This window comes from Medicago sativa, chromosome 3 (assembly GCF_051527215.1).
Source record: "Medicago sativa cultivar Bolivia chromosome 3, Bolivia_mono, whole genome shotgun sequence".
Classification (NCBI taxonomy): Eukaryota; Viridiplantae; Streptophyta; class Magnoliopsida; order Fabales; family Fabaceae; genus Medicago; species Medicago sativa.
Genome location: NC_140751.1, coordinates 93,424,430 through 93,548,842, shown reverse-complemented (window position 1 = coordinate 93,548,842; position 124,413 = coordinate 93,424,430). Strand labels below are relative to the sequence as shown.

General features: G+C 32.3%; 9 protein-coding genes, 3 long non-coding RNA genes and 2 pseudogenes across 17 annotated transcripts; 10 read left to right on the top strand and 4 right to left on the bottom strand.

The window, feature by feature from the left end:
• Positions 1-5,865: 5,865 nt before the first annotated feature.
• On the top strand, positions 5,866-7,139 carry LOC146942103 (uncharacterized). Its single transcript, XR_015032583.1, has 3 exons — positions 5,866-6,197; positions 6,285-6,372; positions 6,455-7,139. It is a non-coding gene; the product is annotated as an uncharacterized LOC146942103 (long non-coding RNA).
• An 8,067-nt stretch (positions 7,140-15,206) lies between these two features.
• Positions 15,207-19,503, bottom strand: LOC146942102 (uncharacterized). Of its 5 annotated transcripts, none has more exons than XR_015032579.1 (7): positions 19,208-19,503; positions 18,748-19,128; positions 18,579-18,647; positions 17,943-18,161; positions 17,711-17,777; positions 16,466-16,679; positions 15,207-15,670 (listed from the first exon to the last, which is right to left on the bottom strand). It is a non-coding gene; the product is annotated as an uncharacterized LOC146942102 (long non-coding RNA). The 5 variants fall into 5 exon arrangements; XR_015032577.1 differs by having other exon boundaries at positions 16,466-16,575; XR_015032580.1 differs by having other exon boundaries at positions 16,466-16,575; positions 18,920-19,128.
• An 8,280-nt stretch (positions 19,504-27,783) lies between these two features.
• LOC146942101 (uncharacterized) lies at positions 27,784-31,060 on the bottom strand. The gene is made up of 3 exons (XM_085756055.1): positions 30,371-31,060; positions 29,920-30,254; positions 27,784-28,983 (listed from the first exon to the last, which is right to left on the bottom strand). Exons 1-3 carry the CDS (start codon positions 30,443-30,445, stop codon positions 27,996-27,998), a joined length of 1,398 nt encoding a protein of 465 aa, XP_085612181.1. The 5' UTR covers positions 30,446-31,060; the 3' UTR covers positions 27,784-27,995.
• A 3,232-nt stretch (positions 31,061-34,292) lies between these two features.
• On the bottom strand, positions 34,293-36,742 carry LOC146942100 (uncharacterized). Its single transcript, XM_085756053.1, has 2 exons — positions 35,688-36,742; positions 34,293-35,051 (listed from the first exon to the last, which is right to left on the bottom strand). Exons 1-2 carry the CDS (start codon positions 36,598-36,600, stop codon positions 34,555-34,557), a joined length of 1,410 nt encoding a protein of 469 aa, XP_085612179.1. The 5' UTR covers positions 36,601-36,742; the 3' UTR covers positions 34,293-34,554.
• A 9,876-nt stretch (positions 36,743-46,618) lies between these two features.
• On the top strand, positions 46,619-47,474 carry LOC146942099 (ethylene-responsive transcription factor RAP2-1-like). Its single transcript, XM_085756054.1, has one exon. It carries the CDS (start codon positions 46,790-46,792, stop codon positions 47,273-47,275), a length of 486 nt encoding a protein of 161 aa, XP_085612180.1. The 5' UTR covers positions 46,619-46,789; the 3' UTR covers positions 47,276-47,474.
• Positions 47,475-55,611: 8,137 nt separating this feature from the next.
• LOC146942098 (polyadenylate-binding protein 2-like) lies at positions 55,612-63,003 on the top strand. Its single transcript, XM_085756060.1, has 9 exons — positions 55,612-56,043; positions 56,170-56,288; positions 56,688-57,344; positions 57,433-57,510; positions 57,594-57,683; positions 61,565-61,696; positions 61,979-62,155; positions 62,247-62,387; positions 62,498-63,003. Exons 1-9 carry the CDS (start codon positions 55,812-55,814, stop codon positions 62,738-62,740), a joined length of 1,869 nt encoding a protein of 622 aa, XP_085612186.1. The 5' UTR covers positions 55,612-55,811; the 3' UTR covers positions 62,741-63,003.
• Positions 63,004-65,406: 2,403 nt separating this feature from the next.
• LOC146942097 (putative acetyltransferase At3g50280) lies at positions 65,407-67,252 on the top strand. The gene has a single exon (XM_085756062.1). The coding sequence runs from the start codon at positions 65,714-65,716 to the stop codon at positions 67,085-67,087; it is 1,374 nt and encodes a 457-aa protein (XP_085612188.1). The 5' UTR covers positions 65,407-65,713; the 3' UTR covers positions 67,088-67,252.
• Positions 67,253-71,919: 4,667 nt separating this feature from the next.
• LOC146942096 (putative acetyltransferase At3g50280) lies at positions 71,920-75,669 on the top strand (annotated as a pseudogene).
• A 1,053-nt stretch (positions 75,670-76,722) lies between these two features.
• LOC146942095 (putative acetyltransferase At3g50280) lies at positions 76,723-78,441 on the top strand. Its single transcript, XM_085756059.1, has one exon. The coding sequence runs from the start codon at positions 76,799-76,801 to the stop codon at positions 78,233-78,235; it is 1,437 nt and encodes a 478-aa protein (XP_085612185.1). The 5' UTR covers positions 76,723-76,798; the 3' UTR covers positions 78,236-78,441.
• Positions 78,442-81,465: 3,024 nt separating this feature from the next.
• Positions 81,466-85,379, top strand: LOC146942093 (putative acetyltransferase At3g50280; annotated as a pseudogene). Its single transcript, XR_015030038.1, has one exon. The product of XR_015030038.1 is annotated as a putative acetyltransferase At3g50280 (transcript).
• Positions 81,499-85,379, top strand: LOC146942094 (putative acetyltransferase At3g50280). The gene has a single exon (XM_085756058.1). It carries the CDS (start codon positions 83,863-83,865, stop codon positions 85,228-85,230), a length of 1,368 nt encoding a protein of 455 aa, XP_085612184.1. The 5' UTR covers positions 81,499-83,862; the 3' UTR covers positions 85,231-85,379.
• Positions 85,380-86,831: 1,452 nt separating this feature from the next.
• LOC146942092 (putative acetyltransferase At3g50280) lies at positions 86,832-88,477 on the top strand. The gene has a single exon (XM_085756057.1). It carries the CDS (start codon positions 86,832-86,834, stop codon positions 88,245-88,247), a length of 1,416 nt encoding a protein of 471 aa, XP_085612183.1. The 3' UTR covers positions 88,248-88,477.
• Positions 88,478-90,558: 2,081 nt separating this feature from the next.
• LOC146942091 (uncharacterized) lies at positions 90,559-92,589 on the bottom strand. The gene is made up of 2 exons (XR_015032582.1): positions 92,311-92,589; positions 90,559-91,341 (listed from the first exon to the last, which is right to left on the bottom strand). It is a non-coding gene; the product is annotated as an uncharacterized LOC146942091 (long non-coding RNA).
• Positions 92,590-103,259: 10,670 nt separating this feature from the next.
• LOC146942090 (putative acetyltransferase At3g50280) lies at positions 103,260-105,088 on the top strand. The gene has a single exon (XM_085756056.1). The coding sequence runs from the start codon at positions 103,519-103,521 to the stop codon at positions 104,935-104,937; it is 1,419 nt and encodes a 472-aa protein (XP_085612182.1). The 5' UTR covers positions 103,260-103,518; the 3' UTR covers positions 104,938-105,088.
• Positions 105,089-124,413: the final 19,325 nt, after the last annotated feature.

The following is a 124,413-nucleotide window of genomic DNA, read 5'->3' as shown; positions in this document are numbered from 1 at the left end:
ATTTTAGTCAAGTGGGAAAAAAAATTCACACTCACTTTAATTTTTCAAACTACAACAAAACATAAAAATTACAGTGTCTTGCTAGCAAATGATACTCGTTAATGATTTAAAAATATAAACAATTGATAACTTTCATGTCAAAAATATGTTTTTTGATGTTAACTTCTTATTAAATATTTTAAGAACAGTTGTTAGCATTTTTTAAAATTAAAATAAGAAGAGTGTTAGCAATGATGATAAAGTTTAGCGAAAGAGGTTGGACTTTCTCCAACATAGTGAATATTCAAATCTTTGTTGAAAAATATATTCATATTTAGGGTCCGTTTAGAAGGACCACTTATTGTTTTGGTCCAACTTAAACCATTGAAATGACCTGTCACTGCAGGTTTATATCCAGTACAAAAGATATCACCACACCATAAGATAAAATAGTGTATTAATCCCTCATTGGCTTATTCTGTACATGTTTTTCAATCTAAATTAAAAAAGCACGTTATTGTATAAAGTGGGACCGTCTATATTGGGGTGTTGTGTTTGAATTGATAAAATATTCTGAAAATTGAGAGCATGTGTCACCAAGTATTATGAAAAATATATACTCTCTCTCTCCCTTAATGTAACATCTCTTTACTTTTTTCACATTTCTTAAGAAAAGCTGACAATATAATTATTATGTCTATTTTTTGTGTTAATATTACCATATTGTCCTTTGTTTGTATATGTATTAAATTTGACTTTTTAAATTTCAAAACAAGTTAGTAGTATTAATTACGGGTATGCTTAGGAAAAAAATAATAAATGCATCTAGTAATTTGAAAAAGGGTTTAGATTTAGGGACAAAAATAAAGTCAAATGAGTGGTTTGATATAGGGACGGAGGGAGTAAAAGACTTAATTTCCACAAAGTTCAAGTTTCTTTGTTCAACTTTTTTTTTTTTGATAAAGTTTCTTTGTTCAACTTAAAATCTGCGTAGTATTTTTTTTTTGTTAAGAAATCTGCGTAGTATTTAATTTCGAAAAACTTGAACTAAAAACAAATCTCATTGTGCCTAAAATAATTTTTTTTACAAGAAATTTGATCTTAAACTCTAAAAATTTATATGATTTATAAAAAAAAAATTCACTCCCAATTTTTTATATTCTTTTATGTTTTTTTAAAGTTTAGTTTGAGAAGAAAAATATTTTTTAAAAAGAAAAACTTAAGTTGGTTCTCTTAATAAGGCTTAGTTGATTGAATTGTATAAGATTTATGTTTCAGTTTATGAACCATTTAATATGGTTTAATTTTTTTTTTATTGTTTAGTATGGTTCAGTTTAGTCAACCTTATTTTTGCACATCCCTAACTCATATCAGGTTGTGTATATCATCGAAACAATAATCATCGTTATCTAATAACAATTCCATTATTTAAAACTAATTTCAAATTATATTATACAACCTGAAAAAAAACCATACAAAACTAATAAAATTCATTTATAGTTAAATATTTATTAACCGTGACGGGGTTCCATTCAAATACCAATTGCTTCACTTATGTGCGTGTGTGAGAGTTTTCAAGTACCTATTGTCATTTTGTTTATCAACCAAGAAAAAATTATAAGCATTAATGAATAATTTCTTAAATTTTAATATATATGTCAATTCATTTCTTTTTTTAATTTTTTTTTTGGGGGATATCTACGTCAATTATTGTGCCCATAATTTTTTTTTACTACATGTACGTTATATATTCACATATCCAATTATTTTTTTTATTTTTTATTTTATTATTCATCCCATATGTTGACCCACTAATTTTTTCCAGCAAAATTTAATCCGACCCAACTACATGTGAATTTTTTTTATCCAGTACAAGCAAGGCATGTGGGCATAGATGAACTTGCAACCTGCTGTACAGGTCCTCCGCGTTCAATCTTGTACGTTAGAATATATTATTAATAAATCAATGTCTTACATTGTATGGGTCCAAGTTGGACCAATACTTCAAGTGGTCCAAATTAAAATTACCCTCATATTTAATACCGATACACTTCAAATTTAATTACATCTACTCCTCTAATGGAGGCAACCTATAAAAAAAATGAGGAGTATTATTAACCTACTTTTTAACGGTTTAATGGTTTTTGTCGAGATATAGTGTTCAAATTTACTTGTATCGTTGTTTTTAGCCTAATGTGATGATTAAATCAAGTGTTGTATGCTATTCGAAAACCTCAACAACTCTTTAGTTTGTAAATTCAAATGGATTGTAGTTCCATATAAACTTAAGAAGAGACAATTAATTTTGATCATACGAAAAAATATATATGATATTAGCATCATCCTTAAAATAAATACAAACAATATTCTGACATAAGACTTTATTTGCAAGTTTGGTGAGAAATGTAGTGGAGAACTTTGGGAAAAAGAAAAGCTTAAGGAAAAAAATTGAAGACTTTGAGAGTTCATTTTTTCTCTCAATGCAAAACTCTTTCAATTTCCGAAAACTCAAAATTTATATTACAAATAATTTTGAAGGGTTTACATGAATTATTCAAATTCAATCTATTTTGTTATAGTATATTGATTATAAACCATGCCTACTCACCGATTTTGTCTTTTTATTTTTTATTTTTAACATTGCCGGTATTTGGTTTTGCTTAATAAGCTTAATCCGCGACGAAAAAACAATGTTAATCAAAGCAAATTAAAATTGATAAAGGGTAGGGGTAGGGTAGGAATAGGAAGGACATAAGATGAGAATGGTAAAAGAGGAAGTTCCAGAAAATGGTACCAACCTAACGTAATCTAGTGGAGATGTGGATTTGATAACAATAGGAAAGAAATAATACGGCGCACAAAGCCACGTGATGCGGAACCAGATACACGCCATTACTAGAGGAAAAAAGGGGAAGGTTTGTGTCTTTGACGGTACCAAGTCTTAATCACTTACGTCCACATTTCACAGGTGCCATAGTATTCTTGTTCCTGTAATTTGTTCCGTGACTCACCACTTAATTGCATGTGTGCATGTATATCAGTGAACACATTTTATTGTTCTCCGTTTTTCATCCTTAATGTATGAATGATTGATGGATAATGTTACCTTGTGCCCTCAAGGCACATATTAAGATACTCATTATAAAAATACATATATCAAAAGGCGTGCATTCAACTTCTTAAAAATTGTTATATTGTGTTTTCCAATGCAAAATTGCTCTATTTAGGTTGCTTAACATGTGTCCTAAGGGCACAAGTTAACATGATCCATGATTGATCTATTCATCTGAGGCTTTAGTCAACAAAGTTCCGGCAACTCCTAGATCATTAATTTTACATTAATGTGTTAAAGCTTTAGGCAACTCATAATTAAGTTATTGTTATTGTTATTATTATGAAAAATGAAAAAAGTTAGACTAAAGATGTACTAATATTGAACCGAAAGGTAAAGGGGAGAGGAAAAAAGGAAAAAGGTTTTGATATCAAAGAAGAGTATAAAGCAAAGAGATACTCAATTTAGCATATCGTAGCAAAGAAAAATTGTCACTTCATTTTTACATGAGTATATACAAGTAAGTACAGTTCAACTCAATTTTAGTTAAAATCAATTTTATAGAACCAGTTTTTATCGCAGCTTAACCAAATAAATATACACTTACACGTTAGATGAATGGAAGCAATAGGAGAGTGAACTGAAATGAAAAGGAAGACCCGCGTATAGGCAGCATCCAGCTGGGCTGGACTCCTCCTTCACATGGCAATTAGGTTCAAAAATACGGTGGGCCCATGGGTTCACTTTGTCAGAGTATGATGGACCCCACAATCAGTGGTAGGGCAACTCTTTGTAGTGTGCTATTTAAGCAGGGTATCGCGCCATGGTTGTCTGTGTCATGTCAACCAACCATATCGTATTATTGTAGTACGTGTAGAAGGCAAAAGTTATTATGCATAAGGAGATCCTTATGCACCGTGCATAATTGCTTTCTACATCCAACATAATTGCTTTCTACACCCCAAGTGAAAAGAATTATTTGGGTCCACTATAAAATCTATTTATTTGTGGGCCTAATAAAACCCCGTATTATAATTTTTTTCTTAACAATTTATTTATGCAAAATAGCTTATTCGAAATAGTTTATTTATGCAAAACAACTTATTAGAATGATTTTTTAAAAACCGCTTATTCAAAACAACTTATTTATGCAAAACAGCTTATTCCGATTAATTTTACAAACCAACTTATTCAAAATAGCTTATTTATGCAAAACAGCTTATTCGAAACAACTTATTAGGATCACTTTTTTTAAAACCGCTTATTCAAAACAACTTATTTATGCAAAACAACTTATTTGTTCAAAACAGCTTATTCAAAACAGCTTATTTATACAAAACAGCTTATTCCGATTTCATTTTAAAAAACAACTTATTCAAAACAACTTATTTATGCAAAACAACATATTTATGCAAAACAACTTATTCAAAACAGCTTATTTATGCAAAACAGCTTATTCGAAACAACTTATTTACACAAAATAGCTTATTTGTGCAAAACAACTTATTCAAAACAACTTATTTATACAAAATAGCTTATTTGTGCAAAACAGCTTATTCAAAACAGCTTATTTATACAAAACAACTTATTCCGATTTCATTTTAAAAAACAACTTATTCAAAACAACTTATTTATGCAAAACAACATATTTATGCAAATCAACTTATTCAAAACAGCTTATTTATGCAAAACAGCTTATTTGAAACAACTTATTTATACAAAAGAGCTTATTTGTGCAAAACAACTTATTCAAAACAACTTATTTATACAAAACAGCTTATTTGTGCAAAACAGCTTATTCAAAACAACTTATTTATACAAAACAGCTTATTCCGATTAATTTTAAAAACCAACTTATTCAAAATAGCTTATTTATGCAAAACAGCTTATTCAAAACAACTTATTAGGATCACTTTTTTTAAAACAGCTTATTCAAAACAGCTTATTTATGCAAAACAGCTTATTTGTTCAAAACAGCTTATTCAAAACAGCTTATTTATACAAAACAGCTTATTCCGATTTCATTTTAAAAAACAACTTATTCAAAACAACTTATTTATGCAAAACAACTTATTCAAAACAGCTTATTTATGCAAAACAGCTTATTCGAAACAACTTATTTATACAAAATAGCTTATTTGTGCAAAACAACTTATTCAAAACAACTTATTTATACAAAACAGCTTATTTGTGCAAAACAACTTATTCAAAACAGCTTATTTATACAAAACAACTTATTCCGATTTCATTTTAAAAAACAACTTATTCAAAACAACTTATTTATGCAAAACAACATATTTATGCAAAACAACTTATTCAAAACAGCTTATTTATGCAAAACAGCTTATTCGAAACAACTTATTTATACAAAAGAGCTTATTTGTGCAAAACAGCTTATTCAAAACAACTTATTTATACAAAACAGCTTATTTGTGCAAAACAGCTTATTTATACAAAACAGCTTATTCCAATTTCATTTTAAAAACAACTTATTCAAAACAACTTATTTATGCAAAACATCATATTTATGCAAAACAACTTATTCAAAACAGTTTATTTATGCAAAACAGCTTATTCGAAACAACTTATTTATACAAAACAGCGTATTTGTGCAAAACAGCTTATTCAAAACAGCTTATTTATACAAAACTGCTTATTCAAAACAACTTATTTATACAAAATAGCTTATTTGTGCAAAACAGCTTATTCAAAACAACTTATTTATACAAAACAGCTTATTTGTGCAAATAAGCTATTTTGCACAAAATAAGCTATTTTGCACAAACAGCTTATTCGATTCCTAGGTCGCCGATCCCAAACGGAATTGCATATCATCCCTATTCTTCTGAGGTATGTGTGTATTGTAATTCGTGACAAGTTTGCGTGATTGTGAATTTGTAGAGATTTCAATTTTGAATTGCGGAACGCTATGCGTGAAATCGTGTAGATTTATAATTATGAAGATGTGGTTACTGATTGCAAATCTCACAAGGTTGTTGTTAAAGGAGGAAAAGCGGATCCATTGAAGGTTCTTGAAAGAGTTCAGAGGAAGAGTCATAGACAAGTTGAGCTTCTTTCTCCGATCCCAAAACCACCTTCAGAACAAGAGAAAAAAATTGAAGAGAAAGAGAAACCTAAGCCAGAGGAAGAAAAGAAAGCTGAAGAGGTTAATTAATTATTTTTTTTCTTTTTTAAATTTATCTGAATCTGTGATGGATCATTTTTATCATTTTTATTTTATTATATGGTGCAGCCTAAGGTTATGATAGTGATTCTGAAAGTTCACATGTATTGTGAAGCTTGTTCACAAGAAATCAAGAGACGCATTGAGAAAATCAAAGGTATGTTACTGTGTTCTGTTTTGATTGAAATTCATATTTTCTTCACTTTTATTTCATTCACTTGTTTTGGTTCAATTCTCAGGTCCCATCCTTTCAGGAATTTGTCAACTGTTACTACCGATGATTTTGTGTTTGAATTCGAATCTTGCTATGATTTTCAATTTTGGTTACATATAGATGATGGGTTTGATTGGTTTGGTGATGAAGTTTGCTGGAGATTTTCAAGTTCCTTTGCATTCTTGATTTTTGGAAGAAAAAGGACGACGTTGATTGTGAAAGGACGACGTTGAAGAGGAGGAGAATTGGGAGTAATGAGTTGGAGGGATTAGGGATTGATTTGAATTTGGGAAAATTGATGATGGACTTGGTTTGAGAAATTGTCGAAATCAAATTGGGAATTTTTCTGAGAATTGTGATTCTGTTGCTAAGAATTCAAAGTTGGTGCCTGAATCTGATGGTTTTGAAAATGTTCTGTTATGGTTGAAAATTCTATATGTTTTTTATTTTTGATTGTGATATGCACCATGTTGGATCAAAGAAAACCATTAAGTACATCTAATGGTTTTGGAGTACAACTCACATAAACCATTTCCACAGCAAAATGGTTTTGGAGTACAACTCACAGAAACCATACCCATAGCAAAACCATTAAACAATTAGTTTGGTTTCGTGTAGAACACTATCAAAACCATTAAACCACACTTATGGTTTCAGTAATAGTTTTTATTTAAAATCATTTGTCAATAATAATTTTCACTATTCTTTTATTTTATTTAGCATTTGACAATTATTTTTCTTTCACATACAAGTCTATTAAAACCATTAAAGCGTGATTATATTTAGACAAAGTCAGAAATTCGTTTTACAACGTAAAAAATAAAAGAGAGATGACGAGGCTTTACAAAAAAGTGGTTACTTATTGATTAATTCACATTAGGTTATAAGTGTGTACTATTAAGTGGTTACTTAATAATGATTTAAATGTTTATCACAATTTTTTTAATACAAAACCATTTTCACTGGAATTGGGAAATGATTCGATGTGAAATCTGTTGGTATAAGCTGGAATTCGGATTTGATGAATTATTGAGAATGTTGTGATGAATTGTGTTGTTTATGATCAATCCGGTTCGGATCTGGTGTTAGCATTACTCACGGAAACCATTTTCACTGCAAAATGGTTTTGGAGTCTAACTCACGGAAACCATTTTCACTGCAAAATGGTTTTGGAGTACAACTCACGGAAACCATTTCCACAGCAAAATGGTTTTGAAACCAACTCACAGAAACCATAGCCATAGCAAAACCATTAGACAATTATTTTGGTTTCTCATAGAATACTATCAAAACCATTAAACCATAATTATGGTTTCAGTAATAATTTCAGTGTATAACATCTTAATCATTATTCAAAACCATCTAACAATAATAATTTCATTAAAAATCATTACACATTTATCTTGGTTTCACATACATGATTATCAAAACCATTAAACCATAATTATGGTTTCAGTAATAATTTCAGTGTATAACATGTTAAACAACGTTCCAGTAAAGAAACTCATAATCCATACTCATTTCTCTCTCTAACTCATAAAAAGCTTAATCAAAACAGCTTATTTTGTGCAAAATAGCTGTTTTGCACAAACAAGCTGTTTTGTATAAATAAGTTGTTTTGAATAAGCTGTTTTGCACAAATAAGCTATTTTATATAAATAAGTTGTTTCGAATAAGCTGTTTTGTATAAATAAGCTGTTTTGAATAAGCTGTTTTGTATAAATAAGTTGTTTTGAATAAGCTGTTTTGCACAAATAAGCTATTTTGTATAAATAAGTTGTTTCGAATAAGCTGTTTTGCATAAATAAGCTGTTTTGAATAAGTTGTTTTGCATAAATATGTTGTTTTGCATTTATAAGTTGTTTTGAATAAGTTGTTTTTTAAAATGAAATCGGAATAAGCTGTTTTGTATAAATAAGCTGTTTTGCACAAATAAGCTGTTTTGTATAAATAAGTTGTTTTGAATAAGCTGTTTTGCACAAATAAGCTATTTTGTATAAATAAGTTGTTTCGAATAAGCTGTTTTGCATAAATAAGCTGTTTTGAATAAGTTGTTTTGCGTAAATATGTTGTTTTGCATATATAAGTTGTTTTGAATAAGTTGTTTTTTAAAATGAAATCGGAATAAGTTGTTTTGTATAAATAAGCTGTTTTGCACAAATAAGTTGTTTTGTATAAATAAGTTGTTTTGATTAAGCTGTTTTGCACAAATAAGCTATTTTGTATAAATAAGTTGTTTCGAATAAGCTGTTTTGCATAAATAAGCTGTTTTGAATAAGTTGTTTTTGCATAAATATGTTGTTTTGCATAAATAAGTTGTTTTGAATAAGTTATTTTTTAAAATGAAATCGGAATAAGTTGTTTTGTATAAATAAGCTGTTTTGAATAAGCTGTTTTGCACAAATAAGTTGTTTTGTATAAATAAGTTGTTTTGAATAAGCTGTTTTGCACAAATAAGCTATTTTGTATAAATAAGTTGTTTCGAATAAGCTGTTTTTGCATAAATAAGCTGTTTTGAATAAGTTGTTTTGCATAAATATGTTGTTTTGCATATATAAGTTGTTTTGAATAAGTTGTTTTTTAAAATGAAATCGGAATAAGCTGTTTTGTATAAATAAGCTGTTTTGTATAAATAAGTTGTTTTGAATAAGCTGTTTTGCACAAATAAGCTATTTTGTATAAATAAGTTGTTTCGAATAAGCTGTTTTGCATAAATAAGCTGTTTTGAATAAGTTGTTTTGCATAAATATGTTGTTTTGCATAAATAAGTTGTTTTGAATAAGTTGTTTTTTAAAATGAAATCGGAATAAGTTGTTTTGTATAAATAAGCTGTTTTGAATAAGCTGTTTCGCACAAATAAGTTGTTTTGTATAATTAAGTTGTTTTGAATAAGCTGTTTTGCCCAAATAAGCTATTTTGTGTAAATAAGTTGTTTCGAATAAGCTGTTTTGCATAAATAAGCTATTTTGTATAAATAAGTTGTTTTGAATAAGTTGTTTTGCACAAATAAGCTATTTTGTATAAATAAGTTGTTTCGAATAAGCTGTTTTGCATAAATAAGCTATTTTGAATAAGTTGTTTTGCATAAATATGTTGTTTTGCATAAATAAGTTGTTTTGAATAAGTTGTTTTTTAAAATGAAATCGGAATAAGCTGTTTTGTGCAAATAAGCTGTTTTGCACAAATAAGCTGTTTTGTATAAATAAGTTGTTTCAAATAAGCTGTTTTGCATAAATAAGCATTTTTGAATAAGTTGTTTTGCATAAATATGTTGTTTTGCATAAATAAGTTGTTTTGTATAAGTTGTTTTTTAAAATGAAATCGGAATAAGCTGTTTTGTATAAACAAGTTGTTTTGCACAAATAAGTTGTTTTGCATAAATAAGTTGTTTTGAATAAGCGGTTTTAAAAAAGTGATCCTAATAAGTTGTTTCGAATAAGCTGTTTTGCATAAATAAGCTGTTTTGAATAAGTTGCTTTTTAAAATGAGATCGAAATAAGCTGTTTTGTACAAATAAGTTGTTTTGAATAAGCGGTTTTTAAAAAATCATTCTAATAAGTTGTTTTGCATAAATAAACTATTTCGAATAAACTATTTTGCATAAATAAATTGTTAAGAAAAAAATTATAATATGGGGCTTTAATTTAGTGGGCTTGGCGGGAGCTTTTTTAAGTGGACTTTGAAATTTGGGGCTCCATTGACACCTCTACTTATTAGAATTAAACTTTCACTTGAGGTGTAGAAAGCAATTATGTTGGGTGTAGAAAGCAATTATGTACGGTGCATAAGGATCTCCTTATGCACCATAACCACACCTCGTGTAGAACCAGCTCATTTTGTCATTCTTTCTAGTTGAAGGCGACAAGGCGTAACGATCAAGAATTTAGCACAACATCATAAAAATCCAAAAAATACTGTAACATTTATATAGACTATATTATAGATATATAATTTTTTTTTTTAGGGAATAGATATATCAATTATTAAAATCCTCTAAAAAAAAAAATCAATCATTAATAAATATTAAAAAAAAACAAAAGTTATTTATAAATGTGATTTGAGGGTGTAGATAAATTAACTTAACCCATAAACTAAAATATCAAAGACACTTGTTATGGGTTAAGTTAATTTGTGCTCTTAGGATATAAGTTAAGAAGTTATAATAGGAATTAAAAGATAACTTTTGTATATAAAATATTAAATTTTAAATTTTTAATATATTGAATGCACAATTTTTAGAAAAATATATCTATGTTTAGCTTCTAAATTTGTGCCCCAACAATACAAGTTAACATTTCCTTTACTTTATTTTGATGATAGAGAATTATAGATAAATACTCCCTCCGGTCATTATTATAAGCAAAATTTCACTTTTTAGATACATTGAATAATTAATGTATCTAGTTTATAATAAAGACTAGATACATTAATCATTCAATGTATCTAAAAAGTCAAGTTTTGTTTATAAAAGTGACCGGATGGGGTAATTGAAAGATTATGCTAACAAAGAAACTTGTTGTTTTCAATAAATATTCTGGAAATATCAACTTATATATTTTTTATTATAGATAATTAAATTAAGGGCCATGTTAACTTGTGCCCTGAGGGCACATGTTAAGGAACAAAAAAAAACAACTTTGCATTGAAAGACATTATATTTTAACTTTTTAGAAGTTGATTACACGACTTTTGAGGCGTATATTTCTATAAAGAGCTCTTTAACATATGCCCGGACACAAGTTAACTGCCTTAAATTAAATATATTAATAGTCAAAGATTGACATGTAAAATGATTGACTGCGTTGTCTATTTAGGAGCGGATGAAGTACTCCCTCCGGTCACTATTATAAGCAAAAGTTCACTTTTTAGATTCATTCAATAAATAATGTATGTAGTCTATATATAAACCGCATACATCATTTATTGAATGAACCTAAAAAGTCAATTTTTGCTTATAATAATGACCGGAGGGAATACTTAATAGGTTCCATTAATGATTTGGTTTTGACAATAACACATTCACGACTTTCAAAGAAACTACGTTCATTAAATTTTCAGGTACAAATTAAAGAGTAATGATATTTTGACATCCATTTGATGACAACTTTGTCGACAACCTTGTTTTTCTCACTTCTTATTGGTCAAAAACAATGGAGAGAGAAAAAGGAAGAGAGAGGATAACAACATCATGTGAGTATGAGAGAGAAAGTTGTCCAAAAGTTGTCAAAAAGTGGTTGTCAAAATATCATTTCTCCAAATTAAAAGACAGCGTTAAACTAGAAATTCTAGGTCAACCTATGGTATGGATGTTCATCCGAACATTTAAAAGCGTTTGAATTTGAAAATCCGCTCAAAGTTTTTGCAGGGGGGCCGCTCTTACGAACAATGGGATAGATTGTGCAGTTTGATATGGTATATATGACTACACTGCTTTAAGATGAAGGTCCACTAAATTTGTTTGCAGATATTTTTTTTTTTTTTTGAAGAATTGTTTGCAGATATATTATTATTGGACTTTCACTTTTCTTTATGAGAAATGATATATGTACAACCATTTTCTTACAACTTTTAGGACAACCCTCTCTCATACACTCATTATGCTCTTGCTTTCTCTCTCTATTGCTTTGGTTTTCGTGTCAAGACATACATTTCTTTCTATATTTTTGGTTGTCACATGAGTTGTACAAAAAGTGGTTGTTCAAATAACATACCTCCTCTTTATTAACGAGGTGAAGAGCTTAGAGCACATTAAGATGATTGCATTTATTTATTTACGGTGTGTGCATGGCAGGGCCGTCCCTAAGAATTCCGAGGCTCGGTTCTGGGAATGAAAAGAGGTCAGTGATAAAATCAAAACGTATTTTTTTTTTTAAAAGAGCAATGTTCTATTTATATTTTTTAAAAGATAAATACAAGGTGTCGTATATATGCGGTACACCCAAAGGTGAAAATGACTACCGTATACATGAGGAACCCCCACCTAACACCAAAAGCAAGAGAACCTAATTCTAATAGACATAAAAGGCTAAAACAAGAGGATAAAAAATGGCTGGGGGTATTAAAAAAAATTGGAGGGCAGTAGTACTAATGGGTATTAAAATAAAATTTGAGACCCATGGCTAGGGGAGGCCCGGCTCTGTTGAGCTGTTTGCACACCCCCAGGGCCGGGCCTGGTGCATGGCAACCAGGGGACTGAAGCGCCTCGAAGAAACACGAGGTGAAGAACTAGAATTTTGCTCTCCACCCAGCACGTTTTGCTCGCACCCTGCAGCCATGCCAAAATTGCCCTTGCGCATGTTAACTAACGCAAGTGTAATACTATGCGTTAGTTAAGTAACGTTGCGTGACTTAAGATGCGCAAGTGTAAAACTTTGCGTGAGTTAACTCACGCTAGTTCATAATTCCAAAAGGACAATCACGTTTTTATTGCTGCCTAGCCAAAATGCATTTCAATCCAAAATCAGAAGTTGGTCAGGTTGCATTCAATGAAAAAGAAGATGGATGAGGTGGAGTTTTGGACAAACAACACATGTTAAGGAATTTCCACTTGTTCAGCCGAGAGTTGCTTGCTGCATGGTATAATCACAGGTGTTTATACTATATAAAATTCTCTTATATGAACTAGTGGATAGAACAAGGTTGCTTGCTGCATGGTATAGCATATATAACAATTACACATAAAGCACTACTAGCTGCCAAATGAATAAGATGGAGAAAATTCACATTTTCCCTAGCGTGAGTTAACTCACGCTGGGTTTATAACCTGCGTGAGTTAACTTGCGCAGCGTGAGTTAATGTGCGCAAGGGTAAATTTGGCATGGCTGCAGGGTGCGAGGAAAATGTGCTGGGTGGAGAGCAAAATTCGAAGAACTATCATCTCATGATAATCTTAAAAATTGTTGTTGAGTCTAACACAATTTCATAAAATCGACTTGTGAGATGCGAATTACCTCCAATTATAAATATTATTCATACCATCTTTCCATTTGTGTGAGACTCTGTAGTAATCAATGCCTATGTCACAATATAGGTCGTGGCATATAAAAGTGTCATTAGCATCATCGGGCCATGAGTAATAGATATCCAACGAGTAAACCATCGAATTGGTCCCTATCTTTATAAGTTACTATCAAATTAGTCTTTAACTCTATTAATATTTCAAACTAGTCTTTGTCAAAAGTTTTTAAATTAAGTTCATGTCTTTATGTTTTTGTTACATGATGAGAGACCTAATTGAATTTTTTTTACAAGGACTAGTTCAAAATATTAACAAAGTCAAAGACTAATTTAAAAGCGACTTACAAAGATATGGATCAATATGATGGTTTACTCGATATCCACCTGTTATTCGTTATAGATTAGTCGGGGACATATATACAATGTGTGCATGAAGCTACGTATATTATGTACAAAGACTCAAATCTAAACATTGAAAGTATCGTAAAGTTGGAATCTTGAAGGATATAAAAAAAAAAGCATCTAATTAATGTAGTATTTAGAAATTTCATTCATACGATTATCAACAAACAAAATCATTTGATAGAATTTGAGAAAATGAAAAAATTATGCCATTGGCAGCCTTGTTAGCTAGTGTGAAAATTCCATTCTAACTAAGCAATGATTCAGGACATTTTCGATTATTCTCTAGTTGAATCCCAAACTAGAAAATGACCTCTCCTCTCTTGGACACTTAATTTGTCTGCCCTCTTGGTAGACTGCAAAGAAAGCAAACATGCATTGAATTGTAAAAACAATTGTCTTTTAGGTAAATATCGATATATTTTTTGGGAAACTTTGCATCCAAAAAAATTGGCCATATCAATACTTTTGAATCCAAAAACAATTGCATTTAGGAAACCAATTTCACTTTCCACAAGCAAAAGACCGATTGAAGCTATCAAATTCTCTATAGAATTGGTCGACACAGAAATTGTTGGTATTTGAAGGATTTAATTTTGAGAATTAAAAGAAGAGTCGACTCTGTTGTCATAAACCTAGCCAATTCCTGGTTGTAAATAATAAATATCCATATATGGTTTATGAAATTTTAGTACTACTAGATCCTCCACCCGTGCTGACGCACGGGCATTTATAGTGTGGATTAAAATATAGTAGAATATAACACATAATATATGTACATGTTGATAAATAGTTCCAAGCCAATCTCATATAGTAACAAATATAATTAATGAAAAATGTTAGATAAAGTGAATTACAAAAAAAGCTAAATGATTCTTATATTGTATGAGTATTTTCAAACCTTTCCCTGATGTTACTTTGGAAAATGCGACATATAATTGGTCGTGAGAGAAGATCGATTGCAGGAGATATATGTCAGCGACTTCCCTTGACTTTTGTTAATAGTCATTGCAAAACAAAAACTTGTCTTCAAATATATTAATCATGAGAATTAAATGAATATATAAGATACGGTTCAATAGCGTGTAATAGTTGCAATACACTGCCAATATATCGATGAATATTTGAAACTAACATTATTTTTTAATAACCTATATAGCAGAATAGTTGTATGAACTGGCAGTAGAATAAAAGCAAGCAAGTGAAAATGAGTTTAGCCAATATATAAATATTACAAAGGTGAAATCTATTTACAAACACTCAGAGGAACAAAATAGCTAGAAACATGAAACCGTCAATCACAATTAATCAAATGAATTAGTTTCTCTCACTATTATTACTCCTAACTTTGTTTAACAGAAAACACACCAACTGCAACAATCCAAATAATTAGAGTAGTCATTATTAAGTATGATTAATTGGCAAAAACTAATTCATTAATACTTTGGAGAACTTCTTCAAAAAAAAATACTTTGGAGAAGTTTGAATTCAGTAAACTGGGAACAACAAAACATCTTAGTACATCACCAAGAGCAAACCAAAAAAATAAAATAACTGACTGATAAGTAACAACATAACATTACACACAATACGAATACAATTGAACCAAAACAGCGACAATGAAAATAAGAAAATAGCAGACATAGCTTTTCAAACTAATCCTTCTCAACCTTAGTGCACTTCAATTTCCGAGTTTTGTAGGTTGAGTTATCCACCAATTCAGTTCCAAGCTCTGGAGGGCCTACAATGTCAACGGTCCGCTTGCCACGTAATTTTCTACACGGTGTAGTCTCAATGACGGCTCTGCCTGTTGTCAGACTTGGTTGAATCTGCACTCTCGATTACAGGGTTCTGTCCAGGACCAGGAACTCGTATGTTGCAGCTGGAACACAAATAGACAAATCAGAACACATGGAGGATAAAACGCCACTACGTAGCAGCTGCAATACCAAAACACTGCTGCTGCACTACATTAGTCAACGCCACTGCTGCTGCGATAACGTTTAATTACAGCCACCAACATCACTCATACTCGCTATTCTGAAGGATACGCTTGTATTTCAGGTCTTTTTTGGCTGGAGTGCTAGCTCTAAAATATAAAGGAAGGGGGCTTGTGCTTAGCTCTAACTCTAAAAAGAAAACAAATCAGTAATTTTATTTTACATTGGAGAATGATGCTATCGTGGTCAATGATATCTTTATTAGCAAGTATATTTCGCATGTGTGCATCACATATATACAAAAAAATAAAAAATAATAAACTGAAAAAGGAGTTTGGGAAGAAACATAAAAACCAAGATAAAATCAATAAGAAGTGCCACACACACTCTCCCAACCCACCAACAATCCATACATACATGAATTGAAGTATGGAACATTCGATCAATAGTGTATATATATATATAAAGGTCTACCAGTCATTTTCAAAATCAGAAGTAAGATCAATAATATTTGCTTGTGTGGAGACTAGCATAGATTCATCTCAGAAAAAAAAAAAAGCAGAACAGAAGTCATTCTGCTGCAGCTGGATCACGCAGAGATGGATTAGAACCCAAAAACATAATAAACGCCGCGCTGATGATGTTGCAGTACTGCACCACCAAACAATTCCCCATCACAACAGTTGTCCATAGGCCGAAAACACAGCAAATGAGCTCTAAATTACGCAGAAAATTACCTTGTTATGCAGTTGAAAAGATCCCATGTCCATTCATAATGCATACACAGATTTGAAGCAACTATTTCAAGAAACCACCGTTATGTTAACACTTTGATATCCTCTACAACCTTCTCAGCCAAAAGAACAATATTATGAAATAGACATTTGTTCCGTGCTAGCAAAATAGACCACCATTTCCAAATCCTTATAATCAACGCCAATGATATGCTAACTATCAAAGAAAATTTTACCAAAAACTGCAACATTATAAGTTGTTACGTCGAAAGGTAAGAGTTCTACATGCATGTACACATTAAAATGACTTTCATATAATTTGATTCTTAACAATAAACTCTCAAAAGCTTTTGCATATGGTAGTACACAGCCACATATGTATTCAATCTAACAAAAACAAACTAACTTAAAAGCTTTTGATTCTTAACAATATACTTTCAAAAGCTTTTGCATCTGGTAGTACACAGCCACATATGTATTCAATCTAACAAAAACAAATTAACTCAATGATCATCAAGAAAACACAATCACCAACATCTTCCACAGAACATAAGGCACTTAAGTCTTAATGAAATGCATAGATGACAATTATAACAACCAATGACTATCATGAAAATAAGTACGTAATAATGTGAAGCTTGTTGGAAAAAATTGTTCATTATTTAGAGCAGTTTAGGTGTTTATGCTACTGCAGAAACAAACCATGTTCTTATACTTATTTTCTTTATTTAATTTGAAAAAATATTGCCAAGAGCAATTAATGAAAATAAGTAATGACACCAGTGTCATTCATTCAAATAAAAATTAGAAGACAATAGTTTGAAGACCATATGATTTCCTAATAGTTCAGCCACCAATTCTCAAATTACTGCCAAAACATTTTTTGTATAAGCTGTAAATATATCAGCAACCATGTGCCATAAATTCCTACAATCCCGATGTAGTCCGTACACATTCCCATTACAATACTAATTTTTCTGAAAAGAAATAAGTTAGAACGCACATGTCACTAACTTTCAGCCATAATAGTATGCATAGTTATCATGTCATTATAATTTCAGAAGTTATCAAACTGTGGTTACCTTTGGTCATTATTCAGTAGGAATAGAAGTAGCATTGTATCACATTCACATGTAATGCTAAGAATAAAAAAAAAATATCATGCTCAATCACCCTATATATAGCGATGCTCAATTCTAAATGCATCAATGTATCCAAAAACAAAAACAGGAAAACGAACCAACTTACCTAGCCTGACCATAATCAAATGGACAAATAAAACCTTCCGATAAGGAACCTAGTATGCCAAGGAACTCTGCAAAGATTAACGAAAAGGAACTCAGCAGTCAATCAGATTACATATATCATGCTTATGCAATTATAAACAAAATAATAATGTACAGAACTCAATCTTTCTAATTAGCATGTTTCTAATTTGACTATGAAGTGAAGATAAATAATCAAAGAATGGTACACATACATGTCAAATATGTGAATGGGGTGCAAAGGAATTGCAGATAAATGTGAACGGAGACCGACGGTTATCTTAGCTGCAAGATACTTAAGGACGACTGAGAGGTAAATAGGAGCACCATCATCGACGACCTTAACTTATTTGTTGGCCTTAAGAAACCGATCGATACTACTAACAGAGAATTGAAGGCCAACCTTTCTGATCCTATAGTTGGCCTAAACTTACCTGTTTTGAAACAGAGCAGAAAATGAGTTCACCAAGAATGACTTATGTTAAAATGGATAAAATAAGAAAGGGAGCAGCAGGCAGTACAGTTCTTAAACTTGTAGCAGGCAGTATAGCTCTTAAAAAAGAAATGGCCTTATCTTCTTGCAATGTTTATTATGATGGTTAAAAGTATAATCTTAAATGATTTTTCTTTATTGCCTTGCTTTATGGAAATTCTCCATTGATACAAAATTAATTGGAAACTAAGACTTTGTCATAGACAATGATCATTAGAGTGTTACAAAAAAAAAAGACAATGATCATTAGAGTTAAATATAAAATGAAGCTAAGTAATAATAGTTTGCCTGCATCAACAATTGATTCAAGAACACCATTAATAACACAGATTCAACGATTATAAAAGCATGTTTATACCAATGGATTGTTATCAGCCAACTTAGAAACATCCCCCACATAGTCAGTTTCCTCTTCATCATTTCCAAGCTGAGATAAACAAAAACACAGTAATTTAAATATGTAATATAACATAGTTGTCATTACACGAATTAAACATAATCTGATTGACATCCAAATTTTATATTACATCGATTCCATGTTGAGATATGTAGCGTTTGATGATATCATCATCATCAATCACTTTCTTAATGCAACTAAGGAATTCAAAATTAAATTAAGTTAAAAAGAAAATGTTTCAAAAAGGTAAAGCGGTGGTAGAGATTTGCAAATGAGAGGAAAAACAGTGAGAGAGGGAGTACCTAACACTAATGTAACACGTTCCATTCCATTCTTACCTCAATCGACGAAATTGAATCGTCATCGAAATGGAGAAGAAGGTGAAAGTGAAAGATGAACAATTTTGGGAATACCTGAACATTCAACACCTCCGATTTTTGAAAATAAACTGAGAATAGTAAAGAACGATTGACTCCATAAGAGTTCTGGGGGATGAAAGTGAAACTGAGAACTGAAATTCAGAGAAAAGAAATTCAATTCATAGAAAGGGTAAAACGATTACCTTGAGAGAAAATTCACAAAACGATTACCTTCATATGCCGCTTCAGTCCCCGCAAGGCTTCTTCCTTCTTCTCCGCCTCAGCTTCTGTCTCCACCTCCGCCATGTTCAGAAGATCGGAAAGCTTCTTCGATTTCACATTCAATTTTGAGGTTTGATTCGGTTGCCATTTATCGTTGAAGGTGCTACATCGGCGGTGATTGTAACGGAAAAGCCGCAGCTGACGGCGTGGAAGATGAGCCGACGGAAGGAGGCAATGGAGAGAGAGTTCCAGAGACGGGTAGTGGTGGGAGAATATTGGAAAGTGGAGTGTGAGTTTATTGGATTAGGAACCATGTATATGTTACCAATGCAGTTGTCAGTTGAAATTGAAAAACTATGTTTGGGAACAGATGGATTGTGTGGAGATCAACACAGATGCATCTAACGGCCAGAACAGTTTGGAGCCAAAATCATAAGAATTAGGGTTGGCACAAATTGTTAGCAATGTTATTCATATTAGAAATAAGTATGATATCAATTTATCGTCTGTTTGGAACACTTCTTATTTTTAGTTTTCAAAATATGTTTTAATAATCAATTTTAGAAAAGTGATTTCAAGAAGAGAAAAAGAAAAAACTTGTTTGGTAATGTGACTTTTCAAAACATTTTTAGAAATGGAAAAATTAGAAAATCCATTTGGTAATATAATTTTCAAAAATAGTTTTAGACAATAGAAAATTAGAAAACCTATGTTTTATTTTTATTTTTTTATAACCTATTTAAATTAAATTACCGTTTATATAATAGTTTTTTCTTACAATTTTATCCTTAGTTACCAATCAAATTAAATTTCAAGTATTGTAGTTAAATGTAGAATTTAATCACAAAATAAAGCGATACAAAATTGAAAAATGTGAAACACATCAAAATATTATAGGATATTAATGTCGATAACATAAACATCTAATAACCAAACAAAAACAATCATCAGCAAAATAACTAACATAACTCCAACGTTGCATATAAGAAAATCTAAAAAAAGCGTAATTAGTTCGATTAATTATGACAATGTACCCGCATCCTATCTCTAATATTTGTCTCTCAAATTACTAATATTTTATAACAATTTTTGCAATTATAAAATACTAGTCAAGTTCATCTTTCTATCTCGAGCCATGTCAAATATCTTTGATATTAGGGTTTATACCCCTTTTAGTCCCTGTAATTTGGGCGAATTCCAGTTTTAGTCCCTGTAAAAAAAAAAAGTTTAGATTCTGTCCCTGTAATTTGAGATTCTTCCACTTTTGGTCCCTCCTCTAACCCTGTCAGCAGAATCGGCACATGTGGCACGCTGACTGTGTATTTATTTTTATTTTTTAATTTTTATATTGTGCCACGTGGCATTTGTGATTTTTTTTTAATAAAATATTCTTAAAAAAATTAAAAAACGAAAAAAAAATCTGAAAAAATAAAAAAAATCTAGAAAAATTTATAAAAATTAAAAATAATGATAAAAATCTGAACAAATATTAAAAAATTATGAAAAAAATGTTAAAAATTATGAAAAAATTTAAAAAATAAAAAAAATCTAGAAAATTTATAAAAAAAAGGAAAAAGCTTAAAAAATAATGAAAAAATTTAAAACGAAAAAAAATCATAAAAAATAAAAAAATCTAGAAAATTTTATAAAAATTTCTAAAAAAATCTTAAAAATTTATAAAAATCTGGAAAAATAATGAAAAAACTTAAAACGAATTTTTTTTTTTAAAAATCTGAAAAAATAATGGAAAAATTTAAAAAATCTGGTAAAATGAAAATATAAAAAAAATCTGGAAAAATTAATATGTATCGAAATTTTCGAAAAAATTATAAAAAAAATCTTAATTAAGTTCCTGAGATTTTTCAAATTTTTTTCAGATTTTTTTTCGTTTTAAATTTTTTTAGATTTTTCGTTATTTTTTCAGTTTTTTTCAGAATTTTTTAAGATTTTTATAAATCTTTCTATATTTTTTAATATTTTTTTTCGTTTTAAATTTTTTATGATTTTTTAAAAAAAATTCATTATTTATTAAGATTTTTCCAGATTTTTATAAAATTTTATAAAATTTTCTAGATTTTTTTTATTTTTTAAGATTTTTTTCGTTTTAAATTTTTTAAGATTTTTTCATTATTTTTTAAGATTTTTTTCATAATTTTTTAATATTTTTTCATTATTTTTAATTTTTATAAATTTTTTTATTTTTTAAGATTTTTTTTCGTTTTTTAATTTTTTTAAGAATTTTTTATTAAAAAAAATCACAAATTCCACTTGGCATAATAAAAAAAATAAAAAATAAAAATAAATACACAGTCAGCGTGCCACATGTGCAGATTCTGCTGACAGGGTTAGTGGAGGGATCAAAAGTGGAAGAATCTTAAATTACAGGGACAGAATCTAAACTTTTTTTTTATAGGGACTAAAACTGGAATTCGCCCAAATTACAGGGACTAAAAGGGGTATAAACCCTTGATATTATTCACGCTTAGCCTATGTTTGGCAAGGCTAAATCGCTAATTTATAGCGTATGAACTCGTATGATCAGAGTAGAGTTGTTTAGTAACAATATGATCTCACCAGCTTGAAGTATTATTTGATATGCTACTTTAAGTAGCATTTGACGTTATAGAATAGCCTATTTTATCTTATTTTTGTTTCGAAAGATAGACCGAATGACAACAGTCGTTAAAAACACTCACACATATGTGAAAAAGTTGGGTTTAAACTCCAGTCACGACGTTCAGCCTAACAAATTCTTTATTTTTATCTGTTAAACTATAACTTTTGAACTTTTGTCAATCTTATCTCATTACCTTAATGAATTTTTTTTTGTCCTTTTATATGTTATCAATTAGTTCAAGTTCTAAATTAACCGAACACTTTAAATTCAGGCTACTCGTTTATCCGTTATAATTTCATCGTTATGTGCTAGTTTATTTGATATATGCTACTTTTTGTCAAACAAAGCCTAAGTTTAAAATCCACACCTAATATCAACAACTTAATATCTTTATAGTTCGTGTAAATACTAATGAATGACCAAATTTGATTTGAGGTCCTTTTAAAATATAGTATTTTTTTAAGAAGCTAAATTGATACAATTTTTACAATTTTATATACCAATTTTGGTTTGAGGTGGATTTGAACGATGATGAAACTGGTAGAAGTGGTACTGGGGATGGAAGTGGAGCTCCTCGATGGGTATTGTACTATTTGCTAGTGTTTAGACACTCAAGTCATACTTTGATTGAGGTGAGATGATTATCATAGTAAAATGTGTATCTTTCTGTTGGTGTCGAGGTCCTTCAATATAACAAGATTTTCAAGAGAAATTGGTGAAAAAATCGTTAATCTCGTAGAAGGATTGACAGTTTGATCGACCTATCTATCACCTTTTGATCTCTATCATGCGAAGATTGGCTAATAAGTTGGCATGCATATGTGTTTAGTGTGGAGCGTGTGCATTACCCTAGCATAGAATTTATTTTGGTTGGATCTTGGTCTGGTCGGAAAAAATTAAATATTTATAAATCATAAGAACTATAATCTTTTAGGGAAGTAACAATTTAGATTTCTAATATACGTGATGTTTTATCATTATAGACTTTAAATGTATTGAAATTGGGGTTAATACGTTTTTTCCCCCCTGTAATTTGGGCGAGTTCTGATTTTCCCCATGTAAAAAAGATTCTTTCGATTCAAACCCTGTAAAATAAGATTATTTGATTTTAGCCCCTGACCTATGTGACTGTGCAGAATTGCTGACGTGGCGAGCTGATGTGGCATGCTGACTGTGCATATCTAATTATGTGGCATGTTGACTGTATAATTTTTTTTATTTTTTCTTTTTTTTAAAGGGTACATGTGGCATTTGTATTTTTTTAATAAAAAAATATAAAAAATTAAATAAATTCTGGAAAAATTAATAAAAATGAAAAATAATTAAAAAAAGTAATTAAAATGAAAAAAATGATTAAAATATTAAAAAAATGAAAACAATTATGAAAAATTAATAAAATGAAAAAAAAATCTACTAAACTGAAAAGTAATGAAAAAATATAGAAAATTTAATATAAAAAATCTGGTAAAATGAAAAAGTCTTGAAAATTTAACAAAAAAATCCCAAAAATTAAAAAATCTGGTAAAATGAAAAATTCAAAAAAATCTGGAAAAATTAAAAATTCTGGAAAAAATGTATATATATCAAAATTTTCAAAAAATATAAAAAAATTCTGAATTAAATACAAAAAAATCGAAAATATAATATTATATAATTATTTTGACTTTGAAAATTTATTTCTAGAATTTTATTTTATTCGAAAATATAATCTAGATGAATAACAAGATACAATGGATATTGATTGACACACGGTATATAAGTCATGTTATACTATTGAAAATTAATATAATTTCATTTATATTGAAATTAAAAAAATGTTCAGTTTTTTTTTTTGAAATAAAAAATATTTAAAAAATTTCTACCAAAAATAAAAATTCTGGAATTTTTTTTAAAAAAAGGTCAGATTTTTTTAGAAATAAAAAAGTTTTTTGAAAATTTGGAAATATATATTTTTCAAAATTTATAACAGATTTTTTTTTGAAAAAGAAGTTTTTTAAATTTTCTCAACAAAAAAAAATCTGATACAAATTTATTTAAAAATCTGGATACAAATTTATTTAAAAAAAATTTAGGAAAATTCAGATTTTTTTTGAAAATTTATTCCAAATTTTTTTTACGATGTGTTACAGATTTGAGAATATTTTTTAATATTTAAAAATTTAGGATAAAAAAAAATCTGGAAATTTTTTTAATATTTAAATTTATTCTTATCTATTTGATACATGTGTTTTTTGCATTGAAAATTGAGGGTATTTTTGAAAAGATGCAGCTAGTCCAAATGAACTGAAAGGGGTTGTTTTCTTTATATATATTTGCCACAAATTTTTGAAAAAATTGATTTTTTTTTTAAAATGCAGCCAGTTTGTTTTTTTAAAAAAATTGATTTTTTTCTTATTTTTAAATTTTTGAAAATTAATTTTTATTTTTTATCTTTTTAAAAATAATTTTTTCAAAATAAAATAAAATAATTACACAGTGGCGTGCCATGTCAGCGTCTGGATGGGGGTCAGGGGTGTTTTGTGGAGAATCTTCATATTACAAGGGTGTTTTGTAGAGAATCTTCATATTATAGGGTTGGAATCGAAAGAATCTTTTTTTACAGGGGGAAAACCAAAACTCGCCCGAATTACAGGGGGTAAAAACGTATTAACCCTTGAAATTGCAAACACATTCTTAAGTGTCTCTTCAGTTAGTCATTTTGTTTTTCAAATACGTATTTTGCTAACCGTTTTAATTTTCACATATGTTTTTTTAGTCAATTTAATCCATAAAACTAAAAAAAAAAAAAAACTTTTTTAGGGGTGACGCAGTCGGAAGCGTAGGCTAGCAAACGATAAACCTAGATTGAAAAGAGACAAGTTTGCAAGCAACAAACTTGTGAAAATAGGGACCCGGAATCCACCAGAAAATTGAATAAACTCTCTAAAATATTATTGAATGAATAAAAGTTGTCTCTTGGGCTACAACTGTTAAGCTTAATGGGTCGAAAATAACAAACTGAAAATAAAACAAACAAATAATAAAATTAAGCTGAAATAATAAAATACCAATAAATTACTAAAAAAATCCTCCAACATCAAGCGGGAAAAAAATACTGTGTTTATAATTTTGCTACATTCACAAACCATATATATAAAAAAAAAAAAATTAACAACTACTAATAGATCAAATTTTATGTGCATGTTTTTATTTGGAAGGAAGAGTAAGAAGAAGGTGGGTGCATAAACCCCCGAATTCAAACTTGTTTTCAACCTAAGTCTTCATTCATTGGAGAGAAATTCTATTATAGTCACAAACACAAATGCATAGTGTTTGGACACACACACATAGCAAGATTTTTTTTAAATAATAAAAAAGAAGTTGATAATAAAATGATTTAGTATTTCAAGAAATAATATTTTTATGTGTGTGTGACCAAAGACTATTTATTTGTGTTTGTGACCATGAAATAATTGCTCTGGATTGGATTGTCATCCTCAGATGCAAATTGCAAACCAAGCAACCACAAAATGGTCCCCAATAAACAGTTTTCGCGAGACAACGTCGTTTTTGAGCACCTATAGTTAAATTTGGACACTGACTACTGACATCATGCAGAATTTGTAACAGTGTTTCATCAAATAGAGTATAGTTACAGATATGATGTGAGGATTTCTCTTATTTAATTACTACCACAACCTAGGTTGACTACTTGGTAAGCACGTAATCGAAATTAGTTTTACAAACAAACCAATAAAACCAGTTCACCCGGATTTAGCCTGGGAATGGGAAGTTTTTTTTTCCCACCATGGGAAACTTCCCTTTTCCAGGACAGGTGGCAGTTGGCAACCTGCTGGGGAGAGAGAAAATAAAAGCTGAAAATAGGTTTTTTAATGTTTTTTGTTTCTCTTGGTGGCACCCCCCTGTTTACTTCAGTATTTTCTCATCTCATTATTTCTCTCCAGAACTGATTTCTTTCCCTTCTTTCCAACTTACCCAGAAAAAATAGACAAACGAACATCTCCTTCAACATTTCATCCTCTTCAAACTCAACATCTTTTTTCACATCAATTCCAGAATTGTAGAGTTGTATCTAATTGTGCTACAGATCTACATATTTTACCTTTTCTGAGAGAACAATCCATCATCAAGTTCTTGTGAATTGATGTTATTACTTATTGTGAATCATCACAAGAGTGAATTGTTGAAAAGCTTTAAACTTTCAGAATTAACAAAAAGGAATACTTGTTGATGCTAAAAATGAAATCAAATTATCTTGCAAAACATTTTACATATGGCTGTGATTTACTGTGAAATGTTGAAATTCTCATGAAAAATCTAAAATTCAATTGGTTTAATCCAACTTTTCGGGTTGTTGATTCTTTAATCCATATAGATATGTCACCGCTCTAGTTGAAACTAAGGACGGACAAATTTGGAACGATTGAAGGTGAGTAGAGAGAGTGCAAACATGATGTGGCTGGGTGACGGAAGAAGAAGCTAACAGAGAGAAAGAATATAGAGAACAGGAAGGAGAGAGAGAGAGAGAGAGAGAGAGAGAGAGAGAGAGAGAGAGAGAGAGAGAGAGAGAGAGAGAGAGAGAGAGAGAGGGTGGTCGGTAATGGAGACGACGCCGGCGGCGGAGAGGAGGAGAGAAGCCTGAGGATGTGGTGGCTGGAGGATGCGGCGGTGGTGAGGTGAAATAGAGTGACCGTAAGTTCAGAGAGAGAAGGGGAGGATGAAAGAAGGTGTGTTGGGGATGTGAGATTACCAAAATAGCCCTAATTCCAAAACAAATTTCTAAAGCCCATTAATTAATAAAAAAAATAAATCAATAAAACAAATGATAAATTGTTATTTAATCAATGGTGGGGTCGGTTTTTTTGTCCACCATGTAACTATCAAAAAGTTACAACAATTACAAAGTCATAGATCTAAGCCATCCAAATAAAAAACTATTAAATCAATGGCTGTAGTTAAACTTTTCTATGATGGGAAAGAACTTCCCTTTCCCATTCTAAATCCCACCTTGCTTTTTTGTGGTGGCTTTGTGTAACATATTCGCACTGCAGACAAGGAATTAGAACTTATGCGATTCATTTATTTGACCGTAATTTTTTCCTTCATATGCTTCAAGTGAGGCTGCCAATTGCCAACCCAAATCTGCACACTGCTTTCTTTATTCTCAACCCAGCTTAAATAACTTTTTTCCATGTGTTTACATATTCACCTCTAAATCACACGCTTCCACCATCTTTAGAATAATTTCTAATCCATTATAATATAAGCAACTAAAAATAATAAATCTGTGATAAAAATTTGTCTATAATTTAATTACTAATACACATATTTTGACAAAGGCATGTTAATTGTAACAAGTGATTGAACTAAGTGGTTAATGAGCTTCCTCTAGACCGAATCGTTCATGAGAACCCAAGTTTAATTCCTAGTGAGAATAATTTATGGTCAGACTTTACTTACATCTCAGCCGAACTTCGAATTAGTATGTCTCTTTTTCCCAAGAACCATAGGGTTAATACAAAAAAAAAGGGCATGTTTTTCCTACTCTTTTTTTTTCTGCTGATATTTTAGCTAGTAGAACTGGTAGCAGATCCTATATACTAATCAAAGGGTTTAAACTTTGGAGTTCTTGAACACTTGAGCTAGTGCCTAGTGGTGGAAAAAAAAACAGGAGATTTAAAATACAAAATATATAAAAAGGATATGTATTTTTTTAATTTAGGTGGTTCAGATAAACCCTGCATTTAAATTATTCGCCGTGTCACCTGTATTGTAGCACCGATTCTTGACTGGTTAACATTATTAGTTACATTTTATAACGTGCTAGACTGCTAGTACATCACTTTTAACTGAACAATGATAAAATATTTTGAAAGACAATACAAGATTTTAAACACAGACCAAATTCTAAAAGTAGACCAAAGGAAAACCGATATTCTATAGATGTAAAAGATGAAAATCAAATAAAACCAAAGTCAATCTCCCCCAGCTATTCAAGACTTATTCTATCCATTTGTACAAAGAAGTACTAACCTATAATCAGAGATAAAAACAAAACATCATAAAGTCCCAAACCAATTGGTTAATTCAAAATCTAAGCGCCTCATACCATCCTTAATACTCGATGCTAGGAGAAGACATATCCATACTCATTTCTTGCTATTCAGAAGTTAGTTGTAACTACCAAACCATCTTCCTCGGTTTGTCGTCGACTTCTTCTTCCATAATGGTATTCATAACACTTGAATACCCTTTCTCAATTAATTTATACAACAATTCAGCAGACGTCCTCGCTCTATCTTTAATTGACTGAACATTCTGTTCTTCATCAAGTTCACACCGTTCAATGAAACATGTGGCATTCTCTGGATTATGCCTCAAATCAAGCAGACGGTAAGCCCTCTCCAATTCAGATTGATCACACCCATGTGGCAACCCCATCAAAGTATAGTAATCCACATTAAACATTTCAGCATTGTCCATTTTTTGTTTCAGTTGTTCAGTTTTCGCGGTTATGATGTTAATCTTCTTAGGAATCTCATTATAGCGAACATTGTGGGGTTTCCATACAGGAGCAAAGAGTTTGTGATCACGCAAAATCTCGATGTATAACAACCTCAAGCATTCAAGATCATGAAGGCAATCTTGATAGCAATGAATAGTTTCAAAAATAGATGATCTAACTTCAAGAGCATTGAAACATTTGGGGTCCAATGACAACGTTCTGTTACAATCAGCTATTGAATCAGTAATTCTACAAGCAGAACGATATGCTAAGGCTCTTAGCACGTAGCATTCAACGAGAAACATTTGAGGAGTGCCAGAGCTATCTATGATTTTGGAGAAGTGTCGGATGGCTTCTGAGTAAAATCCAGCATCAAAGGCAGCGATTGCAGTGGTACGACGACATAGATGAAATTTTGTCTTTGCAAGGAGTTGGTTAACAGTTTCACATTTAGTTAGCGAGCTTCGAGATGGTTTTGTTGTTGGTGGCCTTGAAATGGTAACGTCGGAGAACGGTATGTTATATTCAGAGAAATGGTCGTCAAACCAAGATGAGCTCTTGTAGCGGAATGCAGCTCTAGCGAGGCTTTTTCCTGTTTGGAGCAGAACTGTTGCACGGTCTAAGAGGCCTAAATGGAAACATGTTTTTCCCAAAACCAAATATCTGTGATTCACATTCATAAAATTCAATGAAAAACATCCAATAAATATTTATCTGTATATCGACTATCTTAATCAATAGTATTAACTATATTTATATACAGGTAAATCGTAAAAGAAAATGCCTAGTTTGTGATCTAAAAACATGCTACCAATTGATTTTCCTTGTTATATACGGATGCACCTTTAATGTGCATTGATTTGAATTTGATATTGTAGTTTTTAACATTAGGTGTGGGAAAACATTTCATTAGTAGCTGGCAAAAGCATTAACGCAAATCTGATCTCAATTTTCATTGAGATTAAATATAAACTTAACTCTAAAAACCATTTAGTAATTTTTACAGAATTTGTCATTAAATATAAACTATTAACTCTAAAAACCATTTAGTAATTTTTACAGAATCCGGCCATGACATTGATTAAATTATTTACACACTTTTCTAGCACAACAATCACTTTTTCCACCTTCCAAAAAAAACAAAAAAAACAAAAAAAAAATCACTTTTTCCACCCGTCTTGGGTGGACTGGATATAAGTTTAATATTTACCGACCAAAGTAATAAAACGGTTTTCAATAGTAAATAAATGGTTTTCTATTTTTTTTTAATAAGAAAAAACATTATTAAAGGTAAGACTATCACAAAGATGACCATAATTTTAGTTGCTAATGACAAAATACCAATAACAAATTTATTTTTTTAGGGAAAAATACCAATAACAATGACAGCCGAATGATAAAACAACAAATTATTCTATCTAAGTAAATAAATTATTCTAATAAAGGATATGCATTGAAATCCAAAGAGAATTAAACGATTTTGTTAAGATTCGGATTTTTTTTTAACCAAAAAACAATTTAAACAATCATTGTCATTAAATATAATAATATATACTTTAAAATAAATAATAAATAAATAAATTCTAACTTTTTTTTTACCTCCAATATCCTTCATTACTGCTGCTTTTGAAGAGATCAGGCATTACACGCTTCATCAAATCAGAGAAGCGCTCGAACAAATTTTGATCTGCAACACGAGTATCCGATCCTGAATCATTTGCCATTTTCAAATTAGGAATATAGTCCTGAAGCATATCTGCAACGTCCTTGAACCTTCTCAGACATAGTAGAGACCTTGCTCGAAGTTCAAGGGCTTGATGTGAGCATGGAGATATAGCCAAAGCCTCATCAAGAAGACTCAAAGCCAAATTAATTTCGATTGGCTTTTGCGTAGCAATAAGGGTTCGTGCATCTTTAATATTTCTCTTTACAATCTACATAACGAAAACAAAAGCAGACATATAAAACTTAAATATAGCATGTGTGATTTCTGTTACTATCTTTGGAATAATGAGCACATTCAAGAGCAAAATAATTGTTTAAGGTTTACCTGACTGTTTGTGTGCCACAACCAGTGTTTCTTTTTTGTGGCATTGGAATGGGGAGTAGACGTATTGATGGCCATTTTTGTTATATGCCAGAAAGATTTCAACCTCAAAACACCGTTTGTGTTTGTTTGATTCTTTTCGGAAACCTAAATGGCTACTTAACATTGAGATCAAGAAACATAAAAGGAAGGAAAATAAATGGGGACGCGGCAATGAGAACGAGAACAGGAAAGAAACCTTTGTTATTACCTCTAAAAGAGGAGAAATGAATCAGCTTCTACGTGCCAAATTTAAATCAAGAAAAATTACTGATAATGGAAAACTTACCTATTTGAGATAGGTGTAAAACTTCAAATTAAGGCAGAAGAGATTATTGAGGAGGGTACCTAAGAGGAAGGTGTACTAAAAATATAAGGTTTTAAATTGTTGCGACTGTTTTCGCTGGTAAATTTTTTTCTTTCAAAAAAAATATTACCGCGAAAACAGTCGCAACAAAAAGGTTTAGTTATTGTTTTTCTCTATTTAAATAGAGTGAACAAAAATAACAAAAACAACGGCGACAAAACGCAGGTGCACCATGATTCCATGATGAAACTCCGTACGTCGTGGAAAATTGAGGGAACAATTTTTTTGTCTTATTTGATTTTTTTTTAATATTCTCTCTTCTAAAAACATTAAAACTTGGGTGGATTCTAGGGTGAACCATCAAATAAGTGGTTCACCGGTGGACCACTTTTGTACACCATTTGATTTAAATTAAAGGTTTCGATGTGTTAGACAAAAAAATGAGAACATAAGTATATTTCTGCACACTATCATTGTTCTCATCTTTCTCGCCTTTGGCTCTATGACTCTGATGAGTTCTATAACACTGTTGAAACCTCAGTGTATTGCCCCTCCACTACCACCACAACCCCCCATTCCTAAAAGATTAATTCAAAAAATATAATTAAAAACTATGTTTCCTTTAAAAAAAATCTCCTTTTACTCCACCACTCTAATTTAAAATCTATGAACACCCTTTCTCGGATTTGTTTTTTTTTTTTTGGCTTTCGCACCGGTTTCCGACCCATCAAAGGTGGGCGACTAATCCGGCTCGTGCGTAGAGGCATGCGCACTGGCCAAGCGTTGTTCCCCCTAGGAATCGAACCCGGTATTCCCCGGGTACGTCCTTGGAAGGAGCTTCTTACCACTGGAGCCCAAGCAACTTGGTTTCTCGGATTTGGTTTTGGTTAAAAGATAAAACTCAATTCATAGTTTGAAATGGCAATAAAAGGAATTAGGTTGATGCCATAACTCACTCTATAACCCTTCTGTATACAATAAGGAAACAAAAAATGTTGGATACGAGGGTGAATATGAATTCTATTGTCTGGAATTAAAAGATGAAAAAGAAGAAACATGCTTTATGTGTGCTTTTTTTATTGTTGGGAAACAAGAATGTGAAGAGTTGGTGAGGTACCATTAATGGAAAAGTGGAAGGATGAGGCCAACGAGAGAGGAAGAGGGAAAAAATGATCTAGTGTAGGTGGTGTATGGTAGGATCTACGAGTGTGATGAATCCAATGGCTCTCAACTATTGATCAAAATGATCCACCGGTGAACCACTTATTTGATGGTCCACCCAAGAATCCACCTAAAACTTGATTTTATTAGTAGTCAATTTGTTTTTTAGATGAAACAAATTCACTAAAAAACAAATTCACTAATAAACTATGAAAAAGAAGTACAGTTATGATATGAAGAAACAATGAGATGTTAAGTTTTTCTTAATCAAACCTATAAATAATAAATATATTGAAAGAAAAAGAGATACAAATAGGAAAGAGGGGACAAGAACCAAAATCTTTTCGGTTAACGAAACGAAAACAAGCAATCCCTGGTTTGTTTCTTGCAAAGTACTCTCTAAGCTCCCTACGAACAACATCCCACCAAGTAAAGTTTCGTGAGCTTAAACCTAAATTAGCCAATTTATTAGCACAATGGTTTCCCTCCCTGAATATATGAGTAGCTATGAAACTCATAGACAAAATAATTAGCATACATTTAAGCCATTTGTTTCTTAATCGCCATGGAATTATAGAAAGATTCTTAAAAGCAAGAACAACTTGTATGGAATCTGTCTCAAGCTATAATTTTGACTAGTTTCTTATGATGCAATCTCATTGCCATCATTGTTCATGTCAGCTCAGCATGCAAAACATTGCCATTGCCAATTTTGATTGCAAGTATAAATAGTTTTGATGAGATTTGTGCAATATTTCCGCAATCCATAATGACCGAAATCGTGATGAAACCCTTAACGCGGTCGTGTCCTCAACCGATATTTAAACCTCGCAAAAAATTCTCAAAAAAATCCCAGTAAAAGGAATAAGGGTGCATCGTCTTACCAAAGAACAAGTGAATCCTTTCATATTAACAACGTACGTTGTTTACATGTTTGGCAACACTTCATGAATTCGGTGATAGATAGCAAATGAATTTGTGAAACTCTCTGTACTTGAATGCCTATGGAATGACAAAGAAAAACTGACATACATGTTATTACACCCTCTTAATATATACATCACATTTTCATAATTACTCTTTAATCACTTTTTAGAAAAATGTCTACTATAAGATACAAGCTCACAGTATTCATTTGGCAAAAATATATATAACTTTTTATCCAATATTTGAAGTTAATGAAACACAATTGTTTTGTGTGTTAACAGATACGTTTGATTCCATAGAAAAAATAAAAAATAAAATAGATAGCTACGTTTGATGATTGGTAAATTCTCAATCCACCTGCCTACATGCTCAAAGCCCCCAAAAATCTATAGTTGAAAGCGTGCTTCTGGGAAAAAGCAGCAAACGTGGGTGGGGGGGCTGAGAAATTTCCTTGATGATTTTAGCAGCATCAGCTATCTCCGTCAACTTATCTCATAAACGACATATTCTACACCGTTCAGCCTTGTGAGGTAATTCTTTGGTTTTTACTCGTTGACGGGTTTGTGGCTCCCCATGTTCGGCTGACAACTACCCACTTCACGGCTTGATCCATTGACAATGTTCAATGTGCGCGGCTCTTCCTCAAAACCTTCCTCCTTACTCACCGCTCATTGTGGTTAGTGAAGCTATAAACAGAGAGCGTGGATTTAGTGCCTCGTTCTTGAATCTGATGTCTTCAAGACTTATGTACACTTCAGTAGACTCAAGAAAGAATCTTCTGACTCTCGTCGGCTATAATGGCACTCGTCTAACCTTCCATCGCCTAGAGGAAACTCGTCTGTCTACCGATTTTGGCTAACAGGATAATTATTTTTAGGAGTAATGCATGACTATAAAGAGCTAGGTATTCTTGCCTTTCTCAATCTCATCGTAGCAATTTATCCAATACTTTGACATGGGAATAATGGAACGGGATCATTTTGTGAATAAATCCTTTTTTTTAAGAAGCAACTCAATGCATTTAATTAGCTAAAAGATGCCAAAAACATGACGGTACATCATCATAAATATTGGGGCTAGGTCAGATGGGGCTACTCTCGCTAATTTGTGAGCGATCCCATTAGTTTGCCTCCTATTAAGCTTGAGAGTTTTGAAACCTATCCTGAAACAACTGTCTACATGAAGTAATAATATAACCAAGCTCACTATCATCATCTACCCCTGTATGAAATAGGATAGTTTGAGACTTATCATGGATATTGTCTCTAAGGATTTATTGGGTGTGATTGATGTCGACCGCGACATGATTCAACAAGTTCTCCCGGGAATGATTCCAAATTTTCAGAATTGTAGAGAAAATTGATTGCTAATTAAGTTTACAGAATTCTAAAAAATAAAAGGGGGGAGAAGAAGAAGAAAGCTTTTAAGAGATGGAAAACATGGTCAGTAGCTGACAAATAATATGGTGTAGTTGGATTAAGAAAAATAAGATCAGATAAAGTCATAATCTTACCACCAAGTCAAAACTTATGACATACTAGTACAAGTGTTTAGGTTAATTTAATTCTCTCATATACAAATACTTTTGTATTTCTCATCTAATAAAATGGGAGTTGTATTCTACCTTTGAAACTCTAAACATACACAAAAATAATTCAAAAATATGTGCTGTGCAAACTAATGTACTATTTGTACAAGCAAAGGAGGTTGTTAAATGCCAGAACCAAGACAACTTGGCACAATTTGTTGAAAGCTATGATGTTGTACTTGGAGATTTTCTAGAACCATCTATGACGATTTCAAACAAATCAGCCTCAGACTCTTCATCAAAATCCATGGTTGAAAAATTGTTCCCATTGTTGTGGCTTCCTTTGGTTGTAGTTCTATTAAGCCAATGAGAATCAATCCTACCCATGGAGAATAATTCTTTGCTATCATCGTCGTAACCTATGGCAGCAGGAGAACTTACAAGTGGTGATACAAGGCATGGATTTGGCGTTCTTTGAGCATTTGCTGGTGCATATTTAAATGCATTTTGTCCAAAATTAACCAATACCATAATGTCTATGTTAGCAGCTAATGTTGGATACAATGGAGTGCTAAATTCTTCTGTCTGGCAATGTATGACATGCATCAATTCTGAGTCTAATGTAAAGAAAACCTTCTTCTGCCTTGGATCAAATCCACAACCAATTACCCTATCAGTTCCTATCCACTCTGCCTTCTCAGATTCGAATACAAGTTTCATTCCTGTAACCAAGTTTCCACACTTAGATATCTCAAAAAAACAACTAAAAATTATATTTTTGTAGTTAAGTATATGTTGGTCTTATATGTCCACACAACATAAACTAATGATTAATGAAACAAGATACAGTACTATTTATGAGTATGACATGACCATGTGGTTATAGCATGGGCTGTGAAACATTTCATGTGGGCAAAGACTTTCATAATGTTGATGTTTTAGATGATATTTTGTCTTGAAGTGGAAGCAAAAAGGTTATGCACGATTGTGAATCTGTCAGTTTCACCTTGATGTTGGGGATCCTATCCACAAGACTACAAAATCTAAACCAAAAATATTGAAATGACCTTAGGCTTTGATTGTATAAGCAGTTTAATTAAGCGCTTATAACATAAATGTTACACAAGTTATCCTAAAGAATTTTTGAAAATAAGCTGTGAAACAACTTATAAATATGTCATAACTGATAACATGAGGTTATTAACCTATACTTATAAGTTCTCCCAAACGATCTCACAAGTTTACGACAGATAAGCTCAAATATTTCAGTTCAAACAGAATCAATGTCTCTGCTAAAATGTTGCTACATGAATGAACTTGAAAAACAATAAACTCAAGGAAAGTGAATAACCACTTACCATCAAGATAAACAGAACCGTTTGAGTTAAAACCAATGCTACCAGGATAACTCCCAGGAACTTTCAAAACAACAGGACCACCAATTGTCAAACCCAACGAAAACATAACAGAATCACTCTTCTTCCCACCATTCTCTCTGCCATTAACCTTCATTTCTTCAACACTATTCATTTTATTACTATTCCCACTTGTAACATGAACCAATGCCTCCGAATTCCCTTTCCCAATAAGCTTCATCTTATCACCTTCCACACTCTTTCTTACCGAATCAAATTCATCGCCACGCGAAGAGGACAATATCGTAATTTCAAAATATGTTTCTTGTGGGAAAACACAGTTTCCTAAAACAGGACCAGGTAATGGCAAAGCTGTTCTAATAACAGAATTAACCATAGAATTATTTTGCATAACTTGATTAGATTTTCTTAATCCAGGATTTAATCTAACTTTCTGCATAAACTCATCTGATCCACGTGAAACTTCCCAACTAATCTCTGCTTCAGATGATTCTCTTCCATAATCACCTGCAGGTGCAGCACATGATCCTAACAGTGTAACCTTCTTTGATGATGATGGCATGTAACTTTTATAGCTAGTGAAAGCAAATCTTGACCATCCATTTTCAATAGCATCAGCAGCCATAGATGGATTTTCAATCCAGCTGAACAAATTTGTTGTTCTTTTTCCAGAAACATTACTGCGAAACAGAGAATTATTGTTCTTGTTACTACCTTGTTCTAATTGATGATGGACACTTGGCATGTGATTATGAATTCTGGTTCTAGAATTTTCTGCTGGTTCAACAGAATTTCTACGGTTTCTTCGATGACACCAACGACGATAGATTAAAATTAAGACTATGGTTGAAACGCATCCAACTGTGGATGCTATAACTGCAATATGCACCCACATCTTTTGTTAAATTGTGATTTCTTTGTATTTTGATTTTGTATGCATAAAGTTTTTGAATTGAAAGAGTTTGGGTTTGGAGAAAAATGAAGGGAAAAAAAGTGGAATGAAAAAATGAGAAAGTTATGAGGAGGATGGTGGGCGTGGACTATGACTAATGACTGGTTCAATAAAAGCACGCAAGTAATTAAAAGGGCGTTACATAAACTTGAATATGAATTGGCACAAAACAAGGTTAATAGTAGCGTTTTCCTTGTGGGTTGATTAAATTAAATTAAATTAAATTTGAGTCCTAAATTCCTATTTCTTGGTCAGTTCCTTATAAATATTTTTATTTATGACAACCGACAAAGTCTACATAGTGGGCAATTAACGCGTTTGGTAAATTAATTTTTGGTTTGATTTCAATGGTGTGATAAGAAAATTAAATGTATACTAGATAAGTTGTTGGGCTTTCAATTTGCAAGCACTTCTAGAAAGCTAGTAGCCCAAGAGCAGTGGTTTTTCATTAATCGAAAAACAAAATTAGTAATAAAACGAAAATGATGTTTTTCTTTTCCTGGTTATCTTGTTGTTTGCAATTACAAATTTAACAATCACTCCTATGACAAAACTGCAAGTGCCAAGTGCGGAATAGGTGTTTTTTACGGAGATTAAGATTAGATTCGTGTGAAGGACAATTTGGTTGGTTACCCAAATTGTAGTACTACCAAGTATTGGGGGGACGGGTCATGAAAATTTAGGTTTGCAAAGGAAAAGGTGATGGACCATTGGAATACCAAAAAAGGTAAGATCACTGGTGTTGAGAGAAATAGGATTCATAACCAAAAGAGAGAAATTGGTTGATGAATGAAATTACTCTCATTGATAGAGAAATGAGAAATACAATATAATTAAATAGAAAAAAGGTGAGCACATGATACTATTTGTGGTCATAGCTATACAATAATAAAATAAAACTAATAAAGTATATAGCAAATAATGTGTGATCAATTGCCAATTGTTGGATCATCTTTGAGTCTTAGATTGATTTTTAAATAGCCTCCTACGAGTTGAAGTGTGATAAATGTCTACCACGCCAAGATTGGAAATAAAAGAAGTGAACTTTGGAGGTGCAAAGTAAGAAAATTTGCTAGTTGTTCCGATGAAGGAATTGGTAGTAAATGAAGTATTCCCTTTTTAAACATTTTCTCTAACTAGAAGACAATCAATATCTAGATGTTTGGTTCTTTTATGAAAAACAAAACTAGGTTGGAAGCGACGTGAAGGACACTTTGACTACAACATAAGGCATTGGTGGTCTAGTGTAAGTGATTTAAAAATCGTTGAGTAGATAAATAAGTCATCGTTATTCATAATGGTTGTTGCAAGTGCTATGTATCCGACTTCATATGATGATCTTGATACATTCTATTGTTTTCTTACACACGAAGAAATGAGAGATGACCCCAAGAAGAAGCAATAACCCGAAATTGAATGTCTTGAATTAATACAATCAACTTAATCTACATATGTGTACCTTAAAAAGCTGCAATTTAGAATATTTGGCAAAAAAGCAACCTCTGACTAGATTGTGTTTAGGGTACCTGATCACTCTACATATTGCATGATAATGTGTCATATGGTATGAGCGTGAAGAAAATGACTCAATTGTTGTGTGGAAAAAGTTATATAAGGACAAGTTGTATTCAAGTAAAAAAGTTTTTCAATTGGTCTCATATAAGATGAAACATTTTCAAAAGGCTTACTAGAATTTTGATGTAACTTGATTGAAGTGTCAATAGGTCTATGACCATATTTTCTCTCTCAAAAAAAAAGGTCTATGACCATATTTGGATCCTAGGAGCCATGAATCCTTCAAAAAAAACTAAGCAGTGCTTCCTTTATGGAATTAAAATCCCAGACTCTAAATGGATTACTTCTAAACTAGGAAAATACTTAAATTGACCACAAGTCTTTGATTTTGAAGTTGTCCTCAAGAATAATTTTGACTCTTGAAAATTATGTCAATGAAGTTCCTACAAGGATCATATCATCTACATATACTAACACAACAGTGAAATCAGCACCATTCACAAGGATAACAAGGAGTAATACGAAATTGACTACTTGTACCATTCCTTAATTTACAATACGATAATTTTTCATGCTAATCAACACGAATGATTGCATAAGACCAAAAGTATTTGGGCAAATTTAATTGAAACAACAAAGCTATTGCCACATTCATGATATGTTGGTGTTTTCACTCAAGCCGACCATTTGTTGGGGAGATTCTACACAACTAGTTATAAGAACTAACAATGGACTGAAATCTACAATGCCTCTCTTATATGTCATGTCATTTGAAACATTTAAAATCACCATTTTTTAGTCAAGAAATTTGGGGCAAGGATCAAAACTGTTGAGTTCAAAATAGGGGGCCAACACCCAATTTTGTGCGTGGTAAAAACAGTGGGATAAAAAATGTAATTATTACAAAAATTAATTATATATTTTTTCTCACAAATTATTACAAAAAAGAAAATAACATTGATTTATAAGTAAATTTAAAAGAAATTCATTCAGCAGGTTTTTTAAAAAGACAAGACCAAAGTTTTTTTTAAAAGTTCACTTAGTTAAATAGGTTAGACTACACGTAAAAAAACGATTTATACTTTCCTTTTTGGTCAAGTAGTGCATATCAATATCCTTAAAACTATCAATCGAGCTACACTAACAAGACAAAATGTAAAAATATATAAATATAAATATAAATGATATTATATTGTAAAAAAAAAAATATTATTGCATTATTTAGATGAGTTGAGCTTCGACGACTCATCAAGATCAGAGTAGACGAACGTTAACAAAAGTACTTACATTTGCAGCGGAAGTTAAACATACGACATTTTGAGTATATCAATTTCTTACCAACTAAGTCAACTCTTCATTAACAAAAGTATAATTATCTTGTTACGTTTCAACATAAAACTAAATTTCATTAACACATTAGTTAGATCAATTACTTATAAATTTTAATATAAAGTAGTTTTTAACTAGATTAACACAACGTATCAGACTTTTAAAAATTCCAAACTCGAATCTAAAAACATACTTGTGAAATTGACAGATAAATGATCAAACTCATACATCGGATTTTCTACTAAATCAAACACCTTCTAAAATCTATCTCGACCTAACTTATTTTCAATTTATTGAAGATTAAGTGAAAAACATGTAACTCAAAGGATTTACCTAACATTATGGGCTTGGACCTCAAATTCACATATTGTGTTCTTCTCAAGGTCTTGATTGCACCCTGAAAAACACATGGAAGTGTAAGATTTAGGGGTGTATTTGCGGGGGGGGGGGGGGGGGGGGGGGTGTGGATTGAAACAACTCTATGAAGCTGGACCTCCAAACCAACCTATGGGAGCTTGGACTTTTTTTTGTATGAGGCCCGAATTATAGAATATATATTTAGCTATTACTTTTTTTCCACCTTATAAGTTTCTCACGCGCCTTATTTGTTTTCCAAAATTACCCTTTGTTCGACAAATATAATCTGAACCAATTCAGAAAAGGAGTAGAGCTATTATATTTGTCGAATTGGTTTGGATTATATTTGTCGAACTGGTTCGGATTATATTTGTCGAGCAAAGGGTAACTTAAAAAGAAAAAAATAGGACGCGTGAAAAACATATAGGGTGGAAAAAGCAGTAGCCTATATATTTTCAACATCAAGAATTGATCATATATGTTTTAGTGGCCCAACGGTAGTAGTTGTAGTTGCAAGTTTTTTTTTATTTTTATTTTTTTCAGGGAATTTGTAGTTGCAAGTTGAATGTCTTTGGTTTCAAATCTCAAGTTGAAAGTCGAGACATTGCTGGTCGGATGGCTTTACTTCTTTGGCAAATTTGGGTTGCACGTAATGATGTCATTTGGAATGACGCTCATCATACATCAACGACCATTGGGAGGATGGCACTAGATGCATGGCAACAATGGCAAGAGGTTCATAAACAGCCCTCACTACCGGTTGTACAACACGGGCATAATAGAGTGCAAGGCAACAACTCAGTTTGGGAGAAACCGAGCGAGACGTGGTTGAAGTGCAATGTGGATGCCGCGTTCCATGACCGTAACCATATTACAACTTTTGCGAGTTGTGTTAGAGACTCTCGCGGGCAATTTATTCGGGCTCAAACGAAATGGCAGCGGGCAAATATGACAGTTTTGGAGGGGGAGGCAGTAGCCTTACTCGTGGCCCTTCACTTTGCTGATGCAAACAGATGGGATCGGGTTGTCTTCGAGTCCGACTCATCTACTCTAGTGCATGCTCTATCGTCTCGGGGTCATGGTGATTCAGAATTTTGTGCTATTGTTTCTAGTATTATTTATCTGTTAGCTTTACATTCCAACTTCGAGGTGAAGTTTATTAGGAGACAAGCGAACATGGTTGCTCATACTTTGCTAGGGCGGCCTGTTCTTAGGCTAGTCACCGTATTTTTGATTCTTATCCTTCTTGTATTGAACATTGGTTGATTAATGATAATAGTTAATTTTGCTTCGGTCAAAAAAAAAATCTCATATTTTGTTATTTTTTAAAGATATTCGTTTGAAGTAGTATTTTCATATTATTGATTAGAATATGATTTTTTTCGTATTAGTTATAAAGATGACTAATTTTTATGTTAAAGAATGCTATTTTCAATTTAAATTGAAGATTGTTTTTCAAAAAAAATTACATTTTTATTTTATTAGATGCATATTTTTACTATAATAACGGGACCGGTTAATTTCATAAGGATCACCCTGGTAAATTTGTCTAATTTGATGATTAACGGTTCTTTTTTTTTTTTTGGCAAACACATCATCAGGGAGCCAACAAGAGACGTCTGTTATTTGTAATATGACCATGGAGAGTCGCGGTCGGTGACGGTGGAGCTAACCAGGTGCATGCAGGCAAATAAATAGTAAATAAAGTGGCATGCCTGCAATGATACGAAACTTGTGAAATGATATTTTCAGATATATTTTTTCGAAAATTTTTGGCATCGATTAATTTAAATAAAATCGAAATTTGAAGTATTCTCTCTTATTCTAAAATTGCTCAATCTTATGGTCTCACTTTGGTTTTGTTTAAAACAGAAAGCATGATAAAGCAATGCCTTCAAAAAAATAACCCATGGTAAAACATAGGATGCCTGTTCTGATAGTGTAGAGTCATGAAAGAAATCTATGCTAGAGAGTCATCCATATTTGATCAAGAGTAACTATATATAAATGAGATAGACATTACTTCTTAACTCAAAATCTCAAGATATTAATAGGTTTATGAATTAACTCGAGACTTTTTCTTAACTTGATATATCAATATTTATTTCACTAAAGTGTGAGTTCATCCATTCTTTATAAGTATGCACCCCCCCCCCCCCCCCCCCCCCCCAATCGAGAGCTTTTTCATCCAAATCTACATGCACAATCATTGTTTCTCCTCAAAATACATCCTAAATACCATTATCTGAAAGAAAAAAAAATTGACACAAGGAGTCGGTTGAACCTTTCGTTGAACCATCACTCTGATACCATTGTTAAGTCATGGTTGTAGTCCAGAGGATCGTCCACTTTGTACAAAGAACAACCACATAAGGGAAATCACCTCTCAATCCCAAACTTATAAAGTAACATTCATTTTCCATCCAATTTAAATCTCTTAGGGTACACTTGATCTGCTAAAAAGTAAGTACTTGACATAACAGTACAAGACAGAATACTATATCATAAAGCAAGACAACGCAAGACAAACTTTGATGGTATTGAATAATTTTTGATTTTATACGATTATTGGTGGACAAATGACTATTTTAGTAACTTAGACAACTTATACGTGAGAGAAAAAACTGTGTTGTGGTTTAGTATGAGATGAGAATTTTAGTTTTTGTCATATCCCTTGTCTACAGTTTGTCATTAACCCTAAAACAATTTTACAAATTCAAACACGATACAACTACAGATATCGTGTCTTTTATTTTTTAGCAGATCAAACACGCCCTTAAGACCATTTACAATGGTTCACACTCTCAACACCCACTTTTTCTCTTCCCAACGATCCACATCATTTTCTCTCTCTTATTCAACACTCATTCAACTTTTACCCTCTCCAATAGTTTTTTCATTCAACACTCTACCCCACCACTTTTTATTTCATATTCTTATTTAATTTTATATTTTTGTTTTTTTGATTACATAAAATTACAATTATCGATTATAATTAAATTAAAATAATAAACACTTAACAATTTATTTTTTAGTTTTTTTGGAAAAACAAAATTTATTTAAATAATTTATCTTCACTAAAAATAAGATTAAAACTTCAAAAGAAAAGCTAATAGAAAGATAATAATAATAATATTAAGATAGTGAAAAATTTGGTTTTCTTTTCTGTGTCCAAATAAAATGAACCAAGTCTTTATTTATAGACAAAAAAATCATGAATTTTGGTAAAAAAAATTAATTTGCAATTAAATAATTGAGTTCAAATTATTAAGATGGAAAAATCCAGACAACCAATCAGAATCAACCACGTGTCACCCACTTATCCACAAAGCATTTTCTCTCTCCGCGTCCTGGAGCCTGACACGCTCCTGTCGGCGCGTGTGCCACACGCGCCAGTTTTGGCCAACAAATGTGCGTCGCATGTCCCTCGGTACAGGCTTCAACTAGTGTTGAACTCATTCAACTCCTCTTTCCTCCACATCATTTTCCCCCCAACTTCAACACTCCATTGCATTTTGACCAAGTGTTGAATCATGCTTTCAACACCACCATTCATCACCATTGCACTTCAAATAGTTTTGTGGTTCCTTATGAATTCACACTTCTTTCAATAAAGTGGCAGCTTTCCCTCTTTGTTTAAAAAAATGTTTTTAAGGACCAAATTAGTTAAAAAATAATACTCCCTCCGTTCCTTTATAACTGTCACTTTTTCAGATTTTTTTTGTTTTTAATTAACTGTCACTTTCAAAGTTCAATGTAACATTAAATGTTGTTTTTCCTATAACGCCCTTAGTAATTTATTGCAAAGAAAGAAATATATGAAATATGATATTAAATAATTAAGGATTTTATAGGCAAAACATAAGTTATTGTATCAAAAGTAGTGAAATACATTTAGTGTCTTGGTTTGTGTAAAAAGTCAAAATGTGACAATTATAAAGGAACAGTAATAGTCTAAACATCAAATTATTCTATCTTAAAGTAACTAAAAAAAGACTATTCTATCTTAAACACTACCTTATTATTTTAGATAACTCATTGTGTCCACTGTTGTCAAGCCATGCGATGAGGCCACCCCTTAATTAATTTCCAAGCAAAACAGAAAACGTTATTGAGCATAATTCCTTGTTTGACGATATAAACAAATAGGAGTGCGAACTTAAAACTGCTGGCAAAGCACAAAATGAAACATAGGTGGCTGTATTATTAGCAATTATTTTTGTATTCAATCATGCAACATTCGACTGTATTTGTCTTCGTATAATTGCAAGATAGGAATACAATGTCATAACCCGTCCAACTTGGCTGTCATAACAACCACAAAATGCCACGTGTGGTAGATATATACTTATTATTATACGAACAAAATTGGCATTCGAATTGAGTGTGATAAAGAGATTGCTATGATGGAGTGTGTCGGCCATCTTTTTGGTTGAGAAAATGAGAATAATATAGTAAATACTATTATTAAATTCTATGAGAGTTGTACTTCCTCAGTTTTAAAATGAGTGTCACTTTAATAAAAAAAATTGTTTTAAAATGAATGTCACTTTATATTTTCAATACAACTTGAATTTTTTTCTTCTAATTTTACCCTCAATAAATACTCCAACTTTTTTCTCACACAATTTTCAATGCAACTTTATGTTTGTATTTTTCTTATAAAGTAAGGGCAGTTTGGTAAAAATGTTATGTCTAATGATTATTTTATTCCATTCCTTAATCTGTATGCAATTGACTAAATTGACACTCATTTTAAAACGGAGATAGTAAGTGATTTTAAAAAGAAAGAATGTTGGATTTATCTTAAAGAAATCTCAACGTGGCGGCGGTACCAGTCGACAGACTAGCAGCCAAATGGAAACCTCATTCCCTTCCTTTCATTTCACCCGCCCAATACCGCCAAATTTATAACAATATCATTTATAATAATACAAATAAAAAGCAACAATGGATTGATCCATTAAATACTTCGAAAAACGATGCAATAATGTCAAGGTTAGACAAAAAGGATATATTGACAAGAGAAAATAAATAGGTAAAACTTATATAAATTAATAACAAATATATGATATTGAAATTGTTTCAAAATATATATTTTATTACGTCATTTAAGTTGATTTGATGGTGTTAGCTTAAGACCTTATAGAATATGTTTCTCTAAGCCTGTGTTTGGTTGAGGTGAAAAAGAGAAGAGAGAAGTTGGTGAGAGAGAAGTTGGAGAGAGATAGCTAACTTCTCTCGTTTGGTTTGCGAAGAAATTGTGGAGAGAGATTCTAAAAATGCGGGCCCCACTGCTTTTTAGTTTCCTCTCTGATATGCGAAGAAAGACGGAAGAAACTCATTCTGCTTTTTTGTTTCCTATACTACCCCTGTCTTGTCCTATTTATTCATCTTCACCATTGAAGAAACTCGCTGAACTTGTGAAGAATGAAGATAGCTAACATGTTTTTTTTCTTCTTCATGTTTTCATGCTATGGATAGGGACCTGCGCTGAGAATAGTTTTGTGGATGGTTCTGTTTATTAATTCTAATTGTGAAATTCAAGTTTAAACCCCAATTTAATTTGGTAATGTTATGGCTGAGGACAAGGATATACAATATGTGTGGGAGAATAGAAATTAAGATGGGTCGGTCGGTTAGCAATGGCCGTTGAAGGAGATTAGAAACTAAGAAAGGGAAAGATGTTCGCTTCTTCTAAAATAAAATAAAAATATTGATTAGCCAAATTAATTAATACTTTGATTATAAGTCAAATTAATTAATATAATAATTAGTTAAATTAATCTAATTATTTTGTAGGAAAAAAACATAATTTAATTATTTAAGCTACTCAAGATTTAAACAAAAACAAAAAACAAATTAAATCAAGAATTAAATAATTTTTATGAGATTTTTTATCTCAAGGGTATTTTTGTACTTTTGGATATAAACAACACTTCTCTCTTCTCTATTTCTTTTCTCTTTATCTTATACCAAACAATCCATAAAATCTACCCTATTTCTCACATGTTTCTCTCTTCTCATACTCTCTCTTACCAACTTCTCTCTTCATAATTTCTCTTCCAAACCAAACACACCCTAAGATCTCAAATTTGATTTTTCCGGTTTCAATTTTGATAGGGTAGTTTACTTTCTTAAGAAAAATGGATTCAAATAAAAAATCAAATATATGATTTTGAAATTGTTTCAAAATATATATTTTGGATTCAAATAAAATCAACGTTAAGATTTAAAAAAAAATCAAAAATGTATTTTAGATTCAAATAAAATCAAAGATATAATTTTAAAATTGTTTCAAAATATATATTTTGGATTTAAATAAAATCAAATATATGGTTTGAAATTGTTTTAAAAATATCTATTTTATTTAAAAATATCTAAGAGGCGCACTTACGGGAGTCTATAAATATAACCCACGTGTGTCGAATATCATACAATTTTTCAAACATCTTAATTGAAAAGAAACCCTAATATCTCTGAATCTCTGATTAACTTGGCTACTGTATCACTTGTCACTATTTTACTTTGTTTGTGATGGAAAATGCTTCAACAACAAAATATTTGTACTTCAAAAGTAATATTTCTATCATTAATTTCATGATAAACTCGTATTGATCCAAAGAAAAGAAAATAAATTTTAATCATCCGCCGTAATTTATATCACGATTTTTTAAGTAGACCACACATGAGTTTCTTTATATATACTCCCTCGTCCCTATATATAAGCACTAATCACCATTTGCCTCTAATAAAATGTGCGAGGGAGGGAGTATATTTCCAATTCATTCTCCCTATAAATAGAACAAATCCTTCTGACTTTTCAGACTCTTCCTGAACTGTAGCTTTGGCAACATTGAAACACAAAATATATGGTTTAGTACAGCAAAGCGAATCAACTACAGATAGCAGAGACAAAGCCAGGAGAATCATGGAAGAAGAAAGAGATTGTTGTTCAACAATAATAAGAAACATAGGAAGCAACAACAAACCTCAAGAGAAACACAAACAACAACTAGAAAAACCATACAGAGGAATAAGGAAGAGAAAGTGGGGTAAGTGGGTAGCAGAAATAAGAGAACCAAACAAAAGATCAAGAATCTGGTTAGGTTCTTACATCACTCCGGTAGCCGCTGCACGTGCCTACGACACCGCCGTATTCTATCTGAGAGGTCCTACGGCTCGTCTTAATTTCCCTGAATTATTGTTCCAAGACGACGAAGAAAACAACGACGACTGTTCTATTCAACAAGGTAACATGTCTGCTGATTTAATACGCAAAAAAGCCACCAAAGTCGGTGCTAGAGTTGATGCTCTTCAAACCGCTCTTCAAGCTTCTTCTCGTTCTGATTCCGATCAATTCAACTCTGATGTGAAGCCGGATTTGAACAAATTTCCAGAACCTGAAGAATATTAATGCTTTCGCTTAAGAGTTTTAATATTATTGCTATGATCCTTAGTTTGGAAATTGCAACTTTTCATACTCTCTTTTCTTCCTGTTTGTTAGAATTGTTAACAGGGGATACATATGATAAAATAGATAATAGACCCTTGTCAATTGTCATAAATAATGTAACCTACTTTTAATTAAGATGAGCAATTAATCTTTATTTAAAGTGATGGTGCCGCCATTAATATGGTACTATTTGGAATTTGTAACAGGGCTGGACATAGATGATTGAATCAAAATAACCATATTTTGTTGATTGATATATTTTCTTCCTTAATCTATATATAAATTTTAGTTTATGATACGGTATGTATGCTGGACATACCAAATGCCCAAACTCAACACCTGTCGAGCAAAGGTTCAATCCCGCAAAGTCCAAATACAGTTAAAGAGAGTGAGTGTTCAAAATAGAATGTTGTTAGCACTAATCTTAGACCCAAACACTAGGTCCAACTCAATAGATTGTCAACGCCTATAAAAGGCACTCTTGGCCATTAGAATAAGATAGTTACAATATAAAGTTTAACCTCTCACTCTTTGCTCTTTTACTAGCTTGAGCGTCAGAGTTTCTACAAATACCCACAACTCGCATATTGATTGTTGTTGCCCTAATTCGCATTGAAGCGGTTGTTGCTTGACAAACAAAATCATTCTAATCACTCTACAGCAGTATGTTATTTTTATTATTTTGGAAGACACTTGCGTTTTTTGTGAACTATATTATCTTGATGATGATTGATCAAAATATGTGCAAATGCAATTAACCAATGTGAAAAGAGGCAACAAATGACGAAGAGATAAAGATAGGATTCATAGGAACGGCAGTGGCCCAACAAAGCGGCATTAGTTTGAAACGTACAAAAAAATTAATATTGCTTCGGTTGCTAAAAAGTACTGTAGCAAGTGGATATTGAGATAAGCACCAAAAGAGGCGGTTGTTGATATGTAGAATGAGCGAGACAGGTGAAAGAATAGTAGTGCTCAATCTCAAAGAGTGTTTTGGAGCTTACCATACCAAAGAGTAGGGACCATCAAGATCTTTAATTCTTTTTTTCTAGAATTCTATCTTTGGACCACCTTTTTTTTAAGAAAAAAGAATCAGGAGTACAATTACAGAGTCATGTCGGTAATATATTTATGATAAATACAGTTATGTTTATTTATTCAAAAAAAAAAAATACAGTTATGTTTATGGTTGTCATGTGAATGCTCTCCTCTCCTCCATATATAGGACCATAGTCATCTTGCTTATCAGAAAGAAAGAAAGAAAGGACCATAGTCATCTCTTTCTTTTGTTGTTTTATTTATATTTTATCATGAAAAGGGTGCTACAGAACTAAAATTGCATAGAGTTTTTTTTTTTATTACTACTTTTTTTGAACAAATTTTTGTATCATTATTAAAGTGGCATAATGCTAGGCCCTGACCATTAAACTACTAGAACTAAAATTTTGCAAAGACTAAAAGCCCCTAAAAAATGCAGCAACTCTTTTGTCAGCAAACTAGTCGTATGTAACTCATATTTGGCAAACATCGGTAGCTTGATTTCCTTCATGATGTAGTAAATCGGCAAAAACAATTTTCTGATGCAGTAAAGTGGGACACATTTACTCTCCCTAGAAATATGGGAGGTCTTTGCACAAAGGGGCTAGATGTTATGAATCACAAGCTTGTTTGATGAAACGGGTTTGAGATTAATGGATAGCAAAGGACATGTCCCAAATAGTTTGAGTAATATGAAAGTAGAAGACTTAATAGATAGTAATGAGCAATGGAATTTATCTCTATTAAATAGCCACTTGTTAGATGACATAGTCCTTGACATGAAGGTACAACCTGATATCAATTTAGGAGCTGATTTACAAGTCCCTTTGCAGGTTTAATAACATGGAGGCTAATAGCTTTTGGTCCAATGTTTGGAGAATTCATGCTCAGGAGCGTGTTAGATACTTTATTTGGCTAGTTTGTCATGGAAGACTGTTCATTGATTTGAAAAAGTCGCGTAATCAATTAGGTGATTCGTATGCAGTTTTTGTGGTAATGAAATTGAATCAATTTTACATATTCTCTGCGAGTGTCTGCTAGCTAGGGCGATATAGATAATGCATTTGGTTCCGAGGAAGGATCGTGAAGCTTTCTTTGAAATGTGATTTTAAGGATTGGTTAGAGTTATGTTTGAGCAAACGGAATGAGATTAATATGTGAATTTTTTGGTCTGGTGAATGTACTATAGCTTGTCACTCTTTGTGGCAATGGAAGAATAAGGAGGTTCGTGTTAAAGGTTTCACTCGCCTTCATGCTCCTCGGGTGAAATAATGTGTTTTTCTCGGTAGTATGTCAACTCATCTCAAATAAAGGAATTTGAAAACATTGATGTTGTCAAAATTCCAGTGCAGGTTCAAAGGTCTCCTCCATAACAGGGTTGGGTCAAATTGAATACGGACGGTGCTAGCAGAGTGGATGCGAGGACAGGTTGTGGTGCCCTAATTAGAGGAGATCAAGGAAAATTCATATGTGGTTTTCCTAAACACTCTCTTCTACTTTATCCTTGTTCCATGCTTTTTTGCTATATCACACCAATCCTTTATAGTAGTAAACCTAAAAAAACAAAACAATAAATTTATTAACGAATGTTGTGATGGGATGGAAAATAATGTAGAAGTCAATTTAAAACATTGTTTAAAACATAGTATAGATTAAAAAAAAATGAAGAAATCAATTTAAAAATTTGTTTAATAAGATTTTATAAATCGGCTGCAACAGTTTCATGTACAACTATGCATTAGATGGACTGTTTTCATAGTTCTGTTTCAAAAAAAGAATATATAAGTCAGAGCCTGGTTAATATAATGTACGAGGGTTGTTCGGAATGTCCCAATTTCTTTAGCTAACACATTTTAAATAGACTTAAGAGCAGTTTTAACCCCCTAACTTTTTCAAAGTTGCGATTTTGGCCCCCTAAGAAAAAAAACTACAAAACGGCCCCCTAAGTTTTGCACCTGTGGCAGTTATGGCCCCCAAGGCCAATTTTGACTCGGTCTACGCTGACGTGGCACCTTAAGTGAGGTGCCACGTGCTTTTTTTTTTGCCTGGGGGGGCCAAAACTGTTACAGTTGCAAAACTTAGGGGGCGGTTTTGTAGTTTTTTTTTCTTAGGGGGCGAAAACAAGTCTTTTAAATATTGTTGTTATAAAGAACAGTAGAATAGTACGTACATTCGACAAATAAATAACAAAACCATAAAACACGTGTTAACTAAACACTAGAAAGTGGTTTCAAAGTGTTTACCTCTCATATATCACAACAAATCTACAAAATGCAGAGAGGGATTGAAGATTAACAAACCTTGACTCTAACTCAAAAGAAAAAGAAAAATACTATTCAAATAGCAATGTGAAGAACCTTAATCTAAATTAGTGAGTGGGTGAATGAAAAAAAATGGAAAATAATAAATAAAAAAATCAAAACATTACCAATGATCTGGGTTATATTTGATATTCACATGTTTCACGCTTTAATGTTTTTATGCACTAGGAAGTATGACATACCTATCTCGTGAAATTGAATCTATGCTAGGGTTCGAAGCTTATGACTCACCTGAATCAGAATTTTTGCATGTTAGGGTTCTAAGATTCGTGTGTAAAGTGGTTCATTTAGAAGACAACTTAGAAATTTCAACTTCTGCCATGTTTCAATTACCTGTGAAAGTGAAAGTCCCCACTTTAATAACGATACCAATGGATGTGGAAACCTAGAGGAGTGACAACATTTTACCTTACTGCACATATGACCTTTAGGGTGACAAAGAGCAACGTGACATTTGGAGGAATTATGTCCTGTGAACTAACCACTTTGATCTAATTCTTATTTCATAACTAATAAATATATTTGCATTGTGTCCAACAAAGTGTTGGGGGGGGGGGGGGGGGATTCTAAGATTCCTAATCACCGCTGATAATTTGAATTAACCATATTTTACTATTTCTGCAATCAAACAAATTATTTTGCGCAATCAAATCAAACTTACAAACTCCGCCTCAATTTACTGCTTTAATTAATAAGTTTACCTATCTGCCTCGTCGAAACGACAATCCTTGTGAAGACGATAAATTACTACTCTAGTACTTAAAACAGTATGATGCACTTGCCAAATTTAAGCATCAACTAGTATATACAGATCTCTTGTTAACCGTCTAATGTAGAGTATTGGTCACAAGTCAAATGACAATCGGAGTCATAAAGTTAGAGTTTGATATTTATATCTCCCAATTTTCTTGTAATCCTTTATCAATTGTTGCATCAAATATTTGTAATACTAGTATGCTTTGAAGTTTAAATTACCTTTAGACTTTCAAAATTCTTTTTTTTTTGGTAACACCTTATTTAAGTTTTTTTTTAAGACAATGAAATATATATCAACTAACGGAGCTCCCAACCCGTATAAGGAGTGTTAGGTTAGGATGCAAGAGCATATACAATACAATTATAATACATAATGAAGCCAACACCATCACTAGCTAGAAAACAACCCAACACTCCAGCCATGGAGAAAAGCGAAGCACTGAGTGGAACTAGTCGCACAATAATGAAAATCGAAACCTAAGTTAGATTATTTTTGCTTGTAACCACCTAAAAGGGAAGAGATTCATATTATCAACAAGTTGCTCCAAAGATTGTTATTTTTTTTCTTCCGAAAATGCAACTATTAATTTCTTTTCAAATAACTCAAATAGACGCCATCCAAAATCCAAATAATATAAAGAGAAAAACGTTCTTCTAGAATTGCCCATTAAGTTTGTTAATTGTGTAAAATAATTAAAAAAAGGGGCAAATTATCCAACATAGAGATGCCAAACCAAAGACGAATATACACCCAAATGCTACCATAAAATGTACAACCCACAAACAGGTGATCACCATTTTCGTCATGCAGCTCACAACCACTCAAACAAAAACCTGAAATACACGAGCATTACATCTGTCACCTCCTTCCTCTACCCAACACACTCGTAGATTCAAGTCATTACTTCAAATACATGTTCTCTTGCAAATATCTCTTTCCATATTTCTTTTAACATGTAAACCACCCACATAAAAAATCTAAAAAAGAATTAAAGTGTTTTCATGACGAAAAACAGTAACACTAAAAATCCAAAGTAGCACAACATTTAATAACCGGTGAATACTTCAGAACAACACTTGCAGTCTTCCTGTATGAAAAAGTAACAATGATATTTGATAAAGTTTGAACGGTATTGTTATTTGGACTATTTTAGTTTTGGTTTTTGTTTTGGGTGTTAATAGTGATTTCGGCATGTACTAGCCTTCATAAAAAAAATATGATTGAAGAAATACAGAAAATTATTAACTAAAAACAAAAATACTATTTTTTTTAATGAAAGAGAACCTACCTAAGCCCAAAAATACTACAATTTTTTATTGGGAAGAAAATAATACTGTTAAAACATAAAAAGTTCAACATTTAATTTAATTGATTTAATATTTTTTTTACTAAATTGATTTATTATTTATAGAAAGAAAGAAATGCAAGAATCTTCGATAACAAAAATGAAAATATCCACCATTTGCTTAACAACATAAAGGCACAATCTTTTGGATAGTTGAAAGGGAAACGCAATAACCTTGCTTTTGAGTGCCACATATGATGGCTAAATCCTTTTAATTTCTTGTAACGGTTCTTTTTGGTGTACCGTACATGTGTATGATGTAACTTTGCTTCACTCTAACAGTCCTTGTATATGGTAAGTAAAGAAGGTTGATTATTATAAGAGAAAGTCTTGTGTAGGAACGAACCTAACTATCATTCTTACAAACAACAAATTAAAACATGCCACGTCACTTTTTTTTCTTTTAACCATGATTGGTGGTGGAGAATACTAACTGCAAATAATGGTGGAGAGAGAGGAGGAGCAGTTATTTTTCATTTACTTAAATTATTTCCAAATTATTTTAAAATAAAACAATGATGTGTCATGTTTTAATTTGTTGTTTGTAAGAATGATATGTTAGGTTCGTTCCTACACAAGAATTTCTTTTATTATAATTCTATTTTAGCTTCTTAAAAAAATCTATCATTTTTGCTATAAAACACTAAAAGTTATAAAAGGAATGAAAATTGAATTCTTAAAGTGTGACTAGCTTTTTTTTTGACAAAATAATGTGGCTTAAAGTTTTTTTTAATTAATTTATAGTTTTTATATAGAAAAAGTTGTTTCATAAAGTTTTAGCGTGTTGAATAGATTATTTTCGTGACAATTTTTTTCTTAGACTTCTTAACAAATATTCTTATGTCATTTGCTAACATTTACTTAACATATACTCTTATTTTTTAGAAGTAAATCTACATAGACAATATATGTGATCCTCACTCTTAAGATATATTACAACTGAACTTTATTCTCAAAAAAATTAATCAAATATATATCACATTTTAACATAAATGAATGTTCTAGTAAAAAAATATAAATAAATATTTTTAAAACAGAAATTAACATCATAAAATGCCAACAAATGCTCTAAAAACATTTGTTAAGAAGAAATATAAATGTAACTTAAGCCTCTTTTAAAAAAGATCCTCAATCTCATCCACATCATAGTTAGCAGATCTAGGTCAATCACATTTACGCATAATTAATTTCTACGCGGATTTTCTTGCTCGTTTTGGTCACTCGAACAACTCTTTGTTTTGATGTAATGGAGTCTAGTACGACAATACCCCCTATTTTACTCCTTAACTTTTGTGCTACTTCATTTAGGAAGATGAAAATGTAATTTACTTTGTATAACATATGAAAATATAATTTTTGACTCAACAGACTTATTTGATACATTTATTTAAAGTAGTAATGTAGTGGTAAAGGTTGTGAAGGAAGTATTGTCATGTTGATACATGGTTCGATTCCCTGTAGCCCCTTTTTGGAAACAACAATATTTTAACAACAATTAAGGGCAATATAGTTATTTTAGGCAAGTAGGGTTGAGAATATGGTTTGCACACTATTCACCATTTATATATATATATATATATAACAATAATAATAATAATAGTAATAATAATAATAATAATAATAGATAGATAGATAGATATATACTTTCATTTTTTTGAGAAGTAAATCTCTATAAACAATAAATGTCTCTCTCTCTTAAGATATGTTACTACTAAACTTTGTTCTTTAAGTTAGCATTTACTTAATATACACTCTCGTTTTTTGATAATTAAATCTTTATAGACAATATATGTGATCCTCTCTCTTAAGAGATGTTTCAAATAAACTTTGTTCTCTTAAAAATTAATTAAATATATATCACATTTTAACATAAATAGATATTCCATTAAAAAAACACAAATAAATATTTGAAAATAGAAATTAACATCACGAAATGTCAACAAATGCTCTAAGAACATTTGTTAAGAAGAAATAAAAATCTAACTCAAGCCTCTTTTAAAAAAGATCCTCGATCTTATCCACAACGTAGTTGGCAGATCTAGGTCAATCACATTTACGCACAATTAATTTTTACCCGGATTTTCTTGCTCGTTTTGGTCACTCTAACAACTCTTCGTTTTGATGTAATGGAGTCTAGTACTCCCTCCGTTTCAAAATGAGTGTCGCTTTAGCCAAAAAAATTGTTTCAAAATGAATGCCGCTTTACATTTCCAATACAACTTTAATTTTTTTCTTCAAACTTTACCCTCTTCAACTTTTCTCTCACACAATTTTCAATGCAACTTTAAGTTTATCTTTTTCTTACTCCCTCCGTCTCTAAATTATTGTCGTTTAAGGTTTGTGCACGGTTATTAAGGAAATGATTGATTGTGTTGATTTCAATGGTAAAATTAATATCATTTACTAAAATACCCTTATTAATTGTAGTTAGTGGAGTAGTTAAGTTTGATGAAATTCAATAAATAAGGGTATAATAATGGAAAAAAATAATAAATGCTGCATTGGTATTCTAAAGTGACAATTATTTTGAGAAAAAGAAAAAATGCTAAAGAGACTATTATTGTGAGACGGAGGGAGTATAAAGTAAGGGCAGTTTAGTAAAAGTGTTATGTCTAATGATTATTTCATTTCATTCCTTAATCTGTGTGCAATTGGCTAAAGCGACACTCATTTTGAAACAGAGAGAGTACGACAATACCCCCTATTCTACTCTTTAACTTTTGTGCTATTTCATTTAGGATGATGAAATTGTAATTTACTCTGAAAACCACATCAAAATATAACTTTGCCTTAATAGTCATACTATATAAGCCTCACCCTCCGAACAGCCAACATTGTGCATGCGCTGCCACCAAAAAGATTAAATATACTTTTTTTCATTGTTTTTACCCCTCTCTCCACTTCCGCTACTACATTGTTCGCGGAGCGGGTTTATCAAAAAGAAAAAAAAAAAACCTAAAAACCATTTCAATTTATCTTCACCAAAAACCGATTTAGGGTTTTCATTTCGCTGTTGAACGTTTCAATCTCCGAACAATGGCGCAAAATCACGAGAATGTGAACAATGACGTGGCGGCGGCTCCGGTTCCGAATCATCTGACAACGACGTCGTTGTACGTCGGAGATCTCGATCACGACGTCACCGATTCACAGCTTTACGATCTTTTCAACCAGATCGGTCAAGTTGTTTCTGTTCGGATCTGTAGGGATTTGGCTTCTCAACAATCCCTAGGTTATGGTTATGTCAATTTCAGTAACCCTCATGACGGTTAGTTTTTTTTTTTCTTTTCCGTTTCGTGAAATTTTAATGCATGGTTAGGGTTAGGTTTAGCCGCATTTGCTCTTGTTGATAGATTATTGTGATTTTGATTTTGAAAATGTGACTGTTTTACAGCTGCAAAGGCGATGGATGTGTTGAATTTCACCCCACTGAACAACAAACCGATTCGGATTATGTATTCTCATCGCGACCCTAGTGTTCGGAAGAGTGGTGCTGCTAATATTTTCATCAAGGTACTGTCTCGAAGTTTCGCCCTCTGAAATTGTAGGGTTAGGCACTAACATCCTTGACATTTACGAATAGGAAAAAAGACACGATTTTGAATTATGTCGAGTAACTTGGTCCTTCTGTTAACTTGTATCTAATTTAGGAAAATTAGTTCCTGGATTATATCACTTACTAACAAATTAGTCTCTGAGTTATCTCACTTACTTTCAAACTAGTCCTTACAAGTGAACAAAAGTACCGAGTTCTTGGTTTTTTTTTTCACAAATTTCAGGGGTATAAATTTCTGACCCCTACAATTTCAGGAGTTGAATGGGTGATTTATTCATTTTAATTTTTTTTTTTTGAGTAGTTAGTGAATGTTTAATAATTCTGTTATTGGATGTTGTGATTTTATGATGATGCAGAACCTGGACAGGGCAATTGATCATAAAGCTTTATATGATACCTTTTCGATTTTTGGAAATATCCTTTCTTGCAAGATAGCAATGGATGCTTCTGGTCTGTCTAAAGGCTACGGTTTTGTCCAATTTGAGAATGAAGAATCTGCACAAAGTGCAATTGACAAGTTAAACGGCATGCTGCTCAACGATAAACCGGTCTACGTTGGTCATTTCCAAAGGAAGCAGGATAGAGATAATGCTTTGAGCAATGCGAAGTTTAATAATGTCTATGTGAAAAACCTATCAGAGTCGGTTACAGATGACGACTTGAAGAACATTTTTGGAGAATATGGAACTATTACTAGTGCTGTAGTAATGAGAGATGTAGATGGTAAATCAAAATGTTTTGGTTTTGTCAATTTTGAAAATGCAGATGCTGCTGCTAAAGCCGTGGAGGCACTCAATGGAAAGAAATTTGATGACAAGGAGTGGTATGTTGGAAAAGCCCTAAAAAAATATGAAAGGGAGCTTGAGCTGAAAGAAAGACATGAGCAGAGTATGAAGGAAACTGTTGACAAGTTTTATGGTGCAAACTTGTATCTCAAGAACTTGGATGATAGTGTCACTGATGAAAAACTTAGCGAACTGTTCTCCGAGTTTGGTACAGTAACTTCATGCAAGGTGTGTGAATACGGTTCCCCTTTCTGTTCATATCTGCAATTGTCAAATCTTCATCTTCATGAAACATTTCTTTTTTCATGATCCACAGATTCTGCGAGATCCACAGGGAATTAGTAGGGGATCTGGATTTGTTGCCTTTTCAACTCCCGAGGAAGCAACTCGTGCTGTAAGTGTAAAGATTCTACCAACTTTATTTAGTAATTGCTGAGAAAGTTTATTGATCATATTCAAATCTATTGGTTCTCGTAGCTTGCTGAGATGAATGGCAAAATGGTTGCGGGCAAACCTCTTTATGTTGCTCCTGCTCAGAAAAAGGAAGAGAGAAAAGCAAGGTTACAGGTAATATTGCGCAACAATGGATCAACAGTTAATTCTATGCTTTATAATTACAGCGCGTGTGGTAATAATTAGAAACATGAATTCATGCATTGGGTCCTTTGTTAATGACGATTCATCAATAATAGATGGTAATTTGTTTGTGTACTTCCATGTTCTTTGATTTTAATAAAAAAATTACTTGACTTCTGTACCAAACAAAAAAATTACATGATTTTCATTTGGCAGCAAAATTCATCTTTTGAAGATCAACAAAAGTTATACCACAACCCAAAAGTTTTTTATATTAGGTGGGGTTGGCCGATGGATCAAAATTTTCAAATGAAGCTATAATATCCTATCGTCCTATCATGAATTGTCTCTATTTTCAAATTATTAAACTCTAAATCATTTTTAATGGTTTAGTCGATAGTTTCCCTTGGTCACCCTTTATCTAGAACTATTGGATTATCATCCATTTGGTTTAACGACTTTACCTGTGTTTCTAGTGGTCTTATCCACATTTCTTAATCCATCTAAAGTTACTTTGCCAACTTTTCCACCACTGATGTTGCCCCAAATTTTTGTTTAATGCTTTCATTGATAATCTTGTCCTTTTTTTACTACATTGATCCACAGCAGCATCCCCTTTGCAATTCTGAGTTTATTTTTTAGTCCCACATATCATATATCATGGCAGGATTTATAGTTAAACGATAGAAGTATTTTGAACTTTCCTTTAAGAATGACTTGTACTTTTCTATCATAGATTGCACAAAAGATACATGTGCCCTTCTTGAATCCTATGGCACAACCCTTTAATTCCATGTCATTTTGAATGATAGGCTCAAGATACTTAAAATTGGTCTTGAGGTCTAGTATGTATTCCAATTTTCACCTCTAGTTTGGAATTTGTATGCCTGTTGTAAAACGTACATTTCAAGCGCTCCATTTTACTTCTACTCAAATGAAAGGTCAAATGCTTTGGAAGATCGTCTCCACAGTTGTAATTTTTCATTTCCTTTGACTATCCAACAAGGACTGGGACCAATTGTTTGTGCTTTTTTAAATCAGAAATTTGTTTTAAAAAAAGGATAAAACTTGTATACAATATTTTAATTCCAGTGTGTACTGTTCACCATTCACAAAATGACACGTGGACTATTGGCTCCTAGTCAGTTTCTAATTTGTTTCTGTTATCATTCTACTTCTCTGTAAACCAAACTGCTAGAATGAATGGCCGGTGGAATGCCGCCGCTGGCACCAGGAGAGGTCGTCACAAATGGCTCACGGGTTAGAGGACAGAAAGCCGTCGCTACACTTGGAGTGTTGATGAACACTGTACAGTTGCAAGTGGGTGTCGTCAACACTTTCACCTCCCATCTCCCCTTTGCTGTCCGTGACTTCTAATTGCTTCCTGCTCAACACCCAATTGCTTTTTTCTTTCTCACCTTGTTCTCCGTCCTATTCCTCCAGGCTTGTTTTTACTATTTTCAATTTAACTCGTCTAACTGTATCCATCCACTTTTTTCCTGATCTCGTAATTTTTTTTTTTCCTTTTCACAAATGCCATTGAATTTCTTGCCAAATTTCATTGGAAATTTCATAACTTTATATGCAATTGACAAAATGATATACTTTGACCACACATTTCCAAAAATGGTTATTTGCTGGGGGTGGGCATGGCAATGAAATGCCCTGTATCAAAAGGACATGTGAAGCAGTATAGGTCATACTCAGCCGAGACGGTGTGCAGGGTTTTGACTAGCAAACTGTCCACATGTCATTTCTTGAGTGGTGAATAATACACGGAGGTCTTAAAGCATGCTTGTTTTAACGTTTAGAGCACTAAGCATCCGTTTCAAATGGAGAACTGGTTTTGATCTTATGTTTGGGTTACCTCTAAAATCCGTTGGACAAAAGTAATTTTGCTTTAAATCCACATTCACAAAGAAGCAGCACAATTGTCACTTTCACTGGTTGCCCTCGTTATTTTCTCCAACCGTAAAAGCTCCATAAGTTCTGCAGTGGCTTAAGTTTGTTATTGCTAAATCCATGTTTTTGTTAATTTAATAAAGTAATTTTGTTACAATGACTCTTGATTTTTTTTTTGTTGCTCTTGTGTAAGACATTTGTGGTACTGATTATTTCGGGAATTTCGTTTTATGGGTCTGACAGTACTAGATGGCATTGGGTTCATTGGGTTTGATTTGGTGAGGAAATAACTAGATGGCAGTCACAGTTTGTAGTAGATACTTTTTGATAAATACACACTTGACAGTACTCTAGGTTAATATTTTAAAACGTACATTTGAGAAAAAGTACCCAAACATAAATGACGCTATAGAAAACTGATTTTTAACTAAAAGTATGTTTGCAAAATGGCGTTTATTCAAAAGTACATTTATAAACGTTAATCTGAACACATACTTATAGTATTGTATCTTACTATTAACCTACAAATATTGATGACTTTGGTAGATGGCTAGTATTTATATTTTTTTGCATGACAAAATTTTCAAAAAGGAAATTCTATTCTAGTGATTTTCTCATAAGGTAGTAATAGCTTCTGAAAAAAGTTCTGAAAAAAAATGTTAACCATACATATTATGTTATATCTTTTTTTTTTTATTCTACCAAAAAAAATATTATAACTTTTTTCATAATATAAACGAGCTGTCCTTTAGTATCTATAAAAAGCATGCAACGATGTTGTGGAAACACATCTAGCAACTGTGCATCTATCATGTATTTCATTACTTCTCTTATCATATGCCTTTTCTTTATAATGTTTTTCATCTATCACTTATAAGATATCTTTTTATACAAGTATGTTGCATATATGAAGTGTATAGCATGGCATGGTACTTAATATAGATGCATGATCATTTCTATAAGGAAAAGGACTAGATATGGGTTTGATGTACTCACAAATGCATGTAACACTATTAGAATTATTTAAAATTAATTCACAAATCCCAAAGTAGACATACCATGTTTTATGGGATGATAAATACTCATGTTGTATACGCACCGTTGGAGTTTACAGAATCATTTGACTGAGAAATGAGAATAATCATAAATACCATCAATTTGACATAGTGGAAAGACTAAAGGGATTGGTATCCAAGTGATGGTCAAATTATCAGATTATCTTGTGAAAGGAGAGCAGGATAATGCACAAGTTTTATTTAATTCAAATCAGGAGAAAGATTCTGTCATTAATCTAAAACAATTACAGATATTGTCAGTCGTGACTTATCTGAAAATAATAGGGTTTTAGGTAGTGTAGGAAAAGCAAGATGGATGAGACTTTGGACAATAATCTATTATGTATTAATACTAGACTCTTATTCCTTATTAAATAAAGAAACAAATCATAAGACCCTTCTCTCATTTATGTTAATCATTAATGTTGGAATATCTATAAAATATCTCATAATATTAGTGTTGCATTTTAAAATATTTTTACAGTACCTTGGCTGATCTCTTACGTTTGGCATCTAATTTTAAGGAAAAGAGATAATTAAGTGTGGTTTCTAATTTTGAGGAAAAGAGATGGAAGAGACTAAGAGTAATTATTTATTTTCATTAAAACAAATCACCAACCCCTATTTATTCTAATACTAGTTTTTTCTATTCCTAATTATATTATATTAATAAACAAATCATAAAATATATTGGGATAATTTAAATATTAATAATGATATCATGGGTATTGTAATTTTAAAAAAAATAATAATGATATCATGGGATGATTTATAGATGTTCTAACATGAATAGAGGGGTCTTAAGTCTTAACGTATTCTTTAGTTTATATGTGCACTTGTTAATTTTTTTCACCTAGCTTATGGCTTATTTCCTTTTTTCTTTCTTCTGGAACATTGTTTATGCATTTCGTTCAGGCACAATTTTCGCAAGTGAGGCCGGTTACAATGGCTCCTATTGCACCTCGAATGCCATTTTACCCTGCTGGTGTTCCTGGGATGGGACAACAAATTATGTATGGCCAAGCTCCTCCAGCCTTCATATCTCAGGTAATTACAAAGAATCTATTAATCTTGTTTGTTAGTTTTCAGTTTTGATGATATCATGTTATTAGAAGATCTCAATGTTTTCTGCGGATGAACCATGGCGTCTAATTCTACATGAGCTCACCAATTCTTCACATTTTAGTTAACATTTTTAAGTTTTGTGATTTCAGCAGTATGTGCCATAGGTTCTGATGTATCTGGCAATGATAAATGATCATTTTAGTTTCACATTTTATCCTCATTTTATTGAATCTGTATCTCGAAACTGAGCAATAATATATGCAGGCTGGATTTGGTTACCCGCAGCAACTGGTTCCTGGAATGAGACCAGGTGGTGCCCCAATGCCAAACTTCTTCATGCCCATGGTTCAGCAGGGCCAACAAGGTCAGCGTCCAGGCGGACGGCGGGGAGCAGGTCCTATGCAACAACTCCCACATTCATTGCCAATGATGCAGCAACAGGTCTGGTCATGCATTATATCTGGGATTTGTTTTTATTTCTGTTTTTGCTCTTTATGCCTGTTGTTGAGATGCTTTTTGTTGGGATTTTTAGATGCATCCAAGAGGACGTGTCTATCGATATCCTTCCGGTCGCAACCCACAAGGTATTCCGATGCCAGGAGTAGCTGGTGGAACGCCCATGCAGGCTCTGGCTACAGCCCTTGCAAATGCTCCTCCTGAACAGCAGAGGACTGTAAGTCCAGTTTCTGACTATTTTCTCATCCCATTTGGATTGAGTACGGAATTGTTTAATGTGCATTAGGAAAATCTCATACTGACTTTGTTTCATGAATGGATTCATAGATGCTTGGTGAAGTTTTATACCCTCTAGTAGAGAAGATTGAGCATGCTGGAGCTGCAAAGGTTACTGGGATGCTTTTGGAGATGGACCAGCCTGAGGTGTTGCATCTGATTGAGTCACCAGAGGCTCTCAAGACTAAAGTTGCTGAGGCCGTGGATGTGTTGAGAAATGTTGCACAGCAGCAATCAAACAGCCCAACTGATCAACTAGCTTCTCTCTCTCTTAACGACAATCTTGAGTCTTAGACCCTGCATGACAGTTTACCGAGATACATGCGTTCTTTGAACGTTACAGTTTTGTGCGTCTGGCTTTTTGGTAGGATGTTCTTTGAACGTAACAGTTTTGTGCTTCTGGCTTTTTGGTAGGATTAGCGATTTTCCTTGGATTAGCTAGCATATTGCTTTGCGCAGTTTGCTTCGTTTCCTTTTTACTACTTGGTTACTGGATTTGGTCTGTTTGACTTTGTTTCTAGGAAATTTTCGTAATTATGAACGTCTTATGCTTGAAATCTGCTGTCTGGGTTGTGAAGTCATGAAAAGGCAACTTAAATTATGTTCAACAAAAAAAGTCATTTATCTTAAGAGCAATGCTAAGGACACACCTTCTAACACTCTTTTAACACTCCAATAAAAATTTAACTTGAACAAAATAATTCATCATCCTTTTCAAAATTCTCCAAATTATCATCCAAACATTAGAATTCACCTAAAATATTTGAATTCGCTCAAACCATTACATTACCTCAAAACATTCTTATCCAAGCATTCTAAATGTTTTTTCTGATGAAATTTGGCAGTTGTTCTACATTATTCTTCATATTTCAGTAACGTTTGTAAATTATGATTTCAGCAGTATGTGTTATAGGTTCTAATGTATTATCTTCTTCCTCCTGAATCTACATTTAGAAATTACGCAATAATAAAGGGTGGATTTGGTAACCCTGAGTAACTAGTTTCTGGAATGAGTACAAGTGGTGTTCTTGGAAGATTTTGTTGAAGCACTTCCAAGAGGAAAAGTCTAACAGAATAAGAATATTCTTTATTGAAAACATTTGGTTATTTCTTTATTGGGATTGGATACATGTCCTACTCACACCTTTCACAAGCCTTCTGATTGACCATAGTTCAATTTTGGCGGTGAACTTTTTTACCATCTTCAAAAGAACTAGTCAAAGAAAAATGTAATAAGAGAAGAGAGCTCTCTTTTTACCATCTGAAAGATGAGCACCCCTTGTGTAAAACATGAAGAGAGCTCTCTCTGTAACTATGGTCCTATTAGATAGATATCCCTGTAAACTAAAGAGAGACCTATTTAGGAGGACCATACTTGATTAGATTCTTACACAGTTTTTGAAATGAATACATGAAGACGAGCACAGAGCTCTCTTTGCAGTAGCAAGAGAAGAGAAGAGAGCTCTCTTCTAACGACAATCTCGCGTTTTGATTGTTACAGTTTTGTGCTTCTGGCTTTTTGTAGGATTAGCAATTTTCCGTGGATTAGCTAGCATATTGATTTGCAGTTTGCTTAGTTTCTTTTTTACTATTTGGTTATTTGGTTTGGTCTTTTTGACTTTGTTTCTAGGAAGATTTTCGTAAATTATGAACGCCTCATGCTTGAAATCTGCTATCATAGTTGATTGACTTTATTTAACTTCAACCCCGTTCAATAATTCTTGTTTTAATCTTAAGGGTAAAATATGCTTTTCGTCCCTGTAATTATAGGCCATTTGAATTTTCATCCCTGAGCTTACTAATCCTCCCATTCCGTCCCTGTAAAAGTTAATCACTTGAAATTTCGTCCCTCGCCCCTTTTAATCACTGCCACGTCAGCAAATTACCAAAATGGCATGGGAAATGACGAAAATACCCCTGACTTATTTTTTTTTCCTTAAAAAAAATTTCAAAATTTTGAAAATTCTTTTTTTAAATTAAAAAAATCTGAAAAAATAATTAAAAATCATAAAAAATTTCGGAAAAAAAATGTTAAAATTAAAACTGAAAAAACTGAAATTTTTCGGAGAAAAAATCGTAAAAAAAAATCCGGGAAAAAACAGGGAAAATTTTTTTTGTGAAAATTTTTTTTTTAAATTAAAATATCTGAAAAAATAATTAAAAAACATAAAAAATTTCGAAAAAAATGTTAAAATTAAAACTGAAAAAACTGAAATTTTTCGGAGAAAAAATCGTAAAAAAAAATTCGGGAAAAAGCTGGGAAAAAAATTTTGAAGGAAAAAAAACAAAAATAAATAAGCCAGGGGTATTTTCGTCATTTCCCATGTCATTTTGGTAATTTGCTGACGTGGCAGTGATTAAAAGGGGCGAGGGACGAAATTTCAAGTGATTAACTTTTACAGGGACGAAATGGGAGGATTAGTAAGCTCAGGGACGAAAATTCAAATGACCTATAATTACAGGGACGAAAAGCATATTTTACCCTAATCTTAAACTACATTTGATTTTTCTACCATTATTATTACTTTTTACTTGAAAGTCTACATTCATATCATCCTAAATACAAGCCCAAAATTCAAAAAGAACCATCAATAGCATGAAATAGTAAATCATCCGTACAAATTGAAATACAGATGAACTAAATCCAAAAATGATATCAACCAAAACCAAACTCAAATGTCATCTATCGCTAAATTACAAAACCTACAAAAAGATTATTCCATCTTTAATAGATTTAAATGTTAATATACATGCTATTTGGTTTCAAATGTAAGTGTTTCATATTCATAATTTTTACAGTCATAAAGAAAATATGTCTTTTTTAATACACTATTAAATATTGTCAGCAAGCCTTTTGTTTTTTGGCAAAATTTTAAGCGTACGAAGCCAACTGTCAAGACAATCATTTCATTTGTGGTGACCATATCTCTAATTACCAAAAAGTCCAAGTGTCCAGACAAAGGCATATCCTTGTAAATTGAAACAAGCATAGTTTATTGGCGGTGTGATCTCCACCAGAATAATGTTTATTGGCGGTGAACTGAAGGACTAGATAGATTGTATTATCATAGTACAAACAATAGTACGTATTGTATTTGTCGACAGTCTGAGCGTGCAGAACGGTCGTTCATACTGTATTTATTTATCATTTGGTTTAGTAATTTTTTATTACTAATATCTTTATAAGAATGAGTCCAACAAAGCTATCTTCAAAAGAAGAACCAAGTTCTCTGCAACACACATTTGAGTCCTTTTGCCATCAGAAAAATGAACGCTTCTTCTCTAAACCTTGTTTCTGAATGTTTTATCAAACCATGTCCCCCAATCGAAGACTTGAACCAAATATGCCATTTATCACATTGGGATATTAGCATGTTATCTGCATACTATATCCAAAAGGGTCTTCTCTTCAAAAAACCAACATCATCATCACTAAACCAACAACATTTCATAGAGAACCTAGTAGAGAAACTGAAACACTCCCTTTCCCTCACACTTTTCCATTTCTATCCCCTCTCAGGTCGTCTTGTTACTAAAAAATCCGAAGATCCTCATTCTTACACTGTTTTTGTCGATTGCAAAAACAGTCCTGGAGCTAAATTTATTCATGCTACTTTAGATATCACCATCAATGATATTCTCTCACCTGTTGATGTGCCACCTATTGTTCAATCATTCTTTGATCACCACAGAGCTGTCAACCATGATGGACACACCATGTCTTTGTTGTCCATTCAAGTTACTGAATTATTGGATGGTGTTTTTATAGGTTGTTCCATGAATCATTGTATTGGTGATGGAACTGGTTATTGGAATTTCTTTAACTCATTTTCTGAGATATTTCAAAATGATGTTCATGTTCCTGTTCCGATTTCACATAAACCTATTCACAATAGATGGTTTCCAGAAGGTTATGGTCCAATCAGCAACCTTCCTTTCAAACATCACGAAGAGTTTATTCATAGATATGAAACACCTATTTTGAGAGAGAGAATATTTCATTTTTCAGCAGAGTCTATTGCAAAACTTAAAGCAAAAGCTAACAAAGAGTCTGATACAAACAAAATCTCTTCTTTTCAATCTTTATCAGCACTAGTTTGGAGATCTCTAACGCGTGCACGTCATTTACAACATGGTCAACGGACAACTTGCAAATTGGCCGTAAACAACCGAACCAGAATGGAACCAGCTCTTCCTAAGGAATATTTTGGGAATTCCATCTATGCGGTGAGTGGTGAAACAACGGTAGGGGAATTGCTGGAAAATGATCTAGGATGGGCAGCATGGAAGATTCACCTGGCTATTGCAAATTATGATGATAAAGTGGTGCGAAATTCGGTTGAAGAGTGGTTACGTTCTCCTTTTGTGTATCGAATGGATCTGTTCTTTGATCCTTATACTGTGATGATGGGTAGCTCACCAAGGTTCAATATGTATGGGAATGAATTTGGAATGGGAAAAGCATTGGCAGTTAGAAGTGGATATGCTAACAAATTTGATGGAAAAGTAACATCATATCCAGGTAAAGAAGGTGGAGGAAGCATTGATCTTGAAGTGTGTCTTTCATCTGAGAAAATGATGTTGCTGGAAACAGATGAAGAGTTCATGAATTCGGTTTCGGTGTTTAATCCTTTGTTTTAGTCTTTGATGAGTATGCTATGGTGTTTAATGGGGATCTGAGGTGTAAATCAGTCTTTTACACTTCATCATATTGCATTGGTAACATTCCTCTAAATAAAAAGATCATTTGTAACATTATTAAAAGTCATATAAATAATGGTTTATGTTGATCTGTTGACAATTTTATACACGAAGTGCATTAAAATAAATGTCATATTTTAAATGTTTAGGTCAATGCAAATTACATGGTTTTCAACTTCTTCTATGGTTCATACATAATAATTTGAATTTAGGTGGTTTTGTTATAATTAAATTTCCAAAGTTATGTCGCAGTGAAAACAAAGATGAGTGAACCGTCGGTTTGATATTTGAATGTGTCAAATGATGTCATTATAGTCTTTAAAAGTGAGGGAAGTTGATGCTGAACACAGCAACCAGAAAATGAAAGACAACTTCATTTTGCAATGACAGGTGAGTGTGATAAGGTGTTTTGTGAGTTTGGGTTTAGTGGGACAAAGCTGGTTTATGTAATGTTAACATTTTATTTTGGTTAAGTGATGAGAAAAACAGAGCATGTGTTAATGTGTTAGTCTAACTATACATACGTGCTTTGTTGCTATTTTGGTCACAGAAGAGATAACCGGTTTTGACTTTTGACTAAGATATTGCTAGCTAGTGTACAATTACTACTCTTTTTAGTTCCTTTACACTCTAAATTTTTTTAAGAAGACAAAATGAAATATATTCATCAAACAAAATATTCTATCTATAAAAAATTTAAGAATAAAACCCAAGAGTACACAATGTCAATCACAAAACCAGTACAACACCAAAGCATCGAATTAGTCTAACTACAACTACTACCGGAAATTTAATTATAATATAACCACTTAAATAAAAATTATTGTGAACCATAGAAGAAGTTGAAAAACCATGTAATTTGCAAATTTGCACTGTCCTGTTCATTTAAAATATGACATTTATTTGAATGCATTGTCCTGCAAATTTGTTCAAGTAGTGCAGCCACGCATACTACCAAACAACCGGGAACGACAGAGCAGCAACACACCAGTGGTCGAAACCGGCACAGGAGCGGTACAAATGTAATATAGATGCATCATGGTAATCGTCGTTCAATAAGGTAGCACTCGGTATGTGTATAAAAGACAATGAAGATAGCTTTGTCCTCGCGAGAAATGCTTGGTTCTCCCCGCTTTGTGTTTGTCAAAGTCTGTGAAGCGATATGATTGTATACTACTCTAAGCTGGGTGGCATATCTTCAGCAGGATAATGTTGATTCGAACCCTAAACCTTGCATATATTATGCATTGTCCTTACCAATTGAGTTAACTTACGAGACTTGTGTGTGAATGTATAATATACACACACCCTTAAACTGTTGTTCTAAAACATTTTTCAAAACTCCCATGTCGAATTTACCAGGAAGCAAACCGATAAAATCGCTCTTGCTCTTTTAAAAATACAAAAACTTTATGCCAACTCCAACCGCTTACCATCGACCATGAATCTATTCCTTGATTCAAATAATTAATACTACACTGTATATCTACACATAACTGTGCATAAAAAAAACTTAAGTATTGTGTACCAACACTTAAAAAAAATGTGTACCTACATGTCCAGGTATAAGAAAACGTCACCTTTGTCATTATAATTACTGGCGAAAAGACGGATATCGTGAGTGTCTGATTTTTCGTTTTTTAACACGCTAACGTTTGAAAATTATGAATAGTGTTTTTTTTTTTTTATGGAATTTTTATTTTGATTAAAACTAAAAATATAAATATTTGTTGTTTTCAAGTTATAACACATCAAAATAACTATGATTATCTAGTTCAATGACACATACAATATAACGAAAAAAAATCGAAATTCTTATTTTCTTTAATGACACCCGCAACAATCTTCATTATAGAAAAAATTGTTAAGAGTATAATTGAGATAATGAAAAAATAAGTATATATATACTCATCTAGTTTGTTACACTTTTTAAATGATAAAAGAAAAAAAAAACTAAACATATATATACTCATATCGTATTTGTTACACTTTTATTTTAATATTTAAATTTCCTCTTATCTATTTGTTATATGTGTTATTTGTATTCAAAATTGATGGTAATTTTGGAAAGTGAAAAAGTCAGCCCAAAAGAGTTAAACCATGCAATTTTTTTTTTATATATAGTATAGATTCTACGAAGCTCGGGTACTTCAAAATATGGATTACGTACCGTATCTAATACGTATCATGTACCAATATCTGTCCTACACACCTTGATATATATATCGAGAGAGTATTCAGAGATTAAATTTTATTTAAAAAAAACAATCCTCTGATATTTTTCAGATACATCAGGGATACGTGAGAGATATGCGGTGGAAAATCGATAGCTCACTTAGATGATGTTTCTATTATTTTTGGGATGATATATATATCGAGAGAGTATTCAGAGATTAAATTTTATTTAAAAAAAACAATCCTCTGATATTTTTCAGATACATCAGGGATACGTGAGAGATATGCGGTGGAAAATCGATAGCTCACTTAGATGATGTTTCTATTATTTTTGGGATATATGTAATTGACTAAGTAATTATGTTTTTTTTTTGTGATATATCATATATGTAATTGACTAAGTGTCACTTTCTTTATTAGCAAAATTATTTATATTTATATTTCTTGTTGTCCGTCGTCTATTTTGGGTATTTTTGTTTGTTTGAAAACACTACTATTATTGATTGTGGTGTGAAGACAATTTTATTGTTGTGTTTTCTTGTTGTTCTTTGTCTATTTGGTCTATGTTTTTCGTCTATTTTTTTCTTTGAGTTTTAGCTCATAGATTATATTTTGAGTTTTAATTGTATTTTAAATTTAATTTTTATTAAAGGATCTCGACCATATCATATCTTAAATTTTAAAATTTATATGTATCGATCTATGAGGGCCATATCGTATCAACTATACAGATTTCATTGTAGTTATTGGATTATATCTCATACTCGTGGCAATCGTTGCGATTAAAAAATAGAGATAAAGGATACCTATCTAATGGAGACACCTAATATATATTTTCCTTTATCATTGCTGGCCCCTTATTAAAAAATCTCCATTATTGCTGGTCCCCTTTAGTGCGATTAAAACCCACGTGCAAACGTACTAAAAACAGATAAATACCTTTTTTTTTTTTTTTTACAGCAATACTTCCTTTTTCTTTTGAGAAATGATATTTGTACAACCATTTTGCAATAATTTTTTGACAATTTTCTCTCTTATACTCACATTATATTTTTATTCTCTCTCTTTCTTTTTCCCTCTCTATTATTTTTGACCAATAGAAATAGAGGAAATGGAAGTTGTCACTAATGGTTGTTCATATATCATTGCTCTTTTCTTTTTCCTTACTTATTTCATATGCTGAGTGTAACTTTTAAAGGTAAAAGAAATATTACATTGATAGTTGTTTATTTTTTAATATAATATTAATTTTCTCTTTAATTTTGAATTCAAGAAAATAATTTTACTTCACTATATTTTTTTTTATTAAACGGAATAAATATGCAAGAGAAAGAAATTAGAATATTTTTTAAATTCGTGTTAATTGAGTTTAATGGCAAGACCAATTTTATAAAAAAATATTTAAATTGCTGACTCATTATGGACAAATTTAAAATTTTATATGGACAAATATTTTATATTTAAAAATATTTTTTACTTCACTATTTTAAATTCGTGTAATGGTGTCCCATTATTCAAAATTTCTGACTCCGCTACCGTCGGTAATGCAGGATAGATAATACAAGCCACACATATAGTGTCACATATTCATGTGTTAATTGAGTTTAATGGCAAGACCAATTTTATAAAAAAAATATATTTAGGGGCCCAAAATAAAATATGATATGTTTATAGAGATAAAAAACTTATACTCCCATAATTCAATTTTTTTACATTGCTAACATGTCTGGGAAAAAAATTAATTGAAAATCAATTCTATGCTAATATTTTTCGGTTTTAATCCTCAGTTTAAGTGAAATTTCATCCACCTTTAATAAACTCAAATGGAATTGGATAGTAGGTTTTTCTCACTATGAAATTGGAGGTGATGCATTATTAGCTAAGTTACGTGCTATGCAGATAGGTCTTGACTTTTGGAGTAGAAAAGGTTATGTCAACATTATTTATGAGAGTGATTGTTTGGAAGCATTTGACCTGATTATTGATGGTCGTGATCATACCTTGCACACTTATGCTACTGACTTTTAAGGCTGCTAATTGCCCAAAACTGAATTCGAATTTAAAACATTGATAAAATTAAAAGAGAACCGCGTCATCTCATCTAATTGCTCTTCAGTGTTAGCAAACCTTTTTTTATTGAACATGTTTTCAGCAAGAGTCCGAATAGGAAGCCAACAACAATCAAAAGACATGTGACTATAAGAAAGTGGCTTTGTAGTTTGTATACTCAAACTCTATTACCGAGTGTTTTACATTTGTGTGTATTTACAGAGGTGTCAAATAAACTAAATCCTATAATTTAGCAGGCAATCTCTAGTTAGGTAAGTCTAAGCTCTAGATAACGCATTGATATGACTTACGTGCTGCTAACACCTTCTCATGAGCATCCATATCGACCCTATAAAGACAATAAATCATTATCTCTAATTAGTTTATTACTACTATTTTTTTTTAATCGGCAAAATTTATTAAACGCCAACCCCGTAAGACACAAGGAAAGGACGATAAAAAAAAAAACGGAACAAAAGGTGCCGCATATAGACGGAACACCAAACCCAATACCTCCACAAAGACCCTAAAAATGCGACAGTAGCTAGTTTATTACTACTATTATCTTCAAAAGATTAATCCAAAGGGTTATATTAACGCAGAATATATGGCAGGAGGGAGGAAACTAGTTTATAAATACTACCATCTTCAAAAGAATGATGCAAACAAAAACATCTTCAAAAACAGACTCGTTTCTGCACTTCCAAAAGATGAGGATCCCTTCCCTAAACATCGTTTTTGCATTTTTTTATTAAACCTTATCCCCCTATCAAAGACTCAAACCAAATATGTTATTTAACACATTGGGATATTGCCATGTTATCTACACACTATATCCAAAAGGGACTTCTCTTCAAAAAACCAACATCACTAAACCAACAGTACTTCATTGAGAACCTGGTGGACAAACTCAAACATTCCCTTTCTCTAACACTTTTCCATTATCATCCCCTCTCTGGTCGTCTTGTTCCACACAAAACTCAAGACCCTCCTTCATACACTGTTTTCGTCGATTGCAAAAACAGTCCCGGAGCTAAATTTATTCATGCAACTTTAGATATTACTATCAATGATATCCTCACCCCCATTGATGTCCCACCCATTGTTCAATCATTCTTTGATCATGACAAAGCAGTCAGCCATGATGGTCACACAATGTCTTTGTTATCTATTCAAGTCACGGAATTAGTGGATGGTGTTTTCATTGGTTGTTCCATGAATCATTGTATTGGTGATGGAACAGCTTATTGGAATTTCTTCAACACATTTTCTGAGATATTTCAAAATGATGTTCCTGTTTATGGTCCCATTTCACATCAACCTATTCACAATAGATGGTTTCCAGAAGGTTATGGTCCAATTATCAACCTTCCATTCAAACATCACCACGAGTTTGTTCACAGATACAAAATACCCATTTTAAGAGAGAGAATCTTCCATTTTTCAGCAGAGTCTATATTGAAACTTAAAGCAAAGGCAAATGCAGAGTCTAAATACAAACAAAATTTCTTCGTTTCAATCTTTATCGACATTAGTTTGGAGATCTATAACTCGTGCACGTCAACTACAACACGGTCAGAGAACAACTTGCAAAATGGCTACAAACAATCGAACCAGAATGGAACCGTCTCTTCCTATGTATTAGAGTATAGTGAGAAGATAACTTGGAGAGCAAGCTATCTAGATAGCTTGGAGAGCAAGCAAGTTAGTTAGAGTTAGTTACACAACTAAACTCTATATATAGGAACACTCATGTATCATTTCATTCATCTTTTATCAATTCTAGTTTACTCTATTATGAGTCACTATGGGTATCTCCCACATGAATACACCTATGCTCTCTTTCTAGCTGATCACTATGATCTTTATCCCTTGGATTCCAAGATTCATAACATGGTATCAGAGCGATACCCTAGGGATGAAGATGATGATGCTTCCGCTTCCGCTTCCGATTATGACATTGATGAAGATGAAGACTCCGATGACGCAGCTTTTGCTTCTATGATTAAGGAACCTTCAGCTTCTCACGATCACATTGTTTTCGGTAGTTTTGAATCTCCAATTGTTCCGGTTTCTACTCCTTCAATCGAACCAAAATTCGATGGATTCTCCGTCAAGATTGGTGAGATTTCTTGTGCTATCATTGATCCTTGCTGCAACATCATCGCTGAAGATGATTCTGTGTTCATTGATTCACAAGAAGATGAGAAACTGCAGGTTCTTGAACCTGAATTGAAGATTCATTGCTCTGATTTCATCGTTTCTGAAGCGTCGGAAGAATTCGTCATTCACACAGCTTCGGTGAGATTGAGGAGCACTGTTTACGGCGTCGCCGCCGTGAGGACTTTCGCCTCGTGGTTGTTCGTCGGAAAACAGTCTGAACAACCTGTTTCTGCCATCAACAATCAGCCTCTGATCTCAAGTTACATGATGAATCCATTGTTGATTTTGATCCTGGTGGAAGCTCTTCGTTTTCGCTGTTTTCCGTTTACAATGTTCTACGTCACACATCTTTTCGGTTATGGTGGATACCATGGGACAGAGGAAGGAAAAGGCTTAATCTCAGTATTCCCTTCAGTTTGAGAGATTCTTGGAAGAGGACAAGTGTTTGTTGCATCGCGTTTTTGCTAGTTATGAACGCAACTGGAATGGTTTGCAGAATCACGATTTGCAGAATCATTTTCTGTTTCTGTTTTCCTTGCAAAAGCGCGTTCTGCATAAGCTACTTATCGCTTCAGTTATGTGCTCAGATTCGATGGAAAAGTTTGGAATGAAAGCAAGGAGAAATTGTGAATGAGTCAATCGCAAAAATCACTTTTCAATAAGCTGTTTTGGTTCCGTTCAGAATCGCGGATTTGTTTCACATCTTAAGCTGTTTGGAAAATCACTGAATCACAAAGTGTGTTTTAGAATTCCGTTTTTTCGAATAAGCTGTTTTTGTAAAAGCGCTTATGGAATAAGCTGGTTGAGGTTAAGAGGAAGAAGCAGTAGAAACGCGTAAGAGGTTTCAACACAGAGAAGAAGAAACTTTTGAAAGAAGAAGAAGCTAGGAACACGTTTGCAGTTTCTTTACAGATTCTCAAGTTTTCTCAATGCTCTCATTTGGGCCTCAATTTGCGCCTTCTCTGTTTTCCTTTCATTTGTGTCATTTACTAGTTTTAACCCCCATTTTACTTAGTTACTTCAGTTTGAATAATCATTGTAATTTCATTGTATTTCAAACTCAAATTGGTGAATTTTCCCATTTTGAGTTTCAGGGGGACTATTAGAGTATAATGAGAAGATAACTTGGAGAGCAAGCTATCTAGATAGCTTGGAGAGCAAGCAAGTTAGTTAGAGTTAGTTACACAACTAAACTCTATATATAGGAACACTCATGTATCATTTCATTCATCTTTTATCAATTCTAGTTTACTCTATTATGAGTCACTATGGGTATCTCCCACATGAATACACCTATGCTCTCTTTCTAGCTGATCACTATGATCTTTATCCCTGGGATTCCATGATTCATAACACTATGGAATATTTTGGGAATTCACTTTATGCAGTGAGTGCTAAAACGACGGTAGGGGAGTTGCTGGAGAATGATCTAGGATGGGCAGCATGGAAAATTCATCTAGCTGTTGTAAATCATGATGATAAAGTGGTGCGTAGGTCGGTTGAAGAGTGGTTTCGTTCTCCTTTTGTGTATCAAACAAATTTGTTTTTTGATCCTTATACTGTGATGATGGGTAGTTCACCAAGGTTTAATATGTATGGGAATGAATTTGGAATGGGAAAATCATTGGCAGTTAGAAGTGGATATGCTAACAAATTTGATGTAAAAGTAACATCATATCCAGGTTAAGAAGGAGGTGGGAGCGTTGATCTTGAAGTGTGTCTTTCACCTGAGAAAATGATGTTGCTGGAAGCAGATGAAGAGTTCATGAATTCAGTTTCTGTGTTTAATCCTTAGTTTTAGTATTTGACTATGCTATAGTGCTGTTTATGGTGATGCGGGGTGTAAATTCCTTTTACTCTCCATCATAGTCTATTATTTAATCAATGATGGTAGGAAGATTGTCGGTTTCTCAGAACATTCTCCGAAAGGAATTTTGTAACGCAGATAACTTTGTGTTTCCACTTGGAGGATGTTATGGTTTTGGGTGGTTACCCTACCATTCCAAGTCTGTTTTTGAGGTAGTGGTTTACTTCCCTTTATTTTTATCATTTGTATTCCTTAATGTAATGTATTAAGCAGTTGTAATTTTGTCGAAATATGTGAATAAAGATGTTTCATTTTCATTTCTGCCGAATCTGTTAAAAGTATCAAATGATTTGTTTTATTTTTTCTTTCTATTAATCAAATATGGTTCAATCACAATTAAGCCCTAAAATCTTAATAACCCTAAAACTAATAACATATTCAGATTCGATATGTTCATGAAATTCTAGACAACACTATTTCATCTAAAATAATGGAACTCAAATGAAAGAAATATTGTAAGATTCATAATATGTTCCTTCCTTAAAAAAAAATATGTTCCATTACTTTGTCGGTCCATTGAAAATGAATCTATGTGTCGAAGGATGCGAGTAACGACAACCACACAGATATGACAACCTTCCTTCTCGTAGGTGATGGCTAATTTGGCGTTGTAATCGATTACCAGATCTTGGAAGAACATAACTGATGAGGAGCTAAGTTGTAAATATTTTTTGTTTGGAGAGGGAAGATATTAATGTTGTTTTTATGTATAATTTTCAAAAAACTTAATCGACCATGTAATAATAAAAAAATTTGATTGAAAATACTTGAATTTCCCTTCAAAATAAAATAAAAAAGGAATATGCTTGAATATATAATGGAAAAAGAAAAAGAAAAGGTATTTGAAGGGAGAAAATGTATTGATTTTGATGACATAACTTGTTGAAAAAATATTGTCTTCTGATTGGTTGAGAGCAGTGACGGATTTAAATCGTTCAAAAGTGACGGCATGATAGACACTCTCATTTGTGTATGGTACTCAAATACAATAACTTGTATGCTAATTGCAACCGGCTAGACGACCTTATTTTTAAATTCAATCCTCAAAATTGCATTTAAACCTATTTTAAATTCTTATTTTTATTGTCATAATAAAAACATGTTTTTTCTCCCCAAAAAAAAAAAAACAAAAAATGTCTTTTCTAATAGACTAACAAGATTGTCAGCAACCTATTTTTATTGGACAAGTTTTCAGCAAGTGTTCAAACACGAAGCCTACAACAATCAAAGACATGTGGTGACAATCTCCAATTAGGTAACTCCTAGGCTCTAGATAAGGCATTGAACCTTTGATATGCCTTGCGTGCTGCTAACACCTTCCCTTGAGCATCATTATCGATCCTACACAGACAATAAATCATTATCTCTAATTAGTTTATTAATACTACTATCTTCAAATGAATGATGCAACAAAAAAAAAAAAAAAAAACTTCAAAAGAGACTCGTTTCTTCACTTCCAAAATATGCGGATCCCTTCCCTAAACATCGTTTCTGCATGTTTTATTAAACCGTATCCCCCAATCAAAGACTCAAACCAAATATGTTATTTAACACATTGGGATATTGCCATGTTATCTACACACTATATCCAAAAGGGACTTCTCTTCAAGAAACCAACATCATCACTAAACCAACAGCACTTCATTGAGAACCTGGTGGACAAACTCAAACACTCCCTTTCTCTCACACTTTTCCATTTCTATCCCCTCTCGGGTCGTCTTGTTACTAAAAAATCCGAAGATCCTCATTCTTACACTGTTTTCGTCGATTGCAACAACAGTCGCGGAGCTAAATTTATTCATGCAACTTTAGATATCACCATAAATGATATCCTCACCCCCATTGATGTCCCACCCATTGTCCAATCGTTCTTTGATCATGACAAAGCAGTCAGCCATGATGGTCATACCATGTCTTTGTTATCTATTCAAATCACGGAATTAGTGGACGGTGTTTTCATTGGTTGTTCCATGAATCATTGTATTGGTGATGGAATAGCTTATTGGAATTTCTTCAACACATTTTCTGAGATATTTCAAAATGATGTTCCTGTTTATGGTCCCATTTCACATCAACCTATCCACAATAGATGGTTTCCACAAGGTTATGGTCCAATTATCAACCTTCCATTCAAACATCACGATGAGTTTGTTCACAGATATGAAACACCCATTTTAAGAGAGAGAATCTTCCATTTTCCAGCTGAGTCTATAGCGAAACTGAAAGCAAAGGCAAATGAAGTGTCTAATACAAGCAAAATTTCTTCGTTTCAATCTTTATCAGCATTAGTTTGGAGATCTATAACTCGTGCACGTCAACTACAACACCGGGAGAGAACAACTTGCAAAATGGCTACAAATAACCGTACGAGAATGGAACCACCTCTTCCTAAGGAATATTTTGGGAATTCACTTCATGCGGTGAGTGCTGAAACGACGGTGGGGGAATTGCTGGAGAATGATCTAGGATGGGCAGCATGGAAAATTCATCTAGCTGTAATAAATCATGATGATAAAGTGGTGCGTAGGTCGGTTGAAGAGTGGTTTCGTTCTCCTTTTGTTTATCAAACAGATTTGTTTTTTGATCCTTGCACTGTTATGATGGGTAGTTCACCAAGGTTTAATATGTATGGGAATGAATTTGGAATGGGAAAAGCTTTGGCAGTTAGAAGTGGATATGCTAACAAATTCGATGGAAAAGTAACATCATATCCAGGTAAAGAAGGAGCAGGAAGCATTGATCTTGAAGTGTGTCTTTCGCCGGAGAAAATGATGTTGCTGGAAACAGATGAAGAGTTCAACTTCTGGTGTTTGCTCCCATGTTCTAGTCTTTGAGTATGTTATAGTGTTTAGTTGTGATGCAAAATCTAAATTAGTTTTAGGAAAATAACTTGTTGACGCCCATTTTACACCTTGAAAGAAATAAAATGAGATATGTATTAATGATGTGATAAAAATTGAGAGAGATATGATAAAAATTGAGAGATAAATGTCTAAGAATAGAGTGTCCAAATATCATTACTATTGGTTTTACACCGGTAGGGTTAATACATTTTTACCCCCCTGTAATATAGGCGAGTTCCGGTTTTCCCCCCTGTAAAAAAGATTCTTTCGATTCCAACCCTGAAATATGAAGATTCCGTCGAAAACACCCCTGGTCAAATCTGGCACACGCCAGGTGCTGATGTGGCGCGCCGCGTCATCTTTTTTGATGACGTGGCACGCTGACTGTATAATTATTTTTATTTTTTATTTTTTTAATAAGGACACGTGGCATTTCCTATTTTTTAATAAAAAAATATTTTTTTAATAATTAAAAAAATATTTTTTTTAAGTTTTTTTTAAAATTTTTTTTAAAAAAATAAAAAAAACGAAAAAAATTCTTAACAAATAAAAAAAATGAAAAAAAATTCTGGAAAAAAATAAAAAAATACCGAAATTTTTTTAAAAAAATTGGAAAAATTAATAAAAATGAAAACAAAAATCTGGAAAATTTTAAAAATAAAAAGTAAAATCTGGAAAAATTAAAAAAATGAAAACATTATGGAAAAAAATTAATAAATTTTGAAAAATTCATATTTCCAGATTTTTTCAATACCGGAAAAATGAAAAAAAAATCATATTTTTTTCGGAAAGTACTTGTCATTCAACCGTATAACATGATTTATATACCGGTGTCAATCAATATACATTGTATCTTGTTATTCGGACATGATTTTTATAAATATGATTAATCTTCAAATTTTTGAAAATGATGAATCTTGAAATTTTTGAAAAAAGATTAATCATATTTACAAAAACTAAATTTTCGAAAAAAAAAGATAAAATAATATGAATTTTCGAAAAAAAATATTTAAATAGTAGAAGTTCAAATAGTAAAACAAATATAAATTATGTTTGACTCAAATACCATTGAAACTAGTAGACACTAACATAAAAAATGTTTTGAGCAGTTTGTATGTTTTTCGAAAAAAATATGAATTATGTTTGACTCAAATACCATATTTTTTTTTATCTTTTTTTTTTCGAAAATTTAGTTTTTGTAAATATGATTAATCTTTTTTCAAAAATTTCAAGATTGGTCATTTTCAAAAATTTGAAGATTATTCATATTTATAAAAACCATGTCCGAATAACAGGATACAATGTATATTGATTGACACCGGTATATAAATCATGTTATACGGTTGAATGACAAGTACTTTCCGAAAAAAAATATTATTTTTTTTTCATTTTTCCGGTATTGAAAAAATCTGGAAATATGAATTTTTCAAAATTTATTAATTTTTTCCATAATGTTTTCATTTTTTTAATTTTTCCAGATTTTACTTTTTATTTTTAAAATTTTCCAGATTTTTGTTTTCATTTTTATTAATTTTTCCAATTTTTTAAAAAAATTTCGGTATTTTTTTATTTTTTTCCAGAATTTTTTTTCATTTTTTTTATTTGTTAAGAATTTTTTTCGTTTTTTTTATTTTTTTAAAAAAATTTTTAAAAAAAACTTTAAAAAAATATTTTTTAAATTATTAAAAAAAAAAATTATTAAAAAATAGGAAATGCCACGTGTCCTTATTAAAAAAATAAATAATAAAAATAATTATACAGTCAGCGTGCCACGTCATCAAAAAAGATGACGTGGCGCGCCACATCAGCACCTGGCGTGTGCCAGATTTGACCAGGGGTGTTTTCGACGGAATCTTCATATTTCAGGGTTGGAATCGAAAGAATCTTTTTTACAGGGGGGAAAACCGGAACTCGCCTATATTACAGGGGGGTAAAAATGTATTAACCCTACACCGGTATAATACTTATATAGTCTTTACTAATTATATATAGGTTTAGGATTAATAGGACTTTACCCTGTAATATAGGTTATGTTCGGGTTTACACCCTGTAATTTGTTTTTTATTTATCCCCTGTAAAAAAATTTCTTAAAAACCCCCTTAATAGGCAATTCAAAAACCAAAATTTATTTATTTTTTCAGAAATTTTCGTTTTTGAATGGCTATTAGGGGATATTCTAATTTTTTTGACAGGGGGTAAATAAAAAAAAATTACAGGGTGCAAACCCGAAAATAACCTATATTAAAGGGGGTAAAACACTATTAACCTTATATACTATTTTTATCCCAAATATAAACTAGCAAATCACATGTGCACTTACACGGGTGAGTTGCTAGATAGTTCAACTCAACATTATATTAAGGTAGAAAATATATTAATTTTAATTTTTTATAAATTTGTTGTAAAACATTATTAAGACTAGCAGAAAGACGGACACTAACGTGTCAATTTGTCAGCCGTTTTTTTACGTGCGCTTAATTATGTATAAAATGAGATATCAGTATTAACATATACTATGATAAAATATGTTTGGTAAATAAGATTAAAATAAGTTGCCTAAAAAAATTAAAATAAACTCTTTTTATAACGTTTAATGTTGTTCATTTGTAGCGGAGTAGTTCCTATTTCCCTTACTAGGAGCCCTGATTTCCACTAAATCGAAGATCCAACACACACAAATGATTCGTGAATGGTACCTGATGAAAAATTTCGCTGGAAATAGCATCACTCATATTTTCTATAATAAATAAATTACAGCTGATATATTATAATTATTCTTATTTTTATTTATATATCAAACAATTAATAATTAATAAATTTTGATAGATATTTGGCAAGCGTACCAAATTCAATCGAAGTAATAAATAATTCGTATTCATGAGGACTGTTGTTAACGTCTACTTAGCAATTTCATTATGAAAATGATGTATTAAATTCAAGGGTGCCCTAGGCAGTTGAGTTGATTTTTGTAACATAAACATAATAAAAACAATAAAAGTTGGTTTTAGGAATTTATGAGAAAAATATGATTAAGACCTTCAAATCCTCTAATGTTCTTCTATAGCAATTTGCACTCCCAATTCAAGCAATTTCCATCTAATGATTTTTATTGACCATTTGAATAGTTAATTGGATGAGTTAGTTGAGATATTTATGCAAAAAATACAAAAAAATAATAATAATTAGATTTGGTTTGTTGATATATATATATATATATATATATTGGATTGGAGAAGCTTAAACACTCCCTCTCCCATGCCCTTTTCCATTTCTATCCTCTTTCTGGCCGATTTGTCACTCACAAAACTCAAAACCCTCTCACTTATACTATTTCCGTTGATTACAGTAACGATAACCCCGAAGCAAGATTCATCTATGCAACCGCAGACGTGACCATGTCTGATTCCTCTCACTGATTGATGTTCCTCCAATTGTTGAGTCATTTTTTTATCTCAACAAAGCAACCAACCACAACGGTCACACCATGCCATTGTTTTCAAGTCACGGAGCTAGATGATGGTGTTTTCGTAGTTTGTTCCCCTGAATCATTGCATTGGCGACGGTACCATTTTCTTGAATTTCTTTAATATATGGTCCGAGTTATTTCAATCTCAATCTCAAAGTTGTGAAAATGAAAACTTTGTTCCCATTTCACGTTTACCTTTTCACGATCGTTGGTTTCTAAAAGGTTACAATCCACCTACCAACCTTCCCTTTAAACATCACGAAGAGTTTATCAGCAGATATGAATCTTCCAACTTGAGAGATAGATTCTTCCGTTTTACACCAGAGTCTGTTGGAATTGCATTGTTCTCTCTTCAAATTGTTTGTTTTGGATTTTCAAACAGTTATATTTAAATTTTCAAAGTTTATTTTGAAAAAGAATTTTCATCTACCAAAGTTGTTACCATGACCATATCACCCTCTTTAATACGTTTCGTGACACTGTCCAAAATTACAGTAACAAATTGTACAAATTTAACTTGTTACGATTGTTTGTCGGAGAGGTTGTACCATCTTGCAAGTAGTGTGAGAATGTCTCGGAAACCGAAGATTGTTTGTTTGTTTGCCACGTGTGTGTTCATGAGTTCCATTTGGTGTGCAATGTTTAAATGGTTGGGGATTACATATGTGTTGCCGGGATTTTTTTTTGTCTTGCTTCAATTGTGTGGTCCTTGGTTAGGAAAGACGTATGTAAGTAGGATATTGTTGATTTGGCATACGGTGCTTTGCCTCGTTTGAAAAGCTAGAAAGGATCTCATTTTCAAGGTAAAGGTTCTTAAAGTGGTAGAAGTAGTTGATTTGATCAAGAGACTCTTGAGATTGACTCTTGGATTATAAGTCGATGTCTTCTTGCTTTTTTTTTTTTTTTATTTTTATGAATGGCTTATGTTACCACTAAATTGTAAGTTTCCTACTAGTACTATTTTCTTGGTGGGGATTTAGTGCCCCTTTTACTTATCTCATCTTATTCGATAAAATATATTTTGCTATTCAAAATAATTGTACTTGTATTTGTTTAGTTGTAGTTAATGTTGTATAGTTAATGTGTATCTTTTACTCTATGGATGTGCATGTATCACCACTCATTAATATATTCGGTTGCTTTTCAAAAGAAGAATAAAACATGGTTTTCTCAACTGCTTTTGCGGTTCACACTAATTTGAACTTGGTGTAATTATATGATAATGAAATTTCCAATAAAAGAAAATTACTAATAAAAGACACACTCAAAGACATTATAATTTCAATATATTCGGTTGAGCATTGTTATTTATCCCGGAAAAATGATCCAACGGATCACAAAGAACATTTAGCCAATTAAGTATTTTCCTGACTGGGAAATAAGGGAGTTCATGTGTATAATAGTTTGGGAAAGATATTTAGTAAAGGGCGATCTATTTGTAGAAAATGAAAAATTCACAAAGATATCACGAATGAATTACATCAATCGGATTGTTTGCCATTTGATCCAATACAAATACATGTTGTGTGTCGAATACACTTACTGAATCGTGAGGATTATAGTCATTTTTATCATAAATATTAGATATTAGATATGCGTAAGAGTTAAATAGTGGGATACATGATCATGATTTATGAAGGTCGGTATGTTAATTTAACATATATGTGGAGATATAGTCCACTTGAGTTGACCGGTGGTGTTGACTTAGAACATTGGAGTGCGTTTTTTGTAATGTGGTCTATTTTTAAAGATCGATATTGATATATCCCACAAAAAGGATAAATAAGATGCCTTAATGGATATATGTGATAAGATATATGTGTAAGATATAATCATCAGCATGACCAAGTGATATCAACACGCATACGGCCTTACAAATTAAATAAAATATTTTGTCGTATAATTATATAAACTTTAGGCTTAATGGCACGTCTCCTATCTTGGTTGATTCAATTTTCTTTCTTTTTTCATAAACAGGAAACATAGTTCTGGTGAGAAATTTAACATTGCATTAATTGATTTTAAACATAATTGATGTGAGAGTATCTCCACCAAAAAAATAGTCTATTCCACTCTTATTTATTTTTAGAGGAATTACTTGTATGATCTCTCTTCCAACAACATTGTGTGTTGTGTTCTGCTTAATATTTGAATGATGACTTCTTCTAGCGCTCAAACAGTTTCAGAATGTTTTATCAAACCACTACACCCTATTGAAGATTCAAAGCAAATTTGTTATTTAACAGGCTGGGATATTGCTATGTCATCAATGCACTACATCCAAAAAGGCCTATTATTCAAAAAACAAACAACTTCACCAAATAACCAACAAGATTTCACTGAGAATCTATTGGAGAAGCTTAAACACTCCCTCTCTCATGCCCTTTTCCATTTCCATCCTCTTTCCGGCCGTCTTGTCACTCACAAAACTCAAAACCCTCCCACTTATACTATTTTCGTTGATTGCGGTAACCATAACCCCGGTGCAAGATTCATCTATGCAACTGCAAACGTGACCATATCTGATATCCTCTCTCCGGTTGATGTTCCTCCAATTGTTGAGTCATTTTTTGATCTCAACAAAGCAATCAACCACGACGGTCACACCATGCCGTTGTTATCAATTCAAGTCACAGAGCTAGTGGATGGTGTTTTCATAGGTTGTTCCCTGAATCACTGTATTGGCGACGGCACCTCTTTCTGGAATTTTTTTAATATATGGTCTGAGATATTTCAATCTCAAAGTTGTGAAAATGAAAACGATGTTCCCATTTCGCGTCTACCTTTTCACGATCGTTGGTTTCTACAAGGTTACGGTCCACCTATTAACCTTCCCTTCAGACATCATGAGGAGTTTATCAGCAGATATGAATCTCCGAACTTGAGAGATAGATTCTTCCATTTTGCACCGGAGTCTATTGCAAACCTGAAAGTAAAGGCGAATAAGGAGTTTAACACAACAAAAATATCTTCGTTTCAGGCTTTATCAGCACATGTTTGGAGATGTGTCACACGTGCACGCGGACTAACAAATGATCGAAAAACCAGTTGTAAGTTAGCTATAAATAATCGACTAAGATTGGAACCACCTTTGCCACAAGAGTATTTTGGAAACACAGTTGACGTGGTTAGTGCAGAAACGACTGTGGAGGAATTGCTTCAGAATAATCTGGGATGGGCAGCATGGAAGGTTAATGTGGCTGTGGTGAATCATGACGATAAAGAAGTGCGAAAGATGCTGAAAAAATGGTTAGAGTCTCCTGTTGTATACCAACTCGGTCGCCACTTTGATCCCCAAAGTATCACAGTGTCAAGTTCACCAAGGTTCAATATGTATGGGAATGAATTTGGAATGGGTAAAGCGATAGCAGTTCTGAGTGGATATGCAAACAAATTTGATGGTAATGTATCATCATATCAAGGGTATGAGCATGGAAGCATAGATTTGGCGTTGACCCTTACACCTAATGCAATGAGGGCGTTGGAATTAGACGAGGAGTTCATGAATACTGTGGTTTGAAGTGTCTAAATTTATTTACTGCTACTGGTTTGATAATTTGATCTGCAAGTTTTGTTGATAATTTCAGGGAAGGGGACATTATATTTGCCATTAAAAAACTCATGCAATGTGAGGTAGTTCTTGAATATAAGATGAATTCATTGTTCTTATTTTTCATATCCATAAGTAGAGGTTGTGAACATGACTTGATTGCAGCATGTAGCTCCTTAAGATATCCCCATTTTGGTTGCCTAATCAAACCTTGTGAAGCATAGTCAATCACATATTTGTTCAATATTTGCAATTTCACTCAGATGAAGAAAAGAAAGAACCATATCATATTCATCCAGTGGAGCCTCATCATAATAAGATGTTGTTATGAAAGCAGAGGCCAGTCTATTAAAATTGGTTCCTCCATGGTACTGCATCAAATCCATCAAGTAAGTTACAGAGAAAAATATATTCAAATTCAGATAATTTGAAAAACCTACTGGTTATTTACTACATGCTCAAAAAAAGAAGTAAGAGAGAATAGAGGAACAGATTATAGAATATAGATAGTGATGATACCATGTAGTAATTAACATAGCTTCCTTTCTTGGCAATGAACAAGGCAACATTATACGCAATGTCTTTAGCTGATCTCAAGTATGACACTCCACCAAAGGCTTCATAACTTCAAATTAATTTAAACATTAGATAATGACATTAGTCTAGAAAGACACGTCATTGCTATCTGAAATTCACACTCCACCAAATACATTTTAATGGCGAGATCATCAGCATAACCTTCTCTTTTTTTTTTAATAATTGAGAGGATTCAAATCTGATTGGTTTGATTACGAGGTATGATTCAATATTCAAATTGTGGAAAGTGAATCAAGAGGGACCAAACTACTCCCTCCGTCCCATAATACTTGACACAGTTGACCTTATTACGCATGCCAATGCATAATTTTGAGCTTAAATATCTTGAATAATATATTAGAAAAAATTATGAAAATTTGATATTTTGAAAATACTCATCGAGACAAATCTAACGAAATCTTATATGATATTATTTATATTTGTATATTAATAGAAAAATATGGTCAAAGTAAGATAGGTCAAAATTGCACATTTTCAAATCTATTGCGGGACGGAGGGAGTAGCTTTTTATTATTTTGTCGAGTAACCAATATACTTTTTCTAATATGATGAAGCGGAACAAATTTCCTATTGAATTTTTTTTTGTATAGGATAAATATGTTCTACCCTATAAACTAAATCCGTTCATTATTAGTGCCATACATATTTTTTTTTTCATTTATTTATTGAAGTAAAAGACAAATTTGGCCACTGAATCCCTTATCACAATTCACATCCAACCACAGAAAAAATGAATTTCTTTTTCCCATAAATTTACAATTTATTCTGAAAACGATAATACAATACAACTACTATACCTACATTCATTGACTTATCAATAGATGACATTGATGATTTTCCGGCGTCATTTGAATTCACATTTTGAGTCCATAAAGACATACTCCACCAACAATGTTACAATGGAATAAGAGGAAATTACATCTCTGAGCTCACTGCAGCAAAATCTTGATTCTTGGGCTCCGAGTATTTAGATTATGATGACTTCCTCTATCACTCAAAGAATTTCAGAATGTTATATCAAACCACTACACCCTATTATTGAAGATTCAAAGCAAATTTGTTACTTAACAGGCTGGGATATTGCTATGTCATCAATGCACTACATCCAAAAAGGCCTATTATTCAAAAAACCAACAACTTCACCAAATAACCAACAAGATTTCATTCAGAATCTATTGGAGAAGCTCAAACACTCCCTCTCTCATGCTCTTTTCCATTTCTATCCTCTTTCTGGCCGTCTTGTCACTCGCAAAACTCAAGACCCTCCCTCTTATACCATGTTTGTTGATTGCAGTAACGATAACACCGGAGCTAGATTCATCTATGCAACTTTGGATGCAGCTATATATGATATCGATAAAGCAATCAATCAGGATGCTCCACCGGTTGATGCTCCGCCAATCGTGGACTCGTTGTTTGATCTTGATAGAGCAATCAATCATGATGGTCACACCATGCCGTTGCTATCCATTCAGGTCACTGAGCTAGTGGATGGTGTTTTCATAGGCTGTTCAATGAACCATTGTGTTGGTGATGGGACTTCTTTTTGGAATTTCTTCAATATATGGTCTGAAATATATCAAGCTCAAGCCAAAGGCGATGATGTTCTCATTTCGCACCAACCTTTTCATAATCGGTGGTTCCTAGAAGGTTACGGTCCACTAATTAATCTTCCGTTCAAACATTTTGACGAGTTTACAAGCAGATTTGAAGCAGTACCCAAATTGAGAGAGAAATTATTTCACTTTAGTGCAGAGTCTATTGCAAAACTGAAAGCAAAGGCCAATAAAGAATCCAATACAAATAAAATATCTTCCTTCCAATCTTTATCGGCATTTGTTTGGAGAAGTGTGACTCGTGCACGAAGACTAAAACATGATCAAAAAACCAGTTGCAAGTTAGCCATAAACAATAGATCAAGAATCAAACCACCTCTCCCGCAAGAGTACTTTGGAAACTCAGTTGACGTGGTAAGTACAAAAACGACTGTAGGCGAATTGCTTGAGAATGATTTAGGTTGGGCAGCGTGGAAGGTGCATACACTTGTTGTGAATCACGACGATAGAGAGGTGAGAGAGATGCTCAAAAATTGGTTAGAGTCTCCGGTTGTCTACCAACTTGGTCGCCATTTTGATCCCTTCAGCGTGGTGATGTCAAGTTCACCAAGGTTCAATATGTATGGGAATGAATTTGGAATGGGAAAAGCGGTTGCAGTTCTAAGTGGATATGCAAACAAATTTGATGGCAATGTGACAGCCTATGAGGGATTTGAAGGAGGAGGAAGCATGGATTTGGCAGTGTCCCTTTTGCCTAATGCAATGAGTGCGCTAGAATCAGACCAGGATTTTATGAATGCAATTTCTGTGGTCAATTTTTCTAATATTCTGTGAATTTTGGCAAAGTATCCTTGAAATATGTTAACATATATTCGAATAGAATTGGAATATATGAATGAATAAAATGTTTGATATACAGATATGTAACTCATATATTCTAATATCTTAAAGTTTTAGGAGGAGAGCTGGTCCTGGAGTATTGATATGTTTATGCTCCTAACACCCCCCAACAACTATACAGCTCTAAAGCCTTCACTCAAAATCATTATTCGGCTTTTTATCAACTTGCCATATTCAATTTTCTCATTAAAACTGTTACACTCTGGATCATACTTTTTCTCTTTTGAGTTTGAGTACTAGTCGAGATACCCGTGCTATAGCACGGGTAGCGCGGCTTCGCCGCGCTGTATGGCCGCGGCTCCGCCGCGTGTCGCATATCGGCTGTGCTTGGTATAATATTTTTTTTGTCCTTAGTGAAAATATGTAAAATATTTAAAGCATAATAATGTATATATTGATCGGTAGTAATGAAAAATTGTATAATAATTAAATTTTAATATGAACAAATATATATTAAATTTTAGTATTGACGATATTAAAAAAACTAATAAATAAAAATCATAACTAATGTATTATATAATATTGTTATCGTAAAATATATTTCATAAATAAGCATATGGTAACATATTCCCGTAAAAAAAATACAGTGAGATATATTTTTGTTAATATATAGTCAATACACTCATCTATATTTTATCAATATATATAGTTCTCATTAGATTTCATAAATAAGAATATACTAATATATTCCCGTAAAACAAACATATAATCATATATATTTTTATTAATATATAGTCCATACACCAACATATACTTTATTAATATATTCATAAAACTTAGGCAGTTCTTTCAAAAAAAATTAAAACTTAGGCAGTCGCGATGTTTAAATAGAGATATTAAAAAAATATTTTTTTTTTGAAAGATTAAAAATACAAATTAAAACTGATAAATCGTTATAGTTACTAAAATGGGTTACGTGTTACAATTGTACACTCGAACGGGTTTTTTATTGATACATTTAAAAAAATGGAAAAAATTGAAGTATGATTAATCAAAGTATATTATAATTTTTGTGTTTGTTTTAGTATTGACGATATTAAAAAAATGAAAATACATTTCAGAAATAAACATGTACTAACATATTCCCATATAAAAACATATAATGAGGTATATTTTTATTAATATATAGTTCATACACTCGCATATATTTATCAATATGTGGCCGTGGCTCCGCCGCGTGTCGTGTCTCGGCTGTGTTTGGTATAGTTTTTTTTTTCAATAGTGAAAATATGTAAATTATGTCAATTAATAATGTATATATTGATCGGTGGTAATAAAAAATTATAAAATAATTGAAATTTAGTATTGACGATATTAAAAACCTAATAAATAAAAATAATCATAGTTTTATTTACTAATATGTTTTAGTGTGAAAAATATTAATAAGTATACCGTGCAACTCTTAAAAAAAAGTACAATTGTACGCATTTATCAAATCAACTATACAACTTGTGCAACTCTTTTCTAAATTTGTGCAACTTGTGCAACTATAGCAACTTTAACTTTAGTAATTGGTCCCATTTAATTAGGCTGAACCAATCATATTTTTCATCCTCTCATCTTCCTCTACATTTCTACCCAAACTGATTTATTAAAGGAGTTAGTTTGAAAAATGGGTCATTCACATCTTCTACCCAAATGGCTTTGAAGCAACCAACAGTGCTGATGATCTCTTGTAAGCTTTAGTCTCGATTGATTTAGTGTTGGATCTGTAACATTAAATTTCAAAATTAGTATGTTGTTGGTCGTGGACTGTCTTGGTATGTATGAAAAACAATAAAAAAAACAAATTAGTATGTTGTTGGTCGTGGATGTTTCAAATTTAAAAATAGTTCTGTAATTTGTTAGTCAAAATAGACATTGACATATCAATACTTTGTTAATAATTTTATATTAATCATTTAATATATTTATTTATTGTCATATCAATCTTTATACTACTTATTTATTATTATTTCAATCATCATATAAAAAAAGTTAATGTAAGTATTGATGAATTATTTTAGCATAAAAGATTATTGTGAATATCACTTATTAATTTTAAAAATTAAAACTTAATTTAGGAGCCACACACATTTCTTTTTCTTTCATTTGTCACGTGAGGGACTTGTTGGGATTCCTTTTTTTATCTTTTTCTTCTGCATACAGCCAAGCCACGCCTATATCTGTGGCAGGAATATAAGGAAGCAAGCTTTATTGATAGTAGTGTGCACATGCATTAAAGTGGATAATACTTCAATGCATAGATGGACATTAAAAATAATTATAGCACTGTCCCGTGTATAATATTTTTATAATTGTATCATTAAAAAATAAAATTAATCATTTCTACACCCTTATTTTAGTTTATCTTGTACATGGTAGACAATGTCCTTTACTGGATACATTTTATTTTCATTTCACTATCTCAATCAGGAGGAACCCAAAAGTCTCCTCCTTCCCTCATACAAAAACCCTGCCGCCGCCGCCACTCTTTCAGCTACTCACTGCCCCCTTTCATCCTTCTCTTCTCCTCTGTCGTCCTATTGAATCAGATATCAGCAAAGAAAAGCCTTGAAATTACTCAAAAGTTTACTCAAAAGTTTCTTCTATGTAAATTACTCAAAAAATACTTCTATGTTCTTCTTCATCTCATTCTCTCTTCCTTTCTGCCATTGTTTGTCTTCTTCATCTTTCAATCTTCCTTCTCTTGCCGTTGAATCTGCTTGGTGGAAACCATCATGCTGGAAATTCATATACCTTCTCAATCTCTATAATAGAGAATACTTTTTCGCAAGCTTTATACATTGAAGAACAGCAAAAACAACGTAAGAGACATACGTATCAGATCTGTGCAATTTCTTCTCAACTTTATACATGCAAAAACAAAATTGCATATGTTGGCCTGATTTCGTTCTTATTGTATCTTCTTCTATTTGGTAAGTTAGTTGTCACTATCTGAGTGTTATTTCTTCCTCAAAATAAATTATGTCTTAGATGTAACGGCAACAATCAAAATCTAGTGTAGTATTTCAGATCACTTTGTGCACTGTAACAACAACAATTGAAAAAATTAAAAAAACAGATCTGGAGCATTGTTTTTAGAATTTTTTATGTTTTTTTTATTTATTTTTTATAAGGTAAAAATGATAAATTTAGTGTTATTTATTTTTGATTTTTTTTAATGTCGTTATTTATTTATGTTTGTATTTATTTTCTTTTGAAATATTTTTTTTTATTTTAACGACAAATGAGAATTATATTGGTTTATATTTTAATGTCGTTTTTTTTTAATGTCGTTTTTTTGGTTTATATTGGTAGTATTCTCTTACATATATTTGATTAAGATTTACTTGATTAGAGACAGTAAAATAAATTTTGACAAATGCAAGGAGATTATGTTATTTTTTAAGTTAAAAAAATAGTGACATTTATGAGAAAACTATAACCACCACTGCTCCACCATCACAATACACACACACGCTGTCATACACTCACAACACAAATTTCACACATTTTCACCAATCAAAACTACCTCAATCTAACAAACAAAAATCATCAACCAAAAGCAGCTTTCAATCGCGACAACGACACTGTCCGAAACCAAAAATCCATCAAAATCACATAAACCCAAAAAACCCAACACAATCATACACACACGTGCTATAACACACAAACACAGTCAAACACCATTAATCCAATACCCCAACAACCCATACATCGCAAACCATAAGAGAAAGTCATAGAGAAGGTAGTAAGTTCTATTTTTTAGATCTAGGTTTGAAAATTTTGTCATTGGGGATTTTTGTTGTGGAAAAAGAACCAGAAGGAAGAGTAGAAGATTAGAGATGAAAAATAACAAAAAAAGGGGAGATTTACATTATTACAAACATTAGTTGAAATAATTCCATTGCTCTCTTACATGTACCATAAGTTCTGAGGTTTCTGGAATGAGTTTGAAGCAAAAAAATTATTTCTTTGAACATAGTTGAACTTAGAATGATAAAGTTGAACAAACCTGTTTTCTTTTTTCTTCATCTGCATCACTTATCTTCTTTCAACAACTGCAACACATGAAAATTATATGAAATGTAGTAATTCGTAAATGAAGAAAGAAAGAATGTTAACAATATTACAATTGTTTAAAGAAAGTAAATCATGATGATTGTATTTATTTTGTAACATGTTAGGAGTAGATGAGAAAGAGGAAAGATGAAAAGTAAGAAAATGAGTAAATGAAACATATATAGGAATATGATGATTATAATGAAAAAGATAAGAGGGAAATTAAGTGAATGAGATTTGAATTTGAAATTCAAATTCAAATTTTGAAAAGTTGTAAATTTAAAAAATAGAAAAGTAGAAAAGTTTGTAACATATATAAAATTATGAATATGGCCTTTAGTATAGAAGTTGGAAAGGTATTGGTTAAGGGGTAGGGTAGTCCGATTTTGGTAAAAAATCTCACATTTCATATTGGAACTTGAATATCCAATATTACCCTTTGTAAAAAGTGAAAACAGTGTTGTAATTTTGTTGGAAGCAAGGACAGTTAAATAATTTTGGTAGTAGATTCTTTTTATATATATATAGTAGAGTAGATGCATTAAATGTTTATTCGTCCTAGATACTGTAGATGTTCTTTCATTCCCGTGCCCAAGCTTAAAAGAATCAAGTTAAGCAATCTTACTGTGCTCTAGAATATGTTATCCGAATGTACTCTTGAATCTTGATTGAGGTCAATATAGTGTAAATAGGAACTTCATAGAATATATACCTAAAAAGAATTTTGTTTACAAAAATTTGAAGTAAATTTGGCCGATAAAGTGTAAATAGGAACCATGGTTTTCTCATCAAATAATGGGAACCTTGCTTCATTTGGATACATGAATAAATAACCATTGATTTAATGTACTATTGTAGATTATGTCCTATGAGAAAGGTTAATGTTATTTTTAAGGTTTAATTGCACTTTTGGTCTTCACATTTTGACAGGTTCACGAAAATGGTCCCGACTCTTTTAAATCGAACAAAATTGTCCCTAAACTATCATGTTTTTTGCAGTTTTTATCCTAACCCCCATTTTACCCTCCAAAAACGCTTGTGTTTCCAGTTTTTTGATGATGTGGCCAAAATAACTCTTATGTGGCAATTTCAACATAAAAAATGACATTAACATGTCATCAAATCAAATTTTCAAAACTTGGAAAAACAATTTTAACATTTAAAAATTATAATAAAAAGAAAAAATGAAATAATCCTTCATCCTTGATAATAATTCAATACTCCGTCCCTTAATATTTGACACAGTTGACCTTATTACGCATGCCAATGCATCATTTTGAGCTTAAATATCTTGAATAATATATTAGAAAAAATTATGAAAATTTGATATTTTGAAAATACTCATCGAGACAAATCTAACGACATCTTATATGATGTTATTTATCTTTGTATATTAGTAGAAAAATATGGTCAAAGTAAGTTAGGTCAAAATTACACATTTTCAAATGGGTCATCTCGCCCGATTCAGTTTTCGATTATTTCAACCAACCATCAACCTCGGCCGCAGCCATGTCAGCAACCTAGAAGGAATTAAAGATTGAAAGAACTAAAAAGGGTTTGGGAATTAGGGTTCTTATTGAATTAGGATTTGGGAACTAGATATAATTTCATTTGGGTTGATGCTACCCATTTTCTCACAAATAAAAAAATGGTGGTTTCAGATTCGGATTTGATTTCTGATAACCATGAATCTCTTTGATGCTATCCTCTTTGATTTCAGATTTCGATTTTTTTATATGTGATTTTGATTCGATTAGGAATAGGATTTTGTGAAGAGGAATTTGTAAATTTGTGATATATGATTTTGATTTGAGATTGCTTATGTGAAGAGGATGATGCTTTAAGGAGAGATGTGAGATAAGAGAAAAGAGAGATGTGTGTATGTGATGGTTTTTTTGGGTATGAGTTTTATCCTAGGTTGAAGATGAAGAACAATGAAGAAGATGAATAATCTTAGTTTTTAGCTTTATTGTTCGAAACCCAAAATTTATTTCATTTGAACTTTTAATTTTCCATATTTTCATTTATTTCATAAATGTTTTAATTATTTTTCAATTAAAAAAATTATTTGATGACGGGTGAATGTCATTTTTAATGTTGGAATTGCCACATAAGAGTTATTTTGGCCACATCATCAAAAAAACTGGACACATCAGCATTTTTGGAGGTTAAATTTGGGGTAAGGACTAAAACTGCAAAAAAAACATGATAGTTTAAGGACGGTTTTGTTCGATTTGAAAGAGGCAAAATCATTTTCGTAAACTGGTTAAACTGTGAGGATCAAAAGTGCAATTAAGCAATTAATGAGAAACAAACAGGGTTTTTTTTTTTGAAAGAAACAAATAGGTGTTTTGTTATTTAATAATAGCAAAGGTTTTATATTTCTGACTCTAAGAACGAAGAGCAAATTTGCGATCAATGGGGAAGGAAATGTTGCTGAATCATTGTACAAAGTAGGTAATACATCAATGATATTTATGCTAACCTATGTAAAGATACAATTCTATAAAATTTTAGTTAGGATTGTTAATGTTAACTTTTGTTTATAAAAGGAATTCAAAATGGCTATGAGCTTGTTTAATTCTTTAACAGCTTGAGCAAACTCAAAATTGGAATTGCTGAAAGTTGCTAAAACTAGATTTGCGTCTCACAATATTCTACTTAGGTGTCTACTTGAGTGTCGGGAAGCTCTAGCAACCATTGTGGTACATAAAAGTTGGAAAGAATTGGTTAGGAAAGGAGATGAAAACACTAGAAGGATGAGGGTTCTAGTTGTTGAGACAATTGCTAGTGAGAGTTTTTGGGAGGAAGTGAAGAATGTGGTTAGAATAACAAAACCAATTTTTCTTTTACTAAATTTGATGGTGGAGAATGCCCTAAAATGGGAGAGTTTTATGAAAGAATGGATGTCATGCTTGGAGAAATAAATGAAATTATGAAAAACAACAAGTATGCAAGTTGTTCCTCTGAGATGGAATCGATCATTACTGCCAGATGGACAAAAATGAACTATACTATTCATTGTCTTGGATTTTCTATAACCCCTAGATTTTACGATACAAATTACCTTGCAACACCTGCTCCAGGAGGTATAGCCAGAAAAGCTCCAAATAAAGATAAAGAAGTGGTCACCGCAGTGATGGAAGCCTTTGAAAAAATATCAGAAAATTCTGAGGAGCAAAGGTTGTTACGTGATCAGTTTGCTAGATTTCACACAAAGAAAGGAATATACGCAATGGCTGCAGCTCAGTTGGATGCAGTAACCATGGATGCTATTGATTGGTGGTCGCGTATGGATCAGAAACTCCCGAGCTAGCTGAGGTTTGCAAAGAAGGTGCTCTCTCAGCCGATAAGTAGTTCATCTGCTGAAAGATCTTGGAGTACTTATTCCTGAAGTAAAAAGAGTTCCATCTGTTCCTGAATAGCTTCCTTCAAAAGGGCTTATGCTTCCCCAGTGAATGTCTTGGTAGAAGATATGATTTCGTTAAATTTAGGTTTATTCGTTTTTAAATAAGCCCTTAACTCAACGAGAAATTTCCGTACCTGATCAATTTCTAATGAATCAAGATAACCATTCGTTCCAGTATAAATAGTTATTATTTGTTCTTCCACAGTGAGAGGAGCTGATTGGGATTGTTTAAGCAACTCGCGCAATCATTGACCTCTTGCCAATTGATTTTGCGTAGCTTTATTGAGATCATAAGCGAATTGTGCAAAAGCTTCTATATTCATAGTGTAAAGAGGAATCGACTCAACTGTGCAAGAGCGGACAAGTTGGTGTATATTCATTCAAATATTCGCTTAGAGTCAAGATTCTCTGTGAGCTACAAGAATGGCCAGTCCAAAAATTGGGATATGGATCATGATGACACTTATTTGGGAGAATCTTCTATGAGGCAGCAAGATACAATCTTGGAATTGGACAATCAAATTAATGGAGGAGTGGATGATAACATGAATGTAACAAGAAAGGATGCAATCAAGAGAGGAAAAAGAATTAAAAATTGATGGTTTTAATAGTTTTAAGGGTTAATAATGCTTTTCTCTTGTAATATAGGACACTTTTGGTTTTTTCCCCTATAATTTTTTTTTAGATTTCGTTCATGTAAAATAAAGATTCTTCATGATTGCCCCTTGAGCCTATGACTCAGCAGAATCAATTACGTGGCGCTGATATGGATATTTATTTTCATTGGCCACGTGTATAATTCATTTAACACATCATACCTAATTAAAAAAAATTAAAAAAACATAATAATTTAAAAATCATGAAAATTAATTTTTGAAATTTGAAAAAATTGAAAAAAATAATTTTCAAAATAAGAAATTCATATTTTTTCCTTAAAAAATAAAAAAAATCTGGAACACTATTTTCAAAATGAATAAAATTAGTATATATTTCGTAAATTAAAGAAACATATTTGAAATTAAAAAAACTTAAGATTTCTTCTCAATAAAAAAATACTGGAATAAAAAGTCTAAAAAACTTTTTTCCAAAATAAAAATTTTCCATAATTTGTTCAAAAAAACTTTTTCGTAATAAAACTTTTTTTCTAGAATTTTTATTTTTTTTAGAAAAAAAGTTTTATTTCAAAAAAATATATTTAATTTTTTTACAAAATTAAAAATAAAACTTTTTATTTAAAAAAATTACCTTATTTTCCAGAATTTTATTTTTTTAGAAAAATTAAAAAGTTTTATTTCGGAAAAAATATTTATTTTTCGTTTTTTTTATAAAAATAGAAACTTATCTTATTTTCCAGAATTTTTTATTTTATTAGAAAAATGAAACAAAACTTTTTATTTTAAAAAAAATTTGAACTTATTTTAATTTCGAATTTATTTTTCTAATTTCGAAAATATATTCTCCAATTTTTGTTTTTATTTTATTTTGAAAATTAAGTTCCAGAGTTTTGTATTATATTAGAAAATATAATCTAAGTCCCCGTGAGCTTAGCTCAGTTGGTAAGGACAATGCATAATATATGCAAGGTCTGAGGTTCGAATCCCGGACACCACCAAAAAAAAAATATAATCTGATTTTTTTCTAATTTTTTTTATTTTTTTTATTTTCAAAAACTAATTTTCAGATTTTCTATATTTTTTAATTATAAATGATGTGTAATAAGTTTTTTACGCGTGACATCCAAAAAGAATTAAAAATAAAAAGGAAAAGTAAGGACAGTGCCACATCAGAGATTCTTCTGACTCAAAGGACTCGGGGGGCAATCTGGAAAAATATTTATCTTACAAGGATGGAATCTAAAAAAAAAAATTATAGGGGCTAAAACCAAAAGTACCATATATTATAGGGGTAAAACACTATTTGTTTTATCTTGGTTTTCGGGTGTCAAACATTGATTACGTTTGAACCTTTTAAACCGGTGATATCTTATTTTTTCTTGGGAAGGGAAAAAGTAAGCAAAACCCTTGAGAATCGAGGTCCGGGAGTTGTTTTCGCTACGGGAAGGTGTTAGGCACCCATAACGACTATAGTAACCTATAGGAACCGTCTTTAATTTCTACGCGCGCGCTTTATTTTTAAATGCTATTTTGAAATGCTTATTAAACCTAAGGATGTTCTAAGTGAAGAATTGGAGGGAGAAGAATGTTTTTGGATTTTTATTTTAGTTGAATTGAAGGAATTTTGTTCCTTGCCTACGTACCCGATTAAGGGATCAAATCCACCGTAGTTCTCTCTCAAAAAGTGTTTTTTGTTTTTGTTGGTTGATTTTAAGTTTGAAAATGGAGTTTGAAGAATAGAAAGAGGCCTCAAGGGCATGAGATTAGGAAATGGTGAGGTTGAATTAGTGAATTGTAAAAGAGGTCAAAGTTTGATTATTTTCATTGAAACTTGATTAAGAAAATGGAAAAGAAAATACAATGGGATATTGGATCCCAAGGTTTATTTGGAAAAGATTTGAGTGAAGTCGTTCACATTTGTTTGGAAAATTGGTTTTTTCTAAGCATACGTCCTAGGCATTCATCTAAACATACAATCCTAAACATACATCTAAACATGCATATTCTAGCTACTTAGTGATGTGTGTGCATGTGTCGGTGCTTGTGTCGGTGTACATTTTTAGAGTCCATTGTCCTTTACATCATACCCTAGATACATTCTATGGCCTCTTTGCCAAGAAATTAAAAGCATGAAAGAATATTACAAAATTTCCTAAGTGTTTACATTCTAACTTTTGGTACAAATTAAGTTGCAAGAAAGAAAATAGAGACGAAAATGGGATGCAATGATGATGCTTATGGTGAATATGAAATATGAAAGGAAAATGGTTAGTAGCATAAGGCAAATATCAAAGAAGTGAAGTAAGAGAAATATTAGAATGTAAAAGGTAGAAAATAAGTGCAAACATGGCTAAAATTTGTTCATAAAATGCAAGAACCAAGTGACCTATAATTCTCATATTTCAATTACATTTTAAAGGTTTAGAAACAAGTTTTGGAATGGGAATTAAGGCTACATGATTTTACTTGACATTTTTAAAACAAATTTGGAGCATGTTTACATTATTTAACTACCTAATGACTTGTAAGCTAAGTAACCTACCAAAATTCACCATTATGCAACAAAATTAAACACAAACAGTAGCTAGACCTTATGAAATCAAGTAGTATAGGTCACTAACATTCATCAAGCAATTTGGATTGAAATCAAGCAAAGTTCCACTTATTTTTAGCACAAAATATGACAAAAAAGCAAGAAAATTGACACCTAATTTTTTTAACCAATCTCAACATGTGAAAATTATCACAGAATGCTACAAAAATATCAAGAAGCCTATGTGAATCTTTTAGGAATTTTTAAAGGTTTTTAGGACTAAAAAGTGCAAGAAAGTTGCTAATTCTAACAAAAATAAGGAAAAAATGCTATACATATTTTTGTCAAGATTTATTATGCAAAAATGTTATAAAAACATCAAGAAAGTTATCAAGAACTCATGGAAATTCATTTGGAATTTTTTAAACAAAAATTTGTCATGCAGAAGGTGTAGAAAGCACTATCCAGTGGTGCACATAGTAAAAAACAAGCAAAACCAGAAAAACTGCAAGGAAAGGATATCCAGGCCCAACGGGAGATGGATCCTGGATCATCCTAACGCATCAGGAGCGTTGGATTGATCCAGGAAGCCAGAACCCTAGATCCAACGCACCAAAACGCAGGGGAACATGATAACAGGCATGGACGCGCGCGCGTGTGATGCACAGGCATGGTATAAAAGCAGTTTCCAGAGAGAAGCACACATAATACACATACATTTCTCTCTCTAGGTTTCTCTCTCTAGGTTATTTTAGAGAGAGAGGCTCTGCAGATGGTTGAACGGAGAAGATGACCGGAGTTTGCTCCGGTGCGGTGGTTCGCCGGCGGCGCCACCGTACCGGAGCATTTTTTTACGCTTTTTCAAGTTTGTTTACATCAAAACACTCATCTCATCTTCCTCGTCCCCATTCTGGCCTTGGATTTTCAAGAAACATGCTTAAACGTGCTAGATCTAAACTTCAAATCTCCGAACATTTCAAACTAAAGATGAACGGTAGGGAGTAAGAGCCATTACCTTTTGTTCGTTTGGATTGGAAACTTCTTTCTCCCTCTTCTTGATTCACGAATGTCTTATCTTCCTTTTCTTCGCACCTTTCGTGAATTTGGTTCGAACTTGCGTTCTGGTGCTGATTTTCCCTTCGTTGTTGATCTCCAATTCGATCCTTGCTTTGAAACCCTAGGGTTTCGGATTTTGATGCGATTTCGTGCCGGTTTCTTCGATCCTCTTCTTCTCTTCCTCGATCTTTCTCTCGTGATCGCAGTTATGCTTGAATTGCGAGAGAATGGTTCAGTGATGATGATTCTTGGAAAAGAGTCACCGAGAACCTTCAATATTTGTTGAATTGGGACTGATTTGATGAAACGCTTGCTGAATTCGTTTTGTTTGTGACTGAATTGATGGAAATTAGTGTGAATTTGAGAGAATTTGCGTGTATTGTGACTCTGGAGAAGTGGTTAGGGTTTGAAGATGATGAACTTGTTCATCATGTTCTTGAGTTTTTGTGAGTTTGTTACGGTTTTGATCTGTTCTGAGCAGAGAGAGAAATTGTGAAGTGTTTGTGATGAGTTGTTGAAATCTGAATGGCACTGCAATGATTGGAGCCTTTTATAGGCTGCCAAGTGTAGCTTCTGGACCAATAGAATATTGCCACGTGGCACTGGACCTTGTAACAAACTCTCGGACAAATGGACCAATAAGGAACTGACACCTGTACAGACCTAATGACTTGGACAAAAAATGGACTAATATGCAATTTCTAAAAGTTTTAGGACTAAAATGAAAAAAAAAAATAATAATAATAAAATTGGAATAAAATTGGTAAATTGGAAAATAACGTAAAGTGGAACGTCTAAAATTGACAAAACGGACTAAAACGAACCAATGGCCTAAATGAGGTACTTTAAAGTACCTCTCTGCCGAAATTTCGTGTGAAATGACCAAAATGCCCCTAGGGCTAAAACGACTGAAAATGACTCTGATGCAGATTTAAAATGGATTTTTAACAGGAAAATGAAACAAAGACTTATACAAGTAAAATTAAAAGACTCGGAGACAATTTTTATGATTTAAACAGTGACTTGACACTTGAAATGACCAAAATGCCCCTAGGGGCAAAACTGACTCAAAAATGACTTCAAGTGCAATTTTAAAAATGGATTTTGACATAGAATGATACAGATACTTATTCACACTACTTGAAAGGACTTCAAACAAAATTTTGAAAGACTGAGAGACACTTGACATAGGAAATGACTAAAATACCCTTACATGTGAATTTTGCAGATGAAATTGAAATGAAGTGCAGAGAAGGATGCAATTGGTCAGAGATAGTTCAAATAGCTTGTAATGCAAGAAAAGAAGAATTGATTAGTATTTTTAGGTCCAAAATTAGGGTATAACACTATTAACCCTAATTTTACTTGGTGATTTTATCATATCTTTGTTGAGAGGATTTGGCAGATTTTTTCGAGAATTTTGCTCTTCACCCTGCACATTTTGCTCGCGCCCAGCAAGCCTTCCAAATATACCCTTGCGTTAGTTAAGTCACGCAGCGTGACTTAACTACCGCACGTTGTAATCAATGCATGCCTTAAGTCACGCACCACAGGCCTATGCGCGAGTTAACTCACGCACGTTGGCCGGTGGTCTGTCCTAAAAAACACACGTTTTTGTGAACGGTGGTCACATTTTCAACCTTCAATCTACACGTTTTTTACAACCTTTACACGTTTTTTTTTACCACATTTATGGTAGTTACAACCTAGGCTCCCATTTCTACCTATAAATACCCCTCCATACTTCCCTAATTCCTCACACCATATTACTTTCTCCCCCTCCTCACTCTCTCCCTCTATATCTCTTCTTTCTTTTTTTTCTTTTCAATATTCTCTTTGGGGTAAAAAGTGATCAATTTTCGTCGGGGAAAAGTAGTGAGTAGCCGACTTGGGGAAGTGATCGACCCTTGGGATAATTTTAAACCTGCTTTTTTAACCGCAAAAACTTTTTACCATGGGTAAAAAGAACTTCTTGTGGTAAAAAAAACCAGATTTAAATTTAGCCCAAGGGTTGATGATGTATTTTCCCCTAGAAGGCTGCTCACTATTTTACCCCACGAAGATTGATTATTTTTTACCCCAAGGAGAAAATAAGTAGATTTAGTGAATAAGTTCAAAATTATTGTATGAATTATTGTAATGTATGAATTATTAATAAAATGAGATATTATTATATGCCTCAATTTTGTTCATTTATTTTATATTTGCTTTTAGTTTCTAATGTTGTATTTACCTTTATTTATATTTGTATTTATTTAAAGAATAATATCAAATCAATAATTTAGTATAAAGTTAAGAAAATAATTTAGAATAAAGTTAAGAAAATAATTTAGATTAATATAAACAAGATAATTTAGAATAAAGTTAATAACATAATTTGAAAATAGTTAATAATTTAAAAAAAAGTAGCCTTACGCCACTTAACTTGCGCCACGTAACTTAACATGCGCATTAATTTAAACTTGCGCAAGTTAACTAGCGCGGGGGCATTTTGGGCATGGCTGCAGGGCACGAGCGAAATGTGCTGAATGAAGAGCAAAATTCTTTTTTCGATGCACATGCAGTTTCTATGTTGAGAGAATTTAGCAGATTTTTTTGGATGGAATAGATCATTTGATGTGTGTTTCTATTGGTTGTTATATCAGTTCTGTTTGCACTTAGCTTGTGTTGTGATTGCACACGTTGGGCTTTTTTTTTTTGGTTACATTTGGGCTTTTAATATAATGAATGAATTTTTCTTTGCTCTTTAAAAAAAAAATAGTATTCATTTTCTATTTTATTTTTTGTTAATTAAATATTTTGTATTAGTAATGTACTGATTATTATATTTGAGCGTACAACGAACCCAAACAGCGTCCGACTCTATATACCTCCCATGTATCTAGTTTTTTTGAAGATCTAAAACCGCGTACTTGAATTCGTACCGCGTATCGAAACGAATGTAGAACCGTGCGACTATGATTAGAACGTGGACAATAAATTCATATCAATAATGAAAAAGAGACAACTTGATCCCTCATAATAATTTAAGATAGACAATCTGGTTTTTACAACAGAAAAAGTCTCTAACTAGATTATTATTCAATAAAGTTATTCAATGAAAATGATTATTCAATTAAATAGCAATATTACTTGATAATTCTAAAAAAAAATCCATAACATATGCAAAAGTGGTACCAAGAAAAGACATGTAACTTAGTTTAATTAATTAATTTTAAATTAGAATTTGAGAGAGAAAAAAGTATTGCAACTTGCAAGACCATGTATGTATCAGCACTATAAATATTTCAGAACATGTATTAGCAATATAAAATCAAGTCTAAACACATCATATCTTACATCACACTATATCACTTTAACCACAAATTAATTTTGTTCCATGTTACCATCACCAACCACAAATTATTTATTCCATTAATTTCTCTGGCGGCGATGACCAGTCAATAGTTATACCTTCCTTGACTTATAAATCGATCACTATTATTGAGAATAAAGAGAAACAAAACAAACCCCTAAGCTCTATCTGCAACAAAATTCTGGAGCATTTGAATGATGACTTCCCCTATCATTCAACGTGTTTCAGAATGTTTTATCAAACCTCTACACCCCATTCCAGAGTCAAACCAAATATGTTATTTGACAACTTGGGATATTGCCATGTCCTCTATGAACTATATCCAGAAAGGCCTCTTATTCAAAAACCCAAATAACCAACAAAATTTCATTGATGATCTTTTGGAGAAGCTTAAACACTCCCTCTCACTTGCTCTATTCCATTTCTATCCTTTATCTGGTCGTCTTGTTACACAAAAATCTCAAGACCCGGATCCCACTTATAATATTTTCGTTGATTGTAGTAACAATAACTCCGGAGCTAGATTCATCCATGCAACTTTGGATGCAACAGTATCTGATATCATGACACCAAATGATGTTCCATCAGTTGTTAAGTCATTGTTTGATCTCAATAAAGCAATCAATCACGACGGTCACACCATGCCGTTGTTATCAATTCAAGTCACTGAGCTAGTGGATGGTGTTTTCATAGGTTGTTCTATGAATCACTATATTGGTGATGGAACTTCTTATTGGAATTTCTTTAATACATGGTCTGAAATATTTCAAGCTCAAGGTCAAGGTCAAGGCCAAGGTCATGATGTTCGCATTTCACGCCAACCCTTTCACAATCGTTGGTTTCCAGAAGGTTATGGTCCACTGATCAATCTTCCATTCAAACATCATGACGAGATTATAACTAGGTATGAACCACCCAAGCTGAGAGAGAGATTCTTTCATTTTACAGCAGAGTCTATTGCAAAGCTGAAAGCTAAGGCCAATATGGAGTCTAATACAAACAAAATCTCTTCATTTCAGTCATTATCAGCACATGTTTGGAGAGGTATAACTCATGCTCGCGGCTTAACCAATGATCAAGTAACAACTTGTATGTTAGCGGTAAATAATCGACCGAGAATGAAACCACCTCTTCCACAAGAGTACTTTGGGACCTCAGTTGACACAGTGAGTGCAAAAACAACCGTAGGTGAATTGCTAGAGAATGATTTGGGATGGGCAGCATGGAAGGTGCATGGTGCTGTAGCAAACCATGATGACCCAGAGGTACGAAAGATGGCAAAAAAGTGGTTAGAGTCTCCTATGATATTAAGCCTTAAACACCACTTTGATGCTGGTAGTGTGGCAATGATAAGTTCACCAAGGTTTAACATGTATGGAAATGAATTTGGAATGGGGAAACCAGTGGCAGTTTTGAGTGGTTATGCAAACAAATGTGATGGGAATGTGACAGCATATGAGGGACATGAAGGAGGAGGGAGCATGGATTTGGAAATTTCTCTTTCTCCAAATGTAATGAGAGCACTAGAAATGGACCAGAATTTCATGAATGCTGTTTCTGTGACCAATCTCTCTAATTATATCTGTACCCCATCTACTTCAAAAGGGTTATAGAAACGTGTATTTTAAAAGGATTGGGAAGGGGTTCCATATTTTTGGTGTATTATATGTAGTTCTACCATGTCTTTTTAAACATATCAATGTATTTTGATAGTTCCTTTTTTTTAATATGAAATATCAATAAATATTAATGTTGATTCCTAAACAGGGTTACAGAAAGAAATATATTTACAAGTTAGCTGAGAGCTTTGCTAAGTTGCTAAAGTGAGGTATGGTGCGTCGAGAGAATTGTGATTAATTTATCTAACATTTAATCAAAATTAACCACATAATTAAATTTACAAATGGCAAAAACCAACTAGTTTTTTACTCTGTTTGTTTACAGATTTTCTCATATAGCTAATTTTTATTGGTTGTTGGATAATTTATCCACAACTCTTTAAAGACAACAAACCAAGGGTCTTCTTTTACATGCCATTTCATTGAATTTTTTTTATAGTAAAATAAAAAATTCAGATAAGTTGGACTCTAGAGAGTCATATACAACCTTTTGCTATATCTCTTTATGTTTTAGCATATCCTTGATCCAAAGTATTATATAATTTTATTTCTCATCTGATGGGGTTGGTTTAATGCTTCATTTTATATAATTTTATTTCTCACCTAGTGGGGTTTCGTTTGACATTTCATTTAATATAATTTTATTTCTCATCTGCTGGGGTTGGTTTAATGTTTCATTTTAGTTCTGGCGTATTGAACAACATTTACTTTCCAGTCTAGGAAGATAATCTTTTAGAATTAATTTGATAATCGGTATGCTCAAAATTAGTTGGTTCTATATATCTGAATCAAATTGTTCACAATAGTTTAATTGGAAGAAGTTAAATCAAAAAATGTCAAAAAATTTAGGCCAAGAGATATGTACAAAAGCCACACGGGCACAAATTATATATGACTTGAGTTACCAAGTTTGACCGCAACACATACTTAGCTTCTTTGAAAGGACATACAGAAAGTATTATATTAGCTATTATGATTAGCATGATCAAGTTGTAGGCTCCGCCGCAATTTTATTTTCTTTTCGGTAAAGAGAGGGTGAAAGTCCAGAAAAAGGAAAATTACACCTTAATTATATATGGAGTAGTGACTCCTACTGAATAAGTAAAAATTACATGTGTAATATAAAGTGGACATTACTCAAAAAACTTTAAAACCATATTCACAACTCATCAAAGTTAGAACATCTCTGCCCATTTATTTACTTCATGATAAGTGTAACCAACTTTCATGTCTTAATCTAACTCTAACCACCGGAACGATCCTCGTCACCAATCTTTTTCCTGAAATAGTAGCACTGTTGGGTGATTGATGCAACTTTGTTTATGAATTACTTAGCATCTAAGAATTTTCTGTTTTGTTTTATAGAGAATTTGATTCTCATCCTCTCAATTTTCTTTGACACGCAAAATAGTGAGTGTGTGTTTAGTTAGGAAAATGATTTTTATTGCGAACCCATCACTAAACGAAAATCCACGAATAGGTGTTATTCTACTTTTACTTCCAACCACCCCTGTATTGCAGTAAATGGTACTATTATTATTAGGGATGACAATTGGACCCAGGCTCGATGGGCACCCGCAAAAAAAACCGCAATGGGTAGGGTAAAACCCCGCTTTTATGGGTATGGGCTTGGGTCTGGGTAATTACCCACAAATTTAGATGGGTATGGGTGCGGGTAAGGGCACTATACTACCCAGGCCCGCAACCCGCATATGCATATTTATATAATATAATAAATATTTTATTTATTTTTGGTGTACAATTATTTAATTTATTTAGCTATTTAAGCATAAACCTAAACCTAAAAATAATACCGTAATCGTTTCATCCTTACCTTCATAAGCTCCCGAGCTACAAATTTATGATTTAAATCGATTTGATGTTTATTTTAGCATGCACTATTTTATATGTATTTGAATGTTTTTATTTTAATTTTCGAAGAATATTTTGCATGTTTTTTTATTTGGCTAAATACTACGATTTCTACTATTTTACAAGTTGGTTTAATAAAATTTGGATCAGAGTTTTATTTCAATTGTGATGTTTTTTTACTGTCTTTTTATAATTAAAGTGCGGGTAATGGGTATGGGTATGGGCACTTAGGTGCCCATAGGGTATGGGGAAGGGCACTAAAATTGTTACCCGCGAGGGTACGGGCACAGGTATGGGCATTTTTTACAAACGCCGGTATGGGGAAGGTTACTATAGTACCCTACCCATTGGGTACCCATTGCCATCCCTAATTATTATATGGGAAATGTTAACCAATGCCCCCGGAACACTGGTTAAGGGAGCAAATATAGTAATTTTTGTATTGAAAGTTGTGTAATCAATGCATAAAAAGCTTAAAAAGTGTTTTTTTTTATTTGCAATTTCTTCTTTTGGTTTCCTTAACCAGTGTCCCGGAAGCACTGGTTAACATGACCCTTATTATATTATTATTTTTTAATATAAATTGATTTTAATGGCAGCCACCCTGTGTATTCCACAAATGGAACTATCGTGTTATTGTGCAAGTGAAGTGCCTCACTAGTAGAGTGTTACTTTTCCCACCCTACTGTCTTCTCACGCGCCCTACAAAAATTCCAAAAATACCCCTGTTAATGCTTTCCGGATTTTAAAATCCGGACAAAATCGATATGACAAGGGTCTGCCGCCTTTTCTCTTCCAATTTCTTCCCCATCTTCTTCCTCAAATCAAATACCCCTGTTTGCCATTCTCTAACAAAGGCTTTGTAAGATCTTCCAAACCGTTGCTACTCTTTAGTGTTGCTGTACCAGAGGAACTTACTGGTGGTACTAAAGAATCTGATGGATTACTAGTTGGTGTTTGAGTAGATTCAACACTCTTAGGTTTTTGTTATTTGTTCGTTGGACCATAACTTGAGGTGCTTGCACTAGCTTCCAACCTAGCTTTTGCTCCACTAGAAGATTGATTATTGGTATTAATCGAAGTGGAAGTCTCATTCCTATTTTCTTGGTTAATCCATATGAAGGAATTTGTTGATTTCAATTTTCAATGGATGGATTCAGATTACATAATTCAGATGTTTTTACACATTTCGGATTATATAATCCGAAATATGTAAATCACCCCGTTGAAAGTCAACAAATAGGGTTAAAAATGATGTTTCCGGATTACATAATCTGGAATGCGTTAAAACAATTCAGATTTTATAATCCGGAATGTGATTATATGGAGGATTTCTCTAGTATGACCAATATTTTTTTCCCAGAAACAAGCTTTTGAATTACATAAAAAATGGTTGGGATATTTTGTTGGGAAGAATAAATCCTTGGAACCTGGTGTTGGAGTACTTATTTCTCTACATAACAATGCTCAAAGTATGAAGCTAACATATCCATAACTCTTGTGGTGAATGAGAAAAGTAAAGTTTCAATACTCACTTCAAAGCATTAGAATCATGAGTCATGAATTGTAAAGATTTCAAATTCCAAATTAACTTGCCTCATCAAAAGCTTAAAAAATATCCATGCTTGGTTGGTGAATTGTACACACAACAGTTCTCCCTTGTCTACTGTGTTTCTCACAGTTCGCATCACAATAGCAGCGGCTCTAGCATCAAGGCCTGATGTTGGTTCATCATGAAGATGATTGAAGGGTTAGCAACCAATTCCACAGCAATAGAAAGCTTAAAATCAAAAAAATTCTGGAAAAACACCATTCCGGATTATAAAATCTGGAAAGCTCCGAGGGTAATTTTGGAAAAAAAAATAGGGCGCGCGAGGAAAGGCATAGGGTGGGAAAAGTAATACTCTCACTAGTAAGCCCAGTTATTAATATGTTCTAGCTTTGGTTCGGGTTCAGCTACTAACGGTGATATTCACACCCCCCCATTACCATCCATGACTAACCAATATAACTCGTTTCCTTCCACCGTCCAACCTGGTCCGACCCATCTGTTTGTCATTTTTCCTCTCGTGGGTCGGGTGGATCGACCCAGTTTAACAATGTTGAACAATATTTAGATGTGCCGAAAATATATCTCTCATAACATTTGAGTCGTCTCTTCTTCTACTCCAACTATAACAATTCATATCCTCTATCAACTCCAACAAATGTTGTATCTCGGTTTTGGAACCTCTCACCTTCTTTTGATGCATACTCTTCTGCTTATATATATATATATATATATATATATATATATATATATATATATATATATATATATATATATATATATATATGGGGTTTGCTAGAACACACCCACTAGTTTTTATGTAGGAGTGTTTTAGCAAGTAAATAACTAAAAAGTGGTTAAATACATCCTAAGGTGTATGTTGCTATAACACACCTTCTGACAATAACAAGTGGGTGTGTTCTAGCAAATCCTATAGGCATTTGCTAGAACACACCCACTAGTTTTTATGTGGGAGTGTTTTAGCAAGTAAATAACTAAAAAGTGGTTAATTACGCCTTAAGGTGTAGCTTTGCTAAAACACTCCCACATAAAAATTAGTGGGTGTGTTCTAGCAAACATATATATATATATATATATATATAGAGGATGTTTACTATGAGAATGACTATCTTATATGAGAATCATGAGAATGATCATTAACCATTAGATCAAAATTAATTGGTTGAGATTAAAAAGTCACATATATACCTCACCTTATTATATCAATTCTCATATACTCATCATTTCCTTTTTCATCTTCTTCTCACCACAATCAAGATTTCTGCTACCATCTCTCTTCCGACAACCACCTCTCTTTCGGATGGTTATCGTTCAATTTCCGGTGAAGATTAATTCTTCTTTCTTCTCCGTCTTTAAACAAATCAAATTCTACTCTCTCTCTTATCTCCTTCGATTCATTTATTATAACATTTCTTCATGTCCTAGATCTCACCCTCGTGAATATTTCCAATTTTTAAAATATGTTTAACTGATTCATATCCCAATCCTATTCATACAAATCCTTATATGCTTTTGAATTCACTATATGCAAATCCTTATATTTTTAAATTCAGTTTAATCTTTGAATCATTGTTTAAAAGTGATTCTAACAATGAAATGCACCATGTCCATATTTACTATGTACGATGATTTCAATCACGTCATCAACCTCTAGCACAAATTATCTTTTTTTGCAATCAAATTCATTTAATTAGATTGGAATATTAATTTAATTTTGTTTAGCTATGATTGTGGGGAGAAGAAGATAAAAAAGGAAATGAGTTTATGAGAATTGATGTGCTAAGGTGAGATATATATGTGACTTTTTAATCTCAACCAATTATTTTTGATCCAATGGTTGATGATCATTCTCATCATTCTCATATAAAATAGTCATTCTCATAGTAAACATCCCCTATATATATATATATATATATGTGTGTGTGTGTGTGTGTGTGTGTGTGTGTGTGTGTGTGTGTGTGTGTGTATGATTTGTGACATTGTATTGGTATCGATCTTACAAAAATAGAAATATGTATCTCAGTGGAACATTACACTTTGTCAAATCCACAACATGTTTTCGTTCATCTCCATTTAGACGTCCCACAAACGCATGACCTTTAAATCTATCTAGTAGTACATGGTTGAAAAGTCCACATTTCACCTGTAACTTCCATCCTAGGCCATCTTTTGATGATGTTGATCTAATTTTAAATGGACACCATACTTTTTAGTAGCATTTTGTGATGAACTTTTAACTTACTTATACTTTCCATATTTGTCACAACCCAAAATTAATTCTCTCTCTCTCATGTCTTAGTAATTGACTTGATCTAGTAATGATAACAATCCATCTATTTTTAATTCCAACCTTCCTAGCCTGCCTAATTAACAAGAGCTTCTCGTGTATAAAACATTTGTGTAGTTGTGAAAGCATTAGTCATGTCTATGCATGCTTGGTTTTTATAGCATAATTAGATCATGTTTATACTTATCAAACTGCATGCTTGGTTTTTATAGCATAATTATATCATGTTTATACTTATCAAACAAAACAAAAAGTTATTTTTTATTATATAAATACAATTAAAAAAAACCTAATATAAGTTTTTCCAGAAAATTTTCAGAAAATTTATACTTAGTTTTTCTATAAACATTAAACAAACTGAAAAACTATATAATAAGGTATCCAAAAAATTTATTCAAATCAAAAAGGTTAAAATGAAGTTTTCTGGAAAATGGTTCAAACCAGAAAAACTTTTCATTCCAAAAAAAAAAACTCATATAGGGTGAACTCGCGCTCAATCTAGAAAAGTTGAAAGTAAGTGAAAAATAAAGGTGTAAAAATTAAATGAAAAAAAAAAGAGTGAAATGGACAATTTTTTTCGCGATATGTAAGGATGAATGTAAAAGTATAGATGTATACAAGGTAAGTTTGTTTAAGATGACCAGATTTGGTAAGTTTGTTTAAGATTTTTTTATATAAAAAATCACCTATGTCATTTTTATATGTTTGTTTAGGATTTTTAGAAAAATCTATTTTTACTCTAAAATGAAAAGCTATTATAATTTTACTCTAAAATGAAAAGCTATTATAATTAGATTTTCTTAAAATCTATTTTTTTTTTTTTTTTAAAACAAGGAGATAACACATGAACTAATTAAAAAATTATTATTTAAAAAATATGTGTTTTTTTGGATAGTAAACAAATACAAATAGCTTCAAAAAAAATTTAAAAAAAAAGAATTCTAAATTTATTTTAAAGTGAAAAATTGACTAAGTTTTATTTTATAAAAATGGTAAATTGGGTAGTTTGAGTTAAATGTTGAGGTCAAGGTATAATTGTAGGGGTGTAGGGAAAAACTTCCAAGAAAATGTGTTACTAGGCTTCAAGGAGCCCAATACCTTGTAACAAATGGAAGAAAATTACTTTTCTAACATCAAAAACTTCTTAAAAACACATGTAAAATACTTGAATGCCCCAAGCGGTGGTTAACTACCACTGACTTATAACTAGAAAATCGACGGTAGTTAACTACCGATGAGTTTTTTGGTCATTTTCATGTGTTTCTAGGAAACATTGAATGTCAAAAAAGCAAGCTTCCAAATGAAAAACGCAAAAACAAAAAAAATCATCAAATGAATTTTGGCAAAGTCTGAGCCAATCGCTTGGAGTTTTTCAACAAGTTGGAATTTCGACATGTAAAAGAATGACTAAAATAGAAGGATTTTCTAAGTCCAAGATCAAAACACAATAATTTCGACCGAGTTTGGAAGACAAGGCATTTCGACTAAAAAGCTTTTCAAATTCTCTAAAGAGGTAAGATTAAGTGTCCAGACACGTGGAAAACAAGATAAAGCTATCGAAAGGATTCGGTTTTTAGCCTTTGGTTTGTTAGTTATTTTTCTCTTGTGTATATATAGTAGTTTTTCATAGAAAAAAGGGTCACAAATCATTACAAAACCTCTATACACTCAGAGTACCCAGCGTAGAGAGAAAAGAGTAAACAGAATGTATGTAAAGATTTGTTGAACCATCTTTATTTCAATATAATACAATTTACTTTTTTTTAAGTCTTTTTGTTTTTAAAACTTTAAATTTTTACTTGATTCATGCTACAGATTTATGTCGAAAGACAGTTATCTTCATCTTAAAAACAATTTTCTTTATCTTGTTCATAAGTAAATTCATGAATATGATGAACTGTAATATCCCGCCTGTCAGTATCGGTATATTACCCGTTAATCATGCCAGAGGAGATAATTCATGGAAAAGTAAGTTAATGGAAAATATTTTATGAGATGTCAGCTTTTTACGGGAAAAGTATTAGAGTCGTTTTAAGCACGCTTAAGCCAAGGGTAAAATGGTAATTTCACATGGAAAGGATATTTAATTGGTTTTAACCCAAAAATATCTCATTTCCTATTCTCTTTCTCTCTCTTCAAGTGTTGGCAAACTTTTCTCTCTTCCTTCTCTCTACTCCATCGATCTCTCCTTCTTCTCTCCCTATCTCACCAATTCATCAAGTCTTCTTTATCAAGAATCATGGTCAAGTTTGGTTCTTCAATCATCCTTCAAGAGATTGGTACCTTGGGGGTAAGCTTCTTTCCAATTCTTCTCCTCTTTATAAGAAATTCAAGGTTAGGGTTTTGTTATTTGGAAAAGAGGAAGCTAGAGCTTGCTTATGTTATGGTTCTCCCTTGTTCAAGGAAGTGTTTTGAAGTTGAAGTGAGATGATTACACTACTTTTCCTTCTCAAGGGAAGTTTAAGAAGAATTAGGCTTTGGATGTGATCAAGAAGCTAGGTCTTTTGATTGTTTTGGAGTTCAAGTTGATCATTTATCATGGAATTCGAGAGTTGAGCAAGGAACGAGCTTTGAGGTTGAGTTCATCTTGGATTCAAGAGTTAGGGTGTGATTCATGGTAAGTTGGAAGATGACTCAAGTATGGTTTAATCTTGTACACTCAAGGATCATGATGTCTAAGATGGCAAGAAAAACATGAAGATGGGAAAGGTTTGGGCAAAGGAAGCAAGTGAAGCAGAGCTAGGGTTTTTGGCATGGAACTTGATAATGCTTCAAGATTATTGCTAGGTGAGTTCCATAGATAGAATTCCCACCCTTTGGGATTATGATTATGCCATGTATGTTTAGTATGAATAACATGAAATTCTAGGGTTTATGTATTAGTCTAGTTGCCCCTTTTTATGTCATGCATGCTATACATGTTAATACTTGCCATATGCATGTTTTATAAGTTTCCTATAATCAAATATGTTCCAAAACACATAGAGACACTTGGTTTGAGGTTTTTGGGTCAAAAATACCATTTTTAAGTGTTCTGGATTGTCCTAACTCGCCACGGCGAGCTGTTACTCGCCACGGCGAGCTAGAACTCCGAATGGGGGGTCCTGCTCGCCCCCAACTCGCCACGGCGAGCTTCTGCTCGCCTCCCCAGTGAAATCACTCGCCTAGGCGAGTAAGGCAGTTAGAAATCTCACTGTTTTGCTTGCTTCAGGCAGGCATGGGGATTCGCGACGCGGTTTTCTCCGTGGTGTCTTTTTACGAATGTGAACCCCTCAAACCAAGGTCCCAATTGATGATCAAGGAAAGCAAGATTCCTATGTTAAAGAGGCAAGTATTATGCATGTTAGTAAGGCATGGTATACGAGAGAATCATGTCATGAATCGGGTAGTAAGTTACTCATTAAGCAAGGGAAAACTAGAGCCTCGACATAGTCGTCGAGAACTAGCTAGTTAGCATGAATCCTTAGAATGACAAGACGCGAAGTATAAGCTCTTCGCATATGTTTAGGAGTGTTTAGCAAGCATGTTAAGTTGTGGGTTGATTTGTTAATCTCTCCACCATGATTAAGATAGTACAAGCATGAACAAGTATAAGTTTACCGCTAATCGGACGACTCAAGGGTCTGAGGTATTAAGCAAGCATGTAGGAATATGTTTAAGTATACGTACGACAAGACCATGACTAATAAGTAGGTGGCATGTCTCTTGCTATCCACATCTGGGGGATACAAGAGGTTCTCGATCTAAGCGGAACGATTCAAGCCGTAAGGGACCCGCATGTCACTGAAATTAACAAGACGTAGGTGCTCGTGTCTCTTGTTATCCACGCCAGGGGGATACGGGAGGTTCTCGACCTAATGGGAACGGTTCAAGCCGCAAGGGACCCGCACGACACCGAGGGAGTCCGATGTACGTACATCGGTCATGTATGTGATTGCTCTCGGGGTTACTCCACCCGGGACTATCCGTAAAATGAATCAAGATAATATTTGTTTGTTCAACGCTAACATAATATGAATGAACTTACGTACGATCATGTAGCTTATGTTATGATTATGTTATGATATGCAAGAATGATTTCCATGCATGAGTTAGTTTAAGAACATGAGCACTAGATGCTATAAGATAAGTATAAGACATGGAATAGAGCAAGTAAAGAATGTAATGCCGATGACGTTCTTAGGTTTCCCTAATCGTCCGGCTTAGGATTGTGTCATGAATATGTTACATGAAGACCTCGATGCATTGACCGTATCTTGGCATAGTGGTCTTAGGTTCCCTTGACCGCCATGACACATAAGATTGTAGTAAGCCTATAACAAGTAAGATGAATTATGACGGTCCTAGTATGCACCACCGTCTAAGCATGCAAGTCCTCACACACGTATAATCAACCGTTAGGTTGTAAAGTAGACACGTGGTGACCGTAGGTTTCCCTTGAGGTTGCCTATAGCCTGGGATTAGGTGGAACTCACTGAGACATTATGTCTCATCCCAATCCTTATTTGTTTCAGATAAACAGGATGGACGTCAAGCTAGTTGCTGAAGGGATGATTCAACAAGTGTTCGTTCGTACCGTTGAAGGTTGTGATGGACGTTCAAGGTTGCATCTTTTATGTTTTGGACAAGTTGAGCTATGTTTTTATGTACGAACGCATTTAGTTGTATAATGTATTCATTCGAAGTATTATTGTTGTAAATTTTTAATGTATCCAGTACTAAATTAACGCTCTTGCTAGACTTTCTAGATACGTCTGGTATGGGTGTTACATGAACATTCATACATTTTCGAGAAAATCATTGCACAACATGTCCTATGATTTCTAGTTTTATCCTGCAAGTAATAATTTAAAACTAGTTTTATTGTTTATCAAAAACACCGTTAAACAAGTGTAGATTATACATTTCTTTGATTTCAAAATTCATAATAAAATGCGTGAGAAGATGGAAGTGTGAGAATAGAAAATCTCATAAGATTTTTTTTTAAAGAAAAAGTTTTATAAGATTTGTAAAAATCTTATTATGAGAATTCTCATACATAATAGCTAATGCAATAAAATTGTAAAAATCATGATTTTAAGACCATAAGATTTCTAGCTTGCAGCTCCACTTTCGTGAGTATCAACTTTGAAGGTTTGCTCCGGTTTAGGTTGATGCGATTTGCTCCGGTTTCAGATCCGTGGGTTGGTGGGTCGTTTGGTCTCAACGTTGAAAGGATTGGGTTTTTGTTTTGTTTTCGCCGGCTGCTTCAGTTCGTCGGTTTTTCAGTCATCGGTGGGCTGATTGCTTTTGTAGGATCTCTGGCTTTTTGGTTTTATGTTTTCAGTTTAGGTTGGTGCGTCCACTTTTGGTGCTTGCTTTTGTTCGCGCCGAAGGTTGGTTGGTAGGTGGAGCTGCCGTGTCTGATGGTTGGTGTTGCTTTGGGTTGTTGGTGGTGTGTTTCTGGTATGTTTTTCCTTTTTGTTCGTGCTGTTCATGATCAGAGACGAGGTGGTCGAAGACTTTTGGCCTATTTTGATGTGGTTTGGTTTTATAAACTCGAAAGGGTATGGTTCTGTTAACCCGGAAGGGTCTGGTTACTAACGTATTGGACTCATCCCACGATCTGAGTTCTTACGCGTATGTTTGAATTCTGTTGTGTTTGGTTGCTTGACTGCTTCGACTCTCTGATGTTTCCAGGTTTGTTGTGAGGTCTGCAGGTTTCAAGTCGTCTTGTAATCCTACACTCTGGTATTTGATGCTCGAAAGAGCTGTTATGCTTGTTGTCTTGTGCAGGGAGCTGTTGGCACTTGGATTTTGATACCGTGTTGGCGGTCGATCCATTCGTCGTTTTAAACTCTAACTGTTATTGGCAAAGGTTAACTTCTCATATTTTTTGTAACTTGGTTTCGCGCCCGTACGCGGGTTCGCTGGGTTGCGTCCGTGATTAGTTAAACTTTGTTATGATAGATTAGAGTGGATCCATTAGGTCTGTTTTTATCGACGTATCCCCTTTTGGGTTGTACCTGGGTCAGGTTTTATGTCCCCCCAGTCTTTGCATCTCTCTCTTTTTATTTATTTTAGTTTTCCTTTTGCCTAAAAAAAAAAAAAACCTTTGAACATATTTTCATGTGGACCGTGGACGCACGTTTTATCCATCATGCATGTGTGTAATTTTAAACAAACTATGATTATTATTTATAATCGTGCTTTTTTTAAAGGATATTTTCAATCGTGCTTGGAGCTTAAAACATTTTCATTTATGCTTAAAAAATCTTCTATTTTCATCATAATTCATCATCAGGAAAGACCTAAATATTATCCCCCATATTTTCCCTGTTCTATTTTCATCATAATTCATCATTCAGAATTTATAATAAAATTTATGTATAATGTATCAAATGCAGAATTATTATAAACATAAATTCAAGTCATGTGACTAATTGGGGTGTTCATTGGAGAACGAATTTCAAAATTTGGGACTATGAGTCCATATACGCGACCGGCTCGTGCAGATGATTATGTTGGTGCTCTCATATCTTTGATTCCACTATTGTTTCTCTATCACTTTGCAACTTTTATGAATATTCCAATGGTGTGAGACATGGGAAAAAATTCTATTGATTCAAAAATAAGTAAAAATACTTGTAGAATAAAACTCATTTTATTCTCTGAAAATATGTCAAATTCAATTTGAGTCCTGAAAAAAAAAAGTAACTGTTGGTGCCTAGAAAAAAATCAAGACAACTTAGTCTTTAATTGAACCACTATAAAAAAAATGGACAATTAGGTCCCTAACAATAATTAAAAGTCAGATAGTTTGATCTCTTGACAATAATTAAAAAGAGAGAATTTGATTTTTACAACACAAAAATAAAAACATAAATTATTTTTTCTTCGACAAATCATCCATTTTTATTCCTTTTCTTCTTTAGCGTTCAAACATATCCCTTGAATGTTAAAAAAAATAAATCTCTACCTAATTCCCTAATTTTGACATTGAATGACTTAATCCCTGCATAGCCCCCCCCCCCCCCCCCCCCCCCCCCCCCCCCCCCCCCCCCCCCGCTTTTTTTATGGATAACTTTGTTTGAATGCTAAAGATTTTTTTTGGTTACAATTTGAGTGCTAAAGATGAAAGAAACAGAAATATACTCCATCCGTTTTAAAATAAGTGTCGTTTTAGCCAATCTTACACAAATTAAGGAATATAATGAAATAATCATTAGACATAACACTTTTACTAAAGTGCCCAAGAAAAAGACAAACTTAAAGTTGCATTGAAAATTGTGCGATAGAAAAGTTTGAGTATTTACTGAGGGTAAAGTTGGGAGAAAAAAATTAAAGTTGTATTGAAAATGTAAAGTGACATTCATTTCGAAACAAATTTTTTTGGCGAAAGTGACACTTATTTTGAAACGGAGGGAGTACAATTTATTGAAGAATAAATTATTTGCATACATTTTTTGTTGCAACAACCAAATTGTCTCTTTTTATTGTCAAATTATCTCTTTTCAATTATTGTATCCAATTGTCCCTTTTATCGGGGACTCAAGGTTCTTTTTTTATTTTATTATCAGTTAAATTGGGTATCAAAGATTTTCTCATGGACCGAAGTAATTATTCACCCTAATATAATTACATACCCATGCAAACAACGTTAATTCATTCAAGAAGTCGTATATTAAGTGATCTCCATATCTTGACACTAATGGAATAAACATCATATTTTACTATTCTCAACAGAAGAATCTTTAGGTGGAGTTTAACATGAGAAAGGTGAATCCTTTCCCACCATGGAAAAGGTGATGTTTTGACCATAGATATAATAATAAAAAATGTCAATGGTTGAGATCTCTCATCTGTTACCCTTTTATGACTTTTTGGTTTTACATTTGAAACAAAAATTCAGACCTCACAACATATAGAATAATATATGTTAATTGGGTGGGGCTTCTTTTTATTTATTTTATAGAGATCCGAGGGCCAATATCATGACAAATGGCACTACAAAGTTTTGACTCTCACTCTCTACCTTTTACGTTGCATCTCTTCCACACCTATTGAACTCTCCTTCGTGTTCTCCCCTTCGCTGCCCATCCACGCCGTCTTGATGTGTCGATCTTCTCTCTTTTTCAGCATGCTTCACACACATCACTTTTCCTCTCCCATTTATTTCATGTTATACTTCGACCCCAATTGCCTGCAGTTCAAAGGAATTTTCTTTTCCCTTTTTATGTTATCCTTGGACTACGTATTCAATTAATGCATTGGACAATCTGAATTGAACGAAATTGGTAACGGTGACGATGAAATTGGCTTTGAAAACGTTAGCACTCACGAGAACACGAAGAGGAGAAGCGGATATAATATAAGATGGCTTTGAAATTAATTAATTAATTAATATAAGTTTTTTTTCCCTTCTAAACTGTATTATACAGTGAGAAGCGGAAGCAGTGCATCACACCGGAGACGCCGTAACAGCGAGAAAGCAAGGGAAACATGTGACTGTCATTGAAGATAGATGATTTTGGTGGTGTAGATAGTAGTGTTTTTTCTCATGGGAGGTGTAATTCACAGTTTAGTTTAATATGACATTAAATTTTGTTTGTTTGAATCAACAAACCAAACAAAGCTTCTTGTAACCTGTTTTACAGTCACTTGTAAGTCAAAAGCAACCTTCCCTATGGTGGGAAAGGATTCACCTTTCCCATGTTAAACTCCACCAAATCTCTTTATTATGATTATTGCCTAAAAAAACTACTTGTATATAAAATATACTAGTCAAATTCTTATAAAAAAAGAATATACAGTCAAACTTGGAAATCAGTGTTATCTTTTCTATAAACTTGAGATGCAAGTTTTGTGACATTTTCCTTAATTTAGTGTCATTATGTCATATATAGTTGGCAATATAAAGAGAAGGATGAATATGTAGAAAGGACGAAAGAAAAGACTGCTTTTTATCGGAAGGAGGTGGAGAAGATTGGTGAACTTTTTTCTAATCATGCCTTAGAAAGTGATGACAAAGGAAAGTGAATATGCTTCGCCCATGATTATAACTGTCTATCTTGCAATCTATTCTATAATAATTATTCCCACCACCTTCTCCTCCACTTCCACCACCCACCTCCCCCTCAATTTCCAGCTGATCTTAGTCATGTCATACTCATACTCATCTAACGGTTGAGATCATTTTAAATTAATTTATCAATTGTGGAATTTAAGTTGTCCGAGCTAAAATTAATGGCTGAGATTCGTTATTGTGTGTAACAACAGCTTGTTCGATCTACCGCAGAAAATCAAATCCCTTGCCCTTTTCCCTCCTTATCTATTCCTTAAGGAAATTAAGTTATATGCATTCAAAAATGTGGCCCAAATGGTTAAAAGGCTGGGACGTTGAAGGAGTTTAAGGAGGCTTAGAATTCGATCTCTAGCGATAACATTTCCTTTCTCCCATTTAACAATATACTAAAAACTAACGTTTTCTTATAAAAACAAAAAAAAAATTATAGACCCCCACCAAAACAACTTGCAGTGAATTTCATAAGAATGGACTTTTTGCTATTATGTGTGTATAAAGATTTACACGCATATACATAAAAAAAAACACGTGTGTATAAAATGTACATGTAATTAATATTATGTAAACAAAATATTGTTGTAAAAAATCAAGAAGGAAAAGAAAGAGTTTTACTTGATTTCAAATTCAATGATATACAACCTCATCCACACTTCCCATAAAGCTGTTTGTTACTTTCTTTTTTCTTGTTTTCTCTTTGTGGGGTCTAAATAAGGCAGCCTTCTCTAACAGGCCTGCTTCCTTCCACTTTGTATCACACAATATGCTTCTTTTTCTCCTTCATTCTTTTTCATTGAAATCATACACATCAGTGAATTTAATTTTGGGACTCCAATTAGATATCTCTGTTCTTTTGCAGTCAAAGTTATTCCATCTTTAAGCTGAACAATGTTGCAAGTTATGCCCACAGCTTCTACTTTTTGAAGGATATTGCGTTCTGATGCAAAGCTTCCACCCACGTAAATGGAACATTTGTTCTTTTGCCAGGATATGTAAAACCCAATATTCTTTTCCATTGTGTTGGAATTCGGGAGGTGAGTGCCTTTATGTTACCTTGTGGCCAATTATACAACCGTACATGGGTGGGTGTATACAAATATAATGCATAATACATGCATGCATGTGTCCTTGTCCTTTATTTTTCTTCTTCATGTCCTTAATTAATTAATTAAATGAGTTTTGTTATGCCCACAAAAATTGATTTTGAATGAATTGACTCTGATTAAAATCTAGTTGAGTGTAAATTTATTTGAATTTTATTTTGATACATTTATGTAAAAGTGAATTAAATTATAATAAGTCTATGTTTGCTTCCACGTTCTAGAGAGCTCAAAATTGATTATCGATGTGTAAAAATTGACTCAAACATTTTTTTATGCTTTCGAGTGGAATTGATTTTGATACATTTGTTCAACTCACTATTAAATATAATCAAAGACAAATCATTATACCCAAAAGTCTAAAACTCACTTTTAATCGGAATCAATTTACTTAAAATTAATTCGAACCAAATATACAATAAATTTGTGTGTGAAATCAATTGTAGAATCAAAAACTACAAATCATACTTTTAAGTAGAATCAATTCTAGAAACAAAATTAATTCTACTCAAAATCAACCAAACATGTCTGAATCAATTGTATAACTCCATAGTTAATTTTGCTCCTTTTAGAAGTGGAACCAAACATACATTTGATCCTTGTGTTGCTATCACATTGAAATCTAACAAAATCACGTCAAGTCACTGTATTTTTTGTAAAATCTACCATTTACAACTTCAATAAATTCATAACGTCGCTGTAATTACTATGATGCCAAACATGGATTTAGCATAGAAAAAAAAAATTAGAGGCAAAAATATAAGAATGATCTCAAATTTTCTGTTTTACTTTACTCGTTTCGTATACCCCTATTGTTAATTAAATAGGTTTAGAAATGTGTATCACTTGTTGTATTCCTTTCGTTGTAAAGCATCATTTAAGTTTTTTTTACATAAACCAATAGCAATCGTCATAAATGTATAGTTCGATACAATGACTTGAAAATGATCTGCATGGTTTTTTTTTGTTAGTTTAGTCGAAATGGCAAATAAACATCACACACGTTATTACATGACAACACCCAAGTTCAAACTCCATAACCGACGTCTCCATGTTGCTGAAATTGACAAAGTAACCAACAGAGAGGACAAGCAAGGTAATAATTTTGGAGTAACATTAAAATAGATTAAATCATGTTGCAATGAGAAAGTAAAACATCGGTTATTTAAAACAAATTGCTAGAGCGATACTTACTTTAAAACTACGGGAGTAGTAAGTAGTAACTATGATATTTATAAATGATACAAAAAATTAAACAAGATTATTGACAACAAAGGAGATTATAGAACATTAATTTTGTCTAGTGCAACATGCAAATTTTCTCTTCTTGATCAACATCTGATATGAATTAAACCTATCAAGACTTAAGAGAGTCTAATTTTTGCTCCAAAAAAATAAGTGTAATTTAAAAAATCGATCTATTACATTAGGTAGGAGAGTATTATGAGTTAAGTATCTCGTATAAGTTCTTTAATTCTATAAGTTCTTTGATTCTATCATGAGTTAAGTATCATATGTCGTCACTAATCTAACCTTATTCAGTTGTGTACCTTAATCCGGCGTAGGTAGCTATTCAATAATGTAACTAAACGTAAATCTCAAGTGTTATGACTTAAACCGATCATTATGAGAGTTCAATCTAAAATCCTACATTTGGTGGGAGATATCCTTATAGATTAAGTAGGTATTCTTATGAGACTCATAATATCACATAAATTATAGATTGGTGATTCACTTCAATTTTTTGCTTATGCTTTTTGTGTATTTTCTCTTGTTTCATCATATTGGTGAAACTTGAAAAGCTAAAATTGAAATTCACCATGCATTTCAAGCTAGTCTTACGCTTTGTCTTATCCTTGTATCCATATACTCTTTTATTTAAATTTTAAATTAAATGTGCAAAAGTTTAGTGCGTCCACTTTGCTTTTTTGGGTGGGACGTGAAAACAGCTTCACTCATGTTCTGCAAATAAAGCCAACTCCAAAGAAGCACCGGACCATAATAGGATGTTGGTTACACTTTTGGTAACAGTACGTGTTGCGGTCCCTCATATGATATATTAACTCATAAACAACTCACCGTAAAAATCCTTCTTCTATAACGACCCCCGCCTTCTAATGACATTTATGTTTAATCAATCCAACTCAAATCCTCTATAGTGCATCTTATCACTGTTAGATTAAGACTGGGAAATTTAATCTTAATAATCTAACGGTCTGAAGTCGATTGCACCATAAAAACCGGACGAATAGAGCCAATTTATAATCAATTTCTTGTCTAATTGGACATTATATATATGGGTCCGTTTGATGGTTAGGATTGGATAGAGGCAGGATATGATATAAAACTGGACAGAGATCGATATGATATGATAAGGACATGATAAACATTAATCATATCATGTGTTTGATGCACACATGATAACAAACAGGATATCATTATAATTAAATGAAAATATTGCTTTCATAATTAATTAAATATTGTAAAAATGACATGTTATTAATTATAATAGAAAATACATGCTATCATTATTTTAAAAATGACAATATTTTAAAAAATGGCAGAATATCAAAATAATAAATAAGGAATGATCTTCTATTCCCATCCAGATAATTTTTAACCCATCCTATAGTCAGGATATAAATTACAAAGGAAAGTCAGGATATGATAGAAAAATGGTTTATTTTATCATATCCCTTTGGTGCATCAAACATAAGATTTCAATAGGATATGATTAATGTATCATATCTTGTCTCCCTATCCTGACCATCAAACGGACCCTATGTGTAATTACATAGTTTATTTCATTTTATACCGATATATATGTAGTGATTTGTTTGGATGTGTAGGATGTCTGGTTCACACAAAATAATTACGAATTCGTCCGACTTGCCAAAAATAGATTAATAAGGAATTTGGATATAGAAATTAATTAAATGTTTAATGAAAAAATAGTTATGATTTAAGCAAATTAAGAATACCATCTGCACTTTTTTAAAAATCATATTTAGCTTATAAAAAACTATTTCTACGTGTGAAGTTTACCCTTAGTTTCTTTAAAGCAAATAGAAGTTATATCTATAATATAAAATGAAATGTTGTTATAGTGATGACGTAGATTGTAAGTTATATTTCGATAATTTACACTAGTCATGAAGAAGTAGATATAATTAAGCAGTTCAAAATGATATAATATCAAATTTAATATAGTAATAATGATAATGAAGAAACCCCCTTTCATATAACCATTTATATGTAACTTGGTGTATGGTTTTAGATTTGGATAGTAAAATTGATTTGTAGGGATAGGGGTTCGAACCCCGGATTTTCTATCTTTTTTGTGTGTAAGTCCTATCACTAGGCTACCACAAAGAAAGAAAACAAAATTGATTTTAAAGATGTAAAATTGATTTTAACCTATTTAAATGCTCCCGAATATAATTGACCATGATTTCGGAATTGAATCAAATTCAAACCTAGAAATTAACCTATTTAAATTTTTTTTTCTTCAAAAAAAAAAACCTAGAAATTAATTTTTTTTACATATAACTTTGACTTTTAACCTCCGGTTTAAGGGTGA

Coding starts and splice junctions, on each gene's coding strand:
- LOC146942101 (XM_085756055.1), bottom strand. CDS start 30,445: ATGGCCATCAATACGTCTACTCCCCATTCCAATGCCACAAAAAAGAAA. Junction 30,255..30,370: donor TGTGGCACACAAACAGTCAG/GTAAACCTTAAA, acceptor TTCGTTATGTAG/ATTGTAAAGAGAAATATTAA. Junction 28,984..29,919: donor AGTAATGAAGGATATTGGAG/GTAAAAAAAAAG, acceptor TGTGAATCACAG/ATATTTGGTTTTGGGAAAAA.
- LOC146942100 (XM_085756053.1), bottom strand. CDS start 36,600: ATGTGGGTGCATATTGCAGTTATAGCATCCACAGTTGGATGCGTTTCA. Junction 35,052..35,687: donor CGGTTCTGTTTATCTTGATG/GTAAGTGGTTAT, acceptor ACTTGGTTACAG/GAATGAAACTTGTATTCGAA.
- LOC146942099 (XM_085756054.1), top strand. CDS start 46,790: ATGGAAGAAGAAAGAGATTGTTGTTCAACAATAATAAGAAACATAGGA.
- LOC146942098 (XM_085756060.1), top strand. CDS start 55,812: ATGGCGCAAAATCACGAGAATGTGAACAATGACGTGGCGGCGGCTCCG. Junction 56,289..56,687: donor CTGCTAATATTTTCATCAAG/GTACTGTCTCGA, acceptor ATGATGATGCAG/AACCTGGACAGGGCAATTGA. Junction 62,156..62,246: donor TGCCAATGATGCAGCAACAG/GTCTGGTCATGC, acceptor TGGGATTTTTAG/ATGCATCCAAGAGGACGTGT.
- LOC146942097 (XM_085756062.1), top strand. CDS start 65,714: ATGAACGCTTCTTCTCTAAACCTTGTTTCTGAATGTTTTATCAAACCA.
- LOC146942095 (XM_085756059.1), top strand. CDS start 76,799: ATGAATGATGCAACAAAAAAAAAAAAAAAAAACTTCAAAAGAGACTCG.
- LOC146942094 (XM_085756058.1), top strand. CDS start 83,863: ATGATGACTTCTTCTAGCGCTCAAACAGTTTCAGAATGTTTTATCAAA.
- LOC146942092 (XM_085756057.1), top strand. CDS start 86,832: ATGATGACTTCCTCTATCACTCAAAGAATTTCAGAATGTTATATCAAA.
- LOC146942090 (XM_085756056.1), top strand. CDS start 103,519: ATGATGACTTCCCCTATCATTCAACGTGTTTCAGAATGTTTTATCAAA.